This window comes from Pagrus pagrus (assembly GCF_965226575.1).
Source record: "Pagrus pagrus genome assembly, chromosome: 18".
In the NCBI taxonomy this organism is placed as follows: Eukaryota; Metazoa; Chordata; class Actinopteri; order Spariformes; family Sparidae; genus Pagrus; species Pagrus pagrus.
This window is the reverse complement of record NC_140202.1, coordinates 22,773,583-22,895,478: the sequence shown is the minus strand read 5'-3', so window position 1 is coordinate 22,895,478 and position 121,896 is coordinate 22,773,583. Positions and strand designations below refer to the sequence as shown.

At 42.3% G+C, this 121,896-nt stretch overlaps 2 protein-coding genes across 5 annotated transcripts; both read left to right on the top strand.

The window, feature by feature from the left end:
- The first annotated feature begins 1,651 nt into the window (after positions 1–1,651).
- On the top strand, positions 1,652–54,790 carry smoc1 (SPARC related modular calcium binding 1). 4 transcript variants are annotated; one of them, XM_084381563.1, is made up of 14 exons: positions 1,652–1,980; positions 21,649–21,814; positions 22,491–22,574; positions 25,469–25,581; positions 25,697–25,796; positions 28,735–28,782; positions 31,054–31,110; positions 32,069–32,149; positions 38,037–38,229; positions 39,907–39,989; positions 42,580–42,685; positions 44,232–44,476; positions 45,512–45,545; positions 51,425–54,790. In XM_084381563.1, exons 1-14 carry the CDS (start codon positions 1,879–1,881, stop codon positions 51,462–51,464), a joined length of 1,452 nt encoding a protein of 483 aa, XP_084237689.1. In that variant the 5' UTR covers positions 1,652–1,878; the 3' UTR covers positions 51,465–54,790. The 4 variants fall into 4 exon arrangements, with proteins under 4 accessions (XP_084237689.1, XP_084237688.1, XP_084237686.1 ...); XM_084381562.1 differs by having other exon boundaries at positions 31,021–31,110; positions 51,428–54,790; XM_084381560.1 differs by having other exon boundaries at positions 31,021–31,110.
- A 6,891-nt stretch (positions 54,791–61,681) lies between these two features.
- Positions 61,682–68,532, top strand: slc2a1c (solute carrier family 2 member 1c). The gene is made up of 10 exons (XM_084380521.1): positions 61,682–61,754; positions 62,165–62,263; positions 62,514–62,674; positions 62,762–63,002; positions 65,330–65,492; positions 65,750–65,934; positions 66,175–66,276; positions 66,786–66,887; positions 67,115–67,318; positions 67,865–68,532. Exons 1-10 carry the CDS (start codon positions 61,740–61,742, stop codon positions 68,042–68,044), a joined length of 1,452 nt encoding a protein of 483 aa, XP_084236647.1. The 5' UTR covers positions 61,682–61,739; the 3' UTR covers positions 68,045–68,532.
- The last annotated feature ends 53,364 nt before the right edge of the window (positions 68,533–121,896 follow it).

Here is a 121,896-nt window from a genome sequence, read left to right as displayed (position 1 = left end):
AGGAGTCCAGGGAGGGGGGGGGGGAGTTACCCATTCCAGCAAAGGGTGACCGGATGGCCCTTTTCAGCTCTTAAAAGCCCACTTTCTGTGGATTGAGGGGTTGCTGAACTGAAGCTGGACACCTGCACTCAACACTCGGCTTCCCTCGCTCACCCTCTTTGGTCTCTCCACCTTCTTTTTTAACTGGCTCTCAATGGGCCACACAATTCATCTGAAAGGGAAAAAGACGGAGAAAGACAGAGCACAGAGGGAGAACGAGGACGTGGGAGCCAAAGGTTGAGAGTTTGTAGGACGACTACAGTGTGGGACCAGTTTTATGAGCCAGTTTAGTGCTTTCTCCATCAGGCTGGACTATATAATGCAATCTGATCAGCGCAGAGTGTTATTCAGATCCTTTACCTATCTAAAAGTAGCAATACTGCGATATGAACAAACTCCATTACACTGAAAAGGTCACGTCAGTAAGAACATGAAGTGTTTGAAGCAAAGTGTACTTAAAGTAACAAAAATAAAAGTACTTGTTGCTCCCAGACAGTGTTGTAGCCGATTACTGGATTATTATTACTGATGCAACAGTATCTCATTACCAGATTACTGTTGTTGTAGGATCACAACATGTTTTAAGATTTAATCTGGAATGTAACTGGTCACTAAATCTTCAACAAATAAATACATTTAAAACAAAAAATGGAAAGTTAAATGGCAAAGTAAGTAAAGAAAGTAAGTAAATAGGGGGAAATAATACAAACAGAGAAGTAAATCGAAACAGAAATATCGCTCAATGTAAACTTTTTATACATTCGATAACTGCATTTTCACCTATTTATTCAGCCATTATTTATTTCTTAATCTTATGTTTGTTGTTGGCAGGTTTAGTCGTCCATACACGTGCATAGTTTTTTATTCACACATACAGTATTAGGCCTATTCATGACCGGCAATCTTTACAAATCAAGAAACTCTTGAGACACGCCAATGAATGTGTGTGAAAGTGTTCCCACTGCAACCTGTCGCTGGCTTTTAAATGACTATATGTTGTTTATTTGACCAAATTTCTTCACGCTGCTTTCTTTATAGTGACCAGCTGCATTAATAAGGGTTACTCTTAAAAATGAGACAACTAATGAACCGTAATTAGGGCTTAAGTGGCACACACAGCTGTTTTTGCCCATCAACCACTGAATCCTCATCGTTCCAGCACACACACACACACACACACACTGAGCCACATCTACAAACACAGGCTGCCCCCCTGCAGTGCTTGTGACAGCTATTGACTCTACTCAAAAGATGTTTTCCATTGTAGCCCAAGTACACAGGCTAAATGTCACGGCAGCAGGACACTCGGCTATTACCGAGCATTATGTGTCCCTGAATGGGGACGAGAACCTAAAATCTGACTTCACAATTGCTCAGCCATTGTCCCTGCTCTCAAAGACTGATGAGTGTCCCTGCAGCTGCTGAGTCCAACTGGCCACAGCAGCTTCTCCTTCCTCTGTGGAGAGTCAGTCTGGCACCGGGCGTGGCTTTCAGCGCCATTCCTCGCCGCTCATTGGTCAGTCGGAGTGTCGGTCAGTGCTCACGCTCCCTCCTTTGCTTTTAAATGAAGTTGCAATGGATACAGGCGCGACTCAACCTGTGAAAGCCGCGATGAACAGCTGATCCTCCCGCAGTGGATAAAAACCAGTCGCCATGGTCATGATTTCTCATCCTACGCGTGGCACTATGTGAATAGTTATTGGAGAAGTAGACAAAGGAAAACAACTTATTTTTTGGAGTTTTGATTATTTTTTGGACCTGTTGATCATCAGTGTGACACCCGGACACACACACAAGTCTACCTGCCGCTCCCCGCGCTGCGCCCACCGACCACCAATTATGTTATTGTCAAGTTTTCTTCCTTTCTTTTCTCACTTTCTGGCGCCGCTGTTTCTCTGTTACTTGCCGCAAGTGTCCGCACAGAAGCCGGGCTCATCACGGGTGAGTGCTTTACCTGTGTGCCTGCTGGCTCACACCCTGTTGTTCGATACAAGATGATACTTGGGATTTATCGCGAGAAATAACATTGCAAAAAAAAAAAAAAAAAAAAATTAAAGTGTGCCAAATTACGCTGCGTAAAAATTAGAAATATTTCAGCTTCCACCTATGATAGTGTGAGAGAAACTTATAGAACAGTAACACATGGATATGACACATATATATATTATTGGTAATAAAGTGTTTTATGCGATTCATGAGACTATTCCTAGCTGTGTTTTTGTCCAGGTCATGCGTAAAACCAGAGGTCAGATCTTTTTTTTTTTTTTTTTTTTTTTTCCAAATTCAAGGACTTTCCAAACTGAAACTCAAGGGCTCAAGAGTAACATATTGTGGGGGTGGGACATAAATAAATTCGGCCTATATACAAATGAAATATCTCATTTTATTACTCATATATAGTCAAGTAAAGTATGCTGCTGCAATAAGGAATGCAAGACGAGTAATATTTACTTTTCAGCTTGTGAATTTTAAAGTACTTTAAGAGATGCAAGGGCTTTTCAAGGCCTATTTTGCCTTGATTTTGAAAGAAATGTCTATTGTCAGGCACAATCAGTGATCAGCCTTCTAGAAAATGACATTTTTGCTCATGGCTGTAATTTTGAGACTTGTTCCAAAAACTTTTAGTCATTAGAGAAAGAAACTCTCCATCCAGGTGTGTTAGCAATGCTCAAACCCACCGAAAATCTCAATGTGTGTACTTGTGGCTGTTTTCAAGGACACTGAATGTATAAGAAGGTTATTCTGTTCGCTGTGATCACTGATCAGAGTTGATCCTGTATTTCCTTCACCACAGCATCCCTGCTCTTATCCCTCTACTTTTTTCTAGGACAGATCCGTCTTACTGTAATGTCTGTCCATCTCCTTTTTAACCTCTGTGTCTCTCACACACCAGGCTGAGATGGCACTAAGTGACGGGGAACAGCATTGTTTCACAGATGCAGTGTAATATTTGTGGTCAGAGAGGAGAAGGAGGGGGGGTGAATGTGTAATACTCACATATTGGAACAATTTCACAACATCTTTGAATGCCCCCCCCCCTCCCTACACAAGACACTGTGGTCAGGATCGCTGTGTGGAAAGAGTCGCAATGTTTTATACTTTGCGTAATCACTTCTTTGTTACTTTATAATTGTTTTTCCTACTGGAAAGGAAATGAAAAATTCAAGCTGAGTATGGGGTTTTACTGTCATACAACTGAGCGTGGTGCTTGTTATATTTAGATCTGTGGTAAACCATATAGGATAATACAACAAGTGCTAGAAAATCAGACCAAAGGTGGACTTTTCTGTGACGACCTGAGCCGTCTTGCTGTGGTGAAATTTTCCCCCTGTTCCAGCTTTGGTTAAATGATTTCATGCTCCTCTGCAGGCCGAGAAACTCTATCGCCCTCAGCCTTAGGAAACCCTTTCAAAACCACACTGGATAAACTCCAAAATTCAGGGTGATGTCAATTTGAAAACACGGCTGCTTCTTAGTCCTCGATAAAGTTGACAGCAAAGGACTAAAATGCTGAAAACTTGTTCAAGGTTTGGTGAGAAGTGGGAGCATCTCTATCGACTTAAAGCAACATTATTTTGTGCGATTTGGTGCCCGCCGCCGTGTCTGAGTGCAACACAACTGCCATAAATACAAACCCAAGGTTTCTGTACAATTTGTAAGATGCAATATAACGTTACGTGCTAACTACAAACAAAACTCTGCACTTCGTAACAATTTTATGTCTTGAAAGTTATGTCATGCATTCTTGGGCAGTTTGCACGAGCACTGCACACAACTCAGAACAGTAACAGCACGCTAAGCTAACGTAAAACCTGAACAAGAGACAATAACACCTGGTTATAACATGCTACCAGCTAAATCTCTGTTGAAATGGGCTGACTTATGATCAAAACCTGGCGAGTTGACAAATTTGCCATCACAGCCGAACATCAACCAAGTGCGACAACACAAGACCTTTACATTAGTGAGCTAGCTAATATTACTTACTAACAGCAACAAGTCGAGCTTGCCATCCAACCCAATAGATAGAATAAATGTTAAGTACGCTTCTTCTCACAATGCTGTGCTTATGGCTTGGTTGGGGTTAGGAAACCATCATGGTTCAGCTGAAAATACCTGTTTTGATTGCCACGATCATGGATGGTGATGGTCCGACTTCCTGTGAAAAATATCCAGTTTTGGTCTTCACAAAAACCGCTGGAAATGTCCGCAGGACTCCTTAAAAATATCCAGTGGTGTGGCTCAAACTGCGGACTGCCGTTTGGCAGCATCATTGGCCTCCTGATGGGAATGTAACTTGTAATTTGAACGCGATATGCCACGTTTGGTATACCTGTCAACCTTGGACGTTACTGTGGTTTGCACAAACGTTAAACGCTAACATTATATCTTGGCGACTGGGCTAGCAAAGCTGTCGCCAATGCTGAGCCCGTTCTGTTGCCCGCTAGCCGAACCCCGCACCTCAAAACCTACTCGTATTGGTGGTGCTCTGAGCAGAGTCAGCTAACAGAGCTAACTTGCAGCTAGCGTTAGCAGCAGTTACAGGTTGCTTTCAGGAAACTCGGACATCGGAGGGAAAACGGGGAAACATTTTCTCCATAAAATATAATCCAGTTTCACCAAAATCACTTATAGTTGGCGCTGCGTGGGATGTACTGCAGTAAAGTGTTATGCATTGTTACATAGCCCGGAAACAAGCTATAGGGGGGCGGAGTGGCTGAGATAAAGACACCACCACCACCACCACTGTAAAATTAAAATGATTTTGACTCCATCCTCCGCCTGGCCTGTATCGGGCAGTTAGGAGGGATAATCACACTCGGCCTTCTGCACACCCCCACTCACATCACAGTAGATACTTTGAACATTGCTCACAGCTGCCGTAATACCAGAATTCACACCCCCACTTTCCATGTTGATATCAGGGGTGAAAGCCTGAGCTAACTTCACTGCATAGCACTGCTGCTTTCTCATTTCCCTGAAGGCTTTATGATGCAATAAGAGCACACGTCCAACATTTCTCACAACTGGGGCATATGAGTCGTCTGGACACTGACGAAGCTCTTTGCCTTGTGGTTCCTGCTGCTCGGTTAAGTCTGTTTCGCCCACACCCTCGTCATCCTTGAGAGTGTAAAACTGATGTCGCCTTTATTGTTGAGCTGTTTGTTAGTGGGGGGCCAGCTCCACTCAGATGATGCGTTAAGGATGGTGATCAAACAGTTTCCTATGATGGTGGAACGCTATCTTTACATCTTTATGATGCGTCTTTATGTGAAATTATGCTTTTTTTAACAGTCGAAAAGGATTAAAGTTCACATCTAATTGCTGATCTTAACGACTACAAGATATTTTGCAGGTTTTCTGGTCCTTAGCAACAGGAACGATCTGTCTAACGAGGCAGGTGGTGGCCAGGCACTCACAGATCTGTTTCCAGGGGGGGATGTATTCAGAAATTATGGCTAACAAATGACGATGCCCTCCACTATATCCTTAATCCCCTTCATCAAATCAACTTGTTAGTGCCAGGGATGGGATGCGATGAGCAGCCGACCTGCATACTTTGATGACAGCATCAGTGTAGACTCATAAACTCATTGGAAAACAAATATAAACAGCCCGGGCCTGAGCGGCGAAGCAGCCAAGACTGCATACCTTGCAGCTTGGGAAAGTAGAGCTTTGGTTCAAAAGCAGGAAAAGCCTTTTTATTGGTGTGAGGTAGATCACAGCCACAGTGCAGGTGTGAGTGGTCTGCACGTGTTGATGCATGAAACGTATGGATGCAGGTGCCTGTGTGTGATTGGTGTTCGGTCAGCTAATGACTTAATTATGCTTACAGTGTGCAAAGGAATGAAGGTCATGGACCTGACTATTTTTTAATGAGAGAAAATAATTTGAAAAGTTTGTGATTCTTAACTAAAAGAAAAGTATTGGAGAGGAGGTAGAGATTGTATCAGGTACTCTTTTCCTCAGGGCCATGACACACCAAGATGATGGTCGGCCGTCAACCATAGTTCCCATTGGCGAGCGTTTGTGGCCAATTTGCAACTTTTTATCAGACATATTCTTTATTAGAAGTAGCTTTATTACTGAGAGTGGTGTGAAAGTGAGAGGCAAACGCTGCTTTATCACAACAACGGTTTGCATATCTGCAGTCCTGAGTCGTCCTGTTTACCTTCTTGAATGTCAAAGAAAGACTACCGCCACCTGGTGGCAAGAAAAGTCACTTCCTCTCCTGCAGTTGCAGAACCAACACATCCTCATACTTAATTGGTCGATTGTCAGCATCTCCAAAAACGACACATCTCACCGTTTAATAATCAATATGACCTTTGCAGCAGAACAGTGACACAAGTACCAGACCTTGGTTAGGTTGAGGCACACAAAATACTTGGTTAGGTTGAGGAAAACATTGAGGTTTGGGTTAAAATCACAATTTTTTTTAACGTAGCTACATTACCTGATTATGTTACATTACGTTATGTGAGTGATGCAACTACATTACGTCAGAACTCACTCATGGCAGCCTCCTGAATGAAAGATTTAGACAAAGAAGGTACAACACCGAAGTAAACAGCAAAACAATGGGCAGAACAACAGACTGGAGAGCTAGTATTTATATCAAACTGTACTGGACTGATTATTTCAAGCATCTCATAAACTGGTGAACTCCGCCGACAGGCTGGACAGCAGTGACATGAAACAATGATGAAGAAATGCAACAAATGGACCGGACTTTTAAGGAATCCGAACCATTCCTGCAATGTGCGGGGAATGTGTTTGTCAGCGACCGGACAGCTGTTCAAATGAGAGCGCTCTAAAACAATTTTGATAAAGTAAGGGCTAAAAGTGAGGACATTCAGGGTAACACACAGAGAAGTCAGTGTGGAAAGCTGGCAACAAACAAACAAACAAACAAACCATCTTGAATTAATAAGAAAGCATTGTTGAAAATCACTGTATGAGGGAAAATATGTTCAAAGCAAATTTAGAACGATGTTCTCAGATTTTATCATGACGAGAGCATCTGGACTTCTCTGTAATCAAAGCCTTTCCAAGAGAAGCACAGTATTTTGGCAAAAAGAAAGCAGAGTTACTGATGTAGCGTGCGTGCACATGGAATAATATGTAGTTTATAATGCAGATTCTCAATTAAAGAACTTAACTTTTATGGAAATCAGGGATGGATTGAAGAAATAGAAAAAATAAATAAACCAACTGGTTGATATAAAAATTCGACACTGTGTTTGAGTTGGGACCGTTTGTGTGTGCAGTTAAGGGGAATCATGCCTTTTCTTAGGAAGGCTGTTACCTTTTACATGGTATTTTGTAGACAATATTGTGAAATGAGGAGAAAGAGAGATACAATAGGAGACGGAGTGAGAAAGGTTTCCCCTGACCATCAAATCACTGGGATGCATAGAAAGACAAGTTGATGACGGTAATCACGCAGATGTGCAATTTTCAATTTAGCCTTTATGGGGAAAAACATTCTTGGCAAAGTGATAAGGTCATAGTTTGGCATCACTGTCTTCTATGAAGAGAAGTCATGAAATACAAACCTTTGTCCTGACTTTGTGTTCAGCAGCCGTTTCTGATTAAGCACGTAGGGGAAAATCCCTTAAAACAGTTATTGGTGACGAAGGTTTGCGGTTTTGGGTTGTTTTGTTGTTTGGTGGTGCGAGTTTGAAGACTCATACGACATACATATGCATGATTTTGTTGTTCTTAGAACAATGAATAGATGATGGAAACAGCTCAGAAGGGTCCTTCTTGTGGGGATCATTGATGTGCTCCACCACCATCCTGTTGCATTATACATTATTGTATATGCGTGTGGTGTAATAGTATAAAAAACATACAGCTTAAAGGTGGTACTAGAAGACATTTCATGCAATTGTGGAGGAATCTTATGACAACCTCCCTGTTAGATTTGATCATTTCTTGTGTGGAAGCTGAAATCTTTGCCCGTACTGCAGGAAAGATAACTTATCCTCTGGGTATCAATACTGTGTTCGGTAAATGTCAGTGTGTCCATTAGATACTGATATTTCTCATCTAGGGAAACTTAAAGTCCACTTCCAGTCAGTTTTTCTTCCTGTCTAACGGTCAACGTTCTCTCTCAAACGGAGAATGGGGGATGCCACTGAGCAGCTTTCATGGGAATGAAGGCTGTGTCCAGACTTAATATAACATCCTTGGTAAACTCCAGTCAGCTAATAGGGCCACTTAGCTCCACGGCTAACAGAAGCTAGTCACGACAGTTAGGGTTATAGTGAGCCGCCTATAGTTTTGGAGCAACCTTTTGAATTCTCGCCATTTCTGACAAATTACACTTTTAAGATCAAGTGTAAGACAAATTTCATTACAGTTATTTATTGGTAATGCCCAGAGGATGAATCCTGCTGAGTTCCCTGGTGATCCCTTAAATTCTTCTCCAGCATCGACATGAGGTTGACATTTGTGGTTCAGAGTAAAATGTTTTGACAACTGCTTCATGGAATACCTCTAAATTTAGAGCAGACACTCGTTGTGTTCGTGAAAATGTTTGGCTTTCTTTGCAGTGAGCATTACAGCCTGACAGAGCCGCTATAGTGTGGCTTAACACTCTTAGTCTCACATGTTGACCCCAGCGTCTCACCATCATACAAGGGAGAAATCATATGAAAGACATAAAATCGCATCTATTCTGTGAGAGTTGTTCTGGAAAATGTGAGGAATCTAACTGAATTACAATAAATGAGACACGTTGAAGGAAACAGGGCAAGCTGAGAAATTAAATGACAGCTTTAAAGTCCAAAAACAACCAATGAATTCCATTAAATGTCAAGAAATGTCTTTTACTGAAAACTTCAGGTTCATAAGCCAAAGCCTGACATGACTATACTAGACACCTAGGCTCCACTTATATTCCACAGGACACTGACAGATGGCTGTATGGGTGACTCCACCAGCGACCAATCAAATTGCTTACATATGTCGATTCCCTCCGATAGCTGCGTAATCAGCAAACGCATTTCATGCTCAATTTCGGGGCTTTCTAATCAGTGTAATGAAATGCAGTCAAGGTCCAGCTCTGTGATTTCAGGCCAGGGAGCTCCACGCACGGATCATCGCTGCCTCTTTTTTCCCCGCAGATCCTCCTGATAGTTGTGGTTTATGGGGAGCTTTTTGCATTTGCGTAATTGTCCGGTCCACTATGGGAACTTGCTTCATGTGTTAGCGGCATGCACCGGCTCTTGTTTGAGAGGAATTCTGCCTTGTTGAAAGAGTTACGGCTCTCTGTAATCCTTCAGATCATCGGGACGGCAGAAACACTTCCTCTTCCCCATCAAACCAGCTCAGCAGATTAGCCTCCGCTGTGCCACATATTTAATCGTTTCCTTTGATATGAGCGAGTGTGTGGTCTCAGCTAGAGTATGCAATCTATTGTAATGTGTGATGGACATGCACACACACTTGCAGACACACACTTCCACACTTCCTGGGAACAGCAGAGACAGCTGACTGTTCTGTAGCCAGGATGTAGCATTAGTGACAAACAAGGAATGTTGTTAATCAGATTTAGAGCCGTTTCCGATAAAGGAAGAACACCTCCCACTCCCCCTTACTCACACTTTCATTCTGATGCCTTTACACCACTTCAAAAGAAACGTTAGGAAGTCTTCCTTTCCACTAATCTTTTATTTGATCTCCTGACCATCATGTAAAGAGGAAATCTGATTTAAGCATTGTGTGAAATTGTTTTTCAGCGACACTGTCAGATATATTAAATCTACTGGAGTTTATAACCATAACAATACATTAAAGCTGATAAAGATCAACAATTTTTATAAACAATGAATCAAGAGTAATGTTGTAATAAAGCCACAGAGAATTATATCCATACCCTGCACTTCTCCTCAGCTTTATGCAGTGTTTTAGTGTCTCTCAGCTCATTGTTTTGGTCATTCTCACTGCTCTCTTGGCCTCCTGCCCAGCAGATACACACAGTTAGCATGTAGCTGGTGAACATGATTGAACATTAAACAGCTAAAGAGCCAGATATTTCCTTGGTTGTGTCTAAAGCAGAACTAAGAGAGGGTACATTTTGGACTTGCATTTGCAATGAGGCAGAAACACGATTAAATTATGTATAATTAGCGACTTTTTGATGCCACATCTGCCCTATTATCTCAAGAATTTTTAGAAAATGTCAATGTTGTGTGTACAGCTTGTTTGTGCTGCCCCCAAGTGGCTAAACATCGATTAATTCAGGTTTTAAAAGAATGGTGCAAACTAAGTAAAGGTCCCACAGTTACTCCTTACTGCTGTGTGTGCTTTGTGCTACTCAGTTAGCTGTTGAACGACAGGATGTGAGCATCGTTGTTGTCATCGCTAACCTGAACTTCCTCATGTCTCACTCACACGTGAGAAAAAACATGTCTGTAATGAACGTAAACATCGCTAATGGATATTGACAATGCTCATTGATGTCAAGCTAGCATATTAGCAAATGTGGGAAATTTTGGCCACACTTTTTATTCCATTGTTGTTCGACTAGCTCGCTAATAGCTTTAGCAATGCATCTGTGTAGTAACGTAGATAGACAGCTTGTCCGATCTCCTGATATGGGCTGATTCAAACAATTCAACGTCTTTGATTTGATTTATTGATCGATTATGGTCGAGATGTTAAGATATTTTCTACAAATATAATGAAGTGCCTCTAGAATACCTTAGGAACCCTGGGATTAATTTATAGACAAACAAAAACCTTTTTTGTTTGTTGTCCAGTTCATGTCTCTGTAGATTCAGCCCAGTGACAGAGATGAATGGTTATTACTTCTAATGTTAGGGATTGAGCACTACTGTGTTTTCTCTCCAAGTCAGCTTTAAAACTACTTATCTGAAACTTTATCCGTGGAAACGTGATAGTAATTAAATAAAGAAGTCAAATCAAAAGAAGTAATGGAGTAGCTGACTAAACTTGAATGTTTTAAGCCCAATCCCACCCTCCTGCTGTGAGCGGCACACACTTTGCACCTCCTGTGTGAAAGTTGTCCAGCTCTCTTTAGCGAGTTCACATATCAGAGCTGTGTTTTAAGGATTTTAAAGGGTTACTTTGAAAATGTTAAATTACAGGTTTCTTTTTAAAGACAAAACCCAATTAGAAATTTAAAAGGAATAAGGGGGGAGGAGAAGAAGGCTGCATTCCTTTTTATTTTCTCCACTTTTTTTATAACACGGTTAAGTGGAGTGTGTTAATTAAAACAGCATGAGGGATGGCATTCGCTTTATAGATTTCCTGAAAGCTAAATGCTAATTATCGGACAAAAGTGATTACCTCGGCCCGTTAAAAGCATACAACAGTACACAATTAGCCCCGACTTTGGTGGACAACTTTCATTTGCTTGTCCCCTGTGTGGTTGGCTCACTTTTATTCCCCTTTTCCTCCATTTGACTAATCCACTTGTTGGCTAGCGAGGGAACGCCAAAAACACCCAGCGATTAATGACACAAGGAGGCATGATGGCTTACATATATGTATTTATGTATGCGTTGGTGTTGTTGCATTGTTTGTTGTTGTTGTTGTTGTGCCCAAAGGGGATAATGAGCCCGTCACACGTTAGCATGGAGCTGGCACACATCACTACAGCTCTCTCTCTCTCTCACACACACACACACACACACACACACACACACACACACACACACACACACACACACACACACACACTGATGAAGCCCGTCTTGCAATGATTCTCCATCTGTGCATGCAAAGGCCTTTTCCTTAGCAGCAGTGATGTCATTCATGTCAAGGTGCATGTTCCCGTTAGTTAAATAGAACAGACATTTTTTCCACTACACGGGATCTGATTTAATCATCCCCTGTGATATCAAGTCAGGGTAAGAGCTTCAGTCGACTCTTGTTTGAGCAAAGTGGAGGTCGTTATCATTGAAGTGGGCCCCTCCCAACTTATGAAAAACTACATTTAGTCCAAAATCATGATGAAAGAACAGGATCTTTATAACACGTTACGTAAATTGTAAGCTGTTGTTGAACCATTTGGAGTACAGGCATGGGTTTGGGCTCTTTTGAAAGGTTAGAGTCAGCAGCTCTGTAAGAGCTGGAGGCAGAACAATGCAAATACAAACTGTAATGTGTTTGTTATTACCAGTCGACGGCTGGTCAGACTCTAACCTGTTGATTGACACCTCATTTGAACAGTTTGGAGCTTCTATGCCCGTCCTGTGGCCTGCAACAGCCAACCCTTCTCTCTTGAGCCACTTAGACGCCAGCCTCCGGATGATACATATCACGTAGCCAATGAGATTTCAAATCTGTGAATATATAATTTAACGATGTAAACTTAGAGTTTTAAAACCCATTTCGATTGTATATTCATGGAGGGGATGGATCAGGGAGTGGATCTCCTGTCTATGAAGTTACTCGTTGGCAGGTGCAGGCCACAGGGCGGACATAGAAGCTCCTACTTTTCAAATGAGGTGTCAATCAATATGTCAGAGTTTGACGGGCTGTCAGCTGGTGATAACAAACATTAATATCAACACTCCTCCAATATCATTTCTCCGTTGCTGCAAACATCAGAGTTAACTCCTCGAGACAGGTTTACAGCAACATAACATCCATATCACCCTCTGTGACCGGACTGAAAACACAGAAGAAAAACTTCATCTCCAATTATTACAGTGAAGCACAGATTAAACCTGATCTGGAAAAATGATATCAAATCACGCTGAAATGTCTTTTTAAATGTACACACCACAGATTTCCATGTATTATTAAGTAATTGGACGCGTCTGTCAGTTATTTGGAAATGAAAACCCGGGGTCTGGCAGCCTGATTTTAAAACTAACCAAGAGTATAAAATAACTTAAATGGGTGTGGACTGTTTTACTATAATTCTGAGTTTAAACAGTGACAGCCGGTGATTTCCAAATGCAACATCAGCCTCAAGTAGAACATGTAGCTTGTAACAACGTTTGCAGCTCATAAACAGCATTGCATTAACAGTCCAAAGACTCAGCTGACTTTTTATACTGCCTTCCACATGATTAAAACAAACACACCACGACTAATTGTTACTGCAACTTATGACAAGCTGTAACTGCTACCACAACTATACTTCCTAACATCTTTTAATGCCAAATCAGAGGACTAAACCAGCAGGTTTGTAAATCTTGGCGCCTAAACTACAAGTCATGACATTTTCAGATGCAGGCTGTAGCATATTCAGTCTTGGGGCACATTTTTTCCAAGCACCCAGATATTTCCATTTGTATTAAAATCGCTGCATAAACTCTTGAACCTTGTTCGAGTTGTGTAATGCATCATACTTAACTGGGAAACAATGCTGTTGTGCTTTAGAAACATTCATTTCATTTCCTACTGTTCCAGTCGTCGACTGGTTTCCATTAGTTTTTATACAGTAAAATATCTATTAGTAAACTCTTGATAATAGCCTAAATGTGTTGCTAATACATTTTCTAGGCAGATTGAAGTCTGCACTACATTACATCATAATGACTGATAAAGATGATGACATGATGACTCCTCAGGGTTGATGTTGCTGTGATGAATCACACAACTCGAGCAAGTTTCAAGAATCTGTTTATAGGTTTTCAGACTAAACAGATGTTAATCAAAACTAATGGACGGCTGAATGCATGATGCAAAATAGATACAAAAACAGAAACTACATCCATTTTGCAGGATTTAGTGTGATATGGCAGTGTGATTGCACATTGCAACCAACTGAATACCCCTCGCCTCACCCTCCCCCTTGTGGCAGCTTAAAACATGAAAAACTCAAGAGGCCTTCCGTAAAGCCAGTGTTTGGTTTGTCCTTTCTGGGCTACTGTAGAAACATGGCAGTACATCAACCAGCACAACCCTAACTCAGAGGGTTGAGGAACCCGGTCCCTCTGTACCTTTGAAGGGCTTATACTAAGCTAATGTGAACACGATTTCTATTTTCAGGTGACTATTAATTGTGTCCAGAAGTTCTGATGATAACTCTAACACACTGTTCCTTTAAAGAGGAACCCCACAGATTTTATACGTCACAGTGGGGCTGTCACGATATCACATTTTCACTACATGGTAATTGTGGCCATTTATAGAAACTTTGCAGAACTTTTTCCGGGTGCAGGAAGAGTGTCTCATTCTCATCTGTCATCTTATTTTGCGAAGCAGTGGTAGTCTTATGCCTGTCACTACAGCTCTGGTTTATCTGAGATGTAAATCAGCACATTTTAGCTCAGCTTGTTCACAACTAAATCAAGAGCTGATAAGTGTAATAAAGGTAAAAATGGGATCAGCATTTTATAGCGTGTTACATGTTTGTCCAAAGAAATGAGCTCTACCCTACGCACATGAAGCCAGTTGGAAAGTTTAACTTAATTGCGTTTACTGTAGGAGACGTAATCCGCAGATTTGTTTATTTATTACCTCTGTTCTGTTTCACATCGCATGCTTTTCCCCCCCCGTCAGACCTTTAAGCGAGCATATATAAAAAATGATTATTTTCTAATCATATTCTTTCTTCTTGCTCCACTGCCGAGGCTCGGGCTGGAACAGATTCTCTGCCAGTGACGGTAAAAAAACACCATTCTGCTAATGCTGTAATGGTTGCACAATGGGGGTTGCATTTCACTTATTTTATGAGTGGTGGAGAGAGAGAAAGAGCTCAGGGCGGCTCTGTGTGCTTCTGGCTGACATGTTTTTGTGAGATTGTGTGTATTTGTGCGTGTAGGGGGAATTTGGCTTGTTAAATGTGAGATCTCATTGTTTCCCGGTCAAGATATCAGTACCAAAACATCGTGTAACTCCCCTGGTGTTTTACCTTCAGCTCATCTGTGACTTCATCCGTTTGGCGGGCCATCAGGCAGAAGAGGATATAATGTCCTCATAATGTTAGGGGGTTTATATCTAAGCTTTCTCCCCATCCATTAAAGATTAAAAATACATCTCATTCTCTCATTTAGAAATTAAAGAAAGTTCCTCTAAGTGGTTGTTAAAGTGAGATTGTTCCCTTGGGGGTGCATTCAGTACTCCATCGTGTTATTTGGCGCTTTTGTCTTTGGAAGTCTTTGAGGTAAAACTTTGCATAACGATCTGCAGGATGAGAGTATGAGCGAGTTTCTCCCCACAGGTTTAGGTAATTAATGTTATTTTGAACAGCGCGTGTTCAGCAGCAGACCCAGCAATAGCTCCTGTTACAAGTTAGTCTGTTTAATTTAGATGTATTTGTTTGGTTTTGATTATGGGACGTCGGGCGGGTCTCAACCCCAGCCATTATTGGCCTAACAGGATGGGCTGTTTTCCCTCAGGAGATAATGCCAGGTCCCGTCATCCTGGCTAATAACGAGAGCAGCTGATTGCTGTCAAACAGACCTGGGTCAGACAGTAACTGAAAATAACTTATCGTTTGTTTTAACCTCTTTAACTCGCAAGATGGGTGGGGTTTACCACATCGGGACAGTTCAGACAGTATTTGGTGAGCTGGAAACCACACAGAAGTGTAAAAGACTGTCGAATGCCTTGCTGATTGTCTACAAACTACTATGTCTGGTGCTAAACGACAAACCTCACTTATCTGGTGGTCCCCGCTAGTAAAATGAGTTGTTACTCAGAAACCATGTGATCCAGGCTCAGTGTCATACACAATTTTACTTTGGCAGTAGTCAAATGTGAACCACGTGTGCATTTATTGTAGCAAGGACCTCATGTAGAGCTGCAGTCCCAGAGAAACTGCTGTGGGACTCGATCAGAGCTGAGAGGTGGCTGGGATACAGCGCAGAGAGTCTGAGTCAGCAGATTAGATTAGATAGGGTTTAGTATACTGTCTGCTATTTGATATTCTCTCCAGGAGGTTTGACTTGCCTTTCTCCATTAATGTGGATGCCTCACTTGTGTAAATCACAAACAGGTCTTTGGTTGCATACAAGCAACTTAGGATTTAGCAACTTATGTAATCTTATTCATTTTAAATGACATACAGCACATTAACAAGGCTCGTCATAAGGATTTCATCAGGAACTGGAATAGAAACAGGTTACTGGATGTAGACTGTGGGTATAAGCCTGTCAATTCCCACCTGAGTGTTACCGTTTTCAAAGTTCTCGCTGCTACATTAGTTTTTTAGTTTTTTTAGTTTAGTACATGAAACAACATTAACAACCAATAAGTTATCAGCCTACATAATGAAAATGGTAACCCTGACCTGGTCACTTACAGCACGGACCTACATCTGCTAGCCTTTTCTTTTCACCTCCACACGTGCAAATGCTCCACCAAACCAACTAATCACCCCTCGTCTCATCCAGTCCTAAGGTGGCTGCTAAAAACAGGAAAGGCTGTTGCTAGAGCCGGTGTTTTGTCTTTTCCGTTTTGGGCTACTGTATGCTCATGAAAACGCAACCATTCTTCGTTTCAATGAATGAATATTGTATCCCATTTTCTGTCTCTAAATCTTACACACTGGACCTTTAAGACTACCATTAAGGTTTTTAATTTTCAACTCAAATAAAACAACTCCCCAGCCATAAATTGAGAAAGTTCCTCTTGTCTGCCGGAGTCTCTGGTTTCACCTTTACGGGAGACGAGCCTGTGGATGGGACAGTATGACTAAGTAATGACTACGTGTGGGAGATCTGGTCGGAGTGTTTATTTCCATTTACCGGACAATGCCGTCTCAGAATCTGTGATTTAATGTTTTATTATGACAGTGGAGGTAGAGGAGCTGCATCCATTAAGGTTGTGAGTCAGGGATGGGGAGGACGGGTCAGTCTGTGGGCAGAGGCCAGACTCTGTGGCTCTTAACCTGAAGGAGTGGCTGGATAGACCTGAATCACTTCTTCACAATAGCTGGGCTTGGAAACTGACTTAAGGATTTAACATGTCATCACAAAGACAAACTGCTTTCTGTCCACAGTACTTTGGCTGAGACTAGTCCACTCTTTATAAGCACCTCTGGTGTGGAAGAAACATGCAACAAGCTTCATTTTTTGTCATAGTGACAGAAAATTCAAATAGTGGTTCTCTAAACTACCTTTATATAGAAAGAAAGAGTCATATGCTTCATTTATCTTTGGAAAAACCAACAGATCAGGTCGTCTACAGGCATTAGGCACTCGAATCTATGTTTTAAAGACCTTTTCAAGATCATTTTTGGTAAAAAGGCCACAACATTTTTAGTAGATACTAGGGGAACAAATGAGGGACTAACTTTTAATTCAGCATTAGTTAATGAGTAACTCCTAATCAGTTTTACTAATGATTGGAAATGGATCAAGAACAACTCAATAACTGATGAATTGTTAAAAAATAGTATGTAGAAATAATGATTTCTAATTGAGGACTATATATTAGATAATGATTACTTCTAGGAAACAGACTAATGGACCCTATACTAATTAATGATTAGGTAATGATTAGTTCATGAATATCTAAATTGATCATCATACTGACCACTTTCTTCATGTCAGTAACGACTCATCATAATTACTCAAACATTAGTGACTGTCTGCACCCCAAGTAGTGATACATAATACTGAGTAGTTACTAAGTAGTCCCTCATTACTTCATCATTATCTCACGTTTACTTACCCTTTTTGTGTCCCGCCAGTAAAGTGGTACATCATACTGAGGTGGTTACTGAAGACTGAATCAATAACTTCATGAGTGCCTGTCCATTAGTTCCTCAGTCATCAACTAATCATTAACTAATTATTAGCTACTATATAACATTGCATTAGGAGTTACTCATTAACTAATGGTTAGAGCCTGACTGATATGTCAGTTGGCTCATATTATCGGCTGATATTGACATAAAGTTTTATCTGTATCAGCGTATATGTTGTTGATGTTGGCTGATATGAACACTTTGGGATGCTTGAGGTGATTTAAAACGTGCAAGTATAAAGTAAAAAACGACTACTGGGTTCAGTGGTAGATTAAAATATTTGCAACATCAGAAATGTGGACTTTCATGCAGAAGAGCTTCACTTGTTTCTACAAAAAGAAAGCAAAAGATGGATAAATACAATTAAATAAAAAAGTTTCGGCCAATTAAGACCTCACAAACTCAAATCTAATATTTATAACATTTTATTTAATACATTGTAAGACTTTATAAGGACCTGCAGACAGCCTGACAGACACAATGCAGATGTTTGTTTTTTTTCCAACTACTGAATTATTCCAGTTCTTCACCGAAGCCAAGAGGAGGACACACAAGTTAAAAATGAAATGATGTGCGGTGTTTTTCTCCCTGTCTGCAATTTCTCATAAAGAGACGCATCATGATTTACTCTGAGCTGTCTGACAAGAGATTTTCTACCATGTTTCAGCGCCAAGGCTGAAATCACATTCAATTATCTGGCTTGTTCTGGACGTATTGTTACAGCGAAGAGAGTTGGATTTGTGTCTGAAGTCTTATTCCCCTTTTGTTTGAATTTTCTTTCACCTTGTTATACAAGGGTTTTTTGTATTGATTTAATGGAAGTATTAACATTTCACTGGAGGAGTTAAGGCAGCCAAAAGAGTCTCTGTGCTTAGGGTTTGATGTTTTAACAGCTACAGTGTTTTATGTGGAGCTTAAACCCGTGACTCTGCAGTTTCAGGACACTTTCTTAAACTTTGGACCACCCTGCCGCCCTGTTAGCTCGCCTCCTGATTTTATCTGGCAGATACTGAAGCTCCAGTATCTTTTGTCTATTTCAGGAATAGTGTAATCTCTCCCTTTGTTCTTTACAGATAATAGATTATCTGCCTGTGCTGACAGCCGTGACAGCCGTGATAGTTAACTATGATAATTTCTCTTCTTCCCAAGCAGTCTACCTGTTGTTATTTTTAGCTGTAAGAATCTTATTTTTGTAGGCATACTTAAAATATCCTGCCACTGGAGTAAAATTATTCTACATTTTTCCCAACAAGGCTCTGTGTGTTTGACTAAAGGGAATAAAACAAGCCAGAAAAAGGCAGTTATTCTCACTAATATGATAAAAACAGGGTCCTGAAAGTTAATTTGCACTGGGCGCATATGATATTAGCTCACCAGTTGGAAAATGTTTCACTTTTTGGAATTTTGGACTCGGCTTTTGAATAAATTGCTGGGATTTAGAAATTAATGTTTAAGACTGTCAGCTCTGACAGATACTCTCTGGTGTCTGTAAAGTGAAAAAACCACAAACGACCGTCAATAGATTATTTTCTGACCTGTGTCTCATTTTCCTCACCACATTTTGGATTTGTAGCTTGTGCTATAACAAGTTCAAACTGCTGTTATTTCCAGCGTGTCAGAGAGAAAGGGATATTAGTCAGAATATGACAAAGAAAGTTAAATTCAAGTAGTTGCAGTATGCTCCCTCTGTGGCTCGATGAGTCTCGATGAGTGGCTCAAGGGATACGACTTGCTTCAACACTTTGGTCCAGACTGAAAGGCAGTATATGGAACATTTCAGCATTAAAACATCACAAAATGACTATATATTACCTTCGTTATATGTTTTTGTTGAGTTAACATTATCCCAGATGCTTGCACAATGTTCAAACCCATAGAAATCTGTCTCTCTAATTGTTCCAGGCAAACACGGGAAACACCAGATGATACGTCAAAAAGGAAGTTGGCGAACCTTCTGTTAGTTAACACTACTTGCAGTTACTTGCATTTCATGAGAATGAAAATAAATAACATGGATGAGCGTGACTTAATGTAACGTGAAGAGATTGTATTATAGTACTTGTCTGAGAGCATTTCTGGAGTCATGTCAGATAGATTTTCATCAGCAACAGTGGTTTTTACCAAAGAAGACAACAACTCCCATGATCCCACATCGGAAATTGGATTGAATAGCCATAAAATTAATGACTCCTTCAAGATAACTTTGGCTGTCCCTTAACTTTTCATGTAACGTACCCACTAGCATGGTTGTAGACTCTTAGTGTTGTTTGAATTAAACTAACCTGCTCTCAAAACAGTCGATTCACATGTAAAGTCGAGGGGTTTTCAGTTAGTGTTCACATTAAGCTGAACTCTTTCAGTCAAGAGCTGATTATAAGTGATTAGTCTAAGTGTCCGCTGATGTATGAAAGTTAAATTCTCCAGGAAAAAAGTGTCACTGGTGGATTTATAAAGTATGATTTTATTGGCAGTCGTTAAAGGGCAGAATGAATGGAGAGGCAGAGAGTTTAGACAAGATGACTGTGACTGTTTCTGGAAGCAGTCTGACTTACTATAATAATAATCATAATGCCAAAGCAAAGGTACAGATGGACGCACAGTGCTGCTTTAACAAAGGAAGAACGACTTTGCCGTACAGTTAATCTGTTTAGAGCACTTTAGATGAAAACTCCTGCTGATTCATTTGTATATGAGATCCAGTTGTACACCAGTTCATTCATGACATCAGCGGTTTGGCTTCGTTTCCATCTACACTTTGCTCAGGTCTGTCTGATTGCTCTTTATACGTTTGGAGAAACTCTGTCTCCAAGCAACATTTTTGATGTTGCTCAAAATAAAGCTTTTTTTTTTTAGTCGGGCATCGGGATGAAGAGGAAGAATGAGATAAATTGTGCTTGTGTACTTCACAAATGCATTTCTTCTGAAAAACTGCCTTAGATGGTCTGATAGGATTCGGGGGAATGCAGGATGGAAAGTGTGCCTTTTCGTTGCTGCCTGCGTCTCTTTTTCCACCACCTTTTTGCCTTCGTACCTGTTCTTAATAAGATCTCCCGTGTCAGATGCAGAAGTCCAACCAGCATTCTGGTAATTTCTTGAAAGGCCTCGAGTGAAAAATGCATCTGGGAAAGTTTCCTACTTGAGAATTTCATGAAACAGGTGCTTGAGCAGCCACAACCTTTATTAATCAACTCCAAGATAAAACCAATCAAGAGCTCCTCATGTTTTTAAACATTTTCACAAGATTTGGCTCAGACACGCTGCTCGGCGAAGGATTCTGGTGCAGCTCAGTGCACACCTACTCTCTCTCCTCACTAACTCCATCTTTTTGGCAAAGTTCGTGCTCCCCTGAAATCATTTAGACCTTAAATATATTTGAGACAGCTGTAAAGCCAAGAGCCATTTCCAACAGTAGAGTCAAATCAACTGACTAATAGATCATGAGTAAAGATCTGGGGAGAAGGGGAGAAAAAATCCCATTGCTCTAAATGTGGTTTGGCTCCTTTGTAACTTAATCAAGGTTCAACCTGTCTCCAGCCAAAGATCATTAGATAAATTAGCCTCTAGGTTCAGTGCAGCGCTGCTCACAGCGTCGTTACAGTAGCCTAAACAAAGAAAGGCAGCAGCCGACCGGTGTTCAAGGAGCAGAGAAATGTTTTCAGCAAAATGGGCAAGCGACCCATGAGTCCAGTTTGTACGTTACTTTGGCATAATCTCAGATTCAGCTGAATGCAGCCTTTGTTCAAACACAGTGAAACTAGAAATAAAGAAAAAGAAAAAGAGCCAAACAGAAAGAACAAACCCATTTTTAAGGAAAGAGAACAAATCTGTGAGATCAGTGATCTTAAGATGGATCTGTCATGTTGTATGAGACCTGAAATCAGTTACATTTCTGTGCCAACATGTTGCTGTATTTCTCATTGCAGTGGCTGATCGGAGACAGAGACAGTCACTGTGGTGTCATCTGCTCACGGACGCAGGGGAGGCCGGTGTGCGGCTCGGACGGGCGGAGCTATGAGACCGGCTGTGAGCTGCAGAGGGCGCGCTGCAAGGATAAAACATTGACACTGGCACCACGCAGCCGGTGTCGAGGTGAGAACTGAACTCTGATTACAGTGTGAGACAAAAACTCTGAGGGTGCATTCATGGAAACTCAGATTTGAGATTAATCTGCTGGTTTTCAATGCAAGAAACTATGATTTTTCACACAACTCTTGTATACTGCTTGCACTAGAAGTATTTTACACTGGAGTCTCTGTGAATGCACCAACAAGGGCTTGATAAAACCTCTGTGCTTAAAAGTGTAACTGCTTGACAATAACATAACTCCGAGATAACAGATATCCTAGTCTACAGAAACGATGGTTCCAAATATGGTTTTATGCAATTATATATCTCAGTATCATTGTGATTTAATACATTTTAGGGAGAATCAATTGGACAGACTGTTGTTGTAACAGATGTACTGGACTATCATAGCGTGCTTGGGTTTAGGCACAAAAACTACTTGGTTAGGTTTACTGTAGGTAAACATTGTGGTTTGGCGTTAAAATGACTGTCTGACTTATGAAACTTTGGTTACAAATGTATGTATGTACAATACCTAACGTAAGTCACGTTACGTAGGTGATGTAACTAAACTGGTATCCTGGGTGAAAATTGTTGTTTTAAAATGCTATCTTACTTGTGTTTTTTTAGACTCAATACAACAAAAACATTAACAGTATTGTTGAATATACAAACAACATGGCGTGACTTTGTCTTTCAGGTAAGAACTGGGTTAAAATCGATCAGTTGCCGGTGGCTCCAGCACCGACTTCCTCATCTGAGGGGAGAGACCTGGAGCTCAAAGGTAAGGACCAGGAAACCTATGAACACCAACTCGGTCCACAGTCCTACAATCAGGCAGTGATTGTGACACAAGCTTAAATGGTAGATTGCTCAGTGTTGCCAAAATTCAAAACTAGCATTACATTTTATGCCTTATTGTAACCTAATCTTATCCTCTCTTGGAGAACACATACTGTAAACTCAGAAAGAAAAAGCCCAGAGACTCGGATGTTTAAGATGTTGAAGCCCGGACCAAAAGTGAACTCCAGACAGTTTGGGAAATGTGGAACTGAATGAGAAGATGTCTTTCATTTTCCGCCTCTCTGTAGGCGTGTAAGTTTTTACAGACCAGGATCACACACTTCCTCCGTCTCTGGATGCCAGCCACTCAACAACAGCAGAGATTGATAGGTCTAGAGTCAAGGTTGGATCTTGGCATTCCCCCCCCCCCCCTTTTTTTTTCAGCCCCACTGTCCATTAGGAAAACAGCAGTCCCAACCAGATCCATTTTTGGAGTGAAATGTGTTCCCTCTGTATGGTAATGCGCGGTTTTGTTTCATAATATCTGTGGTGTGCCAAGGGAAGGAAAGCCGGGGCAAAGCTCACACAGTCAGTGCAGATGCGGCGAGCCTGTTTTTGTTGTCATGAAACTGCAGCTTTATTTAAGCAGGCAGTTCATGAACCGATCCTTGTTTACAATGGCGAAGCCTGGCAGAGGCTTATTGAGGTGTGCGTGAGACTCAGATTAAACACAACAGATACGTTTGAATACGAGATGTATAAATTGCGGACAGGTACAACAAGCAACCACACACGACAACAAACACATAACGATGGTTAATACAACAGGAAGACATGTTTATTCAACATTTAGCTGTGAATAAACAATACGGGTAGAGTCAAACCAGCCGGCTCGTTACTCTAAATGTCTAAAAATGAAAATGATAAACGGATGTATTATTTCATTCAGGTTGTAGCATGTGTTTTCAGTGATGGGCTGTAACTAAGTATCTTCCTTTAAATCTCTTTCAAAGGCTTAACAAAGAGCCTTCTTATAAATTCAATTAGTGAAAATCAAAATCAAATGTTGAGTTTTTTTTCTTTACACTCTACTTGCAGTGCTCCATTTAATCTACCCATTGTTTCTTTTTTACATTTTGTACGTTTTTTTTATTCTCCCACTTATTTCTCTTTTATTCCTTATGCCAGGCTGTTTATTTATGCATTAACATTTCTCTGCAGATTCTACGCTGCGTCAAGGCAAAAGAAGCAGATTTCAAATGATTTTATCGAAAATTGGATTAAAAAAGAAAAGATTCTGATTCTGATAATCCGAAAAAAGGTGATGCTGAATGTTTGATCCAATAATTGGCCAGGCTGATAATCAGTCCAACCCTAGTATACAGTATACATGTTTTATTCCATGAGAAATTAATGGAAATCTCGCAATGTTAAAGAAAGTGAGAAAAAATTCCTGGTTTCATGGAAATCCGTTCAGTGTAATCCTGCTGAAAAACCGGGTGAAGACACAACCTCCTTGTCAGAGGTAACAAACCTTTATATGAGGGAAGAAATTATAAAAAAGCCTCTGATCATAAGTTATTTCCATAAATCAGACTCTTTTAAACGTGTTGCTGGGTTCTGCAGCAGGACATTGGACTGTTTTTGCTTGTTCTCCATGGGACACAAGCATTGCAATATTTAATGAGCTTTGTCTCAAAGGTAAGACTAAATATACTCAAAGTTTATAAATTCATGTAACCATGTCTGTCTGTCCCTGTTGGTGACATCATCACCTTGTTCTGGCTCCGTCTGTCTTCTACTCTGGAGGAGACAACATGTCTGTCTCCGCTCAGGTCCAGAACTGATTTTTTTAAACTTTTATTTATCCGGGGAGAACTCTTGCCAAAAGTGGAGGACTGCGGTCGCACCGGTCAGCTCCCTGGTGTCAGTGTGTATACACGAACAGTCGAACACGGAGCTCAACTCCACAGGAGCTATGAGTGCAATAAAAACAGTAGTTGCATGCAGATAGTGTTTTGAACCGGCGACCAGTGGAGCGCACTTCATTCTCCGACCTTTCAGCTCCTTCCATCTCTGTCCCCTGACAGCAGGTCTGGCTCATCAGAGCTGCAGGAACATAAGCTCACTTTCCACTGACATTTCAAAATATCAGTGTAGGGCACATGACGCACTCAGCACTAACAATGTGGTGCTCATAGTCTACCTCTGGCTCTGGTAATGGTCAGTGTGGAGGAATGTGTTGTCTTAGGATTTTTTTGTATAGTGTAAGGTCTTTGACTTGTCTGGGCTTCATGTAACAGGAGTGTCAAAGGTTTTTAAAGACAGTAGAGCTGCAACAAGTAAAGATATGATATGAAGAATTGTGAATTACAATGTGTAAAAACGACTACACCTTTGTTGAGTTTTGTACTTACTGTACATTATCCCAAATGTTTCCAACAATGTGCAAACTCAAAGTAATCGTTCGTTTCATTTGGTCGCCCATCGCTGCTTCTGGGACGTAGAGTTTGGTGAACAAGACTAAACTTAACCCAAATTAGACTTTAAAACATGACCTCATCCGTCACATTTGTGACTGTCACATAGATTTTGATCAGCACGTCACCAGTAAAGAAAAATAGCCTAAAGGTTGGGAAAATGGCTCAAAATTCAAAACTTGAATCAGCAGAAAGTGTATAAATGCTCCTATTCAGGTACATCTATCAAAAAGCTGCCCTTGAGCAAGGCACCTAAACGTCAGACGGCACTCTGTAGCCAATAGCAGCAATCTGTGGCTGTGCCGGTCAGCTCCCGGTGTGAACAAGGTGTTGTTAACAAAGAACATGCATCTCGTGTGCTGTTGGTTTGTATACTCGATGTATTTTAGCAGGCCGTCCTGTCAATCTGTTACAGATGCGGGTCAGTCCAAGTGCCGTGTTGAGAGGACCCAGGCTTTGGAACAAGCCCGGAGACCACAGGAGTCCATGTTTATCCCAGAATGCAACGAGGATGGAACGTTTGCTCAGGTCCGTCTCGCTTCCTCATCAGATTTACGTCATGCTGAACCTTCTGCTGAATTTACGGTCTAATGATACAAGCTGTTGTCATTTTTAAGCGTGATTTACCTTTCTGCCTCTGCAGGTCCAGTGTCATACTCTGACAGGCTACTGCTGGTGTGTCACAACTGACGGCAAGCCAGTGAGTGGCTCCTCTGTGCACAACAGGACCCCGGTGTGTTCAGGTACTGGTGGGAAAACGTCCTGAAGACCTGTGGATGACATGTCCGAAACTTTTCTCCCATATAAGGTTGCTGATGTGTTAAGACTTTGCTGCCAGCACAGCTTGCATCTGTCCTGCCTCAGAGCTGTGCGCATTAGTGATCAGAGTTATTTGAGCAGCGAGAGCAGCTCTTCTAATGTAATGTTTAACAATGTTTAGAAAGGTTGAAGGCTTCCTGACAGAAGCAGCATAAAATAACAAGCATTTAGAAATTTCAGCGGTTCAAATGAGCCAAGAGAGTTTGGAAGCCAAGTAACTGAGGTTTGGGCCAATTAACTCTCAGTCAGTGTGAGAAGTGGACATTTCTCAAATGTGAAAAACAGCTAGAAATAGTTTTTATTCACAGGATTTACATCGAGATTGAGAATGGATGTGTTACAGTAATATACAACTATATATTTGCAGTAAAACGTAAAAGGGACACGGGAGCATTCTTCTAAACTGAAATAGATGGGAACTCTTCACAAAGAAAAAAACCCCGAAAAACTGCAGTGTAATCCAAATCTCCAGAAGGCCCAAGAGCCTTTGAAAAGTGTTATTTACATCCTTTTGAAAGCTGCTAAGCTAAAAGCGATAGCGTGCACCTCATCTGAAGTGGGCGAGGTTCATCACGCTTCAAAATGTCTACTTCATTCAGTTTGGGATCTCGAAGTCTGGAGACCTGGATTACATTGGATGAGCTGTTTGAAGCCATCTTATACTATATTTTCTGGCCATTCAAGAGAAGACAGTTTTGCTGTGAAGCTCCAGAAATGTTTTGTGGACTACAAAACTTCACCTGGCTCACCCTTTTACACTGAGCATAAATGAATGACTTTTAGGAAGCCTGACCAAGAATGAACCCAAACTTTGAGTTACCATTAAAGAGGCTTCATCTTGCCATACTAAGAGCACACGTGCATTACATGTCATGTGGCGTATAGCAGGTGCAAGGTCAACGAGGAGGCTAATGGCCATACATCCAGGGGCCTCTCGAGCCTCCCCCTCTCCCCCTCATCTAACTGCTCCGAGCGGCCCGGAGGAGAGAGAGAGAGAGCAGAGCTCTGCGCACTCATCCTGGATGGGAACATTTTATGATAATCACCATCATTTTCCCTCAGAAGATAATACACAGCGGTCTTTGCCAGAATTGGATTGCGCAGCCACTCGAGCATATGGTGCAAATTTTGTGTGGAGAGTGTGGTGAGAGTGGTCGCATGCCCCTCTGAAGCTGCTCAACAGACCGCCAGAGGCTTCCCGCTCCGACTCAGTCTGTTCATGTCTCAGCTTCTTTATCTCTCTGCCTCAAACAATCTGTGCCCTGTCTCTTCTCTGTGTTTCCCACTTGTGCCACTAATCACCTGTATGGTCTCCCTCAGCACCTGCTGTGTTTCAGTCTCATGAAAAGAAGCTGTTCACAAATAGAGCATGGTTACATATCTGCACTGCTTTTCCCATTTACAAATGTATATTTATGCGTAGTGGAAGTTCAGATATTTGGTATTTGTTCAGCAGACAAGAAAGCTTTTTTGATGCAAACCATCTGTGCATCTTGAAGATGACTCTCCGTGCAGTGTGTTTAGGTATTTGGGGAAAACAGATTTTACAAAATCTTTCAAAGTGCTCTGCTGGAAGCTTTGTGTCAGGGTAACTACTTGTGGTCATTGTCACTAACTGGTCAGTAAGTTAACACAATCAATTTGCCTGTAATAATCCTGCCGATTGACTCGACAATAACGCGTGTGATGGTCTGCAGGAAAAGTACACATGTGTATGAAGGTTCAGTGCCAGCCAGAGGTTGTGTTAGACTTTCTGACAGGAGCATGGTTGTAAATATTCAATCATAATCTATTACTACTGGTCATTTTAGTAAAAAAAAAATTATGATAATGAGACACAGTCTAAGTAGTCTCGTAATTTATTAACGTAACAGTAGATGGCCCTCAGTTGTCTCATCTGTCAAAATGATGGACAGCCATCGGAAAATACTAAATGGACGTGACTTCTGGTAACAGCTTAGAGCAATAATAGCAAGAGTTAGGGACAAATGTTGTATGAAAATAAAAACACTCAATAAAATACTCAGCTGCCCAGCTTTAAACAAACTCTTTATGAAATCCAGTCTCTACCTGTGTCCTTTCTGTCCTGCATAAGATCCAATATCTTCATTGTTTCTTGCAAAGGTATGTATGACACTGGAACCAGAATCTGGGCACAATAAACCTGTAACCGTTTACAGCTGCGACAGTCGTACATTGCCCAACTCTCATCCCCCTTACGTTCCCTCTCATCCGCTCTCGACTGACAACAAATAACCTTCACTTTCATACTCAGACGCCCCTGTACACTGTGACCCAAATCAATCATCTCACATACGTTTGCAGGAAACTTCCGTGAATTTATGGGAACTCATGCTGGGACAAGTGGATTGTCAGGTAGTAAATTTCCTTCCAGTTGCCTTAACTCAAAATTTCTCCCCTTCTTTTGTAATTGGTTGCACTGTCTAATTTAGCTCTTCTCCCTCCATGCACCCACGCATGAAACCGCCTACCCGCATGCACCAAATGAGAATGATATTTGGAAACTTATAAAGCAACAAGCTTAATGTTTCAATGTGTGCCTGCTATCAAGTACTAACAGACCGTACTCATCCAACTTTAAATAAACCTCCACGTCTAACTATAGTCTAGACGTCAGTGGGTTTGGTAATCTGTGGGAGTTTTGGTTTTGGTTTGTGTTCCTGTGTGATGTTGGAACAATAAAACATTATGAAAAATCTTTTGCAAAATGATTTATTTGCAGTCAGGGGTTAATTCTTGAGTGATTGTTTTTGCTTCTGAAATGAATAAACAGCCCAGAGGAGTTGTCGCTGCTGTCTAGTCTTTGCTTCGTACATGTTATGTTTTGTTCTTTCTTTACAGGGTCAGTAACCGATAAACCGCCCGGGCCACCGAACTCTGGTAGAAAAGGTGAGTTGAGATCTGCTGGAGGTTGTGTGAGCATGTACTGTATGTGAGTGCTTCTATTTGTGTGGAAGAGACAGAAAGAGAGCGCGCGTTCAAAGTGTCTTTTGACCTTATTTTTTTCCCCATCTCATCCGTGCAAAGTCCATATTTGTTCAGGGCAGAAAGGAACATGACTGATGTTTCACTTGTAGCTTTTAGATGATTTAGATGTTCTTTAGAGTTAACCAATGCATCTTAAAGCTGGGGTTGGGGAGTTACTTTAGAAGCATGCTTAGTTTTATTTGTAGCTTTCACTAAAACAAATGCTCGGGAAAAGAAAAGGGAAAATCGGATGCCTGTGGCACCTGTGGCCTATCCAATAATTTAATTTGGATCAAATAAAATGATTGGACAGCCTGCCTGCTTTTCTGCCCATGTACCTGCCCACCAGCGCGCACGCAGCCCATGCACTCATGGCACATAATCAAAATCTTTTACAAGGCTCACAAAGGTTTCCCAGTACTAACATGATAGCTTGACGGCAGTGAGTATTAACAATAGCCATGTTCATCGTTTAAGTTGATGAAATAGGAGTTTTTTTGCATGTGAAAGAGACATGAGGTAGTTGTGGATGACTTGTGGGGTAGAGGGTGACAGATGAGGGTGCAGGTGATAGTCGAGGTGAGGGTTTGCTGTCGATGCTTACATTAATTGTTTTTTTCCCCTCACAGTTTTTAGCTCACAGTCCAGACCTGGATCAAACAGTAATTGACATATACTGTAAGTTACAGAATACATTTAAACATGCTCAGCATGCATCATCACTGTGTTTTATTGGGAAAGTTCAGAATTACCAGTAAAAAAAAAAGCTTTCAAGAAGGAAATCTGCAGCAGGTTGTTTGACCAGGTTTGCACTTGTCTGAGACCAAACTAGTAACTATTGTATTTTATTTCCAGTTTGACCAGATCAGGTCAGTTTGACCTCAGATCAGTGTTTACTGACGAGCCGTCTGATTTTAAGGACGTACTTTAGTGACTCCAGTTCTCTGTGGTGTGCTTTAATTGAATTATTTCCTAAGGAGTGTTCCAGATGCTACAAAACTGCACATGGGTGAGTATTCTAGGTAGCTCAATTCACAGCACTGTCTGAGATATATGTAAAAACAAAAATGTGGTGTTTGGGGCATTTTTCCTGAATCTTACTAAAACATTTTTTAGATTTTGTGTTATACCAGAAGTCAACGTTGTTAATCATTAGAAATATTAATTTTTTTTATAAAGCCATGTTAAGATTTTAGGACAGTGAGAATATGCTGTTTCCTATGGTTTTTTATCCACATCGTTTTCTATCTGCAGCAGCGACACATTTGCATAATTACTTGTAAACAAGATCTAGATGCCAAACAAAAAACTGACTGCAGCAAGTCAGTACGGTGGGGGGGTTGAGTGCACGTGTATGCAAAATCACAGATACCGATAATCAGAAAAATGCTGAAAATCGCAACCAATAATCAAGCAGATAATCGGTCTATCGCGACATTAATTCCTAAAGTTTTTATCCACTTTCTCATATTTTTGTTGTACAAATGGAGCAGTGAAATACAACCAGGGCAACCAATGCCATTAATAATTTTTTGAATGCGATGAACATCCATGAAGACAAAATCTGTACATTCGTTTCATGAGTCAAGCGGCAATTTTTGATGTGACGGCAGAGCTGGAATAATCCACAGGAGACTGTAACCATCACTGCAAGATTTCATCGTACACTGGAACGTTTTGGGCGGAACAAGCAACTGCCAAACATCGGCATCCTTAGTGGGACAAATTTCCCTATTTTGACAAAGTTCACACTCCTTCCCTCCCCCAGCTCGCCTCTGTGTTTGGGCTCGTTGTGGGTGGGCCTTTTTTTGTGCCTATCAACACATCCTACACCTGCACCGCACTCATGCGGGTCCTGATGGGGGGGGCTGGTGGTCTCGTTATGTGAGTGTATGTACAGTATGTGCATGTGTGTGTGGTTGCAAGTGATTATGAGTGTGATAAATGTGCAGCTTGTTGTGAGAGTGTGTGTAAGGAGTTGATTAGTTGATGTGTTATGTGAGAGTTGTAGAGCCACATGTGGGTGGTCGTCCTGTGTTTTTCTATTATTCAATCTGTCTCTCTCTGTCTGTTTTTCTATCTATCTTGGCCGGGCCATGTGCAAATCCCAACCATTCAACAGTTCTGGAGAGTAGATTGTATTAACCTCAATAATGGTAGTCTCTTTCCGTTTCTTTCTCACCCTCAACCCAGATGATGGCTCCAAGCCCACACCCACTATGGAGACTCACGTCCCCCCTGAGGGTGATGGTAAGTCTCCTTCAACTACTTCTCCATCTGTAGCATGTATTCATACCAGCCACCTTAAGTTAAAGGATAAGTTCACCCAAAAATGAAAATTCAGTCTTCTCGCCCAGACACCGATGGAAAGTCAGTTGAAGTTTCGCAGTCCACAAAACATTTCTGGAGCTTCACAGCTAAATAGCATTCTCCTAAACAACTGAAGAATATGTGGACTTGTTTTAAAACATCAAAAAACAACCGGTTCTACAGTCTACAGAAACCCTGAGATCCCAAATTGATTTGAAAAGACGTTATTTACACCCTTGACGTAGCTTATGCACCTACTTTATATAGGTGTACGCTAACGCTTTTAGCTTAGCAGCTACAGTGAAGATTTAAAAAAGGTTGTAAATAACATCTTTTCAAAGTAGTTTTGGATCTTGGGGCTTCTGTAGACTTGGATCATGCCATTTTCATGGCTTCTTTCAGTTGTTTTTCAAAACTAGTCCCCATCTACTTGAGTTGTTCAGGAAAATGCTGTTACACTGTTTTGCTGTGAAGCTCCAGAAATGTTTTGTGGACTACGAAACTTCACCCGACTTTCCATCAGCATGGGGGTGACTAGATACTACTTTTGTGTAACTTTAAGCTCTAGATCCTCAGATTGTTCTTCACTTCAGTGAAGCTGCAGCGTGTCAGACCATTAATATTCAAACTCAAGATGTAATTGTTTAAAAATGAACCATTACATCGAATGGAAAACTCCAGCTGTCAAAAAAAACCAAATGACAAATTTGATATTTTTGGAAAATACGAGGACTTTGGATGAAATTTTCTCTTCTTGGTTTCGTGGTCAAAGCTTGGCTGTGCGAGTGTTGGAAATATGAAGCTACTGGTTGACAGGACCCGACTGACGAGGTTAAATAAAGCTTAGCTGTGTAAACACTGTGGAGTTCATCATCACTCTGTCTTGCTGTCATTGCAGAGATTACCGCTCCAACGCTGTGGATAAAACAGCTGGTTTATAAAGAAAATAAGCAGAACAGCTCCAGTTCCAGGAAGCAAGGTGAGAGAAAGAGACCCGTCCTCATTCTGAGAACTTTACGCATCTATTCTTCCTTGATATGTGAAGTAAATTAACACTTTAATAGTGTTTTCAAATAATATTCATCAAAAATAGAATTTTCAACAAATAACAGGAAAAGATAGACATTCAGTTTGGTTTCTCAAGTCTGTCCATAGTAAACCCTCTTCCCAGACAACTCAATACAGGATCTTTGATAAAGAAAATAAAATTTCTTCGGACACGCACGTAGACGTGAGAATCGGCAGTCGTGGGTTAGGAATCATGTCCACTGATGAACGCACCTCTCTTGCCGGCACATCCACCTTCTCAAATATCTTCTGTTTTCAGCATACAGTTATACGCCACATATTGATCTTCAGACAACGATGAAAATGAAACCAGAGAAGTAGCTTAAATAAATAAAGCCAACACTTTGAAAGTATCTCTGGTGTAACCAGTTTCAAAGCCAATAATTTAAATGTAAAACATTTCCAGTTTGAAGACAGGCCTGCACTGTCGGGGTTATGTTTCTTGGTTTCTTTCCTCTGGTGTAATTTGTTTAGCTTTCCCCGTCTCCTTTTCAATTATGCCTCGACATGTTCACTAGCCTCTGGGCAGCTGGACGGCTTTCACGCTTCTGCGCCGAGTCAGTGTGGCGGTGGGGGTTGAGTGCATGAGTACAGTGTGTATGTGTGCAGGGTTGGATGGATTGTTGGTTAGCTGATATGTGGTGCTTGTCTTTTATTTAATATTCTGCGAAGTGTGCATTTCTGTCTTCATGTTATGTTATTGTTCAGCTTTCTCATAGAGTCTCACAGAGAGTTTTAATGTCCCCAGTTACTGATATCTACTGTACTAAATACACAGATTTTCAGATCAAATCAGATAAATGGATGAATAATTGCTGCTAGCCTCAGCCTTGTGTGCTTGTTATATTAGGATGCATAGTTAGCTCCCTCCCACACAACAGAGCACACAAAAAGTTGATTGTAATAACTTCCTCAGTATTTTGAATGACGGGGATGGCGGTGGGGGAAACTGTGGTTAAGGATCGTACGTTAGATGAGAAATTCGCTGTGACAGCTCTTTGAAACGTCTGTGGAAACACCAGCTTCCTGTTTCCAATCAGCATCCAGTGTCCTCAAAGCACAAGCGACAAGGCTGACTGAGGGGGAGATGTCATCACGATTGAGACATGATGCTGCGATGTGTGTGTGTCAGCGACTGCATCTGTATGTGATTGCGCACAGAGTGAGTGTGTGTGCTGGGAACTAACCAAGTACATCCTCTAAAGTAAAGTGCTGAAGTCTACAGTTGTGATGCTCCTTGTACTTGAGCTCTTAATAAAGTGAAACTGAACTTTTTCTTCACTACATTTAAAAAACATTGTACTTTATTTCTTGACCATATAGAATATTTGTTGTTATTACAGTATTTACTTCAAAGATTCACAAACACGACTGAATATATCACTAATATAATGATTGTTTTTTGTCATTTCTTTCCTGCGTTCCCTCCCCATCTTCCTCCTTCCCAACTTCAACGGATTTGATAACATTAAATCCAACAAACTTTTCACGTGACCCACTTCTTCTTCACAGTCAGACCTCTGGTACTCAAGTATATTCAGTTAGAACAGAGTAGTATATTGATAGATAATTCATTGGCAACTACTTTGATCATCAATGTAAGGGCCCATGTCCGCATAGTGTTTTTTTCGGGCAGAAAAGCGCTGGCGGTGCACTTGGGAGCACTGGGATGAAGCGTAGTGCACTGAGAGAAAAAACACCTATCTGTATGATCGACACAGCTCCTTTAGACATCAGGGCAAGAAGGATGTGCGTGCTTGACTCAATGTGTTGGAGACAAAAATACGGTGAATATCAAGCTCCAGCACTTTTCTGAAAAGTTCAGAGATTTTCAACCCGAAGCCCTCGGAGTGGCCATGAACGCTCTCACCTCTTTGGAAACAACAACAAAAAAAGATGCTGGCGCTCAGGAAAAAATATGTGGACACGTTTTGGTCATTTTTTAAAAAACATTTTGGTTCCAGCTTCTAGATTTGTTGCTTTTTTTCATCACACATCAACAGAATATCTTTGGGTTTTTGACTGTTAGTCAAATATAATGAGCAACTGGACTATATGAAAAATCAAGAAATCAAGAAAAATTATTGTTAGTTGCAGCCCAACATTTATAGTTTTAAACTTTTCAACCTTCCCTCCTCCTAGTGTTTCCCTGTGGTATTACTGTTGGCGCTGCTTGTTGCTTTATAGATGCCAGCTCTTCAGGCCCAAATCCTAAATCTTAAAACTGAGATCATTACACATAGCTTGCTTTCTTTCTTTCTTGCTAAAACCTTTTCCAAACTAGAGAAGATCTGTTGCAACAAATCCTCAATATTTACACTCCTCAGAATCAGAACCTCTCCAATCCTTCTCTCCACTCAAGAAGCAGCTCTCTCCTCTGCACACATGAGCTACGTTATTCATTTACTGGCTCTCTGTCTCTGGATACCCCATAATTATGATTTAGAGCGAAGTGGAGATTGTGTTAGTGAAACGTGTTTGCTTAGGCAAAGCGATGCAAAGTCCATTTTTCAGAACAGATGCCAGGTTTTGACGTGCTGTTGTTCCAGCGCTGTAAGGAGGGGGAAGCGCTCTGTCATGCAGCTCATTTATAAAAGTGTGTGGAGAACCAGAAACCCGCTAACCGCTGCTCGGCGAAGCAAACAAAAGAAAAACAAAATGCTGAAGGGATTTAATGTAATCCGGTCTTATAAAAGCATGATTTTGTATGAAAATATGCAGGGTGAGTGAGTTTGAGGCAGCAAAACGCTTCTGTTTCACTTTTCAGCACAATAAGTGACCATTGTAGCACGTAGCAACCAAACACGCTAACCAGTGATGATGTTGAAACATTTTATGAGCGAGCTCTCCATCATCTCCGGTTTTTGTTGCACTCAGGGTCGTAAACACACACATGCACCTACATACCTACTCACAGAGCTCCCCTATTACTAACATTTCCGCTATTTTAACTGCAGAGAAGGCTTGCTAGAGACAATATTGCAGTGATTACTGCACAGCTGAAAGCCATTGGAGTGAAGCGAAGAGTAGAGAGGGTGGGGTGGGGTGGGGGTAGGTTCAGAGAGGGAGGTATTTGGATGGAGAGAAACAATGAGTAGAGGAAAAGAAAGTGAAAGAATAAGAGACAAAGGCATTAAAGAGGTGGAGGGAGGGGATTGAAAGATTGATAAAATATGAATGATTAAGGGAGAGAAACTGACAAATCAGGGAGAGAGAAGATCATTTAAAAATAGTTTCCCACGGCTCAGAGAATGGAGGACAAGGTCCAAAGTGAAAGGCATATAATGGGATGATCAAAAACACTGCAGACGGTCACCTTTTGTCCATTATCAGTTCGCCCTGAAGAAAAAATTACCCCAAACAACAAGCACATTTTTACAACCAACACTGAAATCCACTTGTGTGGTTTGCTTTTTTCAGCACAATATTTGTTTTCTGAGGTTTTGTGTTTCTCATCATTCAGTTCCTGCCAAGGGAAGAGAAGTACAACTGAAAAAAAAGAAACAAAAATAAAAAATAAATAGAGCAGAAATGCAAGGCAGGCAGAGAAGTCGTAGATTGAATTTCAACTCCGCACATAACTGAGAGGATTACATTGCAACCGTCCAGCCTTTTTTTTTTTCCATTTATATGTATAAAAACAATTTTCTTTTGGGAATCATAGCGCCTGGCGCCAGCATAACCTCTGTATAATAAACAGTGCTAAATAATTTGGATGTGGAAGGAGGCTTGGCGAGGACCAGAGCCACGGTACAGCGTTAAGAACACTTGAGAGTGAGTCTTCGCAGGAGAGAAAGTTCTCTGGTGCAGGGGCGCGTTTAGTTCTCCGTTGGCAGCCGTGCTCAGGAAACATGAACCCTCACACACACACACACACACACACACGCACGCACACACACACACACACACACACACACACACACACACACACACTGCTGCTGAACCTGCTGTCACTCTCATCTCCATCTTTATTGACATTACTATGGAGGATGACAGATAACTACTGTGATTAACGTTTGTGAAATAAATGTAGTTGAAATTACAATTTTTTTAATGAAATCCAGAAGCATCAATTTTCCTGAAAAGCAACACTTAGGGAAAGACTGATCTAAAGTTTTCAAAATCAACCATGACATCAATCAGCATTGTGTTTGAATGTGAATTAAAGGGCATCTCTTAGGTGTAGTTTTAGATTGCTGTGGTGAATGCTGATGCAACATGTAAGCCAAAAAGCATAAAAATAGTGGAGAGAGTCACTGTGACGTCTCCCATAGGAGAAAGGAAAGCGGGTCACCTCACACTATCTGCGTGAGTTTGAACGCTGGATAATTTGAGTTGTTTTTAATAGCTCGGGCAAGTTCAACCACAAGTTTATTTGGCCCAAACAGCCAGAATACTTTACTATGCATTCGTCTTAAGATAGTGAGCAGCACTGCGGGTGTGTGTTTCTGTGTTTTTGTTCTGTTTGGCCTTAGTATTTAATTGCTGGATAATTTTTTGTTGTAACAATTGCAAACATATTCAGTTGACAACGCTGTTGACAGCCTGCATTAAAATTCCTGGACTTCTTCTCGCTGTTCTTGGTGGTTAAGGTTAGCATACTTGGCTTTTTTGTTTGGTGTCAAGGTACCGGCATAAATTGTTTTCCTTTGGGTTAGGGTTAACCCACTGCCTCATTGCAGAGAAGAAAAATGTTTTCACGTTCCCATTTCTTACTAAATTTCCCTCCCCCTTCATCAACTTTTCTGTTCTTGGACATTTTGCCTGGCTGCTACTATTAACGTTACTAGTTACAACCACTCGGCTAGAGTACAGTAGCTGGAAATGGATAGCTAGCGGCTAGATGCCATCAGTGCGCAAAGAACAAAATCGGGATGCATTCAGGGGCCTGTAGGCTTCAAGTTCGACATGTGTTCTACTTTTTAACCGGCTTTCCAACCTGGAAACAAGGTTGATTAGAGCGATGAGACTTGATTGACTTTGAATCCAAAACAAAAAGCTTAAAGACACCAAACATTGAGGGGAACTACAGATCTGGGTGATATTAGTGGGTTTGTCACCAAGATCAACCTCTTTCACATACAGGTAGTCATTTGATCTACTGTTAATATAACCTGTGAATACCTTCACTATTATGGGGTAGAAAATATACTGAATTCTGAAGAAGGAGAAATAAATCAAATTTCAGAACCTCTTTTCCCTTTTGTTGTCTCGAATCAGGCAGCGACTGGGCCGTATTGTCTTGATTATGCTTTTGGTTCCTGGAACTGTGTGACTACCCGAACTAATCAGCTCCAAAAATGTGAAAGCGCCGCGTCACCGCCCTGAAGAAAAGGCCTTTAAACTGTTAGCATGACCCTCCTATTGTAGGTCAGTGCTTCGTAGCGAGGGATCAGGAGCGGTAAAAGCACTCTCCGTCGCCATGGTAACCGGTTTAGCGGTGCAGCTCTGTTGAACTTCGCTGAAGAGTGAGCAATGGACTAAATGGATGTGAATGTAAATACAGCGTGGTGGGACAAGGTGTTGCAGGAGCATCTCTCGAGGGCCGAGCTGCCGTTGTTGAAGATATGACACATATGACAGATCGTGGAGGGAAAAGGCTTTTCAATACAACCTGAGGCAGGACTACCAAAGGTTTTATTGTAGCAGGGCTTCATGTTGCAGGATACAGATGAGTTAATACAGCGTGGTGAGGTCGACTGATTTGCAAAAAAAAAATGTATTATCTTATTATATAATGTGTATTTCTGGTCGTCTGATTGTGCATTGTGCATTGAGTGTGTTTCTCACGGTTTTAGAGAAAGTTCCCTCTTGTGACCAGGAGCGACAGAGCGCACTGGACGAGGCTCGGCAGAATCCTCGCGAGGCCATTTTCATCCCAGACTGTGGGCCCGGAGGCCTTTACAAACCGGTCCAGTGCCACCAGTCTACAGGCTACTGCTGGTGTGTGCTGGTGGACACGGGACGGCCCATTCCTGGAACCTCCACCAGGTAACGTCTTTCATAGAAAAAGCACTTAACCCCGTATATTTATTAAGCTACTACGGCATTAATATGTCCACTTGAATATATAATAAGCTTATGTCCTTATTGAGTGTTTATTTCCTCTTCTACCAAAGACAAGACTGCATACTTTTAAAGATAAGTGTTTTTACTTCATACCTACAGTATCTTGATTTGACTTTGGCAGTTAAGTCTCTGAATGTCATTTTAATAGACTCTACAGCCACATCAGCTCTGTTAGACTTTACTTAAAGGTATAAAATAAGGGCTACCAACCCAAAACATGTTGTAAGCATTATCATAAACTCACTTAACACATTTACGGACCAACAAACCAACAGAGCGTCATTGTCATTCGTGGAGCTAACGGCTAAAAGATTTTGCTGCTTCGACTTTAAATTTATCATGAGGATTTCAGGATCATGCCGCTGCTGCTGCTGGCTCACTTGGCAAAACAATTAGCTTCAAGCCCCTGATGGGAATGTCGTTCAGCTGGCCATAAACACTCAGTGTTTGGTATGACGTTTGTTTTCAGTGCAGTCGCTGCTGTTTATATTGCCTGCAGGGAAATGGTGGAAGCACAATGGATGTCATATGGACGGAGATAGAAAAATGCTGAAACAAACGATGCTCATTGCTCATGTTTCGGTTGTTTAAAAACTCCTCATGAGTTGTATCTAGAATGTGAATATTACAACTTGAAACACAGCGCTGGATAAAGGGAAAGATATTGGATGTTTGAAAGCATGAACTGCTAAACAGATGAGCTGTTTTTGTTCCTGAAGAGGCTTCATTATTCTCTCTCCATGGGAGGGTTTATGTTTTACAGGATGAGGTACAGACTTTTTTCCAATCAGAAAAAAAGTTAGCTGGTGTTCAGCCTGGCTCCTATTGGAAGACGGGATACTTTCAAATGAAGGTATTGAAATAAAAACACAAAATAACTCCTTAACCCAGAACAAACTCTCATCTGCAGTTTTGAGATATTGGATTACAACCTTGAGGCGATTATTATATCTTCACTTGTGTTTTGGACTGGACCTCGTGTCACTCATCCTAATTTCTTTCCTCTGGACAGCAATGTGAAGAGTCATGCATCAGACATCCCATCTTGGATCAGTGGCCCTACAGACTGTGAAAAAAGAAATGACAACTTGCTTTTACTAAAGAAAAAAAAAAAAAAAAGGCAAATGAGACACACATGCTCAATTTTCCATCCGATTCAAGAAACCACTGATACAATAGCCAGGAGAGAACGAGTCATGCCACGCATAATGCCGAACAGTTTGTTATGGCTTTGTGCACGTCAAATCAAATTTATTTATTATGCGTCGATAAAAAGAAAGGTTAATCGCAGTCGTTAATTCTTTACAGAGCAGTGGATGCACAGATTAATGGCAGAGAGCAATAGGTGGTGGTTTTAAATGCATGCAGATAAACAAAGATATTTCTCCTGCAACAATAACATCCTAGTTTGAAGCTCCACCTCAGAACAATAAGGCCCGAAACAGGAAAATCTTTTGTGGTGTTTTTGTTTTGTTGAGTCTTAATTTCTTCTCCTCAGACGTGTCAGGTGTTTCACACGTTAAAAAGGTTTATTTCCTTCATGAGCTTCTTCTTATGTCTCCACCATGTTCCTGCTGTCCTCTCCTCTTTGTGTAACAGGTACCAGACGCCGGAGTGTGACGGCGCTGCACGATCTCGTGTCTCGGACACTGAAGATCCCTTCCAAGGCAGAGACCTGACAGGTTTTTCTTGGATTCAATTTATTATCTTGTGTCAAACTGTATTTTTGACAAATGTGGAGGCTTAAATACTCATTAGCACATCACATTTGGAGTCATTTTTTGTAGAAGGGGTCAGACAGAAGTAGACAAAAGCTAGATGTGAGAACTTTTGCAGCTTTTGTACAAACAAAAAGGCAAAATCTGATTGATCGATTTCTTAGAAGTTCCTTCATTTAGACAAATCAACTTGCTTGAGTCGAGCTCAGTCGGGCCCGTTTGCACTGCTGTACTGTTCTACACTAGTTTTGTCTTGTCACCGATCTTTGATCTGAACTCGACATACATCCCGCCCCCATTTCATGCTAACCGAGGGCTTTGATTAAGAATCAACCGAACCACACTCGGTGGTGTTGGATTCCCCGGCAGCAAAGATCAGAGACTCTTAAGCAGAGGTCGTAACCTCGACTCAGACTCCTCTGCCCTTGTTACTGCTCACTTACTTTTGTTGCCCCTCTGTTTCCCCATCATTTTAGGTTGCATTGTAACTCTTATTTAATTCCCCATCTGGTGAGTTTACAGAGTCAAGCATGACTCCTGACTGTGCAGCAGATGTGTGGCATGTTTTATGGAAGGTGTGAGTGTTGCGGGGTGTGGTGGGCAGGCTGTGGGGGGCTGCTGGGGGTGTTGGAGACCGCAGGGTGCTGAGTGGAGAGATATTTTTATGTACTGTAGAGGGATGTTCTGAACCGCCACAACAAAGCACAATATTTCATGGTTGTCACATCAAGGAAAGGGGAGATGAACGCTTGAGAGGGCGGTCTATTAACAGCATGCAGCTACAGGTTGAATCTCACTGGACACAAAGTGGCACAATACCACCACTGTCAGGGGGAAGAGATACTGTAAGAGCTCGTCCCCTGAGAGCGAAGGCTGGGATCTGTTCACTTCCAGTTCAGTCAGTTCAGGAACGTCATTTTCATCCAACACTGAGGTACTCGTTTTACTAGAAAAATACTTGTTTCTCCTCTGTCATAACACTATGGAACAGCACTGAAATAGTCTCAGATTTTATTGCAGCATCCTTAATAATCTTTGCATGCTTAAAGTTTCACTTTGCACACAGATGGAAACACTTAAAACCAAACTAAATTTACATTTACAACATTTTAAAAATGTAAATCTGCTGTATATTTTCTTACTTTTCCCTTTGTTTGCTTTTTTCTTGTGAGGTGGATAGCTATAACAAACTATTTAAAGAATAAGTTCACCCATTGATTCAGTCATTATCTAACTCACCGCTATGCAAACGGAAAAGTCAGTTGAAGTTTCGTAGTCCGCAAAACATTTCTGGAGCTTCACAGCAAAACAGGTTGCAGAATTCAACTGAAGTAGATGTGGACAAACAAAAAAATGGTTTCATACAGGTCGTATGGCGTAATACAAGTCTCTGAAGCCCAGAGACCACAAATTTATTTTAAAGAGACTTGGATTATGCAGAATGAGCCTTATGAAGCCATTTTATTGGGTTCGTTTTGGTTCTTTATTTATGTCATAAAATAAGTCTCCATCTACTTCAGTATCTGCATTATAAACTTTGAACATATGCCACAGGTGAACATTGCGTTGTTTTAATGGTTTGAAAGTAAAAAAATTGGCACAAATTTCGCACAGTCGTTCATCGCTGTAGACCCTCCTGAAAAATCTTTGTTAGATGTAGCTTTAATGTGTTTTAAAGTCCTCAGATTTACGAGATCAAACCCCGGCCCAGAGATCCTGCACCACACTGCGCCATTGACACCTTGCCACATAGGCAGCATACAACATAACGATCTGCGCTTCATAACACCCCAATTTAACACTTGGATTAAGGCGCAGCAAGGCAGTGCTTCTCAGAGCTTGTCGTGTCGTAGGAAATGCTAATTGGATTCACCTGGCGGGGCAGCGGCCCACCTCCCACAGAACTGAGCTGGCACAAAAGGAATGAAAAAGACAAGAACAGAGCGGAGAATAAGGAGGCCACACCGCTCAGAGGGAGGAGGAGGAGGGAATCGGCTGAGAAAAGCTCGAGCGAAAAAGAAAGAGTGAGAAGATTAGTTTACTATGCAGCTGCGTTTGAAGTTTCCCTTTAAGAGACACAATTAGGAGGGAAAAATTTGCACTGGTTTAGCGTGCTATTAAAACCATAACATCTGGGCAATTAAAGAGAGCTACCCAAGGTGTTCAGAATTGTGTCATAAAAGTTAACAGGTCTGCACTGCTCAACAAAACTCTCTCATCACCGCACACTTCTGTTCCACCTCTCGCCATGTGCCTCAGCTCTGCTTTCCTTAAGTCCGTACGAAACAGCCTTAATTTAAAATATACTCAGAATGATTCACCAGTGATTATAAAAGCAAGCCAGTAAACAGACACACCTGGTTCGTCACTGAGCTCTGGACAAGGTTAACATGCTTTCTTCTGCTGTGCAGCAGCCGCTTTCCGTTTGCCATCTGTCACACTGATTCAGTGGTGTCGAGGCTTTAGAGGCGCTTCAGCCTCACTGTACCGTAATGACTGAAATTAGTTGTGGAAGGTAATTTTGGTGTATTTCTGTCCTTTTGATTTATGCCAGGCTGTCCAGAGGGAAAGAAAGTGGAATTCATTACAAGCTTGTTAGATGCCCTCACTACAGACATGGTGCAAGCCATAAACTCACCAGCCCCCTCTGGTGGTGGGAGGTAAGTAGTGCCACGCATTCAGTGAAGACAGCTGGAATGTAACTAAGTACATTTATTCAAGTACAGTTTTGAAGTATTTGTACTTTACTTGAGTATTTCCATTTTCTGCTACTTTATGCTTCCTCTGCACTTCATTTTTAGAGGCAAATACTGTACTTCTTACTTATTTATTTTACTTTAGTTACTAGTTTCTTTGCAGGTAACATGCAAATCCCAAAAAATCCAAGCAGAAGGCTGCAGGGTCTCTGCAGATTCGAGATACTAACACGCCTTTTTTCCCCATTCCAGCCTCCCTCTCTGTCTGTTTCCGTCTTGCTACGTCTGCTGTGCGTGATAAGCACTGATAGGTTGAAATCTTATGATGTTGACAAGGCGGCGTGCAATGACGCAAAGAAAAAATAATCTATAATTCCCCTCAAATGCATTAAAACTAAAATGTGAGGAGCAGAAAGTACAGATATTTGTGTTCAGACGTAAGGGGGAAAAGTATAAAGTTGTCAGAAAAATAAATACTCAAGTACAAATACCTGAAAAAACTACTTAAGTACAGAAACAAAGTATTTGTACTTTGTTACCTCTCACCTCTTAATGTAAATATATAACTGAACATTTACTGGCAGAACATTTCTTTTGATACTTAAATACATTTAATATCAGATACTTGTTTTTATTTTTTTTACCTTAATTTAACCAGGGAAGACGTCTAATTGACATTATAGCTGTCTTTGTTTTAAGAGAGTCTTGGCTAAGACGGGCAGCAGCGTGGGTGACTTTCACTTGTACCAAAATAATATTTTAACACAAAATCTTACTTAATTGTGACTTTTGGATACTTCTTACAAACACTGATACATTCAAAATATATGTAAAATTGAATTGTACTGGTACTTTTGATATCATCCGATACGTTAAGAGTACTACTCAACTTTTGTTGACTTTTGAGTACTTTTTTCCAACAACTTTTTTGTGCCTGAGCAGGACAACTCCCGGCTAAATCTTTATTTGAGTAAAACCAGAAGAGGTGGAACTTTTCCATAATCTTTCCCTCTGGTTTTATAAATTAATGGCTAATATTTTGTCTCTGACAATAGACAGATCTTGGCACAGACACTGACGGGACTTAAAGGTATTTGGATTAAAGCTTTCCATGCTGTCCTGAAAAGATGATTCCACTCTGCAAAGTAAAGCAGAAAATTGATTTAAATGGCTTTATTGCATGCTAAGCTGTAATAATATAAGATGTCAGTTTCTGACATAAAACAAGACTGTCCAAACTATCCAGATGTACATCTTCTCCTGCACAGGATGTTGTGATTTCATTTGATCTAAAATCAACTAAATGGATCGATCTTTTCCGAGTGTGAAATGACAGGATTACGTGTCAGAAGGTGGTGTTTTCTAACAACTGTTTATCAGCCTATGTAAAACATAAATTCAAACTATTTTGAGTAATTGCTATGACTAATGCTGAAAAGATAAAAAATAAGAAATCATTATAGGTTTTTGAAACATCCATGTTGTCACTCTCATGTATCCCCCTATCCAGGTTTGTTGAGCCTGATCCCAGTCACACTCTGGAGGAGAGGGTGGTGCACTGGTACTTCGCCCAGCTGGATAACAACGGCAGCCACGACATCAACAAGAAGGAGCTCAAGCCGTTTAAGAGGTACCTGAAGAAGAAAGCCAAACCCAAGAAATGCGCCCGCAAGTTCACCGACTACTGTGACCTGAATAAGGACAGGGCCATCTCCCTGCAGGAGCTGAAAGGCTGCCTGGGCGTCAGCAAGGAGGGTAAGAGGAAAGCAAGGCAGAGCGGGAGGAAACAGGGTGGTTGGGAGTGGGTTGGCAGGGTCAGAGAGCAGGGTCATGACCCTGGTGTGAACCTCAGGCCAGCTGGAAAAAATCTGCATACGAGTCTCCTTCAGTTAGAGATGCTTTTTGGCATGCAGAACTCATCTTCTCCAGTTTAACAGCTACTCTGACAGGAAATAAAACAAAAGAAATCTCAGGCTTAAATTGAGGATTTATGAGAATACGCCTTGTTTCCACAAAGCTCTTATAAATAAAAAATAAAGAAAGAAATGGCTTAAGAAATAAATTACTATGTCAATAAATTATATTAAAAGTGAATGAAGGCCTTAACTGTCGTTTCCATTTTTCCTCTCAATTTATGAAGCCAATTTCATTTTCTATTTGATGCTCGATGCAACAGAAACAACAGAACAGAAAATTAGCTTTTCGCTCATATCAGCAGCCAATAATTACAGATTTTCAATTTTTTATTAAAGTATTAGTAGTAAGTATACAAGGTTTAAATGCTAGACATAGACCCATTTCAATTTATTTCCATTTTAGATTTTGACTAATACAGTCATCATGTCATCGTTTCAAAGAGTCACGCCGGTCAGCCGTTGAGAGGAAGGGTTGAAGTAACTGTGGTGCATGTGACAAACAGATGTGTTGGCAGTCTAAATGAGGTGGACTGCTCCACTTTACACCCACTGATGAATATTTAGACGAGACAAATGTATTAGTGGATCCCAGACGCTGTCTGGACCGGAAAAGCTGAAACTACTCATCGTGAGTGTGCAGACCGGTCCTAATAGAGATTATTAGCAACTGTCAGAGGCTGCTGCCAGCTACAGTCCTGATGTCATCCAGCAGAGAGTTTTTGGTCAGAGGTTGTGATAAACATTTAACACATAAATGACGAAGTAAACTTTTAATTTGTGACAGAAAAATGATGTTATTTTTGGCAGGTAGCTACACTGATGCAACAAAACATCAACTTCAATCAAGTTTAAGCTTTTTTTCTCTCTTTTGCAGGTAGTTCAACGACAAGTGGCAGCCAAGGGACAAGGCAAGGGACAAAATTGTTCAGTAAGGCAAACTAATACGCTTTCACTAACTCTGGCTGCCTCTGGCTTTGAGTGCTGTAGTTGACTTGAGGTGTAACCCATTAACATGCACATTGGTAAGAGGAGCTACATGATGTGGTTTGATTTGATTTAGGTGTGTATCTTTATAACGTTGCAGTTATGTGTGTTGTGTGATTGTGTGTGCTGGTATTTGAGAGAGTGACATCTTATCTCGTGTTTTGACGACAAACATAGAAATGACATTTTTTGGTTTTTATTGTGATTTACAGGTCTCTTATCGTTGCAACTCACAATTATTTTCCTTTCATTCATTAATCTACTTACCTCGATGCCGACGACAGCCAGACGGGACGCTATATCTCAAGAATGCCTTTCGGGAATTTCTCCAAATTTGGTTCAAATGTCCACTTGGACTCAAGGATGAACTGATAAGATTTTGGTGGCCAGAGGTCAAGGTCACCGTGACCTCACTAAACACATGTTTGGCCATTACTCAAGAATTTATCCAATTATTAAGAAAAAATAAAAAAGAACGACAACTTGACTGGTGCTCGGAGGCATACAGTACAACCGCAAGGCAGTAATTTTTTTTCTCTCCATTAATCAATTGTTTTGTCTATAAAATGTGATAAATGCCAATTCTAATTTTCTAAAGCCTAATAGGTCATCTTAAAATGTGTTACCAGACTTTCAGTCCAGAACCTGAAGATGTTCAGTTTACAGAGATATGTGACAAAGAAAACCAGCAAATCGTCTCATTTGAAAACCGGGAATCCGAGAATGATTGGCTTTTTTTGCTTGAAAAATTCCTGAAAAGCTTAAATCAAGTACAGACTCACTTTCTGTCTATCAACTAAACAACTCAGTTCTCGACCTTTTTGAAATCTTTGTCTTGTTTCTACTTGGACTCAACAATAGCTTGGCTGAAAAGTGTGAAACTAACAAATGTTGCAAAGGAATGACCACCGTTCTTCACTGATTTACTTTCGATCTGTCGGGATTCCCCCCATTGAGCGATTATTGGTCCCGTTGGTGCTGTTGACTCTGGCCACTGGGCCGGTTCAGCGCCACATAGCACTGAGGTCATGTGTTTACCCTGGCACTGCCCCACCGCGCCTGGAGAACAGTGGCTCAGAGCGGGCATAACGTCAGGTCTCTCGGACCCTGGGCACGGCTGCCAGGATAAACAGCGCCGGTGGTGGAAGAGCAGAGAAGGAGGCTCGGTCAGTTGTTTTTCGCTGTGGTCACTGAATCTCTCACCTTCATGCTTAAGAGCTGGGGGTAAATGGCCTGACAGTTTTATATGGCTTCTTATGCTGCCACTCAGGCACCCAGAGCTGGTGATGATTGTTGAGAGACTGAGGTATTTAAAGAGAAAGAGACAGAGAAAGCCTGCGTGAAAGAACATATGGCAGCACTCTGCCTTGACTAAGATAGACGGCCATTGTGTTCAGGTATGCCTTGCTGATCCTCAATGGCCTGGATCCCTTTAAGTCAAGCTGCCTCTGCCAGACATTAAATCTTATCATGCTCTGTCGCAGCCTTGGATAGTCACCGGAGTGTTGTTGGACATATTTACAGTTTACAGTACGTGCTTTTTGGGGAAGGATTGCGAGCATGTGGGGCCGAGTGGAGCACATCTGTACGAGGCTCCTCGCTCTGACACGTTGACAACAGCAAAGGAAAACATCTGAATACCTTGTGTTAGTTTTGAAGTGCTGGAGGAGGGTGGCATCCATCGTCTGAAGAGACTGGAAACCTCATTATAGATGAGATATGAAACAGAAGCCTGGGGCAGTGGTTGTCTCTGGAAACCCTTCTCACAGTCTGGTAACTGATGAGCAGACGGTCTGGTAGCTGAGATATTCCCAGGATCGCGTCTCATTTTCTGCAACGAAACAAAACATGAAAGTCTTTCATTGTTGAACTTGTTGCAATGAGCTTTGGCGGCGGGGTTCACAATGTTTTTTTCGGAAGTAAACACACGTTTGTGTAAGTACAAACACATGCAGGTGTGCATGTATGAATGCCTGCACGCACCAAAATACACAAGCACACACAATTAGAATATAATTGAGGAACTATGGTGAGTGCTTGCAGAGGTTTTAGTTTGCAGGATGCATCAGCTGTTGGAGAGCATGAGGAGAAGGCCCCCCCACCAGAGAGTGCGAAGGTACTCTGTCCCCTCATAAGGCATGAGTTGATGGCATTTGTGACATGTAGGAGAGATTATTTTCTTATTAAAACAGCCAAGTTAAGCAAACCGAAGACGCTGGGTTACATTGTTTGGCGGCAGCATTTCGTTCAATTTAGCCTATGTTATTTGCGTCTTCTTATCTTTGCCTTCTCAGTTAAGCTAGTCGGCTAACTTTGTTTTAAGTTAGAAAATATCTGCTGCAGCTTCTTCCAGCAGTGAGGGGGTGCACAGTACTTACAGTAAGTCCAGTCCTCCCCAGTTTAAATGTGGTATGAGGAGCGTTTAAAGCCAACCACCTATCCTGTGATCTGGTAACTCACTTTGAACTAAACTAAGTCTCCTAAATAACTCTGCAACCTAGATAGCAACACAGGCATGCTGATGCCTTTCTTTGAGATGTCAGTGGTGAACGTCTAATCTTTTCGATATTTCCCAGCGGTGAGATTTCTGGAGTAATGAATCAGAGAGCACTGTGGTGAATTGCATCCAGTGGTTTACGGGTAGTTACAGCAGAACGAGCCCACAAGATAACGACATGCTCTATAAAGATTATTAGGAGAAACTAAAGTTTTGTAGGACAGTAAGAAGAGAGAATACTGTAGGCAACCTTTGTAAAGAACGATTTCTACTTTGCTTATATAAAATCATCTTTTCTCTGCACTAAAGAGTGGGTTTTTACTGGTGGTTTGTACTAATTATAATCCTATAAAATATATAAATTTATGATCATATAAAAATCAATCTGGTGTCATGAAGTACCGATGACTAAGAGGGAATATGAGGAACGTTACCACCTCATTACTCAAGTTATTTAGGGGCTGATTTCACCTGTCAAAGGCCTTTTTAAATGTCCTGCAGGTGAGGCTTGTGTTGACAAAAACAGTCATGGGTTACGTGTCCCGTCTGCCGTTTTATGTCAAACTCCTCTCTTCCTTTCTCGTCTCCTTTGCTGCTCTCTCGTCTCTTCTTCTCCTGTTTGTCCTGGCTGTGTCCGTCATTAGGCAGGAATGAAAGGAGGGCATTATGAGGCAGGCCTGGCACCGAGGCTGCAGGACCATTAGAGAGCCCAGAGCCCTGTCCTCCTAGAGCCAACAGCAATTACTCCGCACCACTAGTGTTTTAATTACTGTGACATCAGCTCGACACACTGAGTACGGAGTTAAAGGGTAACAGAGGTCGAAGGGGACTGTGACAGTTAGGCATTATTTATTAGCATTTCTCTGGAGATGCTACACAAATCCTAATTTCATTGGCTGACAGTAAATGCAAACCTGAGTCCTTCATGTACAGGTATACCATGATTCCCAGCTCTTGAGCCAAGTGTCTTTATTGGCCGGTCCCAGGTGAGGCGAGGCGATTCACCGCTAGACGGGATCTGCTTTCAGCTCTTTATCACAAGTGGGGCCAAGGTGTCCAGGGAGAGGCCGGGGAGCTTTGTGTTGTTAATGGCACAGACAGTGTCCTCTGTGACTGGGAGGAGAGGAGGGAGAGGACCATTCGCTGCTCTGGAGCCTGGTAATTGCAAAGTCGATTCATCAGCGCTACTGTAGCTCAGCTCCTTACAACAGAGACGTTTTATCTGAGCTAAAGAGAGGAACGACATGACTTCACTGGGAAGAGATATCAGGAAATATTGTGGAACGGCATAGTTTAACAGTTAGAGCATGACGCTAATGCTACCAAGGTGAAAGGTTTATGACTCTGAATGTACAAAATACTACAGTTCTTGTTATTCCACTATCTTGAGTATTTCTGCATATGTGAAAAAAGTAGTATAAAGGCTTTTGTGGCTCTTGATCAGGTTTTCTACTGCTAAAAGGGCTAAAAAAGCTCCTTGACTGCCCTAAACTGCAGAAAAGGTTGACACCTTAATCCAACTAGTCATGGTAGAAATAGGTGGCCGTAACATTTTATTCTATACACTTAAAATATAGGTGAAAGCATCCACGAGGGGACTCGCTCATATGGAAAGTAACCAGTGATTTATGGAGAGCTGGAAGGATTGTGATGCTTTAAGGTTTGAACAGAGTACTTGATCTGACTCTGTGTGATTTGTGTAGTGAAATCAGCTGGACTTCTATTTCATGGCTGACATAACGAGCTCTGACAGAGAGTGCACCTGCAAATCCCCCCCTACACACACACACACAAACACACACACACACACACAACCTCATGTGGGCCAGCAGAGAGTCTAGACACACACATATTGCGTGTACACATTCCTAAAGCAAACACACATACGCGCAGTTTGATGGAAAGACATACACACAAACACACACGCAACCCCATTTTTGAACAACACGCAATTACAAACGGGTGTGTACAAACACACACACACAGCCGGAGCTCTCACAGGGCTCAGGGGGACCTCTGCTCCCCTCTGACAGCCATCTGTAAGCAATCTACGCTCTTTACCCATCTCCTTTTCTCCCAGGCCTCTCCGTCTTTCTCTCTCTCCCTCTGCCTTCCCCACTCACTCATCCGAGCTGTGAGCTGTCCATCCCTCATGCAGCACACCCACTGTCCCATGCATTTTGTTTTTTTTGCAGAAATGCGACACAAAACACAACTTTAGAGACCTGTCGACTTAAATCTTGGTTGCAACATAATGTCAGCTTATGTGATGGCGTGTTTGGGTGAAGGTGGGATACAGCTGCTTAGTAGTCAATCTTTGGTTAGTAACCACTGACTTCATCGTTGCTCTACTGTATAAGTGTATCAGCTCAATTGTTATTGCTGATTTGTGCATGACAGTCCCACATTCTGACGTATTTCAATGTTGCAATCTTCAACTTTGATGGCATATGACACCCATAGTCCAGCGGGGAAGTTGCTGCACTTGTTATCGCTCTGCTAATATCAGTGCAAACTGGCAGAGAAGCACAGGTTGCTAACGTTAGCCTATAAAGCAGGGACACTGGCCAGGTAGTGAAGCTCTGTTCTTTTTTCATATGACAGCTTGAATGATAGCGTTTCTATCTCCATCAGGTAAATGGCATTGTGATAACACCAAGATCGCCACAGGAATGTAAGAGTAATCACAACAGCTAAAGACTGCTTATTGGAAATGTCTGGTCATGTTTATTTAGATAAGTGCCATCAACGACAAATGATGGCATATGAGGGTCTTGAAGGATTGTCCCATTTGATAGGGAGAGATTTCAACCACTACCCCTTGGAGCTCTGGGGCACTCGCAAACGAGGGGTAGGGGTCAAATTTGGAAATGGGATTGAGCCAGCAAGTTGATGGATTTGTTAAAATAGTAATGGACAACGACGTTGCAGCGTCTTTGCAGTGTGTTCAAGAACAGCTTTTTGGCCAAGGTTCAGGCATATGTGAGGAGACGCAACAGTCAGCCTTCATCACCACTAAGTGGTGTGTCTGGGCCCTTAGAGGAAGAGATAACACTGATAATATTTTTTGAAGTATTTAATTTGATTTATTTGTTCTTCAGATGTTACTTACATTATTTTGTGTGCGTGAGTCCGTCTGAATGCGCTTCCGCCTGTTGAGCGATGTCATTGTCTTGTCACGCAGCAGCTATGAGCGAGCACATCTGCCTGCAGGATACCAAAACAGATGGGTGAATACATTTTCTTTTGTTCTCCTTCCCTCCATCCCTCTCTCTCCCTCTCTTGTGTCTGTCTTTCTGTTCCCAGTAGGTCGTCTGGTGTGAGAAGAGAAGGATCTAGAAGCTGAGACGAGAGCAGAGGGCACAGAGGGAAGGCATCTGTACGCTTGCTGACAGGAAAGAGAAAGATGGAGCAGAAAAATTAAGAAGTTCCTGAGTTTCAAAAAAAGATGAACAGAAAAAAACAAGAAAAGAAAAACGAAGCGGCGCCAAAATATTTGCACTTTCTTCTCCCTATGTTTGACATTTGTATCTGTTTGTATGTGTTTTTTTTTTCTCTTGAAGTGACTGAAAAGGTCTAGGTAAGAATGAGAATATATTTGTAAAATGACTTCACCACTGGAAGACGTGTATGTTACCACATTTCCTCTCGTGTTTAGTCTGCTGTTGTGATCCGTTCTGTCCTCAGATAACAGGAACAGGCACTAAAACACATTTTGTGGCTATGAAATTCATTTTACATTCCCTTGTTACATATAGCAACTCACAGGCCAGCGGTAACTCACTAAAGATGAGTTCACGGTGAATGGTATTCGGCCCGAATGTTGCTCAGTAAAGACAAACTCAAAAAAGGAAGAGCCACAGCAATATAGGCCAATTCAAACGAATGTCGTATGTGTGCATGCTATATTAAGGTAACGGCATGTATTAGAATTAACTGTGACCATGAAGTCTAATTTATCAGCACAGAATTAGCTGTATGAATCCCCTTGCACTGTACAGAACCTTCTGGATACATTAACATATTGGGTTAGGAATCAGATCTTTGTGAGCAATGTCCCAGATGTGTTTCGTCTGGTTTTTGTTCGGTACATACGAGTGTTGAGAAAGCTAGCTGTAAAATAAGTCATTACTTGCTTGCTTGCTAACCCTAACCGTTATGTTCTAGTTTGTAGTTTCCCCCCAATACTGGTACAGTACTTACAGTATACTAACGCAGCTTAACACTGTAGCACCGAGCAGGTAAAACATGTCTAAATGCATGTGGCAGTATGAACATATTAAAGCTACATTAATCAGTTTTTGACCACTGGAGGGCAGAGGCTTTCCTAAGCTAGAGACAAGCAACTCTGAGCTATGGCTACATGTTAGCATATTGCCTCCAGACAGATGTAGCCAACCCAGAGTCTCTACCATCTCCTATGGGACATATCCAGGTTATTAGCAGCTAAATGTAATGCTATGTTCACCAGCTACTTGATAACTTTCTCTGTCTGGTGTTTGGTGCTGAGTAGATAGCATATAGCTTGGTGACAGCGCTGAGACCATACTATATAATAAAAGTGCCCTGAAAACAATGATTTAAAGGGGCAATTCGTAAGATATGGCTTGAATTTTGGTTTAATCAGCTAATAGGGCTACTTAGCTCCACGGCCAACTGAGCTACTTTCTATCGGCAGCTAGTCGCCACAGCTGAAGATAGCTATAGCAAAGAGTAGCAAGTCCAGTATAGTTAGAAGCAGTAAGCGGTTACAGTATGCTGCCCACTATAGTTTTGGAGCTACTTTCCGAGCTCTGGCCATTTTGTACAAATTACACCTTTAAAATGAAGCTAAAAACAGCTGCGGAGTGGATGATAAACCTGAGGGTTTGTCTGTGCCACAATTCATTATATTTAACATTGACACACCGTGTAAGAAATATTGATTAATGCAGCTTTAAGTTCATCCACAATGAAGGCAATTAGTTTACACATATCTTTTGTCACGCTTTTTTTCTACGTGTAGTTGTTTGTAAAGTTACAAGTCAATGTGGCTAGGAATATTACTCTACTAAGTTAATGTTAGTATTAATTTTGTACACAGTCAAAACCTGAAAAACAGTTAAAGAGTTTGGTTATGTTAATGTTGAATTCCACACGTTTTCTGAATATTTCTTGTGTTTGGTGATCAGGTTCATCGAAGGCTCCTGGCTTCGTTAACAAATGACAACAACATCCGCAAAATCTCTGACAAAGACCCCCTGGTGGGGATTTTATTTTTCCAAAACAGATTCCAGTCCAGAGAGTTTTTTAAAAATATTTTTTAATGGTACCAGGAAAAAAAGGTGGCACAGATGACTAAACCTGACCAGTAAATGGAGTAAGATGTTTACATGGCTCAGTATCCCGTTAACATCGGCTCATTTAAGCTGTCATATTCACGTTTATCCCACTTATTGTAAACACCATGTGGCATTTATAAATGCTTGTTCCTAAAATAAATATTTGAGTCACCCCAGTAATATCCGAGTACATTTTGTGTATGCAAGCACATTCATTGTCCATCCTCCAACAGTTGATGTCAGGCCCGCTCCGTGAAACACTTACCAACACACGTACGTGGAGCTTTGCCACCTTATGTAAGACAATGCAGTAAGTCTTTTAAAAATATCCCCCAGAGCTTCGATTAATAGGAAAATGACATGAGAAAAAGAAGTTTTGGAATGTAAAAAATAAAATTGCCTCCTCACATTTGGAAACAATTGAGTTTCAGAATTGGAGAATTATGAGTTTGCTATAGTCTGAATGCTTGTGTATTGTTTTGTTTTTTTGTTTTTTTTCCAAGTTGTGTTTTCCCAAGAGTAGCTGCAACGTGAGACAAAAAAGGCTCCTATTGTAAATATGTACAATAACCTTTATTTGTTTGTTTGTTGTACTAGATTTCATTGTGGGGCTTGTGGGTGTTCACTTACTTCTCCGTCATTCTGGCTTATTGTAAAAAATATATACTGTATACGTTTCACTGTTTACATTGTGTCAAACATTAGGCTGTTACAGTAGCTAATTCACAACATTGAAATGCTTAGACCAGACTGGATGTTATCAGCTCTGAGCACTGTTTATTTTATCTGTGGTGGGGTTATTTGACTATTTCAGCTCGTGTTTTACGATACCTGCCATCATCACTATACACGGTCAGGGAATGTCTACAGTATGTGGTACTTAATCCACTACAATCACAGGTCCAGTCAGGTCTAATTTGAACTGGACAGTTGTGCCAAGAAAGAGAAAAGAAACTCCCGAGTGCCTGCTCCGGTCCAGGTTTGAACACTGGGCTTGTGTGTCTGCTGAAGTGCTTCCAGACACTGCACACTAGAGAGATCTTAAACAACCTAACAGGCTGGTAATCACTGCTAATCACGATGGGGGACGTCTAGTCAAGGCGGCTTACAGATGACTGTCAGTCTGACAGGGAGAAGCCCAGATTGTCTTTCTGCTCTCCGGCCACTTTTTCCACTGCAGAGCCACAACAGGCTTGTCAAGACCGTGTCAAAGTGTTTCGACAATATTTCTTATTCGTAGCTGAAGAAATTAGATCTGTTGGAAAGCAGAACACTGTTGTCTTTGGGTGAAATTGGTCGATGTAAATTATGAGGCTAAGCAATAAAAAACGAAAAATGCTTCTCCACTTCAGTACTGGCCTTATTTCTTGAGCTACTCGAACCTGCGTCACAGTACAAACACACAAGACTTTACAAAAGGAAGGACCAAAAAAATTATTTTAAAAAAAGCTGTTTTTAGACTCAGACACTGAATTGCATCTTGGCACTCAGAAGTAGCTCACACCTGTGTTGGGTCACTTTACTGGAATTTGTGTTTTTTCCCTCCTGAACTGTAAACTAAATTTGAGGACACATTTTATGCTCATTTTCAGGTTTTGGCTACTACCATAATAGGTTTATATGCTTTAGTGCTCAAAAAATCTATCGGTTTTCTCATACTGTCCAGTGCTGCAGCACCGTATTCTCCCTCTGTTGGAAACACTGTCTCTTTTAAGGCCCGGTCTCCTCTGATTGGTCAGCTCACACACGTCTGAGCCAGCACCAGCAACAACAGAGCAAATGCAATGTATGCAAATGTATGACACAGTGACGTACAATGTGCAAAGTCAGGGAATCACAGTAAAGGTGGGACTGCAAACGAGGTGTTTCAGGAGCTGTGTTTTCTGTGGGAGAGAGGAGCTTCTGTTGGTGCGACTTTGACCTTTTTAACTTTCAAGACCTTTTACATGCACAAGAACAGATATATAAACAAACAAGCATGATAGGTCTCCATTAAAGCAGCCATAATGAGAAAAAGGTCTGCAGATGCCCTACATTCAGAACAACTGAGAACTTACTTAGCACCTCATTGTTGTAGTGACTGAGGCGCGACACCATAGGGAGTTGATTTTAGCTACCAGTGCACCAAATCATCAGAAAAAGCCATTATGTTTCTCTTGCACAGGCATATGAAGAGACTACTACTAGTGTATGAGTATTTTTAAGAGCTTCTAAACTATTAAATATGATTTTTCTTACTGTGTTTTTCTTCTCTTCCCACTTAGTTGCACTTGTACATGTGGTAAAATCATGCCAGAAAACAAAACAACAAAATCATAAATAATTTAAAACTGATTTTGTTTCTGTTTTATACCACATCTATTAAAATTATGCTGAGTTTAAACTCTTGTGCAATGGAAAAGCATTTAGAGCTGTAACAGAGGCTCTCTGAGGGCGGGAGAAGGAGATCAATACCGACCCCTATTGGTGAAGATTGTTCACTGCAGTCTGCAAGCTCACACTACATGGTATCATCCAAACTAGTAATTTCATGAACTGACAATAAATATTTTGAAAGAAGGACTGTGCTGGCAATTTAGTTGACTTTCAGGGGACTCTTGCCATTACTGAGGTGTAAATTTGTTGAAAAATAAATCAATAAATCAATTTTAAAAAGGAAGAAGAAATTGGCAGCATCACAAATGACTAAAAATGGACTCTCTAGTTGCTATAAATAAATACTTAATGGTCCTCTTGTTTGAATGTTCAGACTGACTACAGACACACACTGCTGTTGATGTGTGCGTGGTGTGAGATGCTCTGATTTAGTGATGCGACTTCAAAGGTGCGGATGTTGTCAGTGCAAGATGGGAGGCGGAGGTCGCTGGTGATTGGGGGGGAGGTGGTTTGGGAATGGGGGAGAAAGGGTTGTATCACAGATGAAATTGGAGCCAAGAGGCAGCTGCAGTACATCTGTCTTGTACTGACACATGTGGCATTTGACTTCCAGTGTCGAGTTCAAAAGAATTCATTTTATAATGACGCAGCTGCTTCAGGATGTATGTGCGTGTTTGTGCATGTGTGTGTGCGTTTTCTCCTTTGTTGAAGGTGGGGGTGGAGAGGAGGTGGAGAGGAGGTAGGTTGGTGAAGGGTTTTCATAGGTGAGGAGTGGAATTTGAGCGTTTTGAAAGTGACCTGTGGGCAGTACAGGTGCTGCATGTCGCTGTTTAGGGAAGTATTTAACTAGTGTTTTCTATCAATGTGTGATTAATTTGATGGCACTAACAGATTGTACTTCTCAAAATGTGTGCTTTAGAAAGGCCCAACAGTCCCATTTAATTGAATCCAATCGAATGCATTATCAGGCTTGGTAGCCTCGCATCACTCTAAATTTTAAACCACTCATAACTGCTCCACCATAATTTAAGGCTCTGAAATGAACTCAAAGTACAAAAGTAAAAAGTATCCCTCCAAAGGACATTTCTTAAACTTAAAGTTGCAATCAGTAGGATTTGTCAAAGCTGCTCGTAAACGCACCACAAAGATAATTGATTGTTGAGTCTCACGAGACACTAACACACCTTTTCTCCTCATTCCAGTCTCCCTCTCTGTCTGTTTCCGTCTTGTTACATCTGCTGTGCGTGATATGCACCGCAAAAATAAAAATAATTCATAATTCCCCTCAAATGCATTAAAACTTACTTGTGTAATCCTGCTGACAAACCAACCAGCCAACCAACCGATCGAAACAAATGGACACAGGTGAAAACATAACCCTCTTGGCGGAGGTCATGACTAAAATTATTCTGATTCAGCATGTCTAGATATAGAAGATCAGTCTCTCAATCATTAAAAGTCTAAATTAACAACATGGAGAATTACGAGTGATCTGCGCACGTTAGGAGTTAGCCAACACAACAACCGATTATTTTAACTTTGCCACATGTTATGCCAATTATGAGGGTTTTTTCTCTCTTTTGGGTGCATTGAAACACTTAGAAACGGATCACAAACACCATTACAGATAATTAGAGAGGGCCATTAGCTTGTGCGATAACTAAACATTAGCGGCGCGCGGGGGGGGGGGGGGTCAACTGTGCACACTGCGCACCATTTGTGCCTGATGCCCAGCACCTGCAAGGCAGCCTGAGCACAGGGTCAGGGGGTCGCCTGCCAGGGGGCCAGAGCTCCGGGGTCAGAGGTCATGTTCCAGACAGGCGTATCCACACACTGATTGAGAACTCGGCTTCAGGAACAGAGCTTGCAGGTGGACGACGCATTTTACCCCCTAATGCCAACTGATTTTTACTCTCTTCTTTTTTGCTCGTAACATAACATAGTTCTGTGACATCAGGCTGGTTTTGTGGATAGATTTCTATTGTAAACAAAGAATAAAAGTAAACAGCATGAGGCAAGTACCTTCAGTACCAAATCACAGTTTGCTTTTCGGTGAATTTAGAACATTTCAGCTGTCAAAAAATGGAAATAAAACTGGGACTTTTTCGCATTTATGTTGGACTACAGATTGATTTACAGACTGAAAGTAAAATAACTTATAATTAGAGATATCTTATGCTTGAAAAGGATGCCATCTATCAGCAGTTTGGAAAATAGTGATCCATAATTTTCTAATCTGAAATGTAAAACTGGCGGTTTTCAAAGTATAAAGTTTTATGGAAGAAACTTTGTTTTTTCACACAAGAGCCAGTGCAAACTATCTGCTTTTCATCACCTCCTGGCCTCGGGGGCCACTTAATATTCTTTGTTCATATTTCGCTCAGATTATTTTCATGCACAAATGATGTGGTTTGTGGTGACGCTGGAGAATGTTTCCGCACTCTCACATTATGATTACGTTCATCCTTCTTCTCCATAATTTTATTTATTTGGCTGGAGCAACTCGGCAGTGAAAAAGCAGTTACTGCCCATTTGGATTTGTTCAAGCGGCAGGTGTGTGTGTATGTGTATACTGTAGAAGAAAAAACAATCTTTCAGGTCCAATTCTGTGGTTGGTTCAGGTGAGTTTTATATTCACTGACCAGTGGAGACAGATGTTCACTACAGGGATGCAGAGTTCTCTCTGACCAAAGTGACTTTCTGGTCAGTATTATGCAGGTAACAGGGAACAATAGGTTTGGGTTCAGCAACAGGAAGAGGGTGTCTGGGAGACCCTGCTCCAAAGTCTGGGTTGATTTGCAAAGGCTAAATACGGAGCTGACTAAAAGCAAAAGGCTAATTGAACTCTGGACTTCCTGAGTAAAACATCACACTTAGGGGTTAGGTCAACCTGGACCAGTGGACCCAGTTCAACAGTAAGACTTCTCACCATAGCCAATATTTACCAAACTAGACATAAACATGACTGCTACTGCCATTACTACAGGCAGGAGCAGCTCTAGGCTTTTTAATAGGCCTGAATACCAGATGCATCACACAGTATCAAGTGTTTTTCTTAATGTAAGTCTTTAGCAGCTGCACAACATTCACGAACGAACTGAGAGCTAAGAGTGAGTGAACTTTCTAAAAGTCAGCGTGATTTTATCTTAAGATGGTGTCAAACAGTAGTAATCATTGTTGGTGCAGAACTAGGAGCTGGGCGGGGCTTCAGGTAGGGGTCTGGCAGACACAAGTCATTTCTCCTCAGTCTGTTTTGAGCAGCGGACTGGCTAAAAGTGAAAGTATCCAGCCAGTAAACTCTGCCCCCTACACACAGGCCTGTCTCCAAAGCCAATCCTCCCCAAACCATGAAGGCGCACTTTCCGACAACTGCCGAATACCGCCGATGGAGTCCCAAGTTCTCACGAGCAGTGGGAAGGAGAGTCTATCGGTGCATCGTTTTTTCATCACAACCTCCAACTACAAGTAGCTGACAGACTGAATATAGACACAATATAACATTTACAGCTCTTTATTTTGTAAACAATCTGACAGTGAACTGGGCAGAGGCATACAGTATTAGGCACAGCTGTTCCAATGAAAACAATACAACAAGCACTGATCCTCCAGGCACAACTTGCATTTCACCGTGATATTGTTCTTGCTCTTTTCGCCCCAAAATTCAAAACAATGGGAATATTTCAAAGTTAATGCTGTCCTCTCTGCCCTCTCTCTACATTGAATTAGCTCGCTACACATGCGTACTGACACAACTGTAGGTTTACCTTCCGCTGGCACGCTGCCACCTGCCGAGCAGCAGGAGAGAAACAGAAACAGAGCAAATGCTTCAAGGATTTTCTTTTATTTTTGTGCCGACAAAAGGAAAGGAAAAGACAGAAACTCAGCATTGTGAGTGACATCACTGGAGACAGTTTATCAGATTACATGCCGCTTCCTCTGGAGCCACAAAAGACTTAATTTTGCTTTTTTCCACAAATGCAGTAGTACTCCTCAAGACTTGTAAACACACTTTAATGTGTATAATTGGTGGGGTTACCCTTTAAATGTCTATAACTTAATTTGTTAAATTACACAGCAAGTCGGCTTTTCTATTCAGTTCAGGAGGGAAACTGGATGAAGGTTTATTTCAACATCACAGGACAAAGTTACCCACAACTACACGCACACACATAAAGCTAAAGCATGTAGCTGTGTTATTGCCAACTCAGTGCTCCACATGCCAACACATTGCCTTTTAGCCCCTGACCTGGGGACAGTTTTGTTGTCTCCAGGATAGTTAATGGGAGGTTTGTGTGCAGCAGATGAACTGATCCTCGGTCAGGTAGAGCTCAGGATGTTGGTCAGCTGGTCCATGAGAACCAGAGGAGGCCTGCTGTGGCCATTCTGTCAGGACTGCCCCAAATTCACCAGCTGGGTGTGACTTCATCACCAGACTCACTGTGTCCAGTTTGTGTGTGTGTGTGTGTGTGTGTGTGTGTGTGTGTGTGTGTGTGTACATTTTCCAGGAGTGGTGAGGAAAATTTACACATTCATATCTGACACTCAGGGATAAAGACGGGATCAACTCAGGACCAGTGGTGAGAACTCAAAGAATATATAGATATCGATCTTAATGTAAAAGTAGATAATCAATATGAGGTCTTTACTGCTTGCATAATTATGTAAACAGCTGATACAGGTGTTACTATGTACTATCATTACAACATTTTACAAAAGCCGTTGTCAGTTATCTCAGCCAGTGTGTAAGATTTTTCTTATTTTAATCACGTTTGATTTTACTTCATGTATATTCAACGTGTGAAGTAGCTGCACACACTATAGTTGTATATGTCAGAGTCTAGACGTTACATGGCCATTTTTATGAGCCATTACTCACCTCACATTGACAGCTAACTGGATTTCCTTTTTCGATTCATATTTTGGACAAGACAAGTGGTCTGCTTTACTCCACAGCACAGGTAAGTTAACATTGCAAGTGCATTATTTTAGCGTTTAATATGATTGACACAAGGGATGCAAACTTTAAGCAATTTCTTTAATTGAAAGTTGGCTGCCTTAACAATCAATTATCAGTAAATTAAAAAAAAATATGATATATGTTGGACACTTTTCCTTAAGAAAACTGTTTTATCCACTGCATTGATCTATGTCTGATGCAAAAATGCAGTAGGCTTTGTTAGAAGTTAAACAAACAGATAAAGTAAACACCAAGTTACCTGAATGACAAATTTGACACCAAATAATGACTTCATTTTAATACTTTTTGATGTATTTGTGCCCTTCTCTGATTGTCGGTTAACATTTTTAAATTCTTAACAGTGATTAACTGATTCCTGCACTCTTCCTCATATTCTGTGTTTTGAAGCATACAGGATATATTTCTTCCTGGATAAAAGAGACTGAATCTGTAAATAAAATGTGATTCAATGCTGCTGGGAGAACATTAAAACATTTTTTAAAAAATCTTTAAAAAATTGAACACCATAGAAAAAAAAGGTTCTTGTCAATAAGTAGTCATTAAGTAATAGTTTAATATATTCACCTCACCTTTGGCTTAAAATAACAGAGTCAAAATCATTTTGACGGTGTCTTGTATAGGATGAATGTTGTCTCTGTCTCAGCCACACCATGAATTTCGTTTATAGCCAGCACCTACATTACGTCTGACAAACCGTTACAGACCAGGGATTTGTATTCACGACAGTGGTGTTGCACTCTGAAACTGTGGGGGGCGCCAAATCGCACAAAATGCCAATGTCTACACAATGTTGCTTTAAGATTGTCTCCTCGCTGTGTTATCACATTACCTGACTGCACACCCTGGTGAGTTTAATTCAGACACAATGTGTGTTTCACAGCAGAGGGAGTCAGAAGATAAATGCTCCAGCATCTTGACGGACTGATACCACGTTTCACCCAAACAAATGGCGTCTCAGGAGGTTTGTTTGTTTTAGCCTTTTTCTACAAATTCACACAGTCTGACAGAAGGAGCGCTAACACTCACTTGTGGTAATTAAAATTCTGTACATCTTGGCAGTGTGTGAAAATACTGTGGTTCCTGCCATCTTTGACCTTTACAAATAGTCATAGGGTCGCTTATGTTTGGAGGTCAGTGAGGTCAGACACTGACCAGTGACCTCAGTTAGCAGTGTTTTCATTAGTGTGTAAACCAACATCCGTGACTCATCTTAAAGATACACAGCAAGTTTCCATTTTGCATGTAAAATTTCCTGTTTAATTTTTAGTGTGTATAAATGAGGATGACTTGAAGCATTTTCATGTTACTTTTTAAGAGGTGATAAGTTACAAGGTAAAGAAATAAATGTCAGTGACCCCAACACTGTCACAGAGCCATCTGACAGCCACACTCCTGATCTCCATCCTGGCCGCGGTTCTCGGCTCCCTGCAGATCGGCTACCACACCGGCAACGTCAACGCTCCAGCCAAGGTGAGACAGGCGGACCAGAGCTAGGGGGGAGCTAGTATTTCACTCAACACATATCAACAAATGAAGTGCAATATCTGGATATGCTAAGATGAGATTGTTGAATGAATTTTTGGTATCAAATGTGTTTGATTGGTCCAGTACATTCCCAACAGCTATTATCAATGTTAAGTAATTTGAAATATCTGTCATTAAATCACATTTTCACTGTGTTTCCTGATGTTGCTCGTCTCTTGCTTTCACAACTGTTCAGATCATCGAAGAGTTCTTCAACCACACCTGGAGAGCCAGGCACAACCAGTCGATGCCAGATCACAGCCTGACTCTCCTGTGGTCGCTCTCTGTCAGCATTAAAGACTTTGGAGCCTTGCTGGGCTCGCTGGGTGTCAAATATCTGGCAGATTCTTATGGAAGGTAAAAAAAAAATGCAGAAAAGAGTTTTCCCAGTAATAGTTGAGTTTCCTTTTGTGATCTTTTCATTTCTCTCATCTTGCCCTCCAGACGTAACTCCATCCTCATAGTTAACTGCCTCTCTGTGGTGGGAGCCTGTCTGATGTCTGCCTCCAAAGTCAGCAAGTCATTTGAGGTTCTCATCCTGGGACGGTTGGTGTTCGGTCTCTTCTGTGGCCTGGTGATGAGTCTTAACCCGCTCTACATCCAGGAAGTGTCCCCCACAAACCTCAGAGGGGCTTTCGCAACACTAAACCAAGTGTCCTTTGCCTCGGGCATCCTGGTGGGAATGGTGAGGATTACTCACATGCATTAAAAAGGTACAATTTGAACGAAATGGCCAGAATTCAAAAGCTAGCTCCAAAATCATGGGGGGCAGTATAACCACCAACTGCTGCTCACTTTACTGAACTTGCAACGCTTTTTTTTTTTGTAGACATCGGCATCAACAGCGGGCGAAAACAAACATTTTCACATCTTAAATCGGTTAATTGAGGATTTATTTCAACCAAATCAGAGGTGATTGTGAAAAGGCAAACCACAATCAGACAAAAACAAATTATTTTGAATGTCAAGTTTAAATGAAGTGTTTTATGATGAGCTAACAAGGCAATAAAGTTAGTCTAACTTCTTTAAAAGTAAGAAACCTGGCAAGTCAGGAGGTGTTTGGTTGTAATTGTCTTTTTAGTAAGGAAAGAGTGAGTTTTTTGTTTACTTAGACTGAGTAGCAAACTCACTCTTACATCTCCTCGCTGAAACGACAGGGGCTTTCAGCTCTTGCAGTAGAAAGTGGTAATGGGAGGCAGGACGGGCTGGGCTAGTTGGTTAGCATGCCAGTCGACATCTCTGCACGCCAGTACAGACTGTAGACGGCTTTATCACGACCTCAACACTTGTTTCTTCACACTCCGTTGATGTTAGTTCATTGTCTAAATCTTATAAATTCCTTTAAGTGTAGGGTGCCGAGCCTCCCAACAATATGGCACTCTGTTTCACTGGAAGAAAAACTAATAAGCCTATAAAAAGAATTAAAAACAAACACAAGCAAAGCAAGCCAAACTCAAAGGCTACACAAACCATATGGAACAAAACAGCAGCAAAAACCAAACACTACCAGCTACAACAGAGCAGGGCTCGAAATTAACCATAAAAATTCCTACTGGGACACAAATATATTTGGTCCGGGACAATGTATGTATTATGTATTTTGTACGAAAAACGTAACTTTGTCACTTTCCACGATGTTTGGTGGGTCAGGATCTCAATCACAGCACATTATAACAGCATCCATGTGATTATAAACAGTCAGCGGGCACATGTTTAGATATAGGAGGACACCGGGAAACACCTTGAAAAAAACACACACGTCATCATACACGTCATCATCGCCGGCTTTCTGTGTGAGTTATACTCTGGTTCGTCTTTTGCGCCGGAGCTGCTCGGCTCTGTGTGAACAGCCAGCGGCGGAGAAACCGATAATGTGGCGCCTCTGTGTGAAAAGGGCTAGTGACTCATAGGTTACAGGGAGCACCTGAACAATGTTTTGTGTTTTTGGGTCTTGAGGTGTATGTGAGAGAGTGACACATCAAGACAGAGAGGAGTCTTGTGTAGGAGGGCAGGAGTAAGCAGAGTAAATGTGAAGGGGGAGATCTGGTGGGGTGGGTGAATGAGTGAGAGCAAGATGATTGACATTCATAAATGATAACAGAAGATAAAATGATATTCCTATAGTATTACTGACTTGTAATAATAACTTGTAATTACAACTGAAAAAAGATACATTTATTAAACTGTATTATGGAACACAGAGACCATACAGCCATAACATATTGAATTGAAAAATAAAACTATCAGAATTCTTTAATGTTGACATAATGATTAATTAGTCTGGATATTGAGAAACAATAGAAAACATGTCTTAAAACAACTACTTTCCCTTCTAGTCTAGGAGAGGCAACAGATCAGACTGATATTCATATGTTTAATAAAATAAGTATTTTAAACTTATATGGTGGACCATGTAAATGGTGGTGTGATGGTTAAGTGTGATGGTTAAGTGACAAAAAAGGGATCAAATTATATATATTCTGCATAATTGGGGGGGCGACGACAATAATTTAAATTTGGGACACTGTTGGTTATATCCGGGACAATACAAAGTAGAATTCGGGACAGTTGTGGGACACTGAGGAAAAAAGTTAATTTCGAGCCCTGCAACAGAGTCAGGAGCCAAAGGGAACTAAGCCCAACAGGTGCCTTTTATAACCGGGCCTTGATTAGGGACAGGTGGAGGAGGAGTCAGACCTGAGGCTGCGTTCACAAACACTAAACATAATACTGTTTTTGTGATACATAATTCTGAGAATCTGTGCTTGAAAAGGTCATGGCTCCTTCTTTTGGGATGTGCTTGTGATTGTTGGGGTTACCTATGATGCAGCTTAATTTTGAAAATGTATACACATAATATGAAATATATTTGTTGCATACAAGTCTTGCCAAGTCCTGTTTTGATTCTCAATTGGCTTCACTCTTACTCTGATCATTTTCATCGGTACAGTACAGAAAGTTTCAATATCTGAATACACTGTGCAACAAGGTTCCTGTATGTGTTTGCTGCAGGTGGCTGGTCTGGAGACAATGTTGGGTACTGAGCATTACTGGGCCATGATGCTGTCCCTGTCTCTCATCCCGGCCCTGACACAGTACCTTGTCCTGCCTTTCTGCCCTGAGAGCCCTCGCTATCTGCTCATAAACCGAGGAGAGGAAAGCAAGGCGGAAGCTGGTGTGTGCCACTGATTGGCGTTAACTGCACGTCTCACATGACTGGTCATATTATTTCGAATTTAGTCATTGATGAAAACATAGAGATTTCCAACATGGCATCTGAGCTGAAGAACTTCTGTTATCTTGTAGATTCAATCATGGCTGACTTCCAGGAATCTAAATATGGAAATGCTTTTATTGCACTCTATTATTTCAGGTCTGTGGATATGCCACAATAGCTCCTTAATAGAAGATGTTTTTGTTTTAACCCTGCAGCCCTGCTGAGGCTGAAAGGTGACACGGACAAGGTGTTTGCCGAGCTGGAAGAAATGAAGGAAGAAGCTGCCCACACTCAGACCGGAGTCACCATCCACGAGTTCTTTAAGAAGCGCCGCTACAAGCAGCCAATCATCATCGTCCTCATCATCAATCTGGGCAGCCAGCTGTCTGGATTCAATGCGGTCAGTCTTAAAATGCCTGTGTTTTTGGGAGGTTTTCTGGCTTGCTTCCTGTCTGATGAATATTTCATGTGCAGCGCTGTAGTAATAAATTCAATCATTTATTTAGGCACAGCTCTTCTCTCTGGCTCCTCCTCAGATTCTGGGGCAGTGTGTCAAGACAACACCTGTGTTCCTAAAAACATAGAAACACGTCCCGGTGACCCACTTAGTTAAAAGAAATCCCCACTCTTTTTCTTTCAGATCATCAATTATTCCACCAGAATGTTCCAGGCTAAGTTTGACGAGGCCAAATACCTGACTCTGGGCGTGGGCGCTGTCAACGTGACCTTCACTTTGGTTGCAGTGAGTATGAAATCCAGTGGTTACTTTAAATTTTAGGACTAGGGTTAGGGTTAGGGGAAATACAGAAATAAATTCATGAATAAATACATTTTACTTATTATCATCATTATTACTTGTTGTTTTTGCAATTATTATGAAATAATTATAAAACAAAAAAAATTGACATTTTTTAATCTTATTTTTGATTTTGGCAGTTTCAGTCCTCCATATCAATTTTCCAACATGCGGTTTTATTAAAAATGTATAATGTTATTCATTATATTAATATATCGGCTGCTCAGTATAAACTCAACAGTCTTATCAGTAAACATTAAAAACACATGTTGTTGTTGAGTGAGATTTTGCCACAAACTACACCAAAATCTTGGATTAATGATCTAAGTGTGATCACCATTTCCTCATAAATGGTTTAACAGCTTGGGCCACGATAGGATAATGTTGCATTTTTAGATCAAAAGGATGGAAAAAATGTGAGCAGGGTCACCACTGTGTTGTTTTTTACTTTCAAGTTCTTCCTGATGGAAAGGGCAGGGAGGAGGAGGTTGCTCCTGACTGGTTTCATCTCCATAGCAGTGTGCAACTTACTCATGACCATAGTCGATTCAGTCCTGGTAAGATCATTTTGTGTTATTCTTATATTTTCATTTTGTGCTGGAATAGCTCCATTCAAGATATCTAATGTTGGACAACCCTGCCATCCAATTTGTCGAAATGACATTAGAACAAACCGTGGTACATTTTATAGAATGATTTGAACTTCAGTCCTGGATCCTACCTTTCAAATGCATTACGAGTCACATCGAATTTTGCTGAGTGATTAACAAACTTGTCTGTCCAGCACCTGGTCCCAGAGCTGCGGAGCCTGCAGGTCCTGCTGGTTTTCTGCCTGATTTCGGCCTACGAGCTGGGCCCTGGTCCCATCTCCTGGTTCATCGCTGCTGAGCTGTTTGACCAGCCTGGCAGACCCATCGCCATGGCCTTTACCAGCATGCTCAACTGGGGAGGGAAATTTGTTCTGGCGCTCCTCTTCCCTCCATTGCTGGTGGGTTTATACTCTTGGCCTGCGTGTTGTATGAGTGAGTTACTTTCTTGTTTTCTTTTGCAAGTTCCCTTGCACCTTGGAGACATGGCTGTTAAATACAAGCTATAAATCTGTTCATTCTGTTATATACAAACGTATACTGGTCAACTGTAAAACAGACATAAATCTTGTAATCTGTATAAATCTATTGCTAAATCCTTTAAAGTCAGGATGAAATAATAGTGATCAAATTAACAGTTAACCAGGGAAACATCTGTTCGATATAGTGCTGCAGAGGTGGCAGCCAACCTGAAACTAAAGCCAAGGAATCAAATCAAACAACCGTTTTGTTTTCCTCATTCCGTGTGTAAATGTGTTTTAATGCCTTCTGTGTTTTCCTTCTTTCCTGTGAATGTTTACTCTACTTTATGAGAGGCTGTTGTTCATACGGTGTGATTATGTTGCCGTTTGAGCCAAAACCTTTTGGTTTGATCTTAACGGACCCCTTTTTGGTTAAATAGATCAAGTACACCAATAAAACTAATATTGTTTGTCCTTCCCATGCAGAAACTCTGCGGTGCGTACGTCTACCTCCTCTTCATGATTGTGGCTCTGTTCGCCTTCACCTTCACCTATATTCGCCTCCCAGAGACAAAAGGTCGCACATTCGATGACATTGCAGAGGAGTTCAGAGGAGCAGAGGGCATCCCTTTGCACAATAAGATCGGATTCAACACTTTCACCTGACCGACCTATTGAACCTTGCTGAATCTGGTCATGCTCATGCTGTCAATGGGTCAGTTCACCCAATTTACCAACATGTTTTAACAAATATCACTGGCGTGTAACCAAACAGGTGGGTTTTAAGCTTGGAACTTCCGGAACCTCCTTTGGAAAACAATGTCCCGATAAGATTAATCCACATATGTCACCGTCAGCCGTTTTCATGCAGAATAATATATTTAAAGCAAATTAATCTGGGCATCCAGGAGTGTAATGAGATAAAGAAGAGTAGGCTGTTTTTATGCACATCACGTAGGTGCAAGGCTATCAGGAAATCAATTCAGGATAATTTGAAAAATGGAAAAACACACCTATATTTTATCCATCATGCACACCAACAGGCAGACAGGCTGTAGGGTGTAATCTGACTGATATTCTTACTGCATGTATTGAGGCATTTTGTGATCATTGTATTGTTATCTTGTAAAGAGATGGAGACTTTTAAAGGGGCAGACAGGAGAAGCTTACAAACAGTATGAAAGTGAAGGAGGTGAGGGGATCTACGTTTCCTTTGCTTATGTTAAAAAATGTTTCTCTTAAATCAAACATGTTTTCAGAGGTTTATTTGACAGCTAATAAAGAGCAATGTGATACAGTGCGACGCAGAGGTCATCTAAAACATTCATTAAAGTCTAACAATGCTGAATTGATCGATTGGGTTCAGCTAAGAATGGCTTTGAAGAAGTTTGTGTCACCACCACTTCATCAGACTGTAACTGGTGTAAATAAACATATTGTTAAGCCATGTGGATCATTTAGATCTTTAATGTTATTGTTGTTATGTATTTAAGTTGATCACATTAAACTGTATTTAGGTGCACATTTCAATATATTTGTGGAGTGGTAGAAGAAGCAAACAGCTGATCCCGGTGCCCCCCTCGGACCAGTCCCACCAACCAACAGTCTTTCCTGGAATTTGTGTTCCCTGCTGCACAGAAACAGCAGCCGTCGACTTCATTATTGGTCTGTGAAATCTCACATATCTCTCAACTGTGTACCCTTGTAAGATGTCTGGGAAAACCAGCCGCAACTGTGTGAATAAACATTTCATCCAATATGGTCCACTGTGACTTGCATGAACCGCAAAAGGAAGAGGAGCCAGGAGATCAGAGGACATGTTTGGCTTTTAAAACAGCAGGGGGCTGAATTAAATTCAATGTAAATTACTGTAGTGGGTCATTAAAATTCAGCTTCCAATAACTCATGACACACAGTCTGGGTCTGAACCTAGTCAGCTCTAAAGGATGTTTTGTCATGAGCTCATAGATTGCCTGTTTTTGATTTGAACAAAAGCTTTTTTTTTTTTTTAATGTGAGTAGTGAGGAGTAAAAGAAACATGTAAAGTCTACAGAAGTCATGAAAGTCAACATGTACAATGTTGGCTACATTTCTTGTAACTGGGCAGCCATTATAAAAAGAGAAAAAATATATCTAAAATACCCAGATTTCTGTGTCTCTCTGCAAAAGTAGGAAAACAGTGCCATCTGCTGGACCATGCTATACTTAATATAGCACAATTACAGCAAGAAGATTTTTGGAGGGTTATCGGGCAGGTTGTAAACTATAAGATACACAGGAAACATTGACATTGCATTGGCATTTGTGTTTGGAAAAAATTATCTTGGCACTGAAACAAATATTTGGTGCTGAAAAAAGCTTCTGATTCTTTCCTTGTCTCTTTTTTCGGTGAGGTTATTTTGAGATGGGTTTTTTTCAGTGTCACTGGCTTTCAGTTCAACTTACTGCCATTGTTTTGGTTTAAGGCAAGGCAATGACAGAATTATTTGCATACATGCATACTAATAAGGAAATGTCATTCCTGTGGAAAAAACTGATGTAGTAAAAAAAAAAACTCACTGAAAGCAGACAGACATGAAGGAAAATCTGATAATTGTCATTGAAAAACACCTCAAAAAACAAAACAAAACAAAAAATACAAATATTTGCTTTTTACTTCTTCAAATACAAGTGTTGCAGTCAGTGTTTCATGTCCCTCTGTGTGTTCTGCTGGGACAGACTGCACACCTGGTATGCCATGTAGGGTGGCTGATGGGAGGCAGGTGTGGCTGCTGGTGCTGCAGGGTTAGGAACATAGTAATGATGATGATGGACAGAACTTCGCATTGGTTTGGCGTCTGGCCTTACAAAAACAGGGTTGCCCTGGTAACTGTTCTCTAAAAACAGATTTGTTGAGAGACAGAGATGACAATTTTGTGAAGGGTCAGAGTTGATACTTCTTGTCTTAAGGAATCAGTACCTGCCCAAGACATGTAGTCGGTGGTGGTGACAGGGCCATAGGAGGAATGGCTTTCACCATCATGTTGTGCATTGTGATCTGGTGCATCTGTGCTGTGATCTTTTGCATCGGCATCAGTTCCACTATATCTGTGTTTAAAAAACACATATACAAACTAATGAATTCAGGATTGATCAGTATTTGTGGTTGAATACTCTCTTTGATGCTGCTTGAACGTGGTCCTGGATGGGGCTGAGGCTGGGGAATCTGAGAAATCAGAGGCTGCTGTGGTTTCCAGTGGCAGATTTAGCAATTTGGGGGCCCAAGGCGAACTTAGCTAGGGGGCCCTCCACATCCATTCTTTTTACACAAAAAAAGTAGGAAGGGCCACCCCAAAGGCACCTGTCAGTACTTGCTCTAAATAAAGAGTGAATGGAATGTGAGAATTAAGTTTCAGATATAACACCAGTGTATGTCGAAATGCCGAATATGTATTTTTTCTAAAAAACAGCCTTAAGCCAGCCTCATGAAACATTGTCCCTCTCACTAAAATATTCATTATTATTATTATTATTATTATTATATTTCATTAAAATATTCACCAAAAATACAAATTCCACCCGAATCCAATGGGGACTGCTGTGTCTCGTTCAGCCAGTATAGGGCCACATCTGGGAGAAGTTTCGGGTCAATCGGTCCAAAGACCTGGAAGCTATTGAAAAAATCAGCCGACTTTTTTCGTGAAAAAGGCGACTTTTTTCATTAAAATATTCACCAAAAATACAAATTCCACCCGAATCCAATGGGGACTGCTGTGTCTCGTTCAGCCAGTATAGGGCCACATCTGGGAGAAATTTCGAGTCAATCGGTCCAAAGACCTGGAAGCTATTGAAAAAATCGGCCGACGTTTTCGTGAAAAAGGCGACTTTCTTCATTAAAATATTCACCAAAAATACAAATTCCACCCGAATCCAATGGGGACTGCTGTGTCTCGTTCAGCCAGTATAGGGCCACATCTGGGAGAAATTTCGAGTCAATCGGGTCAAAGACCTGGAAGCTATCGAAAAAATCGGCCGACGTTTTCATGAAAAAGGCAACTTTTTTCATTAAAATATTCACCAAAAATACAAATTTCATTAAAATCCAATAAAAACTGCTGGCCTTTCTTTCGCCAGTATGGACAACATTTGTGTTCAATTTCGAGTCAATCCGTCAAAAGACGACCGTAACCCTAACCCTAGCCCCATAACCCTAACCCTAACCCTAACCCCAGCCTTAAGCCAGCATCATCAAACATTGTCCCTCTCACTAAAATATTCACCAAAAATACAAATTCCACCCGAATCCAATGGGGACTGCTGTGTCTCGTTCAGCCAGTATAGGGCCACATCTGGGAGAAGTTTCGGGTCAATCGGTCCAAAGACCTGGAAGCTATTGAAAAAATCAGCCGACTTTTTTCGTGAAAAAGGCGACTTTTTTCATTAAAATATTCACCAAAAATACAAATTCCACCCGAATCCAATGGGGACTGCTGTGTCTCGTTCAGCCAGTATAGGGCCACATCTGGGAGAAATTTCGAGTCAATCGGTCCAAAGACCTGGAAGCTATTGAAAAAATCGGCCGACGTTTTCGTGAAAAAGGCGACTTTCTTCATTAAAATATTCACCAAAAATACAAATTCCACCCGAATCCAATGGGGACTGCTGTGTCTCGTTCAGCCAGTATAGGGCCACATCTGGGAGAAATTTCGAGTCAATCGGGTCAAAGACCTGGAAGCTATCGAAAAAATCGGCCGACGTTTTCATGAAAAAGGCAACTTTTTTCATTAAAATATTCACCAAAAATACAAATTTCATTAAAATCCAATAAAAACTGCTGGCCTTTCTTTCGCCAGTATGGACAACATTTGTGTTCAATTTCGAGTCAATCCATCAAAAGACGACCGTAACCCTAACCCTAGCCCCATAACCCTAACCCTAACCCTAACCCCAGCCTTAAGCCAGCCTCATCAAACATTGTCCCTCTCACTAAAATATTCACCAAAAATACAAATTCCACCCGAATCCAATGGGGACTGCTGTGTCTCGTTCAGCCAGTATAGGGCCACATCTGGGAGAAATTTCGAGTCAATCGGTCCAAAGACCTGGAAGCTATTGAAAAAATCGGCCGACGTTTTTGTGAAAAAGGCAACTTTTTTCATTGAAATATTCACCAAAAATACAAATTTCATTAAAATCCAATAACAACTACTGGCCTTTCTTTCGCCAGTATGGACAACATTTGTGTTCAATTTCGAGTCAATCCGTCAAAAGACGACCGTAACCCTAACCCTAGCCCCATAACCCTAACCCTAACCCTAACCCCAGCCTTAAGCCAGCATCATCAAACATTGTCCCTCTCACTAAAATATTCACCAAAAATACAAATTCCACCCGAATCCAATGGGGACTGCTGTGTCTCGTTCAGCCAGTATAGGGCCACATCTGGGAGAAATTTCGAGTCAATCGGTCCAAAGACCTGGAAGCTATTGAAAAAATCGGCCGACGTTTTCGTGAAAAAGGCGACTTTTTTCATTAAAATATTCACCAAAATTCAAATTCCACCCGAATCCAATGGGGACTGCTGTGTCTCGTTCAGCCAGTATAGGGCCACATCTGGGAGAAATTTCGAGTCAATCGGTTCAAAGACCTGGAAGCTATTGAAAAAATCGGCCGACGTTTTTGTGAAAAAGGCAACTTTTTTCATTGAAATATTCACCAAAAATACAAATTTCATTAAAATCCAATAAAAACTGCTGGCCTTTCTTTCGCCAGTATGGACAACATTTGTGTTCAATTTCGAGTCAATCCGTCAAAAGACGACCGTAACCCTAACCCTAGCCCCATAACCCTAACCCTAACCCTAACCCCAGCCTTAAGCCAGCATCATCAAACATTGTCCCTCTCACTAAAATATTCACCAAAAATACAAATTCCACCCGAATCCAATGGGGACTGCTGTGTCTCGTTCAGCCAGTATAGGGCCACATCTGGGAGAAATTTCGAGTCAATCGGTCCAAAGACCTGGAAGCTATTGAAAAAATCGGCCGACGTTTTCGTGAAAAAGGCGACTTTTTTCATTAAAATATTCACCAAAATTCAAATTCCACCCGAATCCAATGGGGACTGCTGTGTCTCGTTCAGCCAGTATAGGGCCACATCTGGGAGAAATTTCGAGTCAATCGGTTCAAAGACCTGGAAGCTATTGAAAAAATCGGCCGACGTTTTTGTGAAAAAGGCAACTTTTTTCATTGAAATATTCACCAAAAATACAAATTTCATTAAAATCCAATAAAAACTGCTGGCCTTTCTTTCGCCAGTATGGACAACATTTGTGTTCAATTTCGAGTCAATCCGTCAAAAGACGACCGTAACCCTAACCCTAGCCCCATAACCCTAACCCTAACCCTAACCCCAGCCTTAAGCCAGCATCATCAAACATTGTCCCTCTCACTAAAATATTCACCAAAAATACAAATTCCACCCGAATCCAATGGGGACTGCTGTGTCTCGTTCAGCCAGTATAGGGCCACATCTGGGAGAAATTTCGAGTCAATTGGTCCAAAGACCTGGAAGCTATTGAAAAAATCGGCCGACGTTTTTGTGAAAAAGGCGACTTTTTTCATTAAAATATTCACCAAAAATACAAATTCCACCCGAATCCAATGGGGACTGCTGTGTCTCGTTCAGCCAGTATAGGGCCACATCTGGGAGAAATTTCGAGTCAATCGGTTCAAAGACCTGGAAGCTATTGAAAAAATCGGCCGACGTTTTTGTGAAAAAGGCAACTTTTTTCATTAAAATATTCACCAAAAATACAAATTTCATTAAAATCCAATAAAAACTGCTGGCCTTTCTTTCGCCAGTATGGACAACATTTGTGTTCAATTTCGAGTCAATCCGTCAAAAGACGACCGTAACCCTAACCCTAGCCCCATAACCCTTCCCTTGTCCCTCTGAAGAAGCAACTTTGTTGCGAAACGTCAGGGATTACTTGATGCATGACCAAACTGGGCGAGGAAGAGACTCCTTAGCCCTTTTAAAGCTCTTTTATTGGGCAACTTTTTGTCCATTTACATTGATTTTTATTCTATTCTAAAAAATTTTACTTTTAATAATAAAGTGGATTTTAAATTGTTTTCGGAGGCTCTACTACAACTGCGCTCATTGGCGAGTGGTTTTACGGACATTTCGACCGATTTTTAAAGGAGAAGATATATCCCTCCTTACGACTGTCTCCATCTTTTCTACTAAAATGAAGTGAAAGACCTCTACTCATCTGAGCTCCACACGGAGCCGAACTCTTTTTCTCCCTCCTTTTTGTCTTTTGCTCTGCCTCTGTGGGAAGATCTCCACGACACCTTAGGACTACATACACCGCCATTCACCACGAGGAGCGGCAGACGCCGATCCGGAGGACACCTCAGACACCCTCTAGGTCACGGCGAACTCTCCTCGATTCGGACCCGGTGATTGAGCCACAATGTTGTCAGGTAAGCCACCGCTAACAAATGTTTATTCCACTCACAGGAGACCGACCACCCAATTTGGCCAGCATCCTCGGGCAGGTGCAGCACCCCTTCATAGACAGACCTTATCACGCCGACCCCCAGTCCACCAACCGACTGCACGACCTTATTATGGGAATAGACATGAGAGAAACGCTAATGATATCCCACCTCCCCTCAGACAGGCCTTGGACCCACAGACCAGGGAAAGCGCTAAAAGTATCTTCAAACTTATCCAAGCTATTCATCATAAACAAATTATAGATAAAGCAATCATTTCCGGTACATTCCCTGCTGGGATGCAGCGACAGGTTACCAGATTAACAGCTTTTATTAAGCCCTCCTCGCCCACGGATGACTTTCATAAGAATGTATCTTTAAATACGAAAAACTGGATGTCAACGAATATGACCCTGTTGCAGGATCATTATAAAACTATCATGGCCCAACATTGCGACATTATAGCCACTGAAGCCGCCATTAATGTGGCCATAGGTTGGGCTAAGAAACGTTATGGTACATGGTTTCATCCGGACACGCTTCAAACCCTCTCCTCCCTGACACACCGCCCCCCTTCCCGGGCGGAGAGGACACACATCTCGGAATCCGATTTTGACCCAGATGCCTCCCTAGTCAACAGTGGTTCCCCCTCACCCCCTGCCTTTACACTGGATTTGCGCGATGAGCATCAATTTCCGCGCCTCAGTAAACCTATGCCTCCACCGCCCAGAGGATTATATCTGGGTAATCGACCTACACTCATTGAACAGTATCCTCAGATTCGACCTCAGTTTATTCATCCCATTCCTACAGAGCCCAACCAGAGGCTATCGGCACCCTTTAACCAAGATGGTCCGGTTAATGCCTCTTCCACCCCATTACCACCTAGACGAACGGGTCGGATTAAGGCTACTGGAGAAAACATTCTCCACCCCAAAGTACAACCACCGACTAGTTCACCCATAGGCACTGGCGCACTAACCTTGGCAGACATGCAACATGCTGCCTCAGCTCGCCGCGCTCATCCACCATCTTCCTTTCCTCCATCTCCCGCTCCGTCTTCTCCCACATATGCTCGTCCTCCTATTCCCCCATCTCCACCTCCTTGCCCGCCCTTTCCGCCTCCCCCACAACCACGACTGTCTCCCCCTGGTATACACACACAGTCACAACAATTTACTCACCCCACGGTAGAGAAGCCGACGCACCTCAATAATGGCGCTAATTTCTCTCCGGCTCCACGCATGGACCTTCCACCGACTTTACAGGCGCCAACCGATCATGGAGGTGCTAGACCGAAAATGCATAAGGTCACAGCTATAATTCATAGAGACCTACATAATGTCGCATCTGCCTCCTCTCATCAGACAGATCCACTCTCTAACCAGCTTTCCTGTCCTTCACGTCCTCCCGTAGGTGGCGCACGCGGTGGACGGCTGTCCCGGCAGAAACAACGCTCTTTAAAAGATTCGGCTTCACAAACCCTACCTTGTAAACCACACAGTGAGAGCAACAACGTGATGAATTGTGTTTCAGATCGTGAGATAACCGATCTTGATGTCTATCAGACTACTAAAACACATTCTGAGCCCTCCACTCCAAAAATTAAAGGAACCTTGAGCGCCTGCCGGGAACCCTTCGCAGCTGCGCCGCCCGGGCCCTCTTCGATTCCTTCTCCGATCACTCCCACCTACCATAAAGCCCGCCCGGCTCGTAAGATCTCAGACTGGTCCTTCCACGGTAAAGCTCCAATATTATTTTTAGGCGACTCTAACCTAAACAGGATCCCTCCACAAACCATAGCCAACACTCAGATTGACAGCTACCCTGGAGCTAACTTCTACCACTTTAAGGAAGTCTGCGAAAAATCTCCGGTGAACACAAATACCAAAATTGTGGTATTTTCGATCGGCATCAATAACCGAGAACAAGACCCATTCAAAACGTCCATTAAACAGCTCCGGGCGCTGCACAGACAGGCGCACGTCACGTTTCCCAATGCTCTAATCTATGTCACCAATATCAACTTCTCCTTAAGCCTTCCAGAAGAGCAGCAGGCTAATCTCCGCGCCATTAACGACCACATTCTGGAGAACCTGCTCCACATACCACCACTGGACCATAAACTCTTTAAAACACACACAGACGACATCCACTGGACTTCCGATACAGCACAGATGATGTTTGCCCACTGGTGTCTTTTCCTGGGTTTATAATGGCCTCAAAGGCGACTGGTCCACCTGCTTTATATCAGCCTAGCTCTCTATTTCCCGTCCGAACTAAATCCGCTTTATCACAGCTGCGCTCCTCTCTTTCCCCTTCAATACAGCCTCCTCCGGAGACTGATAGGACCGTGCGCCACAGTCATAATACCCCGCAAGGGTCCCAACCTCAAATACTTCTATCGCGCTCCCCTGCGGCCCATCGCGGTGTCCTCCTTTCTGACACGATTACCTCAATACTGCCCAATATGGTTTCTTTACTCTCTGATGTACATAGCAATGTACTTAATTTATCTAAAATTTTCACTCCATCTGCGGCTCAACTCTCCCTACTGGAGAGAGGCCTTACATTTATTCCCTCTCCTACCACCTTTGATACGACTGAACTCCGCCGGGACTTACACCAATACCACCGTCGTATCAAAATAATTGATTATTTCTCTAATACCACCCACACGCATGTCCCATTCACGTTCCCATCCACTTGGGAACCTGAATGGTCGGCTCTCAGCGGCACTACCAAAAAAATCATTTCTGAGGACCGGGCCATCTTATTACATTATGAGACCACTCCAGACAGACCAAATAATTTAACGAATTTAGAACGCGAAGCACTATCACAACTCCAAAATTATCACCACATAATCATCAAACCGGCAGATAAAGGCTCAAAGATAGTTATCATGGATAAACAGCAATATGCATTTGAAGCCCTTCGCCAACTCGACAATAGTAAATATTATAGGAAAATAGATGCTACTCTTCAAACGCAAACTCAGACTCAAATCATAAATATAATCCTTCATCTCTATCACAAAAAATTTATATCTGCGAAACAAAGGAATTTCCTCTGTGGTCCGTCGGACCCACGCCCCCGACGATTTTACTTACTTCCTAAAATACATAAAACCCCTGACACATTTTCTCCCGATTTAAATTAGAGCAGACCTCTCTTAGGAACCACATGACGATTTCTGCGCTTCGTAAAAACTCCAGCCTACGGGACTTACTAGTCAAAGCCACTTTCCATACAAAACTACCAATTAAAGACAAACACTGGAAGAGATTACAGAATCAGAAATATATTATTAATAGACATAGTAAACGAGGCGCACCAATTATGCAATCATTTTCTTTGAAAACCGCAAATATTGTATATGCCATTACCTGTCAAGCCTGCGATCTAATATATGTGGGAGAAACTGGGAAACCCCTACATGTCAGACTGACACAACATCTGGGCGGAGTCAATAGGGGAATCCCAGATACACATCTCACTCGTCACTTCCGCCTTCACTCACCCGATAACTTGATCATTAGTGGACTCGAATCCAATCCAGCATGGACTATACTGCAACGTAAACGACAAGAAAAACTCTGGATTAAAAAACTCAAGACTCTCTGGCCCCATGGACTTAATTAAAGAGGACAACTGCCTGATTTCTCCCTCCATTCCTTCTTTCCTTCCCTGTTTTCCTCCTCTCCCTCCTTTTCCGTTTGCTCCACATTATATTTATATTTATATTCTTCATTTTTTCAGCGTTGTTTGTTCATTATATTTTTTTTCTTTTCCTCTTTTTTCTCCCCCTTCCCCCCCCCCATCCTCTTTTTTTCCCCCCTTCCCCCTCCTCCTTTTTTCCCCCCCTTCCCACTCCCAAAACCCCCCCCCCCCCTCCTTTTTTATTTTCTCAACCCACTTCTTTGGTTTTCCCTATCACCTTACCTTTACCCTTAACTCTAACCCTAAAAATTTCCACCTTCCCTCCCTTCCCCTTCCTCCTTCTCCCCTTTCCACCCCCAAAACCCCCCCCCCCCCTTTTCTTTTTATTCCCCCCCCCTTCTTTTATTCTTTCACCCACTTTTTTGGTTTTCCCTATTACCTTACCTTTACCCTTAACTCTAACCCTGAGAATCTCCACTTTTTAGGGTAAGAAGAATACTTTTTCTTTTCTTTTCCTCCCCCTCTTCTTCCTTTTTTTTATAAAAAATATTTATTCTGAAAAATAAAAACCAAAAAAAGAAAAAAACATCTCTCCAAAATAAAATTAAAACTTTTTGTCTCTCTGTTCTCTTTATTCTTTGTATTACTTCATCATTATTAATATATGTAGTTTGCTTATTATCCACATTCTATGGTTTACATTTTGCACTTTTTCTTTGTATGCACTTATTTGTTTATTATATTATTAGTCCTTCTTTATCCTCCATACAACCCCTTGGGACGTATACATATATGAGAGATATGCCTGACTGGATTTCCCCCGTATGATGGAGCTAGCTTGCATGCACACATACTTTACAATTTACAATATTACCTTTTTATATACCGAGTGTGCTTCTAATATTTTATATTTATCTCTCTATTTGTGTGAACTTCTTTTTCTATTTACACATTGTGTATATACAGTTCTGTATATATTTATTTCTATACACATGTGTATCCATTAGAACATATACATGTCTTTATTAAAAATATACTTTTCCATTTCTGCATTTTATATTATATATTTCATTATTTCTAAATTTTATATATTATTGTTGGGTCCACCCTCTATGGGGGCTGCAATCCATGTCTTGCACCCTCTCATTTATTATTGTCATACGTCCTACTGGCACTTTATAATTATATTTATTTATTCATATATATTTATATATTTATATCCTTCCTCTAATATATCCTTTATTCCATCACCTCTTCCCTTCTCTTTTATTCCTCTCTCGTTATCCCGGTCTCTTCTCCCCCCTCTTTTTACTCCCTCCTTCTCACCCCAGAATTTCGGTCAAAGGGTAGATACTCAACACCAAACCTTTCTTTTGAATATATTTCTCACAGAGATATATTGACTCATCCTCCATATTCCATAACTTATACCTCTTTCAGCATTCTGCCACAACCCCTACTGGGCCCTACTTTATTATTTTTCCTCACTCTTGACCAGTACTTACCCCATTTATTCTTTATTTCCTTATCCCATTATTAGTCATATCTTTGTATTAGAACATCTCTAATTATTTTTTTTCCTCGTCACTGTCATTTCTACCCTTTATATTTTTGTTTATTCTGATCATATCACATATCTCCTGGATGGTGAAGTGCATTACGTCACTGACTCTGATGCGGCCGGGCGGGGATTGATTCCCGACAGAGGCACCACTCACTCTTCCCTTACCATATTCTTCTATCAAAACTTTAAAGGGTTCCTGGATGAATCTCAATACTCCAACTGAGAAGGCCTTCCAGCCACTACTTTTATAAGTTTCAACCACATATAAAACAAACAAACCCCCCCCCCCTTGGCTTTACCTCCACCCCCCTTTCTGGTGATAGTGACTACATACTATGTATAATGCATATGCTCCCAAACTTACATCTTCACAGATGGCTAAGTCCACTGCATCCAGGACTCTGATGTGGGAGAACGGGGATCGAATCCCAATCGAGGCAACACACCCTACTCCTATACGTATTACCAGAAGAGAGCCTCAGGATAACAATTCCACTCACTTTTGAGTATTTACCATTATCATTATATTTTATTTATTACACCGTCTCCCCCCCCCCCCCCTTTTTTTTCCCCAAATACAGCCATACAACACAACTTCATTTTTCAGATTCAATTCTTTTATTTTATATTTCTTCTTGCACCTTATACACTATTTATCCTTTTTGTTCTCTTCGTCTTCCATGAACCTCCATGGGGAAACACGAGGGAGCACCGACCCCGACGAAGGAGAGCGGAGATCGGTTCCTCCTCGTGGAGAGGACTCTTACATAACTCTCAAAAAAAGAAAAAAAGAACTATCAATATGTCATTTTAACATTATTATGCTTTTTCCCCCCTTTCCCCCCCCTTCTCTTCTCCTTTTTTCCTCTTCCTTTTTCTTCTTAAAGATTATATATCATTTTCTGCTTATCAAAACAATTTCTTTGCAAATAGACCAACCACACCTTCCTGTTGCCCGTGCAATTTACCCCTACTCGGGCAACTAAACTATACTCTTCCTTTTACCTAACCCCAGCCTTAAGCCAGCCTCATCAAACATTGTCCCTCTCACTAAAATATTCACCAAAAATACAAATTCCACCCGAATCCAATGGGGACTGCTGTGTCTCGTTCAGCCAGTATAGGGCCACATCTGGGAGAAATTTAGATTAAATCGGTCCAAAGACCTGGAAGCTATTGAAAAAATCGGCCGACGTTTTCGTGAAAAAGGCGACTTTTTTCATTAAAATATTCACCAAAAATACAAATTCCACCCGAATCCAATGGGGACTGCTGTGTCTCGTTCAGCCAGTATAGGACCACGTCTGGGAGAAATTTCGAGTCAATCGGTCCAAAGACCTGGAAGCTATTGAAAAAATCGGCCGACGTTTTCATGAAAAAGGCCATTTTTTCTTTAAAATATTCGCCAAAAATACAAATTTCACCCGAATCCAATGGGGACTGCTGTGTCTCGTTCAGCCAGTATAGGACCACGTCTGGGAGACATTTCGAGTCAATCGGTCCAAAGACCTGGAAGCTATTGAAAAAATCGGCCGACGTTTTCATGAAAAAGGCCATTTTTTCTTTAAAATATTCGCCAAAAATACAAATTTCACCCGAATCCAATGGGGACTGCTGTGTCTCGTTCAGCCAGTATAGGACCACGTCTGGGAGAAATTTCGAGTCAATCGGTCCAAAGACCTGGAAGCTATTGAAAAAATCGGCCGACGTTTTCATGAAAAAGGCCATTTTTTCTTTAAAATATTCGCCAAAAATACAAATTTCACCCGAATCCAATGGGGACTGCTGGGTCTCGTTCAGCCAGTATAGGACCACGTCTGGGAGAAATTTCGAGTCAATCGGTCCAAAGACCTGGAAGCTATTGAAAAAATCGGCTGACGTTTTCATGAAAAAGGCCATTTTTTCTTTAAAATATTCGCCAAAAATACAAATTTCACCCGAATCCAATGGGGACTGCTGTGTCTCGTTCAGCCAGTATAGGACCACGTCTGGGAGAAATTTCGAGTCAATCGGTCCAAAGACCTGGAAGCTATTGAAAAAATCGGCCGACGTTTTCATGAAAAAGGCCATTTTTTTCTTTAAAATATTCACCAAAAATACAAATTCCACCAGAATCCAACCAAAACCGGCGAGCCTCATTCCACCAGTGAGGAGGACATGCGTGTGCAATTTCGAGTCAATCGGTCAAAAGACGACCGTAACCCTAACCCTAGCCCCATAACCCTAACCCTAACCCTAACCCTAGCCTCAGCCTTAAGCCAGCCTCATGAAACATTGTCCTTCTCACTAAAATATTCGCCAAAAATACAAATTTCACCCAAATCCAATGGGGACTGCTGTGTCTCGTTCAGCCAGTATAGGACCACGTCTGGGAGAAATTTCGAGTCAATCGGTCCAAAGACCTGGAAGCTATTGAAAAAATTGGCCGACGTTTTCATGAAAAAGGCCATTTTTTCTTTAAAATATTCGCCAAAAATACAAATTTCACCCGATTCCAATGGGGACTGCTGTGTCTCGTTCAGCCAGTATAGGACCACGTCTGGGAGAAATTTCGAGTCAATCGGTCCAAAGACCTGGAAGCTATTGAAAAAATCGGCCGACGTTTTCATGAAAAAGGCCATTTTTTTCTTTAAAATATTCACCAAAAATACAAATTCCACCAGAATCCAACCAAAACCGGCGAGCCTCATTCCACCAGTGAGGAGGACATGCGTGTGCAATTTCGAGTCAATCGGTCAAAAGACGACCGTAACCCTAACCCTAGCCCCATAACCCTAACCCTAGCCCCATAACCCTAACCCTAACCCTAACCCTAGCCTCAGCCTTAAGCCAACCTCATGAAACATTGTCCCTCTCACTAAAATATTTGCCAAAAATACAAATTTCACCCGAATCCAATGGGGACTGCTGTGTCTCGTTCAGCCAGTATAGGACCACGTCTGGGAGAAATTTCGAGTCAATCGGTCCAAAGACCTGGAAGCTATTGAAAAAATCGGCCGACGTTTTCATGAAAAAGGCCATTTTTTCTTTAAAATATTCGCCAAAAATACAAATTTCACCCGAATCCAATGGGGACTGCTGTGTCTCGTTCAGCCAGTATAGGACCACGTCTGGGAGAAATTTCGAGTCAATCGGTCCAAAGACCTGGAAGCTATTGAAAAAATCGGCCGACGTTTTCATGAAAAAGGCCATTTTTTTCTTTAAAATATTCACCAAAAATACAAATTCCACCAGAATCCAACCAAAACCAGCGAGCCTCATTCCACCAGTGAGGAGGACATGCGTGTGCAAGTTCGGGTCAATCGGTCAAAAGACGACCGTAACCCTAACCCTAGCCCCATAACCCTAACCCTAGCCCCATAACCCTAACCCTAGCCTCAGCCTTAAGCCAGCCTCATGAAACATTGTCCCTCTCACTAAAATATTCGCCAAAAATACAAATTTCACACGAATCCAATGGGGACTGCTGTGTCTCGTTCAGCCAGTATAGGACCACGTCTGGGAGAAATTTCGAGTCAATCGGTCCAAAGACCTGGAAGCTATTGAAAAAATCGGCCGACGTTTTCATGAAAAAGGCCATTTTTTCTTTAAAATATTCGCCAAAAATACAAATTTCACCCGAATCCAATGGGGACTGCTGTGTCTCGTTCAGCCAGTATAGGACCACGTCTGGGAGACATTTCGAGTCAATCGGTCCAAAGACCTGGAAGCTATTGAAAAAATCGGCCGACGTTTTCATGAAAAAGGCCATTTTTTCTTTAAAATATTCGCCAAAAATACAAATTTCACCCGAATCCAACCAAAACCGGCGAGCCTCATTCCACCAGTGAGGAGGACATGCGTGTGCAATTTCGAGTCAATCGGTCAAAAGACGACCGTAACCCTAACCCTAGCCCCATAACCCTAACCCTAGCCCCATAACCCTAACCCTAACCCTAACCCTAGCCTCAGCCTTAAGCCAGCCTCATGAAACATTGTCCCTCTCACTAAAATATTCGCCAAAAATACAAATTTCACCCGAATCCAATGGGGACTGCTGTGTCTCGTTCAGCCAGTATAGGACCACGTCTGGGAGAAATTTCGAGTCAATCGGTCCAAATACCTGGAAGCTATTGAAAAAATCGGCCGACGTTTTCACGAAAAAGGCCATTTTTTCTTTAAAATATTCGCCAAAAATACAAATTTCACCCGATTCCAATGGGGACTGCTGTGTCTCGTTCAGCCAGTATAGGACCACGTCTGGGAGAAATTTCGAGTCAATCGGTCCAAAGACCTGGAAGCTATTGAAAAAATCGGCCGACGTTTTCATGAAAAAGGCCATTTTTTTCTTTAAAATATTCACCAAAAATACAAATTCCACCAGAATCCAACCAAAACCGGCGAGCCTCATTCCACCAGTGAGGAGGACATGCGTGTGCAATTTCGAGTCAATCGGTCAAAAGACGACCGTAACCCTAACCCTAGCCCCACAACCCTAACCCTAGCCCCATAACCCTAACCCTAACCCTAACCCTAGCCTCAGCCTTAAGCCAGCCTCATGAAACATTGTCCCTCTCACTAAAATATTCGCCAAAAATACAAATTTCACCCGAATCCAATGGGGACTGCTGTGTCTCGTTCAGCCAGTATAGGACCACGTCTGGGAGAAATTTAGAGTCAATCGGTCCAAATACCTGGAAGCTATTGAAAAAATCGGCCGACGTTTTCACGAAAAAGGCCATTTTTTCTTTAAAATATTCGCCAAAAATACAAATTTCACCCGATTCCAATGGGGACTGCTGTGTCTCGTTCAGCCAGTATAGGACCACGTCTGGGAGAAATTTCGAGTCAATCGGTCCAAAGACCTGGAAGCTATTGAAAAAATCGGCCGACGTTTTCATGAAAAAGGCAATTTTTTCTTTAAAATATTCGCCAAAAATACAAATTTCACCCGAATCCAATGGGGACTGCTGTGTCTCGTTCAGCCAGTATAGGACCACGTCTGGGAGACATTTCGAGTCAATCGGTCCAAAGACCTGGAAGCTATTGAAAAAATCGGCCGACGTTTTCATGAAAAAGGCCATTTTTTCTTTAAAATATTCGCCAAAAATACAAATTTCACCCGAATCCAATGGGGACTGCTGTGTCTCGTTCAGCCAGTATAGGACCACGTCTGGGAGAAATTTCGAGTCAATCGGTCCAAAGACCTGGAAGCTATTGAAAAAATCGGCCGACGTTTTCATGAAAAAGGCCATTTTTTTCTTTAAAATATTCACCAAAAATACAAATTCCACCAGAATCCAACCAAAACCGGCGAGCCTCATTCCACCAGTGAGGAGGACATGCGTGTGCAATTTCGAGTCAATCGGTCAAAAGACGACCGTAACCCTAACCCTAGCCCCACAACCCTAACCCTAGCCCCATAACCCTAACCCTAACCCTAGCCTCAGCCTTAAGCCAGCCTCATGAAACATTGTCCCTCTCACTAAAATATTCGCCAAAAATACAAATTTCACCCGAATCCAATGGGGACTGCTGTGTCTCGTTCAGCCAGTATAGGACCACGTCTGGGAGAAATTTAGAGTCAATCGGTCCAAATACCTGGAAGCTATTGAAAAAATCGGCCGACGTTTTCACGAAAAAGGCCATTTTTTCTTTAAAATATTCGCCAAAAATACAAATTTCACCCGATTCCAATGGGGACTGCTGTGTCTCGTTCAGCCAGTATAGGACCACGTCTGGGAGAAATTTCGAGTCAATCGGTCCAAAGACCTGGAAGCTATTGAAAAAATCGGCCGACGTTTTCATGAAAAAGGCCATTTTTTTCTTTAAAATATTCACCAAAAATACAAATTCCACCAGAATCCAACCAAAACCGGCGAGCCTCATTCCACCAGTGAGGAGGACATGCGTGTGCAATTTCGAGTCAATCGGTCAAAAGACGACCGTAACCCTAACCCTAGCCCCACAACCCTAACCCTAGCCCCATAACCCTAACCCTAACCCTAACCCTAGCCTCAGCCTTAAGCCAGCCTCATGAAACATTGTCCCTCTCACTAAAATATTCGCCAAAAATACAAATTTCACCCGAATCCAATGGGGACTGCTGTGTCTCGTTCAGCCAGTATAGGACCACGTCTGGGAGAAATTTAGAGTCAATCGGTCCAAATACCTGGAAGCTATTGAAAAAATCGGCCGACGTTTTCACGAAAAAGGCCATTTTTTCTTTAAAATATTCGCCAAAAATACAAATTTCACCCGATTCCAATGGGGACTGCTGTGTCTCGTTCAGCCAGTATAGGACCACGTCTGGGAGAAATTTCGAGTCAATCGGTCCAAAGACCTGGAAGCTATTGAAAAAATCGGCCGACGTTTTCATGAAAAAGGCAATTTTTTCTTTAAAATATTCGCCAAAAATACAAATTTCACCCGAATCCAATGGGGACTGCTGTGTCTCGTTCAGCCAGTATAGGACCACGTCTGGGAGACATTTCGAGTCAATCGGTCCAAAGACCTGGAAGCTATTGAAAAAATCGGCCGACGTTTTCATGAAAAAGGCCATTTTTTCTTTAAAATATTCGCCAAAAATACAAATTTCACCCGAATCCAATGGGGACTGCTGTGTCTCGTTCAGCCAGTATAGGACCACGTCTGGGAGAAATTTAGAGTCAATCGGTCCAAATACCTGGAAGCTATTGAAAAAATCGGCCGACGTTTTCACGAAAAAGGCCATTTTTTCTTTAAAATATTCGCCAAAAATACAAATTTCACCCGATTCCAATGGGGACTGCTGTGTCTCGTTCAGCCAGTATAGGACCACGTCTGGGAGAAATTTCGAGTCAATCGGTCCAAAGACCTGGAAGCTATTGAAAAAATCGGCCGACGTTTTCATGAAAAAGGCCATTTTTTTCTTTAAAATATTCACCAAAAATACAAATTCCACCAGAATCCAACCAAAACCGGCGAGCCTCATTCCACCAGTGAGGAGGACATGCGTGTGCAATTTCGAGTCAATCGGTCAAAAGACGACCGTAACCCTAACCCTAGCCCCATAACCCTAACCCTAGCCCCATAACCCTAACCCTAACCCTAACCCTAGCCTCAGCCTTAAGCCAGCCTCATGAAACATTGTCCCTCTCACTAAAATATTCGCCAAAAATACAAATTTCACCCGATTCCAATGGGGACTGCTGTGTCTCGTTCAGCCAGTATAGGACCACGTCTGGGAGAAATTTCGAGTCAATCGGTCCAAAGACCTGGAAGCTATTGAAAAAATGGGCCGACGTTTTCATGAAAAAGGCCATTTTTTTCTTTAAAATATTCACCAAAAATACAAATTCCACCAGAATCCAACCAAAACCGGCGAGCCTCATTCCACCAGTGAGGAGGACATGCGTGTGCAATTTCGAGTCAATCGGTCAAAAGACGACCGTAACCCTAACCCTAGCCCCACAACCCTAACCCTAGCCCCATAACCCTAACCCTAACCCTAACCCTAGCCTCAGCCTTAAGCCAGCCTCATGAAACATTGTCCCTCTCACTAAAATATTCGCCAAAAATACAAATTTCACCCGAATCCAATGGGGACTGCTGTGTCTCGTTCAGCCAGTATAGGACCACGTCTGGGAGAAATTTCGAGTCAATCGGTCCAAATACCTGGAAGCTATTGAAAAAATCGGCCGACGTTTTCACGAAAAAGGCCATTTTTTCTTTAAAATATTCGCCAAAAATACAAATTTCACCCGATTCCAATGGGGACTGCTGTGTCTCGTTCAGCCAGTATAGGACCACGTCTGGGAGAAATTTCGAGTCAATCGGTCCAAAGACCTGGAAGCTATTGAAAAAATCGGCCGACGTTTTCATGAAAAAGGCCATTTTTTTCTTTAAAATATTCACCAAAAATACAAATTCCACCAGAATCCAACCAAAACCGGCGAGCCTCATTCCACCAGTGAGGAGGACATGCGTGTGCAATTTCGAGTCAATCGGTCAAAAGACGACCGTAACCCTAACCCTAGCCCCATAACCCTAACCCTAACCCTAACCCTAACTCTAGCCTCAGCCTTAAGCCAGCCTCATGAAACATTGTCCCTCTCACTAAAATATTCGCCAAAAATACAAATTTCACCCGAATCCAATGGGGACTGCTGTGTCTCGTTCAGCCAGTATAGGACCACGTCTGGGAGAAATTTAGAGTCAATCGGTCCAAATACCTGGAAGCTATTGAAAAAATCGGCCGACGTTTTCACGAAAAAGGCCATTTTTTCTTTAAAATATTCGCCAAAAATACAAATTTCACCCGATTCCAATGGGGACTGCTGTGTCTCGTTCAGCCAGTATAGGACCACGTCTGGGAGAAATTTCGAGTCAATCGGTCCAAAGACCTGGAAGCTATTGAAAAAATCGGCCGACGTTTTCATGAAAAAGGCCATTTTTTTCTTTAAAATATTCACCAAAAATACAAATTCCACCAGAATCCAACCAAAACCGGCGAGCCTCATTCCACCAGTGAGGAGGACATGCGTGTGCAATTTCGAGTCAATCGGTCAAAAGACGACCGTAACCCTAACCCTAGCCCCACAACCCTAACCCTAGCCCCATAACCCTAACCCTAACCCTAACCCTAGCCTCAGCCTTAAGCCAGCCTCATGAAACATTGTCCCTCTCACTAAAATATTCGCCAAAAATACAAATTTCACCCGAATCCAATGGGGACTGCTGTGTCTCGTTCAGCCAGTATAGGACCACGTCTGGGAGAAATTTCGAGTCAATCGGTCCAAATACCTGGAAGCTATTGAAAAAATCGGCCGACGTTTTCACGGAAAAGGCCATTTTTTCTTTAAAATATTCGCCAAAAATACAAATTTCACCCGATTCCAATGGGGACTGCTGTGTCTCGTTCAGCCAGTATAGGACCACGTCTGGGAGAAATTTCGAGTCAATCGGTCCAAAGACCTGGAAGCTATTGAAAAAATCGGCCGACGTTTTCATGAAAAAGGCCATTTTTTTCTTTAAAATATTCACCAAAAATACAAATTCCACCAGAATCCAACCAAAACCGGCGAGCCTCATTCCACCAGTGAGGAGGACATGCGTGTGCAATTTCGAGTCAATCGGTCAAAAGACGACCGTAACCCTAACCCTAGCCCCACAACCCTAACCCTAGCCCCATAACCCTAACCCTAACCCTAACCCTAGCCTCAGCCTTAAGCCAGCCTCATGAAACATTGTCCCTCTCACTAAAATATTCGCCAAAAATACAAATTTCACCCGAATCCAATGGGGACTGCTGTGTCTCGTTCAGCCAGTATAGGACCACGTCTGGGAGAAATTTCGAGTCAATCGGTCCAAATACCTGGAAGCTATTGAAAAAATCGGCCGACGTTTTCACGAAAAAGGCCATTTTTTCTTTAAAATATTCGCCAAAAATACAAATTTCACCCGATTCCAATGGGGACTGCTGTGTCTCGTTCAGCCAGTATAGGACCACGTCTGGGAGAAATTTCGAGTCAATCGGTCCAAAGACCTGGAAGCTATTGAAAAAATCGGCCGACGTTTTCATGAAAAAGGCCATTTTTTTCTTTAAAATATTCACCAAAAATACAAATTCCACCAGAATCCAACCAAAACCGGCGAGCCTCATTCCACCAGTGAGGAGGACATGCGTGTGCAATTTCGAGTCAATCGGTCAAAAGACGACCGTAACCCTAACCCTAGTCCCATAACCCTAACCCTAGCCCCATAACCTTAACCCTAACCCTAACCCTAGCCTCAGCCTTAAGCCAGCCTCATGAAACATTGTCCCTCTCACTAAAATATTCGCCAAAAATACAAATTTCACCCGAATCCAATGGGGACTGCTGTGTCTCGTTCAGCCAGTATAGGACCACGTCTGGGAGAAATTTCGAGTCAATCGGTCCAAATACCTGGAAGCTATTGAAAAAATCGGCCGACGTTTTCACGAAAAAGGCCATTTTTTCTTTAAAATATTCGCCAAAAATACAAATTTCACCCGAATCCAATGGGGACTGCTGTGTCTCGTTCAGCCAGTATAGGACCACGTCTGGGAGAAATTTCGAGTCAATCGGTCCAAAGACCTGGAAGCTATTGAAAAAATCGGCCGACGTTTTCATGAAAAAGGCCATTTTTTCTTTAAAATATTCGCCAAAAATACAAATTTCACCCGAATCCAATGGGGACTGCTGTGTCTCGTTCAGCCAGTATAGGACCACGTCTGGGAGAAATTTAGAGTCAATCGGTCCAAATACCTGGAAGCTATTGAAAAAATCGGCCGACGTTTTCACGAAAAAGGCCATTTTTTCTTTAAAATATTCGCCAAAAATACAAATTTCACCCGATTCCAATGGGGACTGCTGTGTCTCGTTCAGCCAGTATAGGACCACGTCTGGGAGAAATTTCGAGTCAATCGGTCCAAAGACCTGGAAGCTATTGAAAAAATCGGCCGACGTTTTCATGAAAAAGGCCATTTTTTTCTTTAAAATATTCACCAAAAATACAAATTCCACCAGAATCCAACCAAAACCGGCGAGCCTCATTCCACCAGTGAGGAGGACATGCGTGTGCAATTTCGAGTCAATCGGTCAAAAGACGACCGTAACCCTAACCCTAGCCCCATAACCCTAACCCTAGCCCCATAACCCTAACCCTAACCCTAACCCTAGCCTCAGCCTTAAGCCAGCCTCATGAAACATTGTCCCTCTCACTAAAATATTCGCCAAAAATACAAATTTCACCCGATTCCAATGGGGACTGCTGTGTCTCGTTCAGCCAGTATAGGACCACGTCTGGGAGAAATTTCGAGTCAATCGGTCCAAAGACCTGGAAGCTATTGAAAAAATGGGCCGACGTTTTCATGAAAAAGGCCATTTTTTTCTTTAAAATATTCACCAAAAATACAAATTCCACCAGAATCCAACCAAAACCGGCGAGCCTCATTCCACCAGTGAGGAGGACATGCGTGTGCAATTTCGAGTCAATCGGTCAAAAGACGACCGTAACCCTAACCCTAGCCCCACAACCCTAACCCTAGCCCCATAACCCTAACCCTAACCCTAACCCTAGCCTCAGCCTTAAGCCAGCCTCATGAAACATTGTCCCTCTCACTAAAATATTCGCCAAAAATACAAATTTCACCCGAATCCAATGGGGACTGCTGTGTCTCGTTCAGCCAGTATAGGACCACGTCTGGGAGAAATTTCGAGTCAATCGGTCCAAATACCTGGAAGCTATTGAAAAAATCGGCCGACGTTTTCACGAAAAAGGCCATTTTTTCTTTAAAATATTCGCCAAAAATACAAATTTCACCCGATTCCAATGGGGACTGCTGTGTCTCGTTCAGCCAGTATAGGACCACGTCTGGGAGAAATTTCGAGTCAATCGGTCCAAAGACCTGGAAGCTATTGAAAAAATCGGCCGACGTTTTCATGAAAAAGGCCATTTTTTTCTTTAAAATATTCACCAAAAATACAAATTCCACCAGAATCCAACCAAAACCGGCGAGCCTCATTCCACCAGTGAGGAGGACATGCGTGTGCAATTTCGAGTCAATCGGTCAAAAGACGACCGTAACCCTAACCCTAGCCCCATAACCCTAACCCTAACCCTAACCCTAACTCTAGCCTCAGCCTTAAGCCAGCCTCATGAAACATTGTCCCTCTCACTAAAATATTCGCCAAAAATACAAATTTCACCCGAATCCAATGGGGACTGCTGTGTCTCGTTCAGCCAGTATAGGACCACGTCTGGGAGAAATTTAGAGTCAATCGGTCCAAATACCTGGAAGCTATTGAAAAAATCGGCCGACGTTTTCACGAAAAAGGCCATTTTTTCTTTAAAATATTCGCCAAAAATACAAATTTCACCCGATTCCAATGGGGACTGCTGTGTCTCGTTCAGCCAGTATAGGACCACGTCTGGGAGAAATTTCGAGTCAATCGGTCCAAAGACCTGGAAGCTATTGAAAAAATCGGCCGACGTTTTCATGAAAAAGGCCATTTTTTTCTTTAAAATATTCACCAAAAATACAAATTCCACCAGAATCCAACCAAAACCGGCGAGCCTCATTCCACCAGTGAGGAGGACATGCGTGTGCAATTTCGAGTCAATCGGTCAAAAGACGACCGTAACCCTAACCCTAGCCCCACAACCCTAACCCTAGCCCCATAACCCTAACCCTAACCCTAACCCTAGCCTCAGCCTTAAGCCAGCCTCATGAAACATTGTCCCTCTCACTAAAATATTCGCCAAAAATACAAATTTCACCCGAATCCAATGGGGACTGCTGTGTCTCGTTCAGCCAGTATAGGACCACGTCTGGGAGAAATTTCGAGTCAATCGGTCCAAATACCTGGAAGCTATTGAAAAAATCGGCCGACGTTTTCACGGAAAAGGCCATTTTTTCTTTAAAATATTCGCCAAAAATACAAATTTCACCCGATTCCAATGGGGACTGCTGTGTCTCGTTCAGCCAGTATAGGACCACGTCTGGGAGAAATTTCGAGTCAATCGGTCCAAAGACCTGGAAGCTATTGAAAAAATCGGCCGACGTTTTCATGAAAAAGGCCATTTTTTTCTTTAAAATATTCACCAAAAATACAAATTCCACCAGAATCCAACCAAAACCGGCGAGCCTCATTCCACCAGTGAGGAGGACATGCGTGTGCAATTTCGAGTCAATCGGTCAAAAGACGACCGTAACCCTAACCCTAGCCCCACAACCCTAACCCTAGCCCCATAACCCTAACCCTAACCCTAACCCTAGCCTCAGCCTTAAGCCAGCCTCATGAAACATTGTCCCTCTCACTAAAATATTCGCCAAAAATACAAATTTCACCCGAATCCAATGGGGACTGCTGTGTCTCGTTCAGCCAGTATAGGACCACGTCTGGGAGAAATTTCGAGTCAATCGGTCCAAATACCTGGAAGCTATTGAAAAAATCGGCCGACGTTTTCACGAAAAAGGCCATTTTTTCTTTAAAATATTCGCCAAAAATACAAATTTCACCCGATTCCAATGGGGACTGCTGTGTCTCGTTCAGCCAGTATAGGACCACGTCTGGGAGAAATTTCGAGTCAATCGGTCCAAAGACCTGGAAGCTATTGAAAAAATCGGCCGACGTTTTCATGAAAAAGGCCATTTTTTTCTTTAAAATATTCACCAAAAATACAAATTCCACCAGAATCCAACCAAAACCGGCGAGCCTCATTCCACCAGTGAGGAGGACATGCGTGTGCAATTTCGAGTCAATCGGTCAAAAGACGACCGTAACCCTAACCCTAGTCCCATAACCCTAACCCTAGCCCCATAACCTTAACCCTAACCCTAACCCTAGCCTCAGCCTTAAGCCAGCCTCATGAAACATTGTCCCTCTCACTAAAATATTCGCCAAAAATACAAATTTCACCCGAATCCAATGGGGACTGCTGTGTCTCGTTCAGCCAGTATAGGACCACGTCTGGGAGAAATTTCGAGTCAATCGGTCCAAATACCTGGAAGCTATTGAAAAAATCGGCCGACGTTTTCACGAAAAAGGCCATTTTTTCTTTAAAATATTCGCCAAAAATACAAATTTCACCCGAATCCAATGGGGACTGCTGTGTCTCGTTCAGCCAGTATAGGACCACGTCTGGGAGAAATTTCGAGTCAATCGGTCCAAAGACCTGGAAGCTATTGAAAAAATCGGCCGACGTTTTCATGAAAAAGGCCATTTTTTTCTTTAAAATATTCACCAAAAATACAAATTCCACCAGAATCCAACCAAAACCGGCGAGCCTCATTCCACCAGTGAGGAGGACATGCGTGTGCAATTTCGAGTCAATCGGTCAAAAGACGACCGTAACCCTAACCCTAGTCCCATAACCCTAACCCTAGCCCCATAACCCTAACCCTAACCCTAACCCTAGCCTCAGCCTTAAGCCAGCCTCATGAAACATTGTCCCTCTCACTAAAATATTCGCCAAAAATCCAAATTTCACCCGAATCCAATGGGGACTGCTGTGTCTCGTTCAGCCAGTATAGGACCACGTCTGGGAGAAATTTCGAGTCAATCGGTCCAAATACCTGGAAGCTATTGAAAAAATCGGCCGACGTTTTCACGAAAAAGGCCATTTTTTCTTTAAAATATTCGCCAAAAATACAAATTTCACCCGATTCCAATGGGGACTGCTGTGTCTCGTTCAGCCAGTATAGGACCACGTCTGGGAGAAATTTCGAGTCAATCGGTCCAAAGACCTGGAAGCTATTGAAAAAATCGGCCGACGTTTTCATGAAAAAGGCCATTTTTTTCTTTAAAATATTCACCAAAAATACAAATTCCACCAGAATCCAACCAAAACCGGCGAGCCTCATTCCACCAGTGAGGAGGACATGCGTGTGCAATTTCGAGTCAATCGGTCAAAAGACGACCGTAACCCTAACCCTAGCCCCATAACCCTAACCCTAGCCCCATAACCCTAACCCTAACCCTAACCCTAGCCTCAGCCTTAAGCCAGCCTCATGAAACATTGTCCCTCTCACTAAAATATTCGCCAAAAATACAAATTTCACCCGAATCCAATGGGGACTGCTGTGTCTCGTTCAGCCAGTATAGGACCACGTCTGGGAGAAATTTAGAGTCAATCGGTCCAAATACCTGGAAGCTATTGAAAAAATCGGCCGACGTTTTCACGAAAAAGGCCATTTTTTCTTTAAAATATTCGCCAAAAATACAAATTTCACCCGATTCCAATGGGGACTGCTGTGTCTCGTTCAGCCAGTATAGGACCACGTCTGGGAGAAATTTCGAGTCAATCGGTCCAAAGACCTGGAAGCTATTGAAAAAATCGGCCGACGTTTTCATGAAAAAGGCCATTTTTTTCTTTAAAATATTCACCAAAAATACAAATTCCACCAGAATCCAACCAAAACCGGCGAGCCTCATTCCACCAGTGAGGAGGACATGCGTGTGCAATTTCGAGTCAATCGGTCAAAAGACGACCGTAACCCTAACCCTAGCCCCATAACCCTAACCCTAACCCTAACCCTAACTCTAGCCTCAGCCTTAAGCCAGCCTCATGAAACATTGTCCCTCTCACTAAAATATTCGCCAAAAATACAAATTTCACCCGAATCCAATGGGGACTGCTGTGTCTCGTTCAGCCAGTATAGGACCACGTCTGGGAGAAATTTAGAGTCAATCGGTCCAAATACCTGGAAGCTATTGAAAAAATCGGCCGACGTTTTCACGAAAAAGGCCATTTTTTCTTTAAAATATTCGCCAAAAATACAAATTCCACCAGAATCCAACCAAAACCGGCGAGCCTCATTCCACCAGTGAGGAGGACATGCGTGTGCAATTTCGAGTCAATCGGTCAAAAGACGACCGTAACCCTAACCCTAGCCCCACAACCCTAACCCTAGCCCCATAACCCTAACCCTAACCCTAACCCTAGCCTCAGCCTTAAGCCAGCCTCATGAAACATTGTCCCTCTCACTAAAATATTCGCCAAAAATACAAATTTCACCCGAATCCAATGGGGACTGCTGTGTCTCGTTCAGCCAGTATAGGACCACGTCTGGGAGAAATTTCGAGTCAATCGGTCCAAATACCTGGAAGCTATTGAAAAAATCGGCCGACGTTTTCACGAAAAAGGCCATTTTTTCTTTAAAATATTCGCCAAAAATACAAATTTCACCCGATTCCAATGGGGACTGCTGTGTCTCGTTCAGCCAGTATAGGACCACGTCTGGGAGAAATTTCGAGTCAATCGGTCCAAAGACCTGGAAGCTATTGAAAAAATCGGCCGACGTTTTCATGAAAAAGGCCATTTTTTTCTTTAAAATATTCACCAAAAATACAAATTCCACCAGAATCCAACCAAAACCGGCGAGCCTCATTCCACCAGTGAGGAGGACATGCGTGTGCAATTTCGAGTCAATCGGTCAAAAGACGACCGTAACCCTAACCCTAGTCCCATAACCCTAACCCTAGCCCCATAACCTTAACCCTAACCCTAACCCTAGCCTCAGCCTTAAGCCAGCCTCATGAAACATTGTCCCTCTCACTAAAATATTCGCCAAAAATACAAATTTCACCCGAATCCAATGGGGACTGCTGTGTCTCGTTCAGCCAGTATAGGACCACGTCTGGGAGAAATTTCGAGTCAATCGGTCCAAATACCTGGAAGCTATTGAAAAAATCGGCCGACGTTTTCACGAAAAAGGCCATTTTTTCTTTAAAATATTCGCCAAAAATACAAATTTCACCCGAATCCAATGGGGACTGCTGTGTCTCGTTCAGCCAGTATAGGACCACGTCTGGGAGAAATTTCGAGTCAATCGGTCCAAAGACCTGGAAGCTATTGAAAAAATCGGCCGACGTTTTCATGAAAAAGGCCATTTTTTTCTTTAAAATATTCACCAAAAATACAAATTCCACCAGAATCCAACCAAAACCGGCGAGCCTCATTCCACCAGTGAGGAGGACATGCGTGTGCAATTTCGAGTCAATCGGTCAAAAGACGACCGTAACCCTAACCCTAGTCCCATAACCCTAACCCTAGCCCCATAACCCTAACCCTAACCCTAACCCTAGCCTCAGCCTTAAGCCAGCCTCATGAAACATTGTCCCTCTCACTAAAATATTCGCCAAAAATACAAATTTCACCCGAATCCAATGGGGACTGCTGTGTCTCGTTCAGCCAGTATAGGACCACGTCTGGGAGAAATTTCGAGTCAATCGGTCCAAATACCTGGAAGCTATTGAAAAAATCGGCCGACGTTTTCACGAAAAAGGCCATTTTTTCTTTAAAATATTCGCCAAAAATACAAATTTCACCCGATTCCAATGGGGACTGCTGTGTCTCGTTCAGCCAGTATAGGACCACGTCTGGGAGAAATTTCGAGTCAATCGGTCCAAAGACCTGGAAGCTATTGAAAAAATCGGCCGACGTTTTCATGAAAAAGGCCATTTTTTTCTTTAAAATATTCACCAAAAATACAAATTCCACCAGAATCCAACCAAAACCGGCGAGCCTCATTCCACCAGTGAGGAGGACATGCGTGTGCAATTTCGAGTCAATCGGTCAAAAGACGACCGTAACCCTAACCCTAGCCCCATAACCCTAACCCTAGCCCCATAACCCTAACCCTAACCCTAACCCTAGCCTCAGCCTTAAGCCAGCCTCATGAAACATTGTCCCTCTCACTAAAATATTCGCCAAAAATACAAATTTCACCCGAATCCAATGGGGACTGCTGTGTCTCGTTCAGCCAGTATAGGACCACGTCTGGGAGAAATTTCGAGTCAATCGGTCCAAATACCTGGAAGCTATTGAAAAAATCGGCCGACGTTTTCACGAAAAAGGCCATTTTTTCTTTAAAATATTCGCCAAAAATACAAATTTCACCCGATTCCAATGGGGACTGCTGTGTCTCGTTCAGCCAGTATAGGACCACGTCTGGGAGAAATTTCGAGTCAATCGGTCCAAAGACCTGGAAGCTATTGAAAAAATCGGCCGACGTTTTCATGAAAAAGGCCATTTTTTTCTTTAAAATATTCACCAAAAATACAAATTCCACCAGAATCCAACCAAAACCGGCGAGCCTCATTCCACCAGTGAGGAGGACATGCGTGTGCAATTTCGAGTCAATCGGTCAAAAGACGACCGTAACCCTAACCCTAGCCCCATAACCCTAACCCTAGCCCCATAACCCTAACCCTAACCCTAACCCTAGCCTCAGCCTTAAGCCAGCCTCATGAAACATTGTCCCTCTCACTAAAATATTCGCCAAAAATACAAATTTCACCCGAATCCAATGGGGACTGCTGTGTCTCGTTCAGCCAGTATAGGACCACGTCTGGGAGAAATTTCGAGTCAATCGGTCCAAATACCTGGAAGCTATTGAAAAAATCGGCCGACGTTTTCACGAAAAAGGCCATTTTTTCTTTAAAATATTCGCCAAAAATACAAATTTCACCCGATTCCAATGGGGACTGCTGTGTCTCGTTCAGCCAGTATAGGACCACGTCTGGGAGAAATTTCGAGTCAATCGGTCCAAAGACCTGGAAGCTATTGAAAAAATCGGCCGACGTTTTCATGAAAAAGGCCATTTTTTTCTTTAAAATATTCACCAAAAATACAAATTCCACCAGAATCCAACCAAAACCGGCGAGCCTCATTCCACCAGTGAGGAGGACATGCGTGTGCAATTTCGAGTCAATCGGTCAAAAGACGACCGTAACCCTAACCCTAGTCCCATAACCCTAACCCTAGCCCCATAACCTTAACCCTAACCCTAACCCTAGCCTCAGCCTTAAGCCAGCCTCATGAAACATTGTCCCTCTCACTAAAATATTCGCCAAAAATACAAATTTCACCCGAATCCAATGGGGACTGCTGTGTCTCGTTCAGCCAGTATAGGACCACGTCTGGGAGAAATTTCGAGTCAATCGGTCCAAATACCTGGAAGCTATTGAAAAAATCGGCCGACGTTTTCACGAAAAAGGCCATTTTTTCTTTAAAATATTCGCCAAAAATACAAATTTCACCCGAATCCAATGGGGACTGCTGTGTCTCGTTCAGCCAGTATAGGACCACGTCTGGGAGAAATTTCGAGTCAATCGGTCCAAAGACCTGGAAGCTATTGAAAAAATCGGCCGACGTTTTCATGAAAAAGGCCATTTTTTTCTTTAAAATATTCACCAAAAATACAAATTCCACCAGAATCCAACCAAAACCGGCGAGCCTCATTCCACCAGTGAGGAGGACATGCGTGTGCAATTTCGAGTCAATCGGTCAAAAGACGACCGTAACCCTAACCCTAGTCCCATAACCCTAACCCTAGCCCCATAACCCTAACCCTAACCCTAACCCTAGCCTCAGCCTTAAGCCAGCCTCATGAAACATTGTCCCTCTCACTAAAATATTCGCCAAAAATACAAATTTCACCCGAATCCAATGGGGACTGCTGTGTCTCGTTCAGCCAGTATAGGACCACGTCTGGGAGAAATTTCGAGTCAATCGGTCCAAATACCTGGAAGCTATTGAAAAAATCGGCCGACGTTTTCACGAAAAAGGCCATTTTTTCTTTAAAATATTCGCCAAAAATACAAATTTCACCCGATTCCAATGGGGACTGCTGTGTCTCGTTCAGCCAGTATAGGACCACGTCTGGGAGAAATTTCGAGTCAATCGGTCCAAAGACCTGGAAGCTATTGAAAAAATCGGCCGACGTTTTCATGAAAAAGGCCATTTTTTTCTTTAAAATATTCACCAAAAATACAAATTCCACCAGAATCCAACCAAAACCGGCGAGCCTCATTCCACCAGTGAGGAGGACATGCGTGTGCAATTTCGAGTCAATCGGTCAAAAGACGACCGTAACCCTAACCCTAGCCCCATAACCCTAACCCTAGCCCCATAACCCTAACCCTAACCCTAACCCTAGCCTCAGCCTTAAGCCAGCCTCATGAAACATTGTCCCTCTCACTAAAATATTCGCCAAAAATACAAATTTCACCCGAATCCAATGGGGACTGCTGTGTCTCGTTCAGCCAGTATAGGACCACGTCTGGGAGAAATTTCGAGTCAATCGGTCCAAATACCTGGAAGCTATTGAAAAAATCGGCCGACGTTTTCACGAAAAAGGCCATTTTTTCTTTAAAATATTCGCCAAAAATACAAATTTCACCCGATTCCAATGGGGACTGCTGTGTCTCGTTCAGCCAGTATAGGACCACGTCTGGGAGAAATTTCGAGTCAATCGGTCCAAAGACCTGGAAGCTATTGAAAAAATCGGCCGACGTTTTCATGAAAAAGGCCATTTTTTTCTTTAAAATATTCACCAAAAATACAAATTCCACCAGAATCCAACCAAAACCGGCGAGCCTCATTCCACCAGTGAGGAGGACATGCGTGTGCAATTTCGAGTCAATCGGTCAAAAGACGACCGTAACCCTAACCCTAGCCCCATAACCCTAACCCTAGCCCCATAACCCTAACCCTAACCCTAACCCTAGCCTCAGCCTTAAGCCAGCCTCATGAAACATTGTCCCTCTCACTAAAATATTCGCCAAAAATACAAATTTCACCCGAATCCAATGGGGACTGCTGTGTCTCGTTCAGCCAGTATAGGACCACGTCTGGTAGAAATTTAGAGTCAATCGGTCCAAATACCTGGAAGCTATTGAAAAAATCGGCCGACGTTTTCACGAAAAAGGCCATTTTTTCTTTAAAATATTCGCCAAAAATACAAATTTCACCCGATTCCAATGGGGACTGCTGTGTCTCGTTCAGCCAGTATAGGACCACGTCTGGGAGAAATTTCGAGTCAATCGGTCCAAAGACCTGGAAGCTATTGAAAAAATGGGCCGACGTTTTCATGAAAAAGGCCATTTTTTTCTTTAAAATATTCACCAAAAATACAAATTCCACCAGAATCCAACCAAAACCGGCGAGCCTCATTCCACCAGTGAGGAGGACATGCGTGTGCAATTTCGAGTCAATCGGTCAAAAGACGACCGTAACCCTAACCCTAGTCCCATAACCCTAACCCTAGCCCCATAACCCTAACCCTAACCCTAACCCTAGCCTCAGCCTTAAGACAGCCTCATGAAACATTGTCCCTCTCACTAAAATATTCGCCAAAAATACAAATTTCACCCGAATCCAATGGGGACTGCTGTGTCTCGTTCAGCCAGTATAGGACCACGTCTGGGAGAAATTTCGAGTCAATCGGTCCAAATACCTGGAAGCTATTGAAAAAATCGGCCGACGTTTTCACGAAAAAGGCCATTTTTTCTTTAAAATATTCGCCAAAAATACAAATTTCACCCGATTCCAATGGGGACTGCTGTGTCTCGTTCAGCCAGTATAGGACCACGTCTGGGAGAAATTTCGAGTCAATCGGTCCAAAGACCTGGAAGCTATTGAAAAAATGGGCCGACGTTTTCATGAAAAAGGCCATTTTTTTCTTTAAAATATTCACCAAAAATACAAATTCCACCAGAATCCAACCAAAACCGGCGAGCCTCATTCCACCAGTGAGGAGGACATGCGTGTGCAATTTCGAGTCAATCGGTCAAAAGACGACCGTAACCCTAACCCTAGTCCCATAACCCTAACCCTAGTCCCATAACCCTAACCCTAGCCCCATAACCCTAACCCTAACCCTAACCCTAGCCTCAGCCTTAAGCCAGCCTCATGAAACATTGTCCCTCTCACTAAAATATTCGCCAAAAATACAAATTTCACCCGAATCCAATGGGGACTGCTGTGTCTCGTTCAGCCAGTATAGGACCACGTCTGGGAGAAATTTCGAGTCAATCGGTCCAAATACCTGGAAGCTATTGAAAAAATCGGCCGACGTTTTCACGAAAAAGGCCATTTTTTCTTTAAAATATTCGCCAAAAATACAAATTTCACCCGATTCCAATGGGGACTGCTGTGTCTCGTTCAGCCAGTATAGGACCACGTCTGGGAGAAATTTCGAGTCAATCGGTCCAAAGACCTGGAAGCTATTGAAAAAATGGGCCGACGTTTTCATGAAAAAGGCCATTTTTTTCTTTAAAATATTCACCAAAAATACAAATTCCACCAGAATCCAACCAAAACCGGCGAGCCTCATTCCACCAGTGAGGAGGACATGCGTGTGCAATTTCGAGTCAATCGGTCAAAAGACGACCGTAACCCTAACCCTAGTCCCATAACCCTAACCCTAGCCCCATAACCCTAACCCTAACCCTAACCCTAGCCTCAGCCTTAAGCCAGCCTCATGAAACATTGTCCCTCTCACTAAAATATTCGCCAAAAATACAAATTTCACCCGAATCCAATGGGGACTGCTGTGTCTCGTTCAGCCAGTATAGGACCACGTCTGGGAGAAATTTAGAGTCAATCGGTCCAAATACCTGGAAGCTATTGAAAAAATCGGCCGACGTTTTCACGAAAAAGGCCATTTTTTCTTTAAAATATTCGCCAAAAATACAAATTTCACCCGATTCCAATGGGGACTGCTGTGTCTCGTTCAGCCAGTATAGGACCACGTCTGGGAGAAATTTCGAGTCAATCGGTCCAAAGACCTGGAAGCTATTGAAAAAATGGGCCGACGTTTTCATGAAAAAGGCCATTTTTTTCTTTAAAATATTCACCAAAAATACAAATTCCACCAGAATCCAACCAAAACCGGCGAGCCTCATTCCACCAGTGAGGAGGACATGCGTGTGCAATTTCGAGTCAATCGGTCAAAAGACGACCGTAACCCTAACCCTAGTCCCATAACCCTAACCCTAGCCCCATAACCCTAACCCTAACCCTAACCCTAGCCTCAGCCTTAAGACAGCCTCATGAAACATTGTCCCTCTCACTAAAATATTCGCCAAAAATACAAATTTCACCCGAATCCAATGGGGACTGCTGTGTCTCGTTCAGCCAGTATAGGACCACGTCTGGGAGAAATTTCGAGTCAATCGGTCCAAATACCTGGAAGCTATTGAAAAAATCGGCCGACGTTTTCACGAAAAAGGCCATTTTTTCTTTAAAATATTCGCCAAAAATACAAATTTCACCCGATTCCAATGGGGACTGCTGTGTCTCGTTCAGCCAGTATAGGACCACGTCTGGGAGAAATTTCGAGTCAATCGGTCCAAAGACCTGGAAGCTATTGAAAAAATGGGCCGACGTTTTCATGAAAAAGGCCATTTTTTTCTTTAAAATATTCACCAAAAATACAAATTCCACCAGAATCCAACCAAAACCGGCGAGCCTCATTCCACCAGTGAGGAGGACATGCGTGTGCAATTTCGAGTCAATCGGTCAAAAGACGACCGTAACCCTAACCCTAGTCCCATAACCCTAACCCTAGCCCCATAACCCTAACCCTAACCCTAACCCTAGCCTCAGCCTTAAGCCAGCCTCATGAAACATTGTCCCTCTCACTAAAATATTCGCCAAAAATACAAATTTCACCCGAATCCAATGGGGACTGCTGTGTCTCGTTCAGCCAGTATAGGACCACGTCTGGGAGAAATTTCGAGTCAATCGGTCCAAATACCTGGAAGCTATTGAAAAAATCGGCCGACGTTTTCACGAAAAAGGCCATTTTTTCTTTAAAATATTCGCCAAAAATACAAATTTCACCCGATTCCAATGGGGACTGCTGTGTCTCGTTCAGCCAGTATAGGACCACGTCTGGGAGAAATTTCGAGTCAATCGGTCCAAAGACCTGGAAGCTATTGAAAAAATCGGCCGACGTTTTCATGAAAAAGGCCATTTTTTTCTTTAAAATATTCACCAAAAATACAAATTCCACCAGAATCCAACCAAAACCGGCGAGCCTCATTCCACCAGTGAGGAGGACATGCGTGTGCAATTTCGAGTCAATCGGTCAAAAGACGACCGTAACCCTAACCCTAGCCCCATAACCCTAACCCTAGCCCCATAACCCTAACCCTAACCCTAACCCTAGCCTCAGCCTTAAGCCAGCCTCATGAAACATTGTCCCTCTCACTAAAATATTCGCCAAAAATACAAATTTCACCCGAATCCAATGGGGACTGCTGTGTCTCGTTCAGCCAGTATAGGACCACGTCTGGGAGAAATTTCGAGTCAATCGGTCCAAATACCTGGAAGCTATTGAAAAAATCGGCCGACGTTTTCACGAAAAAGGCCATTTTTTCTTTAAAATATTCGCCAAAAATACAAATTTCACCCGATTCCAATGGGGACTGCTGTGTCTCGTTCAGCCAGTATAGGACCACGTCTGGGAGAAATTTCGAGTCAATCGGTCCAAAGACCTGGAAGCTATTGAAAAAATCGGCCGACGTTTTCATGAAAAAGGCCATTTTTTTCTTTAAAATATTCACCAAAAATACAAATTCCACCAGAATCCAACCAAAACCGGCGAGCCTCATTCCACCAGTGAGGAGGACATGCGTGTGCAATTTCGAGTCAATCGGTCAAAAGACGACCGTAACCCTAACCCTAGCCCCATAACCCTAACCCTAGCCCCATAACCCTAACCCTAACCCTAACCCTAGCCTCAGCCTTAAGCCAGCCTCATGAAACATTGTCCCTCTCACTAAAATATTCGCCAAAAATACAAATTTCACCCGAATCCAATGGGGACTGCTGTGTCTCGTTCAGCCAGTATAGGACCACGTCTGGGAGAAATTTCGAGTCAATCGGTCCAAATACCTGGAAGCTATTGAAAAAATCGGCCGACGTTTTCACGAAAAAGGCCATTTTTTCTTTAAAATATTCGCCAAAAATACAAATTTCACCCGATTCCAATGGGGACTGCTGTGTCTCGTTCAGCCAGTATAGGACCACGTCTGGGAGAAATTTCGAGTCAATCGGTCCAAAGACCTGGAAGCTATTGAAAAAATCGGCCGACGTTTTCATGAAAAAGGCCATTTTTTTCTTTAAAATATTCACCAAAAATACAAATTCCACCAGAATCCAACCAAAACCGGCGAGCCTCATTCCACCAGTGAGGAGGACATGCGTGTGCAATTTCGAGTCAATCGGTCAAAAGACGACCGTAACCCTAACCCTAGCCCCATAACCCTAACCCTAGCCCCATAACCCTAACCCTAACCCTAACCCTAGCCTCAGCCTTAAGCCAGCCTCATGAAACATTGTCCCTCTCACTAAAATATTCGCCAAAAATACAAATTTCACCCGAATCCAATGGGGACTGCTGTGTCTCGTTCAGCCAGTATAGGACCACGTCTGGTAGAAATTTAGAGTCAATCGGTCCAAATACCTGGAAGCTATTGAAAAAATCGGCCGACGTTTTCACGAAAAAGGCCATTTTTTCTTTAAAATATTCGCCAAAAATACAAATTTCACCCGATTCCAATGGGGACTGCTGTGTCTCGTTCAGCCAGTATAGGACCACGTCTGGGAGAAATTTCGAGTCAATCGGTCAAAAGACGACCGTAACCCTAACCCTAGTCCCATAACCCTAACCCTAGCCCCATAACCCTAACCCTAACCCTAACCCTAGCCTCAGCCTTAAGACAGCCTCATGAAACATTGTCCCTCTCACTAAAATATTCGCCAAAAATACAAATTTCACCCGAATCCAATGGGGACTGCTGTGTCTCGTTCAGCCAGTATAGGACCACGTCTGGGAGAAATTTCGAGTCAATCGGTCCAAATACCTGGAAGCTATTGAAAAAATCGGCCGACGTTTTCACGAAAAAGGCCATTTTTTCTTTAAAATATTCGCCAAAAATACAAATTTCACCCGATTCCAATGGGGACTGCTGTGTCTCGTTCAGCCAGTATAGGACCACGTCTGGGAGAAATTTCGAGTCAATCGGTCCAAAGACCTGGAAGCTATTGAAAAAATGGGCCGACGTTTTCATGAAAAAGGCCATTTTTTTCTTTAAAATATTCACCAAAAATACAAATTCCACCAGAATCCAACCAAAACCGGCGAGCCTCATTCCACCAGTGAGGAGGACATGCGTGTGCAATTTCGAGTCAATCGGTCAAAAGACGACCGTAACCCTAACCCTAGTCCCATAACCCTAACCCTAGTCCCATAACCCTAACCCTAGCCCCATAACCCTAACCCTAACCCTAACCCTAGCCTCAGCCTTAAGCCAGCCTCATGAAACATTGTCCCTCTCACTAAAATATTCGCCAAAAATACAAATTTCACCCGAATCCAATGGGGACTGCTGTGTCTCGTTCAGCCAGTATAGGACCACGTCTGGGAGAAATTTCGAGTCAATCGGTCCAAATACCTGGAAGCTATTGAAAAAATCGGCCGACGTTTTCACGAAAAAGGCCATTTTTTCTTTAAAATATTCGCCAAAAATACAAATTTCACCCGATTCCAATGGGGACTGCTGTGTCTCGTTCAGCCAGTATAGGACCACGTCTGGGAGAAATTTCGAGTCAATCGGTCCAAAGACCTGGAAGCTATTGAAAAAATGGGCCGACGTTTTCATGAAAAAGGCCATTTTTTTCTTTAAAATATTCACCAAAAATACAAATTCCACCAGAATCCAACCAAAACCGGCGAGCCTCATTCCACCAGTGAGGAGGACATGCGTGTGCAATTTCGAGTCAATCGGTCAAAAGACGACCGTAACCCTAACCCTAGTCCCATAACCCTAACCCTAGCCCCATAACCCTAACCCTAACCCTAACCCTAGCCTCAGCCTTAAGCCAGCCTCATGAAACATTGTCCCTCTCACTAAAATATTCGCCAAAAATACAAATTTCACCCGAATCCAATGGGGACTGCTGTGTCTCGTTCAGCCAGTATAGGACCACGTCTGGGAGAAATTTAGAGTCAATCGGTCCAAATACCTGGAAGCTATTGAAAAAATCGGCCGACGTTTTCACGAAAAAGGCCATTTTTTCTTTAAAATATTCGCCAAAAATACAAATTTCACCCGATTCCAATGGGGACTGCTGTGTCTCGTTCAGCCAGTATAGGACCACGTCTGGGAGAAATTTCGAGTCAATCGGTCCAAAGACCTGGAAGCTATTGAAAAAATCGGCCGACGTTTTCATGAAAAAGGCCATTTTTTTCTTTAAAATATTCACCAAAAATACAAATTCCACCAGAATCCAACCAAAACCGGCGAGCCTCATTCCACCAGTGAGGAGGACATGCGTGTGCAATTTCGAGTCAATCGGTCAAAAGACGACCGTAACCCTAACCCTAGTCCCATAACCCTAACCCTAGCCCCATAACCCTAACCCTAACCCTAACCCTAGCCTCAGCCTTAAGACAGCCTCATGAAACATTGTCCCTCTCACTAAAATATTCGCCAAAAATACAAATTTCACCCGAATCCAATGGGGACTGCTGTGTCTCGTTCAGCCAGTATAGGACCACGTCTGGGAGAAATTTCGAGTCAATCGGTCCAAATACCTGGAAGCTATTGAAAAAATCGGCCGACGTTTTCACGAAAAAGGCCATTTTTTCTTTAAAATATTCGCCAAAAATACAAATTTCACCCGATTCCAATGGGGACTGCTGTGTCTCGTTCAGCCAGTATAGGACCACGTCTGGGAGAAATTTCGAGTCAATCGGTCCAAAGACCTGGAAGCTATTGAAAAAATGGGCCGACGTTTTCATGAAAAAGGCCATTTTTTTCTTTAAAATATTCACCAAAAATACAAATTCCACCAGAATCCAACCAAAACCGGCGAGCCTCATTCCACCAGTGAGGAGGACATGCGTGTGCAATTTCGAGTCAATCGGTCAAAAGACGACCGTAACCCTAACCCTAGTCCCATAACCCTAACCCTAGTCCCATAACCCTAACCCTAGCCCCATAACCCTAACCCTAACCCTAACCCTAGCCTCAGCCTTAAGCCAGCCTCATGAAACATTGTCCCTCTCACTAAAATATTCGCCAAAAATACAAATTTCACCCGAATCCAATGGGGACTGCTGTGTCTCGTTCAGCCAGTATAGGACCACGTCTGGGAGAAATTTCGAGTCAATCGGTCCAAATACCTGGAAGCTATTGAAAAAATCGGCCGACGTTTTCACGAAAAAGGCCATTTTTTCTTTAAAATATTCGCCAAAAATACAAATTTCACCCGATTCCAATGGGGACTGCTGTGTCTCGTTCAGCCAGTATAGGACCACGTCTGGGAGAAATTTCGAGTCAATCGGTCCAAAGACCTGGAAGCTATTGAAAAAATCGGCCGACGTTTTCATGAAAAAGGCAATTTTTTCTTTAAAATATTCGCCAAAAATACAAATTTCACCCGAATCCAATGGGGACTGCTGTGTCTCGTTCAGCCAGTATAGGACCACGTCTGGGAGACATTTCGAGTCAATCGGTCCAAAGACCTGGAAGCTATTGAAAAAATCGGCCGACGTTTTCATGAAAAAGGCCATTTTTTCTTTAAAATATTCGCCAAAAATACAAATTTCACCCGAATCCAATGGGGACTGCTGTGTCTCGTTCAGCCAGTATAGGACCACGTCTGGGAGAAATTTAGAGTCAATCGGTCCAAATACCTGGAAGCTATTGAAAAAATCGGCCGACGTTTTCACGAAAAAGGCCATTTTTTCTTTAAAATATTCGCCAAAAATACAAATTTCACCCGATTCCAATGGGGACTGCTGTGTCTCGTTCAGCCAGTATAGGACCACGTCTGGGAGAAATTTCGAGTCAATCGGTCCAAAGACCTGGAAGCTATTGAAAAAATGGGCCGACGTTTTCATGAAAAAGGCCATTTTTTTCTTTAAAATATTCACCAAAAATACAAATTCCACCAGAATCCAACCAAAACCGGCGAGCCTCATTCCACCAGTGAGGAGGACATGCGTGTGCAATTTCGAGTCAATCGGTCAAAAGACGACCGTAACCCTAACCCTAGCCCCACAACCCTAACCCTAGCCCCATAACCCTAACCCTAACCCTAACCCTAGCCTCAGCCTTAAGCCAGCCTCATGAAACATTGTCCCTCTCACTAAAATATTCGCCAAAAATACAAATTTCACCCGAATCCAATGGGGACTGCTGTGTCTCGTTCAGCCAGTATAGGACCACGTCTGGGAGAAATTTAGAGTCAATCGGTCCAAATACCTGGAAGCTATTGAAAAAATCGGCCGACGTTTTCACGAAAAAGGCCATTTTTTCTTTAAAATATTCGCCAAAAATACAAATTTCACCCGATTCCAATGGGGACTGCTGTGTCTCGTTCAGCCAGTATAGGACCACGTCTGGGAGAAATTTCGAGTCAATCGGTCCAAAGACCTGGAAGCTATTGAAAAAATGGGCCGATGTTTTCATGAAAAAGGCCATTTTTTTCTTTAAAATATTCACCAAAAATACAAATTCCACCAGAATCCAACCAAAACCGGCGAGCCTCATTCCACCAGTGAGGAGGACATGCGTGTGCAATTTCGAGTCAATCGGTCAAAAGACGACCGTAACCCTAACCCTAGCCCCACAACCCTAACCCTAGCCCCATAACCCTAACCCTAACCCTAACCCTAGCCTCAGCCTTAAGCCAGCCTCATGAAACATTGTCCCTCTCACTAAAATATTCGCCAAAAATACAAATTTCACCCGAATCCAATGGGGACTGCTGTGTCTCGTTCAGCCAGTATAGGACCACGTCTGGGAGAAATTTCGAGTCAATCGGTCCAAATACCTGGAAGCTATTGAAAAAATCGGCCGACGTTTTCACGAAAAAGGCCATTTTTTCTTTAAAATATTCGCCAAAAATACAAATTTCACCCGATTCCAATGGGGACTGCTGTGTCTCGTTCAGCCAGTATAGGACCACGTCTGGGAGAAATTTCGAGTCAATCGGTCCAAAGACCTGGAAGCTATTGAAAAAATGGGCCGACGTTTTCATGAAAAAGGCCATTTTTTTCTTTAAAATATTCACCAAAAATACAAATTCCACCAGAATCCAACCAAAACCGGCGAGCCTCATTCCACCAGTGAGGAGGACATGCGTGTGCAATTTCGAGTCAATCGGTCAAAAGACGACCGTAACCCTAACCCTAGCCCCACAACCCTAACCCTAGCCCCATAACCCTAACCCTAACCCTAACCCTAGCCTCAGCCTTAAGCCAGCCTCATGAAACATTGTCCCTCTCACTAAAATATTCGCCAAAAATACAAATTTCACCCGAATCCAATGGGGACTGCTGTGTCTCGTTCAGCCAGTATAGGACCACGTCTGGGAGAAATTTCGAGTCAATCGGTCCAAATACCTGGAAGCTATTGAAAAAATCGGCCGACGTTTTCACGAAAAAGGCCATTTTTTCTTTAAAATATTCGCCAAAAATACAAATTTCACCCGATTCCAATGGGGACTGCTGTGTCTCGTTCAGCCAGTATAGGACCACGTCTGGGAGAAATTTCGAGTCAATCGGTCCAAAGACCTGGAAGCTATTGAAAAAATCGGCCGACGTTTTCATGAAAAAGGCAATTTTTTCTTTAAAATATTCGCCAAAAATACAAATTTCACCCGAATCCAATGGGGACTGCTGTGTCTCGTTCAGCCAGTATAGGACCACGTCTGGGAGACATTTCGAGTCAATCGGTCCAAAGACCTGGAAGCTATTGAAAAAATCGGCCGACGTTTTCATGAAAAAGGCCATTTTTTCTTTAAAATATTCGCCAAAAATACAAATTTCACCCGAATCCAATGGGGACTGCTGTGTCTCGTTCAGCCAGTATAGGACCACGTCTGGGAGAAATTTAGAGTCAATCGGTCCAAATACCTGGAAGCTATTGAAAAAATCGGCCGACGTTTTCACGAAAAAGGCCATTTTTTCTTTAAAATATTCGCCAAAAATACAAATTTCACCCGAATCCAATGGGGACTGCTGTGTCTCGTTCAGCCAGTATAGGACCACGTCTGGGAGAAATTTAGAGTCAATCGGTCCAAATACCTGGAAGCTATTGAAAAAATCGGCCGACGTTTTCACGAAAAAGGCCATTTTTTCTTTAAAATATTCGCCAAAAATACAAATTTCACCCGATTCCAATGGGGACTGCTGTGTCTCGTTCAGCCAGTATAGGACCACGTCTGGGAGAAATTTCGAGTCAATCGGTCCAAAGACCTGGAAGCTATTGAAAAAATCGGCCGACGTTTTCATGAAAAAGGCCATTTTTTTCTTTAAAATATTCACCAAAAATACAAATTCCACCAGAATCCAACCAAAACCGGCGAGCCTCATTCCACCAGTGAGGAGGACATGCGTGTGCAATTTCGAGTCAATCGGTCAAAAGACGACCGTAACCCTAACCCTAGCCCCACAACCCTAACCCTAGCCCCATAACCCTAACCCTAACCCTAACCCTAGCCTCAGCCTTAAGCCAGCCTCATGAAACATTGTCCCTCTCACTAAAATATTCGCCAAAAATACAAATTTCACCCGAATCCAATGGGGACTGCTGTGTCTCGTTCAGCCAGTATAGGACCACGTCTGGGAGAAATTTAGAGTCAATCGGTCCAAATACCTGGAAGCTATTGAAAAAATCGGCCGACGTTTTCACGAAAAAGGCCATTTTTTCTTTAAAATATTCGCCAAAAATACAAATTTCACCCGATTCCAATGGGGACTGCTGTGTCTCGTTCAGCCAGTATAGGACCACGTCTGGGAGAAATTTCGAGTCAATCGGTCCAAAGACCTGGAAGCTATTGAAAAAATCGGCCGACGTTTTCATGAAAAAGGCAATTTTTTCTTTAAAATATTCGCCAAAAATACAAATTTCACCCGAATCCAATGGGGACTGCTGTGTCTCGTTCAGCCAGTATAGGACCACGTCTGGGAGACATTTCGAGTCAATCGGTCCAAAGACCTGGAAGCTATTGAAAAAATCGGCCGACGTTTTCATGAAAAAGGCCATTTTTTCTTTAAAATATTCGCCAAAAATACAAATTTCACCCGAATCCAATGGGGACTGCTGTGTCTCGTTCAGCCAGTATAGGACCACGTCTGGGAGAAATTTAGAGTCAATCGGTCCAAATACCTGGAAGCTATTGAAAAAATCGGCCGACGTTTTCACGAAAAAGGCCATTTTTTCTTTAAAATATTCGCCAAAAATACAAATTTCACCCGATTCCAATGGGGACTGCTGTGTCTCGTTCAGCCAGTATAGGACCACGTCTGGGAGAAATTTCGAGTCAATCGGTCCAAAGACCTGGAAGCTATTGAAAAAATGGGCCGATGTTTTCATGAAAAAGGCCATTTTTTTCTTTAAAATATTCACCAAAAATACAAATTCCACCAGAATCCAACCAAAACCGGCGAGCCTCATTCCACCAGTGAGGAGGACATGCGTGTGCAATTTCGAGTCAATCGGTCAAAAGACGACCGTAACCCTAACCCTAGCCCCACAACCCTAACCCTAGCCCCATAACCCTAACCCTAACCCTAACCCTAGCCTCAGCCTTAAGCCAGCCTCATGAAACATTGTCCCTCTCACTAAAATATTCGCCAAAAATACAAATTTCACCCGAATCCAATGGGGACTGCTGTGTCTCGTTCAGCCAGTATAGGACCACGTCTGGGAGAAATTTCGAGTCAATCGGTCCAAATACCTGGAAGCTATTGAAAAAATCGGCCGACGTTTTCACGAAAAAGGCCATTTTTTCTTTAAAATATTCGCCAAAAATACAAATTTCACCCGATTCCAATGGGGACTGCTGTGTCTCGTTCAGCCAGTATAGGACCACGTCTGGGAGAAATTTCGAGTCAATCGGTCCAAAGACCTGGAAGCTATTGAAAAAATGGGCCGACGTTTTCATGAAAAAGGCCATTTTTTTCTTTAAAATATTCACCAAAAATACAAATTCCACCAGAATCCAACCAAAACCGGCGAGCCTCATTCCACCAGTGAGGAGGACATGCGTGTGCAATTTCGAGTCAATCGGTCAAAAGACGACCGTAACCCTAACCCTAGCCCCACAACCCTAACCCTAGCCCCATAACCCTAACCCTAACCCTAACCCTAGCCTCAGCCTTAAGCCAGCCTCATGAAACATTGTCCCTCTCACTAAAATATTCGCCAAAAATACAAATTTCACCCGAATCCAATGGGGACTGCTGTGTCTCGTTCAGCCAGTATAGGACCACGTCTGGGAGAAATTTCGAGTCAATCGGTCCAAATACCTGGAAGCTATTGAAAAAATCGGCCGACGTTTTCACGAAAAAGGCCATTTTTTCTTTAAAATATTCGCCAAAAATACAAATTTCACCCGATTCCAATGGGGACTGCTGTGTCTCGTTCAGCCAGTATAGGACCACGTCTGGGAGAAATTTCGAGTCAATCGGTCCAAAGACCTGGAAGCTATTGAAAAAATCGGCCGACGTTTTCATGAAAAAGGCAATTTTTTCTTTAAAATATTCGCCAAAAATACAAATTTCACCCGAATCCAATGGGGACTGCTGTGTCTCGTTCAGCCAGTATAGGACCACGTCTGGGAGACATTTCGAGTCAATCGGTCCAAAGACCTGGAAGCTATTGAAAAAATCGGCCGACGTTTTCATGAAAAAGGCCATTTTTTCTTTAAAATATTCGCCAAAAATACAAATTTCACCCGAATCCAATGGGGACTGCTGTGTCTCGTTCAGCCAGTATAGGACCACGTCTGGGAGAAATTTAGAGTCAATCGGTCCAAATACCTGGAAGCTATTGAAAAAATCGGCCGACGTTTTCACGAAAAAGGCCATTTTTTCTTTAAAATATTCGCCAAAAATACAAATTTCACCCGAATCCAATGGGGACTGCTGTGTCTCGTTCAGCCAGTATAGGACCACGTCTGGGAGAAATTTAGAGTCAATCGGTCCAAATACCTGGAAGCTATTGAAAAAATCGGCCGACGTTTTCACGAAAAAGGCCATTTTTTCTTTAAAATATTCGCCAAAAATACAAATTTCACCCGATTCCAATGGGGACTGCTGTGTCTCGTTCAGCCAGTATAGGACCACGTCTGGGAGAAATTTCGAGTCAATCGGTCCAAAGACCTGGAAGCTATTGAAAAAATCGGCCGACGTTTTCATGAAAAAGGCCATTTTTTTCTTTAAAATATTCACCAAAAATACAAATTCCACCAGAATCCAACCAAAACCGGCGAGCCTCATTCCACCAGTGAGGAGGACATGCGTGTGCAATTTCGAGTCAATCGGTCAAAAGACGACCGTAACCCTAACCCTAGCCCCACAACCCTAACCCTAGCCCCATAACCCTAACCCTAACCCTAACCCTAGCCTCAGCCTTAAGCCAGCCTCATGAAACATTGTCCCTCTCACTAAAATATTCGCCAAAAATACAAATTTCACCCGAATCCAATGGGGACTGCTGTGTCTCGTTCAGCCAGTATAGGACCACGTCTGGGAGAAATTTAGAGTCAATCGGTCCAAATACCTGGAAGCTATTGAAAAAATCGGCCGACGTTTTCACGAAAAAGGCCATTTTTTCTTTAAAATATTCGCCAAAAATACAAATTTCACCCGATTCCAATGGGGACTGCTGTGTCTCGTTCAGCCAGTATAGGACCACGTCTGGGAGAAATTTCGAGTCAATCGGTCCAAAGACCTGGAAGCTATTGAAAAAATCGGCCGACGTTTTCATGAAAAAGGCAATTTTTTCTTTAAAATATTCGCCAAAAATACAAATTTCACCCGAATCCAATGGGGACTGCTGTGTCTCGTTCAGCCAGTATAGGACCACGTCTGGGAGACATTTCGAGTCAATCGGTCCAAAGACCTGGAAGCTATTGAAAAAATCGGCCGACGTTTTCATGAAAAAGGCCATTTTTTCTTTAAAATATTCGCCAAAAATACAAATTTCACCCGAATCCAATGGGGACTGCTGTGTCTCGTTCAGCCAGTATAGGACCACGTCTGGGAGAAATTTAGAGTCAATCGGTCCAAATACCTGGAAGCTATTGAAAAAATCGGCCGACGTTTTCACGAAAAAGGCCATTTTTTCTTTAAAATATTCGCCAAAAATACAAATTTCACCCGATTCCAATTGGGACTGCTGTGTCTCGTTCAGCCAGTATAGGACCACGTCTGGGAGAAATTTCGAGTCAATCGGTCCAAAGACCTGGAAGCTATTGAAAAAATGGGCCGATGTTTTCATGAAAAAGGCCATTTTTTTCTTTAAAATATTCACCAAAAATACAAATTCCACCAGAATCCAACCAAAACCGGCGAGCCTCATTCCACCAGTGAGGAGGACATGCGTGTGCAATTTCGAGTCAATCGGTCAAAAGACGACCGTAACCCTAACCCTAGCCCCACAACCCTAACCCTAGCCCCATAACCCTAACCCTAACCCTAACCCTAGCCTCAGCCTTAAGCCAGCCTCATGAAACATTGTCCCTCTCACTAAAATATTCGCCAAAAATACAAATTTCACCCGAATCCAATGGGGACTGCTGTGTCTCGTTCAGCCAGTATAGGACCACGTCTGGGAGAAATTTCGAGTCAATCGGTCCAAATACCTGGAAGCTATTGAAAAAATCGGCCGACGTTTTCACGAAAAAGGCCATTTTTTCTTTAAAATATTCGCCAAAAATACAAATTTCACCCGATTCCAATGGGGACTGCTGTGTCTCGTTCAGCCAGTATAGGACCACGTCTGGGAGAAATTTCGAGTCAATCGGTCCAAAGACCTGGAAGCTATTGAAAAAATGGGCCGACGTTTTCATGAAAAAGGCCATTTTTTTCTTTAAAATATTCACCAAAAATACAAATTCCACCAGAATCCAACCAAAACCGGCGAGCCTCATTCCACCAGTGAGGAGGACATGCGTGTGCAATTTCGAGTCAATCGGTCAAAAGACGACCGTAACCCTAACCCTAGCCCCACAACCCTAACCCTAGCCCCATAACCCTAACCCTAACCCTAACCCTAGCCTCAGCCTTAAGCCAGCCTCATGAAACATTGTCCCTCTCACTAAAATATTCGCCAAAAATACAAATTTCACCCGAATCCAATGGGGACTGCTGTGTCTCGTTCAGCCAGTATAGGACCACGTCTGGGAGAAATTTCGAGTCAATCGGTCCAAATACCTGGAAGCTATTGAAAAAATCGGCCGACGTTTTCACGAAAAAGGCCATTTTTTCTTTAAAATATTCGCCAAAAATACAAATTTCACCCGATTCCAATGGGGACTGCTGTGTCTCGTTCAGCCAGTATAGGACCACGTCTGGGAGAAATTTCGAGTCAATCGGTCCAAAGACCTGGAAGCTATTGAAAAAATCGGCCGACGTTTTCATGAAAAAGGCAATTTTTTCTTTAAAATATTCGCCAAAAATACAAATTTCACCCGAATCCAATGGGGACTGCTGTGTCTCGTTCAGCCAGTATAGGACCACGTCTGGGAGACATTTCGAGTCAATCGGTCCAAAGACCTGGAAGCTATTGAAAAAATCGGCCGACGTTTTCATGAAAAAGGCCATTTTTTCTTTAAAATATTCGCCAAAAATACAAATTTCACCCGAATCCAATGGGGACTGCTGTGTCTCGTTCAGCCAGTATAGGACCACGTCTGGGAGAAATTTAGAGTCAATCGGTCCAAATACCTGGAAGCTATTGAAAAAATCGGCCGACGTTTTCACGAAAAAGGCCATTTTTTCTTTAAAATATTCGCCAAAAATACAAATTTCACCCGATTCCAATGGGGACTGCTGTGTCTCGTTCAGCCAGTATAGGACCACGTCTGGGAGAAATTTCGAGTCAATCGGTCCAAAGACCTGGAAGCTATTGAAAAAATGGGCCGACGTTTTCATGAAAAAGGCCATTTTTTTCTTTAAAATATTCACCAAAAATACAAATTCCACCAGAATCCAACCAAAACCGGCGAGCCTCATTCCACCAGTGAGGAGGACATGCGTGTGCAATTTCGAGTCAATCGGTCAAAAGACGACCGTAACCCTAACCCTAGCCCCACAACCCTAACCCTAGCCCCATAACCCTAACCCTAACCCTAACCCTAGCCTCAGCCTTAAGCCAGCCTCATGAAACATTGTCCCTCTCACTAAAATATTCGCCAAAAATACAAATTTCACCCGAATCCAATGGGGACTGCTGTGTCTCGTTCAGCCAGTATAGGACCACGTCTGGGAGAAATTTAGAGTCAATCGGTCCAAATACCTGGAAGCTATTGAAAAAATCGGCCGACGTTTTCACGAAAAAGGCCATTTTTTCTTTAAAATATTCGCCAAAAATACAAATTTCACCCGATTCCAATGGGGACTGCTGTGTCTCGTTCAGCCAGTATAGGACCACGTCTGGGAGAAATTTCGAGTCAATCGGTCCAAAGACCTGGAAGCTATTGAAAAAATCGGCCGACGTTTTCATGAAAAAGGCCATTTTTTTCTTTAAAATATTCACCAAAAATACAAATTCCACCAGAATCCAACCAAAACCGGCGAGCCTCATTCCACCAGTGAGGAGGACATGCGTGTGCAATTTCGAGTCAATCGGTCAAAAGACGACCGTAACCCTAACCCTAGCCCCACAACCCTAACCCTAGCCCCATAACCCTAACCCTAACCCTAACCCTAGCCTCAGCCTTAAGCCAGCCTCATGAAACATTGTCCCTCTCACTAAAATATTCGCCAAAAATACAAATTTCACCCGAATCCAATGGGGACTGCTGTGTCTCGTTCAGCCAGTATAGGACCACGTCTGGGAGAAATTTAGAGTCAATCGGTCCAAATACCTGGAAGCTATTGAAAAAATCGGCCGACGTTTTCACGAAAAAGGCCATTTTTTCTTTAAAATATTCGCCAAAAATACAAATTTCACCCGATTCCAATGGGGACTGCTGTGTCTCGTTCAGCCAGTATAGGACCACGTCTGGGAGAAATTTCGAGTCAATCGGTCCAAAGACCTGGAAGCTATTGAAAAAATGGGCCGACGTTTTCATGAAAAAGGCCATTTTTTTCTTTAAAATATTCACCAAAAATACAAATTCCACCAGAATCCAACCAAAACCGGCGAGCCTCATTCCACCAGTGAGGAGGACATGCGTGTGCAATTTCGAGTCAATCGGTCAAAAGACGACCGTAACCCTAACCCTAGTCCCATAACCCTAACCCTAGCCCCATAACCCTAACCCTAACCCTAACCCTAGCCTCAGCCTTAAGACAGCCTCATGAAACATTGTCCCTCTCACTAAAATATTCGCCAAAAATACAAATTTCACCCGAATCCAATGGGGACTGCTGTGTCTCGTTCAGCCAGTATAGGACCACGTCTGGGAGAAATTTCGAGTCAATCGGTCCAAATACCTGGAAGCTATTGAAAAAATCGGCCGACGTTTTCACGAAAAAGGCCATTTTTTCTTTAAAATATTCGCCAAAAATACAAATTTCACCCGATTCCAATGGGGACTGCTGTGTCTCGTTCAGCCAGTATAGGACCACGTCTGGGAGAAATTTCGAGTCAATCGGTCCAAAGACCTGGAAGCTATTGAAAAAATGGGCCGACGTTTTCATGAAAAAGGCCATTTTTTTCTTTAAAATATTCACCAAAAATACAAATTCCACCAGAATCCAACCAAAACCGGCGAGCCTCATTCCACCAGTGAGGAGGACATGCGTGTGCAATTTCGAGTCAATCGGTCAAAAGACGACCGTAACCCTAACCCTAGTCCCATAACCCTAACCCTAGTCCCATAACCCTAACCCTAGCCCCATAACCCTAACCCTAACCCTAACCCTAGCCTCAGCCTTAAGCCAGCCTCATGAAACATTGTCCCTCTCACTAAAATATTCGCCAAAAATACAAATTTCACCCGAATCCAATGGGGACTGCTGTGTCTCGTTCAGCCAGTATAGGACCACGTCTGGGAGAAATTTCGAGTCAATCGGTCCAAATACCTGGAAGCTATTGAAAAAATCGGCCGACGTTTTCACGAAAAAGGCCATTTTTTCTTTAAAATATTCGCCAAAAATACAAATTTCACCCGATTCCAATGGGGACTGCTGTGTCTCGTTCAGCCAGTATAGGACCACGTCTGGGAGAAATTTCGAGTCAATCGGTCCAAAGACCTGGAAGCTATTGAAAAAATGGGCCGACGTTTTCATGAAAAAGGCCATTTTTTTCTTTAAAATATTCACCAAAAATACAAATTCCACCAGAATCCAACCAAAACCGGCGAGCCTCATTCCACCAGTGAGGAGGACATGCGTGTGCAATTTCGAGTCAATCGGTCAAAAGACGACCGTAACCCTAACCCTAGTCCCATAACCCTAACCCTAGCCCCATAACCCTAACCCTAACCCTAACCCTAGCCTCAGCCTTAAGCCAGCCTCATGAAACATTGTCCCTCTCACTAAAATATTCGCCAAAAATACAAATTTCACCCGAATCCAATGGGGACTGCTGTGTCTCGTTCAGCCAGTATAGGACCACGTCTGGGAGAAATTTAGAGTCAATCGGTCCAAATACCTGGAAGCTATTGAAAAAATCGGCCGACGTTTTCACGAAAAAGGCCATTTTTTCTTTAAAATATTCGCCAAAAATACAAATTTCACCCGATTCCAATGGGGACTGCTGTGTCTCGTTCAGCCAGTATAGGACCACGTCTGGGAGAAATTTCGAGTCAATCGGTCCAAAGACCTGGAAGCTATTGAAAAAATCGGCCGACGTTTTCATGAAAAAGGCCATTTTTTTCTTTAAAATATTCACCAAAAATACAAATTCCACCAGAATCCAACCAAAACCGGCGAGCCTCATTCCACCAGTGAGGAGGACATGCGTGTGCAATTTCGAGTCAATCGGTCAAAAGACGACCGTAACCCTAACCCTAGCCCCACAACCCTAACCCTAGCCCCATAACCCTAACCCTAACCCTAACCCTAGCCTCAGCCTTAAGCCAGCCTCATGAAACATTGTCCCTCTCACTAAAATATTCGCCAAAAATACAAATTTCACCCGAATCCAATGGGGACTGCTGTGTCTCGTTCAGCCAGTATAGGACCACGTCTGGGAGAAATTTAGAGTCAATCGGTCCAAATACCTGGAAGCTATTGAAAAAATCGGCCGACGTTTTCACGAAAAAGGCCATTTTTTCTTTAAAATATTCGCCAAAAATACAAATTTCACCCGATTCCAATGGGGACTGCTGTGTCTCGTTCAGCCAGTATAGGACCACGTCTGGGAGAAATTTCGAGTCAATCGGTCCAAAGACCTGGAAGCTATTGAAAAAATCGGCCGACGTTTTCATGAAAAAGGCAATTTTTTCTTTAAAATATTCGCCAAAAATACAAATTTCACCCGAATCCAATGGGGACTGCTGTGTCTCGTTCAGCCAGTATAGGACCACGTCTGGGAGACATTTCGAGTCAATCGGTCCAAAGACCTGGAAGCTATTGAAAAAATCGGCCGACGTTTTCATGAAAAAGGCCATTTTTTCTTTAAAATATTCGCCAAAAATACAAATTTCACCCGAATCCAATGGGGACTGCTGTGTCTCGTTCAGCCAGTATAGGACCACGTCTGGGAGAAATTTAGAGTCAATCGGTCCAAATACCTGGAAGCTATTGAAAAAATCGGCCGACGTTTTCACGAAAAAGGCCATTTTTTCTTTAAAATATTCGCCAAAAATACAAATTTCACCCGATTCCAATGGGGACTGCTGTGTCTCGTTCAGCCAGTATAGGACCACGTCTGGGAGAAATTTCGAGTCAATCGGTCCAAAGACCTGGAAGCTATTGAAAAAATGGGCCGATGTTTTCATGAAAAAGGCCATTTTTTTCTTTAAAATATTCACCAAAAATACAAATTCCACCAGAATCCAACCAAAACCGGCGAGCCTCATTCCACCAGTGAGGAGGACATGCGTGTGCAATTTCGAGTCAATCGGTCAAAAGACGACCGTAACCCTAACCCTAGCCCCACAACCCTAACCCTAGCCCCATAACCCTAACCCTAACCCTAACCCTAGCCTCAGCCTTAAGCCAGCCTCATGAAACATTGTCCCTCTCACTAAAATATTCGCCAAAAATACAAATTTCACCCGAATCCAATGGGGACTGCTGTGTCTCGTTCAGCCAGTATAGGACCACGTCTGGGAGAAATTTCGAGTCAATCGGTCCAAATACCTGGAAGCTATTGAAAAAATCGGCCGACGTTTTCACGAAAAAGGCCATTTTTTCTTTAAAATATTCGCCAAAAATACAAATTTCACCCGATTCCAATGGGGACTGCTGTGTCTCGTTCAGCCAGTATAGGACCACGTCTGGGAGAAATTTCGAGTCAATCGGTCCAAAGACCTGGAAGCTATTGAAAAAATGGGCCGACGTTTTCATGAAAAAGGCCATTTTTTTCTTTAAAATATTCACCAAAAATACAAATTCCACCAGAATCCAACCAAAACCGGCGAGCCTCATTCCACCAGTGAGGAGGACATGCGTGTGCAATTTCGAGTCAATCGGTCAAAAGACGACCGTAACCCTAACCCTAGTCCCATAACCCTAACCCTAGCCCCATAACCCTAACCCTAACCCTAACCCTAGCCTCAGCCTTAAGCCAGCCTCATGAAACATTGTCCCTCTCACTAAAATATTCGCCAAAAATACAAATTTCACCCGAATCCAATGGGGACTGCTGTGTCTCGTTCAGCCAGTATAGGACCACGTCTGGGAGAAATTTAGAGTCAATCGGTCCAAATACCTGGAAGCTATTGAAAAAATCGGCCGACGTTTTCACGAAAAAGGCCATTTTTTCTTTAAAATATTCGCCAAAAATACAAATTTCACCCGATTCCAATGGGGACTGCTGTGTCTCGTTCAGCCAGTATAGGACCACGTCTGGGAGAAATTTCGAGTCAATCGGTCCAAAGACCTGGAAGCTATTGAAAAAATCGGCCGACGTTTTCATGAAAAAGGCCATTTTTTTCTTTAAAATATTCACCAAAAATACAAATTCCACCAGAATCCAACCAAAACCGGCGAGCCTCATTCCACCAGTGAGGAGGACATGCGTGTGCAATTTCGAGTCAATCGGTCAAAAGACGACCGTAACCCTAACCCTAGCCCCACAACCCTAACCCTAGCCCCATAACCCTAACCCTAACCCTAACCCTAGCCTCAGCCTTAAGCCAGCCTCATGAAACATTGTCCCTCTCACTAAAATATTCGCCAAAAATACAAATTTCACCCGAATCCAATGGGGACTGCTGTGTCTCGTTCAGCCAGTATAGGACCACGTCTGGGAGAAATTTAGAGTCAATCGGTCCAAATACCTGGAAGCTATTGAAAAAATCGGCCGACGTTTTCACGAAAAAGGCCATTTTTTCTTTAAAATATTCGCCAAAAATACAAATTTCACCCGATTCCAATGGGGACTGCTGTG

Bases quoted from the DNA above. Each gene is read 5' to 3' on its own strand.
- smoc1 (XM_084381560.1), top strand. From the start codon at position 1,879: ATGTTATTGTCAAGTTTTCTTCCTTTCTTTTCTCACTTTCTGGCGCCG. The intron at 31,111-32,068 runs GTAAGTCTCCTT...CTGTCATTGCAG, and splicing joins CGTCCCCCCTGAGGGTGATG to AGATTACCGCTCCAACGCTG. The intron at 42,686-44,231 runs GTAAGTAGTGCC...CCCCCTATCCAG, and splicing joins GCCCCCTCTGGTGGTGGGAG to GTTTGTTGAGCCTGATCCCA.
- slc2a1c (XM_084380521.1), top strand. The intron at 62,264-62,513 runs GTGAGACAGGCG...ACAACTGTTCAG, and splicing joins ACGTCAACGCTCCAGCCAAG to ATCATCGAAGAGTTCTTCAA. The intron at 67,319-67,864 runs GTGGGTTTATAC...CTTCCCATGCAG, and splicing joins TCCTCTTCCCTCCATTGCTG to AAACTCTGCGGTGCGTACGT.